This window comes from Cnephaeus nilssonii (genome assembly GCF_951640355.1).
Source record: "Cnephaeus nilssonii genome assembly, chromosome: X".
NCBI classification, from domain to species: Eukaryota; Metazoa; Chordata; class Mammalia; order Chiroptera; family Vespertilionidae; genus Cnephaeus; species Cnephaeus nilssonii.
In genome coordinates, this window is record NC_137071.1 from 37,949,740 (window position 1) to 38,093,918 (window position 144,179).

At 40.3% G+C, this 144,179-nt stretch overlaps 1 pseudogene across 1 annotated transcript; it reads right to left on the reverse strand.

The window, feature by feature from the left end:
• Positions 1 to 113,409: 113,409 nt before the first annotated feature.
• On the reverse strand, positions 113,410 to 115,420 carry LOC307096205 (ectonucleoside triphosphate diphosphohydrolase 4-like; annotated as a pseudogene). Its single transcript has one exon. The product of its transcript is annotated as an ectonucleoside triphosphate diphosphohydrolase 4-like (transcript).
• Between the last annotated feature and the right edge of the window lie 28,759 nt (positions 115,421 to 144,179).

Sequence of the window (144,179 nt, forward strand, 5' to 3'; positions counted from 1 at the left end):
TATAAAAATGCCATAGATTTCTTAGCATTTATTTTGTATCCTGATACTCTGCCGAATTTATTTATTAAGTCTAATAATTTTTGATGGGTTCTTTAGGGTTTTCTATGTACAGTATCATGTCATCTGCAAATAAGAACAGTTTTACTTCTTCTTTTCCAATTTGGATGCCTTTCATTTCTTCTTCTTGTCTGATTGCAATGGCTAGTATTTCCAACACTATGTTCAACAGGAGTGGTGAGAGTGGGCATCCCTGTCTTGTTCCTGTTCTTAGGGGAAATGGTTTTAATTTTTGCCCATTTAGTATGATGTTGGCTGTGGGTTTGTCATATATGGCTTTTATTATGTTGAGGTATGATCCTTCTATTCCCATCTTGCTGATAGTTTTTATGAAGAAATGGTGTTGGATTTTGTCAAATGCTTTTTCTGCATTAATTGATACGACTATATGGTTTTTATCTCTCAATTTGTTTATGTGATGTATCACGTTTATTGATTTGCGAATATTGTACCATCCTTGCATCCCAGGGATAAATCCTACTTGGTCGTGGTGTATGATATTTCTGTTGTACTGCTGGATCTGATTTGCTAGAATTTTGTTGAGGATTTTGGCATCTATGCTCATGAGGGATATTGGCCTGTAATTCTCTTTCATTGTGTTATCTTTATCTGGTTTTGGTATTAGGGTGATGCTGGCTTCATGGAGCTTGGAAGTGTTCCTTCTTCTTGAATTTTCTGGGATAGTCTGAGGAGGATGGGTTTTAGCTCTTTCTTGAATGTTTGGTAAAACTCCCCTGTAAAGCCATCTGGCCCTGGGCTTTTGATGCTGGAAGCTTTTTGATGACTGCTTCAATTTCTTCCATAGTTATCAGGCTATTGAGATTTTTAGCCTCTTCCCGAGTAAGTTTTGGAAGGTTGTGTTTTTCTAGGAATGTGTCCATTTCCTCCAGGTCGTCTAGTTTGTTGGAATAGAGTTGTTCATAGTATTTTTTTGACAATCCTTTGTATTTCTGTGGGGTCTGTTGTTATTTCACCTCTTTGATTTCTGATTTTGTTTATTTGGGTCCTCTCTCTTTGCTTCTTGGTGAGCCTGGCTAGAGGTTTTTAAATCATGTTTATCCTTTCAAAGAACCAGCTCTTGGTTTTGTTGATCTTGTGTATTGTATTTTTGGTCTCTATGTCATTCATTTCTGCTCTGATATTTATTATTTCCTTTCTTCTGCTCACTGTGGGCTTTTCTTGTTGCTCCCTTTCTAATTCTTTGAGTTGTTGAGTTAGATCATCTATTCCCATTTTTTCTTGTTTTTTGAGGTAGGCCTGTAGAGCTATACACTTACCTCTCAGGACTGCTTTCATTGTGTCCCATAGGATTTGCAATGTTGTGTTTCTATTGTCATTAGTCTCCAGGATGTTTTTAATTTCTTCTTTGATCTCACTGATAACTCAATCATTGTTTAGTAGCATGCTATTCATTTTCCAAGGTTTGAATTTTTTGGAATGTTTTTATTGTAATTTATTTCTAATATTATGCCATTGTGGTCTGAGAAAATGCTTGATATGATTTAAATCTTTTTGAATTTGGGGAGAATTTGCTTGTTACCCAATATGTGGTCTATTTTTGAGAATGTCCCATGTGCACTTGAGAAGAACGTATATTCCATGGCTTTGGGGTGAAATACTCTGAAGATGTCAATTAGGTCTATCTGATCTAGTGTGTCATTTAGAATTCCTGTTTCTTTGCTGATTTTTTGTCCAGAGGATTTATCCATTGATGTCAGTGGTGTATTGAAGTCCTCTACGATGATTGTATTGATGTCGATCTCTCCCTTTATATCTTTCAGGAGATTTTTTATGTATTTGGGTGCTCCTGAATTTGGTGAATATATGTTTACCAGGGTTATATCTTCTTGCTGAATTGCTCCCTTTAGTATTATGTAGTGGCCTTCCTTATCTCTTATTATGGCCTTAACTTTGAGGTCTATTTTATCTGATATAAGTATCGCAACCCCAGCTTTTTTCTCATTTCCATTTGCCTGAAAAAATGTTTTTTCATCCCTTCACTCTCAGTCTGTGTGAATCCTTTGCTCTAAGGTGGGTCTCTTGTAGACAGCAAATATATGGGTCATGTTTTCTTATCCATTCAGCTACTCTATGTCTTTTGATTGGTGCATTTAATCCATTTACGTTCAATGTTATTATTGATAAGTACCTGTTTGTTGTCATATTTTTCCTTAGTCTTTGTGTTTCTTCTTGCCGTCACTTTCTTCTTTTTACAGCAGTCCCTTTAGCATTTCTTGCATTGCTTGCTTGGTAGTGATGAACTCTCTTAGCCCTTTTTTGTCTGTGAAGCTCCTGATTCCACCTTCAATTTTGAATGCTACCCTTACTGGTATAATATTCTTGGATTCAGACCCTTGCTTTGCACCACTTTGTATATTTCATTCCTTTCCCTTCTGGCGTGTTTCTGTTGAGAAATCAGTTGATATTCTAATAGGAGATCCCTTGTAGGTAACTTTCTGTCTCTTTCTGGCAGCCTTTAAGATTCTTGTTTTGTTGTTGGTGTTCGTCAATTTAATTATGATGTGTGTTGGTGTCTGTCTTTTGGAATTCAACTTGTTTGGGACTCTGTGTACTTCTTGGACTTGGCTAGTTTTTTTCTTGCCGATATCAGGGAAGTTTTCTGTCATTATTTCTTCAAACAGGTTTTCTATTCCTTGCTTCTCTTCCTCTCTTTCTAGTATACCTATTAAGTGAATGTTATTTTGTTTTGTGTTGTCTCTAAGCTCCCTTAGGCTCTCCTCTTGCTTTTTAAGTCTTCTTTCCAGTTGCTGCTGTGTTTGTGTGTTTTTTTCTACCTTGTCTTCTACTTAGCTGATGCAGTCCTCAGCCTCTTCCAGTCTGCTTTTTAAGCCTTCCATTGTGTTTTTTATTGCAGTTATGTCATTCTTCAGCTCCTCTTGGTTTCTTTTTATGTTGGTGACATTCTCATTCAGCTCCTTATAGGTCTCATTGAGTTGTGTGCATTTGTCCTCCAGCCATTTAAACATCCTTATAACCATTACTCTGAATTCTGTCTCTGGTAAGCTGCTAGCCTCGGATTCATTTAACTCCCTTTCTGGAGATTCATCTTTCCCTTTCTTTTGGGGATTGCTTTTTTGTCTTCCCATGTTTTCCTGTAATGTTTTAATTGTAGATCCAATTGCTTTGCTGCCCAGGTTCTTTTGGGGATGGTGCCACTGGCGTAATCTCTCAGTTCTCCTGGGCTTGTTAATCTACTGTAGCTCCCTTATCAAGCTATTTGGGTTCTCTTGATGTAGGCCTGTGAGCTTGGGATAGCACAACTGCGGAGTCTAGAACTCAGCTATTGTGGAGGGGAGTGTCCCAATTTTTGTTGTCTTGCACCCTTAATTGTAGTCACGTGTGCCCAGCAGGGACTCGTAGCGTTCCCCAGGAACCATGTGTTGGGATGTTGAGGCTCAGGCGACCAGAAATTTCGGGGGGGGCGTGACTGAGGTGCCCAGAGATCTGCAGTCTTCGGGTGGGCAGACCCAGCTTTTGCTGTTGCACCTGTGGTGGGTAGGCGCTTACTCCCAGTGGCGGTTCACAGGAGCACCCTAGTTAGTTTGCCAGTGAGGCACACTGAAGGATTCTGAAGGGTCTTGGCAGAGTGGCTGCACAGTTGAGGTACCTGTGGGCCAGTATCTAGGCTAAGTAAATTTGAGACTTCTACTGCTGGAGGGGTGTGCGCCTCCTGCTTGTACAAGATCGCACCCAAGGAGAGCTCACGGTGTCTCCCACTAGAGTCCTGTGGTTAGTTAGGCTCAGTGTGTCCATCTGCTGGAACCTAGCACCTGCGATGGCTTATCCGCGGATGCGCGCTCTCAGGGCACAGAGCTCTGATGCACTCCGAGGGGTCCCAGCACCTCAGCTGAGCAGCTGGGCTAGCCTCCAGGAAAAGGGAATTCAGATTTTCCACTGTGGGGCCGCGCGCCACCTTCTGTACAGAATCACACCCTCAGGTGCTCTTGGCGTCTCCCACGTGCTGCCCAAGGAGAGGCACGCAACACCGGAGTGAAGTGTCCTAGCTTGTCTGTGGGGTTGGGATCAGGAGCGCAAACGCCCCAAGCGCAACTCCGGGGGTTTTGCTGTTGGGGAATGTGCGCCCTCTCTCTCAGCGTCTCCCGTGCGCTGCCCAAGGAGAGACAGGCAACCCTGAGTGAAGTGTCCTAGCTTATCTATGGGGGTGGAATTGTGAGCACAAATACCCCAAGTGCGACACCAGGGTTTTGCTGTTGGGGAACGTGCGCTCTCTCTCTCAATGTCTCCTGCTTGCTGCCCAAGGAGAGACAGGCAACACCTGGAGTGAAGTGTCCTAGCTTGTCTATGGGGTTGGGATTGTGAGTACGAATGCGCCCAAGCGCGACTCTGCAACTCCCGGGTTTTGCTGTTGGGGAGGGGGAGCTGCACTTACAGCTGCTGTTTCTCTTTGGATGTGGAGGTCTGTGGGTCTGCAGCTGGGGTAGCAGGATATTGGCTGCGATCTGTGATGGGTCATGGGGCAGTTCCAAGGCCTGACTTGTTGGTGGTGTTGATGGGTTTCTAAAAAAGGCCATTCAAGATGGCGTGGGCTCCGTGCTGGAATTCTGCCATTCAGGGAGTGCCCACAGCCGTGGTAGTCTCTCCTTGTCAAGGAGAAGTTGTCTGCCAGTCCCTGCTGTTCCTGCGAGATTTAACTTTCTCTCACTCACTCAGGCACACCCCACACACAGCTACACACTCTCCTTTCATACCCTCACTCACTTCCTCTCTCTCCACTCCATCCTGCCAGCCGCCATCTTTTTTCTATAGCCCAGGAGTTTTTTTATGTATTTGGTGCTCCTGTATTGGGTGCGTATATGTTTACCAGGGTTATTTCCTCTTGTTGGATTGCTCCCTTTAGTATTATGAAGTGTCCTTCCTTATCTCTTGTTATGTCTTTCACTTTGAGATCTAATTTGTCAGATATAAGTATTGCTACCCCAGCTTTTTTTTCATTTCCATTCGCCTGGAAAACCTTTTTCCATTCCTTCATGCACAGTCTGTGTGCGTCTTTTTTTCTGAGGTGGGTTTCTTGTACACCGCATAAATATGGGTCATGTTTTCTTATCTAATCCGTTACCCTATGTCTTTTGATTGGGACATTTAATCCATTTACATTTAAAGTTATTATTGATAGGTACTTATTTGTCGCCATTTTTATTCTTTACCCCCGTGTTCCTTATTCGCTTCCTATTTCTTTTTTTTGCAGCAGACCCTTTAGCATTTCTTGCATTGCTGGTTTGGTGGTAACAAATTCCCTTAGTCCTTTTTTGTCTGTGAATCTCCTGATTTCACCTTCAATTTTGATTGATAGCCTTGCTTGGTACAGTATTCTTGGATTCGGACCCTTCCTTTGCATGACTTTGTATATTTCATTCCATTCCCTTCTGGCCTGATGAGTTTCTGTTTAGAAATCAGTTGCTAGTCTGATGGGGGTTCCTTTGTAGGTAACTTTCTGTCTCTCTCTGGCCACTTTTAAGATTCTTACTTTGTCATTGGTGTTTGCCAATCTATCTAATAATAGAGTAATATGCAAATCATCACTCTGCTATACTCACAAGCCACGCCCACCAGCCACGCCCCAGCCACGCCCACCATTTAATCTGAGTGAGTATGCAATTAAACTCAAAACATGGCGGCAGCCCCGCCCCCCAGCCTCTCCAGGTCTCTGGGAGTTGGAGAAGTCAGGCGCCAGCGCCTGAGGCTGGCTGCAGCCACAGAGACCAAGAAGCCGCCTGCCCCATGATCCCAGGCTGCAGCCAGCCTCAGAAGCCTCAGGTCCGCCTGCCCCACGTCCTGGGGAGACGGAGAAACCGGGCCCCAGCACCTGAGGCTGGCTGCAGCCACAGAGACCAAGAAGCTGCCTGCCCCGTGATCTCAGGCCTCAGCCAGCTGGAGAAGCGGTTCACCCCATGTCCTGGGGGAGACAGGAAACCAGGTGCCAGTGCCTGAGCCTGGCTGCAGCCCGGGAGATGAAGAAGCCGCCTGCCCTGTGATCCCAGGCTGCAGCCAGCAGCAGAAACCTCAGGTCCGCCTGCCCCACCTCCTGGGGGAGACTGAGAAACCCGGCCTCAGCGCCTGAGGCTGGCTGCGACCTGGGAGATGAAGAAGCCGCCTGCCCCGTGATCCCAAGCCGCAGCCAGCTGGAGAAGCCGCCCTCCCCACATCCTGGAGGAGACAAGAAACCGGGTGCCAGTACCTGAGGGTGGATGCGATCTGGGAGATGAAGAAGCCACTTGTCCTATGATCCCAGGGTACAGCCAGCTGGAGAAGCTGCCCACCCCATGTCCACCCGCCCCACATCCTGGGAGAGATGGAGAAACCGGGCACCAGTACCTGAGGCTGGCTGCAGCCCGGGAGACGGAGAAGCCGCCCACCCTGCGGTCCTGGGCACCAGCACCTGTGGCTGGCTGCAGCCCGGGAGATGGAGAAGCCGCCCACCCTGCGGACCTGGGCGCCAATAACTGTGGCTGGCTGTGGCCTGGGAGACAGAGAAGCCGCTCACCCTGTGGTCCAGGTGCCAGCATCTGCAGCTGGCTACAGCATGGTAGATGGAGAATCTGCCCACCCTGCAGTCCCGGGCACCAGCACCTGTGGCTGGCTGTGGCCTGGGAGACAAAGAAGCCACCCACCCTGCAGTCCTGGGCGCCAGAACTTGCAGCTGCAGCACAGGCGAAGCCCCCTGTCCACCATCCCCTAAGGCTGCAGCCAGCCTGGGCACCTATGGCTGACCAGAGGGAGGGAAGCCCGGATCCTGGGTGCCTGTGGTCAGCTGGAGGAGGGAATCCTGGGTACCAGGTGTGGGCCGAGGCAGAGGTAGTTAGGGGCAATCAAGCCAGCAGGGGAGCAGTTAGGGACAATTAGGCTGGTAGGCAGAAGCAGTTAGGGGCAATCAGGCAGGCAGGTGAGCGGTTAGGAGCCAGCAGTTCTGAATTGTGAGAGGGATGTCCAACTGCTGGTTATCCCATGAGGGGTCCCAGATTGGAGAGGGTGCAGGCCAGGCTGAGGGACACACTCCCCGCTGCCCCCCCCCCCCGTGCACGAATTTCGTGCACCGGGCCTCTAGTTTAATTATAATGTGCCTTGGTGTCGGTCTTTTGGGGTTCATTTTGCTTGGGACTCTGTGGTCTTCTTGGATTTTTGTGGGTTTTTTTCTTCCCTATATCAGTGAAATTTCCTTTCATTATTTCTTTAAACAGGTTTTCTATTCCTTGCTCAGTTTCCTCTCCTTCTGGAACACCTATTATGTGTAGGTTTTTTTTGTTTCATGTTGTCCCAAAGTTCCCTTAGCCTCTCCTCCTGCTTTTTAATTTTTTTTTCCTAGAAGCTGCTCTACTTGGGTATTTTTTCCTATCTTGTCTTCTAGCTCACTGATGTGGTCCTCTGCTTCTTCTAGTCTACTCTTGATGCTTTCTATTGAGTTCGTTACAGCAGCAATGTCATTTTTCATTTCTTCTTTTTTCTTCTTCATTTCCTCTTGGTTCTTACTCATATTGTCGAATTTGTCTTCCATTCTTTTCAGCCACCTTATGACCATTTCTCTGAATTCTTTCTCTGACAGGTTGCTTGTTTCCATTTCATTTACTTCCTTTTCTGGTGATGCCTGCTTTTCTTTCATATGCAGGCTGTTTCTTTGTCTCCCCTTTGTCTCTCTTTTCTCCAGATGTCTGGTTATGTAGTTCTCTCCTTTCTGTGGTGGAGTGTAGAGCTCCTCTGAATCTGCGAGTTTAAACCAATTGGGGACCGATGTTCTATGGTTCGCAGCTGTTCAGTGGTTGCTGCAGTTGTAGATTTTCAAGCTTCCTATAACATCCACTTTCCCCTTCAAATTGTCATGGTCTCTGCATCTGAGCCCATAGCTCTGGGAGGGACCCAGCAGCAGTGGGGGCTGCCCAGTCAGGGGAACCCCATCCAACAGTCCCCCACCTTCTCCTGGAGTAAAGCTGTCCCTTAACTTGCCAGCAAGCACTCCCTGTGCGACCCTCAGATGTTCTTTCTTTCTGCTCCGGGACAAGGCTCGGGACACGTCTGTTTATTCCACCGCCATTTTTCTTCTCCCTCAGGGAACTTTTCTATCATTATTTCTTCAAATAGGTTTTCTAGTCTTTGCTACTATCTTGTCCTTCTTGCATCCCTATTATACATATTTTACTTCGTTTCATGCTGTCCCAAAGCTCTATTTGGCTCTCCTCCTGCTTTCTAATGTTTTTCTCCAATTGTTTTTCAGATTGGGTGTGTTTTTTTCCACCCTGTCTTCTAACTCCTAATTTGCTCCTCCACATTTTCTAGTCTTCTGTTGAAACCATCCATTGTGTTTTTTACTGTAGCTATATCATTCTTCATTTTGACTTGATTCTTACATAAGTTGTTGATTTTCTAATCCAGCCAGTTTAGGAACTCTATGACCCTTACTCTGAATTTTTTTCTGACATATTTCATCCCTCCATTTCATTTTGTTCTTTATCTGTTGATTCCTCCTTTCTTTCATTTGGGGATTGTTTCTTTCCCCATGTTTGCTCTCCTATAAGGTCCAGGCTCTGAGTCTCATGGCACCTGTGGCTGAAGCAGAGGGCTTCATGGGAGGGTCACACACCCCAAGTGTCACTGGAGTTGCCAGGTGCCGGGACGTGCAGGGCCCATGGCTGAAGCAGTGGATCGGCAGGAGGTTGAGTAACTTTTTAATTTAATTTATTGAATGTATTGGGGTGACTTTGGTTCATGACATTATATAGGTTTCAGGTGTACAATTCTATAATACAACATCTGTATATTGTATGTATTGTATGTCACCACACAAAATCAATTCTCCTCTCTCACTATTTATCCTCCTTTTACCCTCTTCTACCTGCCCCACCTCTTTCTTTCCTTTTAGTAATCACCATACTGTTGTCTGTGTCTATGAATTTTTTGTTTTGTTTTGTTTTCTGCTTAATCTCTTGATTAATCTCTTTCTCTTAACTCTCCCTCTACTCCTAAGCTGTCAATGAATTCTGGTGTTTTTATCTCCAGAACCTATCCCAGATCCAACCACATGTCTCCTCTCCACTGATCCAATTAGTCTGAGATGTAATATATCTCACATAAATTACTATAATGGCCTTATCACTGAGTTCACACTTAGTTATACATGTTGTCCACACTAAAACTAGAAGGGTCATGCTTAAAAACTTGCATCAGATTATGTCATGCTCTTACTTAAAACCCTCTAGTGTTTTCCTATCTCATTAAGAATTTATCTAAACTCCTTTTTGTGGCTTACAAATTCACATGTGGTCTAGCCCCTGTCCCTTCTTTGACTTCATGTTATACTCACTTCCCACACACTTAATTACATACCATCCCCAATGCCCTGCCTTCTGTCCTTCAAACATGCAAGACTAGGGCCTTCACATTTGCTGTTTTCACTAGCTGGTATATCTTTTTTCTACTCTGTGCTACTGTATTTTCTCATCCTTTAGGTCTTGTTTGAAATGGTAACTCTTCGTAGACGTCCACCATCATTACTCTATTAATAGTGTTTCCTTTGCCCAGTCACTCTGTATCATATCTCCGTATTTTGCTTTTCTATGGTTCTCATCACCATCTAAAATTATTTCTTAGGATATTGGCTCTCACCACCAGGATGTTAGCCCCATGACTGCTAGGATTTAGTTCTCTTATTCACCACTATACCTCCAGCAGCCAGAACAGCATATAACACATAATGCTGTAAACACTTCTTGAAAGAATGAATATCCCTCCCTTCGGTCACAAGTGAGGAGACTGAGGCCTGAAGAGTGAAGGATATGTGTCCAAGTGAGTGGTAGAGGTGAGACTACAAAGCATGCTCTCTGACTCTCAGAAAAGTCATTCATGACAGTCAAGTGCTAGCACTCAAGCCTGAGACAAGCATGGAGGTTTCAACTGGACCAAGCAAGGACCCCTCTATACCTGATCATCTTGACACTCTCACAGACTTTTTCTCATTTAATGTCCAGAGATGAAAAGCAAAAGAAGATGAAGTAAAATCTTGTGTGTGCCAGTGATGGACTTTGATCACTCTTTTTTTTTGTCGTTGTTATATATTTTATTGATTTTTCACAGAGAGGAAGGGAGAGGGATAGAGAGCTAGAAACATCGATGAGAGAGAGACATCGACCAGCTGCCTCCTGCACACCCCCCACCGGGGGATGTGCCCGCAACCAATGTACATGCCCTTGACCAGAATCGAACCCGGGACCTTCCAGTCCGCAGACCGACGCTCTGTGTTTCATATACTAATATGCAAAATTGAACTAGTATGTCATTCTGTCCCCATCATAGCCTAGTTTTAATGATTAAATGGGATAATACCAAGTATACATAGAACAGCACAATTCCTGGCATAAAGTAATCTCTCAATAAATGCTTATTATAATTAATATTATTATATTATCCATTCATTCTCTTGCTTATAACTTGTCCTGAGCCCCAAGTGCCCCAAACTAGATATAAAATAAGTCAGTTAGAGAAAAACAAATACCATATGATCTTACTTACATATGGAATCTAATTAACAAAATAAATTGATAAACAAAATAGAAATAGAGGCATAGGGAAGGGTTGCAGAAATGGATGAAAGAAGGTGAAGAGATGAAGCAAAAACACATATATATGTAACACAAAGACAGACAACAGAGTAGTGGTAACCAGAGGCAAAGGGGTTGGGGGCAGGTGAAGGTGGGAAAATGGGGCGAAATGGGGATGGAAAGACTTTGCTTGGGGTGATGGGCACACAATGTAGTGTGCAGATGAAATTTTACTGAGTTGTACACTCCACTTTGGGGAGTATATCTTAAGAATCTTGAAACACCAATCAGAAAGAATATATACAGCCTTATGTTCATAGCAGTGCTATTTACAATAGCTAAGATCAGGAAACAGCCAATCAGTAGATGAGTGGATAAAAAAAGGGGGGGTACATTTACACAATGGAATACTATGCAGCTCTAAAAACAGGATCTCGGGAATCCAAGATGGTGGCTGACAGGACAGCAGTGAGGGAGAGATGTGAGTGAGTGAGGGAGTGAAAGGGGAGTGCATGGACATGTGGGGCATGTATGTGTGTGTGAGAGAGTGAGGGACAGTTATATTACATAGGATATTTGGGGTCTGGCAGATCAGGCTCCCCTAGCCGGGTGGCCTCTGCTACCACTGCAATCTCTTCTGGGGCAGCCAGCTCTGCTGCAGAGGCCATGCCATCTTGAAGGGAGAGCTGCTGTGACTGGGAGCCCAGCCTCACCTCCACCTGGGGAGCCCTCAGACACCACCCAGGACACTACAGCCACACTGGCCAGGGACCTGATGCCTTGGCTGTGAACCCACGAACACTGAGACTACAGCCTCCCTGGCCCCGGGCTCCTATAAAAAGTTTTTCCTGGGGAGACAGAATGATGGCTGAATAGACAGATGTGTCCTGCATGATCTCATGAAGCAGATAGAAGAAACAACTAAATTGAATAAAATCCACCCAGAATTGGTGAATTAAACACAGCTGGTGAGAGAATCCATGGCCAGAAAGGACAGAGGATGCCTGGAGAATGGTAGGGTCAGGGATCTGGGCTGGAGAGAGAATTGTGCAACCACCGGGACTAGAGGGTCAGAAGGAAAACTGAGCTGCACCAAGTCCGCATCCCTTGGGGACATGCGTAACCCTTGACTGTGGAAGGAGGTCCACAGGGCTGCTGGCAGCAGGGGACTCTAGATCTAAGTCCACAGCTGTGGGAGGCTGCGCCCAGAAAGGCAGCCTGAAGTTTTACACTGGCCCCACAGTGCCAGGGGGAGAGAAACAAGCAGCAGCATGGTTGCTCTGTCTTTATATTTTCCTTGCTTTTACTCGCTAAACCCAGTACATAGGATCTTTCCATTACAAACACTCACCGAGGCTGCAGTGCAGGTAGAGGTGGTTTGGTGGAGGCTCGGGAGCAAAGCATGGAGAGGCAATGACCAGGAATCCAGCTCTGGGACAGCCCGGTTCCTCCAACCCTAAACAGCCATTTTTCTCCAAGAGATAGCCCCTCCTAGCAGCCCCAGAAACTAATACAGCAACACCGCAACCTAGATCTCATGTGAGAAATAGATGCTTGTGTGAATATGACTGAAAGCAGGCAAACAAACAAAGTGGGCAGATTGGTCCCACCTGCCTGAAACCAAGACTGTGGAGACAGACACAGAGGAGTGGTAGATCACTGGGACCTTCAACATGGTGCTGACTACCTAACAGGATACTGAGAAGTGCCAGACAGAACAGTAGAGAGGGGTTTATTCCAGCCCCAATGGGACATTAAAACTCAGCTGAAGCAAAGAACACTTCACTACTTCACTTTTTTATTTTTTATCTTTTAATTAAGAAAGGGAAAGAAAAATTGTTTTTATTTTATTTTATTTATTATTTTTTAACCTTTTATTTTTTTGGATTAGTGTTCTACATTCTATTTTATTTTTTATCATTATTTTACTCTATCTCATTGTTTCCTTTTTGCCAACATTTTCTTCCTCACTTCTCCATTTTTCATTTTCTTTCTCTTCTCCTGTTCCTGTTTTAGTTTTTCTCTCTCCTTTCTTTTTACTCCTTGTTAAAAATTGATCTTTTTTATCCGCTTTATTGATGCATTACTATTATAGTAGTCTCTGTTGACTTACTCATATATCTAATTTCCTCTCCCCTGCTCCAAGCCCATGCACCTGTCTCATTCTTTGCTAGCCAATTTTTAATGTTCTGTTTTTCCTCTCCTCGCTTGCTCTCTTCTTCTCCTACTTGCTTAATTAGTTTCACTAACTAAACTCAAGCCTATTTGCTCTCTACTCTATTCTCCTTTGACAAAAATAGATGAATAGATAGATAGGTAGATAAAAGAAAGGGAAATTTTTCTTATTGACTATTTGTTTTTTACTTTTCTTCTTATCCACTCATTCTCTTTCTACCTCCTCTATACTCAAGAAAGGCCATTCCCCCATTTATTCAATTCCTTTACATTACTTTCTGGAAATAAGCTCTACCTCTTCAGATTCAGTCCCCCCCCCTTTTTTTCTGGGTGTTCGTTATTTGCATTTTTTTGGTTTATTGGTTTGTTTTGTGTAGTTTTCTCCCCATATACATATATTTTCCCCCTTATTTTTCTTCTTTTTCTTTTCTCTCTTATCTTTTTTCTTTTCTCAATATCATTGTTTTGCTCTTTCCTCTCCCCTAATTCTCTTTTCTCTGGTGGTCACCATTATTGGGGTATTGGTGCTGTGAATACATTCCTGTTTAGTTACCTCTGTGTTGTGTCTTGTCAAGTTGTATTTTGTGCCTTTCAGTCAATGTGGTAGAAAGTGAATCACCAGAGATCATGAGAGGAGGAAAAATGGGGAGACAAAAAAAAAACACAAAACAACAACAGACCCCACACAAAAGAAAAGGAGGAATCACCAGAAAATGAAGTAAATGAAATGGAGGCAAAAAGTTTTTCAGAGAAAGAATTCAGAACAATGTTCATAAGGATGCTGAAAAGTATGGAAGACAAATTCAACATGTGTAAGAATCAAGAGGAAATGAAGAAGAACCAGGAGGAAATGAAGAATGACATAGTTGCAATAAACAGCACAGTAGAAAGCATCAACATTAGACTAGATTAGAAGAAGCTGAGGATCACATCATCCAGCTACAAGACAAGGTAGGAAAAAACACCCAAGCAGAAGAAAAACTGGAAAAAAAAAAACTTAAAAAACAGGAGATCCCAAGGGAGCTTTTGGACACATGAAACAAAACAATAGCCAAATAATAGGGGTGCCATAAGGAGGGGAAACTGAACAAGGATTAGAAAACCTCTTTTAAGAAATAATGACAGAAAACTTCCCTGATATTGGGAAGAAAAAACTTCACAAGTTCAAGAAGTACATAAAGTCCAAAACAAGATGAACCCAAAAAGACCTACATTGAGACACATCATAATTAAATTGGCAAACACCAATGACAAAGTAAGAATCTTAAAGGATGCCAGAGAGAGAGAGGTAACCTTCTCTCTCTCTCTCTCTGGCATCCTTTAAGATTCTTACTTTGTCATTGGTGTTTGGGATCTCCCATTAGACTATCAAGTGATTACTCTACAGAAACACATCAGGCCAGAAGGGAATGGAATGAAATATACAAAGTGATGCAAAGCAAGAGACTGAATCCAAGAATATTATAACCAGCAAGACTATCATTCAAAATTGAATGGGGAAATCAGGAGCTTCACAGAAAAAAAAGGCTAAGGGAGTTTATTACCATCAAGCCATGATTGCAAGAAATGCTAAAGGGACTGTTGTAAAAAGAAGAACTAGGAAGGGAAGAAGGAACACAGGCATAAAGAATAAAAATGGTGACAAACAAGTACCTAAGAATAATAACCTTAAATGTAAATGGATTAAATGCTCTAATCAAAAGCTATAGGGTAGCTGAATGGATTAGAAAACATGATTGATATATCTGCTGTCTACAATAGATCCATCTTAGAACACAGGATTCACACAGTGAAAGTGAAGGGATGGAAAAAAATTTTTCAGGCGAATAGTAATGAAAAAAAAAAGCTGGGGTAGCAATATTTATATCTAACAAACTAGACTTCAAACTTAAGGCAATAGCAAAAGATAAGGAGGGCCACTTCATAATACTAAAGGGAGCAATTCAACAAGAGGATATAACTCTGGTAAACATATATGCACCCAATACAGGAACAGCCAAATAAATTTTAAAAAAAAACCTTCTGGAAGATATAAAGAGAGATATAGACAGCAATACAGTCATAGTAGGGGACTTTAATTCCCCATTGACACCACTAGATAAATCCTCTAAACAAACAATCAGAAACAGCAAGACTAAATGACTCAATAGATCAGATGGAATTAACTTACACCTTCAGAACACTTCACCCAAAAGCTACAGAATACACATTCTACTCAAGAGCACATGGGACATTTTCAAAGATAGTCCACATATTTAGACACAGACAAAGTTTCTTCAAATTCAAGAAGATAGAAATCATATCAAACATCTTCTCAGATCAAAATGGCATAAAATTAGAAATCAACTACAATGAGAACAATGGAAAAAAACCAAACACCTGGAGGCTAAATAGCATGCTATTAAACAATAATTGGTTTACCAATGAAATAAAAAAAGAAATAAAAAGCATCCTGGTAACAAATGACAATGAAAACACAACAATCCAAAAATCTATGGGACACAGTGAAATCAGTCCAGAGAGAGGAAAGTTCTAACTCTACAGGCCTACCTCAAAAAACAAGAAACAATGATAATAAACTATCTAACCCTACAACTTAAAGAATCAGAAAGAGAGCAACAATAAAAGCCAAGTGTAAGCAGAAGGAAGGAAATAATAAAGATCAGAGCAGAAATAAATGACATAGAGACCAAAAAAAAAAAATACAAAAGATCAATAAAACCAAGATCTAGTTCTTTGAAAAGATAAACAAGATTGATGAACCTCTAGCCATGCTCACCAAGAAACAAAGAGAGAGCACCCAAATAAATGAAATCAGACATAAAAGAGATGAAGTAACAGCAGACCCCACAGAAATACAAAGGATTGTAAAAAAAAAAATCCATGAAAAACTCTACTCCAACAAACTAGATGAAATGGACATATTCTTAGAAAAATACAAGTTTCCAAACTTAATCAGGAAGAATAAACTAAAAAACCTTAATGGGCCGAAAACTACCAACGAAATTGAAGCAGTAATCAAAAATCTTCCAGCAAACAAAATCCTGGGGCCAGACGGCTTCAAAGGAGAGTTTAACCAAATATTCAAAGAAGAACTAAAACCTATCCTCCTCAGACTATTTCAAAAAAGTTGAAGAGGAAGGAACACTTCCATGCTAATTCTATGAAGCCAACATTACCCTAATACCAAAACAAGATAAAGGCAACACAAAGTAAGAGAATTACAGGCTAATATCCCTCATGAACATAGGTGCCAAAATCCTCAACAAAATTCTAGCAAATCGGATCCAGCATTACATCAGAAAGATCATACACCATGACCAAGTAGGATTTATCCCCAGAATGCAAGGATGGTACAATGCAAAACAATAAATGTGGTATATCACATAAACAAATTGAAAGATACAAATCACATAGTCATATCAATTGATGCAGAAAAAGGATTTGACAAAATCCAATGCCCTTTCTTGATAAAAACCCTCAGCAATTTGGGAATAGAGAGATCACAACTCAACATAATAAAAGCCTTATATGACAAACCTACAGCCAACAACATACTCAATGGGCAAAATATAAACCATTTCCCCTAAGAACAGGAACAAGATAGGGATGCTCACTTTCACCATTCCTGTTTGACATAGTACTGGAAGAGCTAGCCATAACGGTCTGACAAGAAGAAGAAATAAAAGATATCCAAATTGGAAAAGAAAAGGTAAAACTGTCATTATTATCAGATTATATGACATTGTACATAGAAAACCCTAAAGACTCCATAAAAAACTGCTAGACTTAATAAATGAATTTGGCAATGTAGCAGGATACAAAATTAACATTAAGAAATTTATGACATTTCTATACACGAATTGTGAATGTACATAGAGATGTGTTTGTTTTTAAATCCCATTTCCATTGAAACAAAAAAAATTTGACATACCTAGGAATACACTTAACTAAGGAGGTAAAAGACCTGTACTCAGAAAAATACCAGACAGTGAGAAAAGAGATAGAGGAAGACATAAACAGATGGAAGAACATAACGTGTTCATGGATTGGTAGAATCAACATCATTAAAAAGTCCATTCTACCCAAAGCAATCTATAGATTCAATGCACTCCCCATTAAAATATCAACAGAATATTTGAAAGACCTAGAATGAACTCTCTAAAAATTCATCTGGAATAAAAAAAAGATCCAAATAGCTGCAGCAATTCTCAGAAAGAAGAACAAAATAGGAGGGATCTCAATACCAGATATCAAGCTGTATTACAAAGCCACTATTCTCAAAACTGCCTTGTACTGGCACAAGAACAGACATATAGATCAATGGAATAGAATAGAGAACCCAGAAATTGACCCAACCACTATGCTCAATTAATATTTGACCAAGGGGGCAAGAGCATACAATGGAGTCAAGACACTCTCTTCAATAAATGGTGTTGGGAAAATTGGACATATATATGCAAAAAATATGAAACTAGACCACCAACTTACACCATACACAAAAATAAACTCAAAATGGATAAAATACTTAAATATAAGATGGGGAACCATAAAATACTAGAGGAATCCACAGATAGCAAAATTTCAGACATATGCCAAAGCAATATCTTCACCGATACAGGTTCTAGGGCAATGGAAACTAAGGAGAAAATAAACAAATGGGACTACATCAAAATAAAAAGCTTCTGTACAGCAAAAGAAATCATCACCAAAACAAAAAGAAAGCCCACTTTATGGGAGAACATATTTGCAAATGTTATCTCCTATAAGGGTTTAATCTCCAACATTTACAGGGAACTCATACAACTTAACAAAAGGGAGATGAACAACCCAATCAAAAATGGGCAATGGACCTAAATAGATACTTATCGAAGGAAGTCATAAGGAAGGCCAAGAGACATATGAAAACATGCTCAAAGTCACTAATCATCAAAAGGACAGTGTGGTACCATCTCACACCTGTCAGAATGGCTATCATCATTAAATTAGCTAACGACAAGTGCTGGCAAGGATGTGGAGAAAAAGGAACCCTCGTGCACTGCTTGTGGGAATGTAGACTGGTGCAGCCACTGTGGAGAACAGTATGGAGTTTCCTCAAAAACCTAACAATGGAACTCCCATTTGACCCAGTGTTTCCACTACTAGGAATATATCCCAAGAAACTAGAAACACCAATCAGAAAGGATATATGCACCCCTATGTTCATAGCAGCACAATTTAAAATAGCTAAAATGTGGAAACATCCTAAGTGCCCATCAGCAGATGAGTGGATTAAAAGGCTGTGGTACATCTACACAATGGAATACTATGCGACTGATAAAAAGAAAGAACTCCTACCATTTGCAACAGCGTGGATGGTCCTGGAAAGCATTATGCTAAGCAAAATAAGCCAGTTGGAGAAAGATAAATATCACATGATTTCACTCATTTGTGGAATATAATGAGTAACATAAACTGATGAACAAAAATAGATCCAGAGACTAAGAAACACTGAATAGACATTATAACCTTAGAGACAAGGCATGGGAGAAAGTGGGGTAAGAGATCAACCAATGAACTTGTATGAATGCATATTAGCATAACCAATGGACATGGACACTGTGGCGGTAGGGGCTTGTCCTGGTGGGAGGGAGTTTCGGGGGGGTTCAATTGGGGAAAAAGGAGACATATGTAATACTTTAGACAATAAATAAAGGATCTCCTATCCTTTGAGACAGCATGGAGGAACCTAGTGACTATTATGCTAAGTGAAATAAGCAAATTAGAGAAAGACAAATATCCCATGATCCACTTATAAGTGGAACCTAAAGATCAAAAAATACTGATGAACAAAATAGGTCCAGAGTAATGGATGCATGAAACAGAATAACAGATCTCCATAGGGGTAAGGGAGGGGGAGAGGACAGAAAGAGATTAACCAAAGAACATATATGAATATATGCATAAACCATGGACACAGACAATAGCATAGTGAAGGCTTGGGGTGGGGCAGAGGTTGGTGGAAGGGGGCAAAAAGGAAGAAAATGGGAGATATCTGTAATTCTGTCAACAATAAAATAAAATTTTTTAAAAAAACCTGTATGATTTTGTTAAGCAGTGTCACCCCAATAATCTCAATTAAAAAATAAAATATCTCTTGAAATTAAAAACAATCCTCATCCAAGGATCTTTGTAATTTGGCGTTTTTCTACTTCTGCAGCCACATCTTTTTTCAGTCTCTTGATCATAGTTTCATCAGATATTCTAACTACTCTGCATAACTCTAGTCTTCAAACACCTGTGTACTTTCTTACCTACAGGACTTGGTTCATACTGTGTTTCCACCAATACACTCCCTATTGCCCGAATCTCTACTTTTTGTCCTATCAAATACTACTCATCTTTTAGGATTTCTCATAAATGACCCTCCTATGAGAAGCATCTTACCACAGGGAATTTCAGGATTAATCTTTATTTTTATGGGATGGCAGAGCACTTTGCTCCCCTTTTGTTGAACAACTCATCACAGTGTTTTATTATTTTACTGTTGAAATATAAGCTGAGTTTATGAAGTGTAGGGATTATGCCATCTATATTCCTGAAGCACAAAGTTTGCCACAGCAGATGCTTAAAAACCATCTATTTTTTAATGACTAGAATTAGACCCTGTCTCTTGTCCCCAAAATTAACATGTTGAAATATAATCTCCAATGTGATGGTATTTAGAGGTGTGGCCTTTGGGAGGTGACTAGGCGTTGAGACCCCAGAGAGGCCCCTTAGCCCTCCTGCCATGTGAGAATATAGAGAGAAGATGATAATATATGAACCAAGAAGTGGGCTTTCACTGAACACCAAATCTGCTGGCATCTTGATGTTGAGCTTTCAAGTTCCAGGACTGTGAGAAATAAATGTGTATTATTGATAGGCCACAAAGTCTATGGTATTCTGCTATAGCAGCCTAAACAGTCCACATTCAATAAACCCAGCTCCCAGAAGTCCTCCAGCCTGAGACAAAGACTGGGATTGAAGGATTGCCATCTTTAGACCTTGAAGTCTGGTTAAGCTATTACTTGGGGCACTACTTAGGTATTGTCCTCTTATGGGTTTTATGCCACCCTGGAGAGTAAAGAAAGTAAAATTGTGGCTCAGGTAAGTATATAGGAAATGGCCCCTAGGGGAAGTTGTCATATGATCTTCAAAGATTTCTAGTTATACCAAAAGCTATCATCTTCCTTATGGGATTAAGGGCAAATGCCAGAACACCAACATATCCGTTCCCCTCTTTCCCTGCCCTTGTGTTCCCAAACCTCCATAATTCTAATCCCTAGCTCCTTTGGTTTTAATGGAAGATCAGTTATAGTAATAGATGAAAAGAACTACTTCATGTCCCACAATCTCCTTTTCTCCAAGTCCTTTGTGGTTTAATCCTAAGGGCAGAAAAGAAAGTTAACTGCTCTGTTGTTCTGGTGTAAGGCCCTGAGGAAGACCAAAGCATAGGAGAGAGAGAGAGAGAGAGAGAGAGAGAGAGAGAGAGGAGAGAGAGAACAAAGTAGATGAAGAATGGAGGCAGAGCCTCTTCCTGGACCTTTTCTTTCTGGGTCTTCAATATAATTATTATGCTAGGATTATTGGATTATTCCATTCACAAATTATATCCTCTTTTTTTTAAGTAGGAAAAGAATTTTTTTCTTTATTGATTAAGGTATTACACATGTATCTTTGTCCCCCCATTGCCCCCCACCCCCCTTACTCATGCCCTCACCCCCCTGGTGTTTGTGTCCATTGGTTAGGCTTATATGCATGCATACAAGTCCTTTGGTTGATCTCTCCCCCTTACCCCCATCCTCTCCTACCTTCCCTCTGAGGTTTGATGAGTTATATCCTCTTGATTGTTAACTTCTCTATGCCTTCGTTTTTATATCTGTAAACGGTGATGATAATAATACTTACCTCATAAATAGAATCTTTACTACTAATTCTTCTAATTAAGGATTCAATGAATGGATATACATATGCTTAAAGAATCTGTAACAATGTATAGCACATAGTAAATGCTCAAATCATGTTGTTTATTTTTGTTGTTGCTGTTATCTTTCTCAGTGACTTACCTCTCCTAGGGAATCCAAAGCATGATCTCTAAGACACCATCCAGCCCCATCCCATCAGGTTTCAGATGGGGAAATTGAGGCCCAGAGAGTAGAAAGGATGCAACTAAACTCAGCCTACCACTACTATGGTTCTCCCACAGAAACCCCAGTCATTTGTTCATTTGCAGACATAGAAGGAAATGACGGTCTTCATGTTCTCTCACCCAGAGGGCTCATCATTCTAGATCTGATATTGTTATGTGAAAAGATGACTTAGCCCCTTGCTGAAAAATTGGCAGGCCTCAGTTAACAAAGGGATGAACAAAAAGAGTAGCAAGGAGTGCCATGAATTCATCACAGTGGAGATGGGGATGCTTATGAGGGAGATTGAACTTTAGGACCTAAAGCAGAGAAGAAGTCAAGAATTTTGCCAGGTGTGGGTAAAGGAGATGTGGAGGATGGAGGGTCTGGGTACTCAGGTCTGTTGGACACTGGGTATAAAGAACCTTCAAGGTATCTCAGAGTATACCAAAATGAAAAGCCTGCTGAGAGGCTCAGGGAGTACCCCTGGGTTTTAGTCTCCACCACAGGATGTAAGTTCGCCTTCCTGACAAGGCTAGGAAAACATTGCCTGGCAGGGCTCTGACTCACTTCCCCCCAACAACAATGTGTCTCCACAGAATCCCAGACGGTACTTTACTCCCTCCATAACCCCATATCCTCCCAGGAACTCCAACAGAAAGGAGTGGGAAAAACTGGAAATAATTCAGTCTTCTACTGACTTTGATTCACTGCTCTTTTCCAGACTGCCCAACCCACTCCTGTATACAGAGACTGGATCCTACACACTTAAAGGCTTTCCCCTTACTCTTAGAAAGCAGCCTGACACATCCACCTGAGAGCAAAAGCTGTTTATCCTCCCATGAGGAGGTTCACTCTGAATAAGGGATCTTGAGTGACTTAAAAATTCCTTAGATTTCTGGCAACTTCATATGTAGGTAAGAGAGATGTACTGTAACAAATTTATGCGTGACCTTTGGTGCCAGACACCTATGAATATGATTCCTGTAACAATTTTTCTCGCTGTTCTGATCATGGGTGAATTAATTAAGCCTTCTGTCCCTCATTTATAAAATGTGAGCAGTACTACCTAGTTCATTGTGATTAAGTGAGATACTATGGAGAAAGCCCTTAACACAGTGTCAGGCAAATGTTGGGTGATTAAATGAGAAATTGTGTAAAGATGCAGTTAGGAACAAAGACTACCTGGATTAGAATCCTGGCTCTGTCAATCACTAGCTTTATGCCCTTGAGAAGCAAGTGCTTATTTTCCCACAAAATTATTTCACCATTATATGCTTCAGTTTCTTACTATATAAAATGGAATTGATAAAAATAGAAATACCTCAATCCTCAACAAAATTGTAGCATACCAGATCCAGTATTACATTAGAAAGATCACACACCATGAACAAGTGGGGTTTATTCCAGGGATGCAAGGCTGGTACAATATCAGCAAATCAATAAACATGATACATCACATAAACAAATTGAGACACAAAAATCACATAATCATATCAATTGATGAAGAAAAGGCACTTGACAAAGTCCAACACCCTTTTCTGATAAAAATGCTAAGCAAGGTGGGAACAGACTTATACGACAAACCTACAGACAACATCATACTCAATGGGAAAAAACTAAACCACTCCTGTTCAACATAGTACTGGAAGTACTAGCCATTGTGATCAGATAAGAAGAAGAAATAAAAGGCATACAAATTGGAAAAGAAGAAGTAAAACTGTCCTTATTTGCAGATGACATCATACTGTACACAGAAAACCCTAAGGACTCCATCAAAAATTATTAGACTTAATAAATGAATTTGGCAATGTAGCAGGATACAAAATTAATGCCAAGAAATCTATAGCATTTCTATATAACAATAGTGAACTTACAGAAAGACAGACTAAAAAATCCCATTTACCATCACACCAAAAAAATTAAGAAACCTAGGAATAAACTTAACTAAGGAGGTAAAAGGCCTGTACTAGGAAAACTACAGGACACTGAAAAAAGAGATAGAGGAAGACATTAACAGATGGTAGAATATACCCTGTTCATTGATTATTAGAATCAACATCATTAAAATGTCCATACTACCCAAAGGAATCTATAGATTCAATGCACTCCCCTCTAAAATACAAATGGCATATTTCACAGACCTATAACGAACGCTCCAAAAATTCATCTGGAATAAAAAACGACCCCGAATAGCTGCAGCAATCCTGAGAAAAAAGAACAAAATAGGAGGGATTTCAATACCAGATTTCAAGCTGTATTACAAAGCCACTGTTCTCAAAACTGCCTGGTACTGGCACAAGAACAGACATATAGATCAATGGAATAGAATAGAGAACCCAGAAATTGACCCAAACCACTATGCTCAATTAACATTTGACAAAGGAGGCAAGAACATACAATGGAGTCAAGACAGTCTCTTCAATAAATGGTGTTCAGAAAATTAGACAGATACATGCAAAAACAATAAAACTAGACCACCAACTTACACCATACTCAAAAATAAACTCAAAATGGATAAAGGACTTAAATGTAAGATAGGAAACCATAAAAATCTTAGAAGAATCCACAGGCAGCAACATCTCAAACATATGCTGAAGTAATTTCTTCACCAAAACAGCTCCTAGAGCAATGGAAACTAAAGAGAAAATAAACAAATGGGACTACATCAAAATAAAAAGATTTTGCACAGCAAAAGAAACCATCAACAAAACAACATAAAAGCCCACTGCATGGGAGAACATATTTGCCAATGTTATCACCGATAAGGTTTAATCTCCAACATTTACAGGGAACACATACAACTTAACAAAAGAAAGTTAAACAACCCAATCAAAAAAATGGCAATGGACCTAAATAGATACTTTTTGAAAGAGGACATAAGGAAGGCCAAGAGACATATGAAAACATGCTCAAAGTCACTAATCATCTGAGAAATGCAAATCAAAACGACAATGAGGTACCATCTCACACCTGTCAGAATGGCTATCATCAACAAATCAACAAATGACAAGTGCTGGCTTGTATATGGAGAAAAAGGAAACCTAGTGCACTGCTGGTGGGAATGCAGACTCGTGCAGCCACTGTGGAGAACAGTATGGAGTTTCCTCAAAAAACTAAAAATGGAACCCCCATTGAGCCAGTAATGCCACTTCTAGGAATATATCCCAAGCAACTAGAAACACCAATCAGAAAGGATATATGCACCCCTATGTTTGTAGCAGTACAATTTACCATAGTTAAGATTTAGAAACAGCCTCAGTGCCCATCAGCAGATGAGTGGATTAAAAAACTGTGGTACATCTACACAATGGAATACTACGCTGCTCTAAAAAGGAAGGAATTCCTACCATTTGCAACAGCATGGATGGAGCTGGAGAGCATTATGCTAAGCAAGATAAACCAGTCAGAGAAAGGTAAATATCACATGATCTCACTCATTTATGGAATATAATGAACAACATAAACTGATGAACAAAAACAGATCCAGAGACAGAGAAGCATCGATCAGATGCTCAAACCTCAGAGGGAAGGTAGGGGAGGGTGGGGGTAAGGGGAAGAGATCAACCATAGGACTTGTATGCATGCATATAAGCATAACCAATGGACACAAACACCAGGGGATGAGGGCATGAGTGAGAGGGGGGCAATGGGGGGGATAAGGACACATATATAATACCTTCATCAATAAAAAATATAGAAATACCTCACAAGGCTTTTCTCAGGTTTAAATGAATTAGTCTTTGTAACATGTTTAGAAAAATTTCTGAAATGTTGTTAACTATTATTAAATATTAGCTGCTATTATTATTATCATTATCATCATTACTGTTGTTACTTTTATTTTCTTCCCCAAATTGGGCAGAACTGCAGGAAGTCAGAAGCAAATTCTAGCCTCTACCTACTCAAAATGTGATCCATGGCCCAGCAGATGGGCATTACTTAGGAGCTTGGTAGAAATGCAGCATCTCAGGCCTCTCCAAGGACCTGTTGAAACCAAAATTTTATTTTAACAAGATTCTCCAATTCTAGCCAGTTTGGCTCTGTGGATAGAACATCAGCCTGTGGACTGAAGAGTCCCAGGTTTGATTCTGGTCAAGGGCACATGCCTGATTTGCAGGCTCAATCTCCAGTAGGGGACATGCAGGAGGCAGCCAATCAATGATTCTCTCTCATCATTGATGTTTATCTCTCTCCCTATCCTTTCCTTTCTGAAATTAATAAATATATACTAAAAATAAAAGATTTCTCCAGGGATTCTTTCACAAATAATAGTTTGAGAAGCATTGGACCCTGCATAAGAGATTTTACTTGGGGAAAGATGAGCAATGGGAAGTTTAGGAGACAAGAAAAAGGGTAGGTCTGGGTAGTCTGAGGTAAGAACAGTAGAGGGGGAGAATGGGATATGGTACACCTAGGCTGTCAGAGCAAGGTCTTTGATAGAATGAGGCAAGCAAATATGAGTAATATTTGGCCTTAATATCTCAATGGTGTCCCAATGGAAATTTGAAAAAGGCACATTCTTTGGAAGTAAGCAATTTTGCAAGTGCAAGACTTGGTAAGTGAAGCTCAGGATTTATTTCAGCATCTTCATTTAAAAAAAAATAATTTTAAATTGAATTTTTAGAGAAAGAGGAAGGAGAGAGATAGAAACATCAATGAAGAGGAACATCATTGATTGGCTGCCTCCTGCACGCCCCCTTCTTGGGATCGAGCCCCACAACACGGGCATGTGCCCTGACTGGATATCGAACCATGACCTTCTGGTTCATAGGTAGATGCTCAACCACTGAGCCACACCAGCCGGGCTTCAGCACCTTCTTTTCTCTTTGGCCAAGAGCCAAAGTTCAGTGTTCAACTTACACAACTATGCATTATCACTCTGGATCAAAGAGCAGATGGGCAGATACCAGGAAGACACAACTATATGTATGAACCCAAAAAGGTATGTGTGGTAGCCAGCATCCAAGGCCCCCAATAATTCCTACCACCTGGTATTTATACCCTTCTGTATCCCCTATTTAACAGAATATTGTGGAAAGTGTGACTTCTGAGGCTCATAAAACACATGGCAGTTTCCACCATAACTATTTCTTGGATCACTTCCTCTATGAAAATCCAGGTGTCATGCCATGAGGACACTAAAGTAACACAATAGAAAGATCTGCAGGATGAAAATCTGACATTAATTTGCAACTAATATTAATTTGGAAGAATCATTTTGGAATCAGATTCTCCAGCTCCAGTCAAGATTCAGATGACTGCAACCCTGGATAACATCTTGACTTCAGCCTTCTGACAGACCCCAAAACAGAATTATCCAGTTATGTATGTCACTCCTAAATTCCTGACCCACAGAAATTATGTGAGGTAATAAATGTTTATATCATTTTTGACATATTCTAGATGAGGACTGTATATCCATATATTCTGCCTTTCTTTTCTCTCTCTCTCTCTCTCTCTCTCTCTCTCTCTCTCTCTCTCTCACACACACACACACACACCACATCTTGCATTTAATCCCTCAAGTCATCACATGAGATGTTGATTCTCTGAATAGGTATAAGGTCTTCATCTGTCTAAGTGGTTATCTTCCTTTGTTATCAAAATTTATACCTTGGCCTAGAAAGAAATGGCAGACCCAGAGATAAAAGCAAAATTCTGGGGGTATGTACCATAAGCTCCTATCTGATGTATACACATCAAAGATTTCTATTCTCTAAGAGTAAAACTGGAAAATTCACAAATACATGGAAATTGAACATCTCCTGAACAACCAATGGATCAATATAAAAATTAAAGAGGAAGTAAAAAAGTATCTTCAGTTGAACTAAAATGGAAACACAACATACTAGAACTTATGGGATGCAGCAAAAGCAGTGCTAAGAGTAAAAATAATAATAAATTCCTGCAATAAGAAGCAAGAAAGATCCCAAATAACTTAACTGTATACCTTAAGAAACTAGAAGAAGAACAAAATGAGGCTAAAGATAACATAGAAATAATGTAAAGATTACAGCAGAAATAAATAAAATAGAAAATAGGAAAACAATAGAAAAGATTAATGTAACTAAGAGTTGGCTTTTTGAAAAAATAACCAAAACTGGTGAACATTTAGGTACACGTACCAAGGAAAAAAGAAAGAGAAACCCAAATAAACAAAATTATAAATGAAAAGGAGATATTACAACTGATACCAGAGTAATACAATGAACCATAAGAAGCTTCTATGAACAATGGTACACCAACAAACTGGAAAACCTAGGGGGTGGGGGAATGGGAAAAAATCCTAGAAATATAGAAACTACCAAGCCTGAATCAGGAAGACATAGAAAGTTTAAATAGACTAATTACTAGTGAAGATACTGAAGGAGTAATAAAAAAAAATCCCAATAAAGAAAAACCCAGGATCAAATGAATTCACTATTGAATTTTACCAGATATTTAAAGAAGAATTAATGCTAATCCTTTTCAAACTCTTTCAAAAAATAGAATAGGAGTGAATAGTCCCAAACTAATTTTACAAGCCCAGCATCACCCTGATACAAAAACTAGACAAGCCCATTACTAGTAAAGAAAACTGTAGGCCAATATCCCTGATGAGTATAGATGCAAATATTATCAATAAAACATTAGTAAAATAGATTCAACACCCCATTAATAGGATCATGCACCATGATTAAGTGGGATTTATAACTAGAATGTGAGAATGATTCAACATAGACAAATCAATCAATGCAATATATCATACTAATGGAAGAAAATAAAAAAAATCATATGATCATTTCAATACATTCAGATAAAGTATTTGGCAAAATTCAATATACATTGATGGTAAATTAAAAACAAAACTCTTAACAAATTGCATATAGAAGAAACATACCTCAACATAACAAAGTCCATATTTTAAAAGCTCACATTTATTATCATATTCAAGGTTAAAAACATTTCCCTTAAGATCAGAAACTAGACAAGGGTGCCCATTCTCACTACTACTATTCAACATAATACTGAAATTTCTTGTCAAAACAATCAGGCAAGTAAAAGAATAAAATACATTAAACTTGAAAATAAAAAAGTAAAATTGTCTTTATTTGCAGACGACATAATGTTATATATACAATTGCATCAAAAACAACAAAATACTTAGGACTAAATTTAACGAAGGAGGTGAAAGATCTCTACTCTGAAAACTATGACATTGATGAAAGAAATAGAAGACATCCTATATAATAAAGAGGCAGTATGCAAATTGACCATCACTCCAACACACAAGATGGTCACCCCCATGTGGTCAAAGATGGCCACCCCCATGTGGACACAAGATGGCCACCACAAGATGGCCGGCAGGGGAGGGCAGTTGTGGGTGACCAGGCCTGCAGGGGAGGGCAGTTGAGGGGGGACCAGGCCTGCAGGGGAGGGCAGTTGGGGGCAACCAGGCCTGCAGGGGAGGGCAGTTAGGGGAGACCAGGCTGGCAAAGGAGGGCAGTTAGGGGTGACTGAGTCAGCAGGGGAGGGCAGTTGGGGGAGACCAGGCCTGCAGGGAAGGACAGTTAGGGTAATTGGGCCGAGAGGGAGCAGTTAGGCATCGATCAGGCTGACAGGGGAGTGGTTAGGGGGTGATCAGGCTGGCAGGCAGAAGCAGTTAGGGGCAATCAGGCAGGTAGGAAAGTAGGCAGGTGAGTGGTTGGGAGCCAGCAGTCCTGGATTGTGAGAGGGATGTCTCTCAAGGGGTCCCAGATTCGAGAGGGTACAGGCTGGGCTGAGGGACGAATTTTGTGCACTGAGCCTCTAGTAAATAAATAAAAAGGTATCCCTGTTCATGGATTGAAATAACTAATATTGTTGAAATGTCCATAGTACCAAAGGCCACTTATAGATTTAATTCAATTTCTATCAAGATTCTAATGGCACCTTTTACAAAAGTAGAAAAACAATCTTAAAATTTGTGTGGAACTGAAAAATTGTGACCACAATTCTGAGAAAGAATAACAAAGTTGGAGGCAATACAATTCCTGATTTCAAGCTATACTACAAAGCTATTATAATCAAAACAGTATGGTATTGGCATAAAACAGACAAATAGGTCAATATAATAAAATTGAGAGCACAGAAATAAACACAAGCATATATGATCAACCAATACTTGACAAGGGAGTCAAAGAATGGTAAATTAAAAAAATTTCAATGGAGTAAAGACAGCCTCTTCAATAAATGTTTTTTGGGGAAAATGAATATCCACACGTAAAAGAATAAAACTTGATGCCTGTTTTACACCACTCACAAAAATTAACTAAAAATGAATTAAAAAGTTAAATATAAGACATGAAATCATAAAAGTTCTATAAGAAAACATAAAAGAAAATGTTCCTTGACATCTAGGCAATAATTTTTTGGATATGACATCTAAAAAACAAGCTATGAAATAAAAAATAAATAAGTGGAACTACATCAAACTAAAAATCTTCATAGCAAAAACAAAAACAATCAACAAAGTAAAAAATATACCCTACAGAATGTGGAAATATTTGCAAATCATACATCTGACCATGGCTTAATATCCAAAATATATATATAGAATTCATATAACTTAATACTGAAATAAACTCCAAATAATCTAACTAAAAATGAAAAAAATACCTGAATATATATTTCTCCAAAGAAGATATATAAAAGGACAATGGGTGCATGAAAGGTGCTCAAGATGATCACCATTCATTAGGGAAATACAAATCAAAATCACAAAGAGATATCATCTTGCATCTGTTAGAATAGCCATCATCAAAAAGACGAGACAACTGGAGATGGAGAAAATGGTGGCAGAATAGAGACATGTTTTGAGCCTGGTCCCAGAACAGAAAGAAAGAACAGCTGAGGTTCAAAGGGAGAGTGTTTGTTAGCAAGCTAAGGGACAGCTAAACTCCAGGAGAAGGTGGGGGAGTGCTAGGCAGGGTTCCCCTGACCGTGCAGCATCCACAGCGGCTGGGTCCCCTCCCAGAGCTGCGGGCTTAGAGGGGAAACCTCACCATCTTGCAAGGAAAAGAGGATTTTATTGAAAGCCTGACTTTCGAAGAGTATATTAATGGGGAAGGACCAAGATGGCGGCATAGGGCGGACGCCTGATTGTTGCCTACCACAACAATTTTGAAACTACAACTGGAAAACAGAGCATACACCATCCAGGACCACTGGAGGGCTGGCTGAGTGGATGCTCTACAACTAGAATAAAAGAGAGGGGGATGCGGGATGATGCTGATGCCAGTGAGCCAAAGATCGTACTTTAAGAACTATGGCTCTGGCGACACAATGGCGGCTTGGAATGTGCTCGGCGCGGTTCCCCCGGTGGTCTCCAGCTGAGGGGACTGCTCCACTCGCTGACGAGCACGGACAGACAAGCCCCTGGGGGACATAGGGTGGGAGACTCCGCGCTTGCTGACCTCCGAGTCCTTCGAGAATCTCTGTGCCCCGGAAGCGGCCATGTGTGCACACCCGGCGACTGGCCGCCACTGCAGACCCGAGCGCCATTCCAGCGACTTTGGACCAGTGCTCCACCATGCTCCAGGCTCACTGGAGCCTCGCTGAGCCTGCCGCCTGGTGAGTTCCGCGGCAGCCGCCCCAGAGCTTTGAGAGAATGGCCGAAGGAATTGCAGAGAGGGAATTGACCGACAGGAATTGGGATCAAGAAGACGAAACCCTGCTGGGTCCCAGGTCCAGGTGAGGCCGCGCCCCTGGGTCCAGGAGAGGCCACGCGCCCCTGGGTCCGGGTGAGGCCGCGTGCCCCTGCATCCAGGTGAGGCTGGGTCCTGGGCCTGAGTGAGGCCGCACACCTCTGGGACCGGGTGAGGCCACGTGCCCCTGGGTCGGGGTGAGGCTGGATCCCAGGTCAGGGTGAGGCCACGCACCCCGGGGTCTGGGTGATGCTGTGTCACAGGTCCTGGTGAGGACGCGCGCCCCTGAGTCCAGGTGAGGCCGCGCCCCTGGGTCCAGGTGAGACCAAACCAGAGGGAGTCACACCTGCATTACCACCATTTGTCCACCATCCACAACTGAAAAGTCAGTGCTGACATGTACACATAAGGAACTGGTGGACATTGAAATTGGGTCTCAAAAGAACTGTTGGTCAGAAAGAAACTCACTACAGACTGATTCATTTGCCTGTCACCATAAACATTATTGCTCGTCTCACATTCGGTTCTTATAAGTATATTTCTAGTAACACATGATCTCACTCATCTAGGGGAAATGATGAACAACATAGACAAGAACAGACCCAGAAACAAGGAGGCATCAATCGGACTGTCGGGCCTCAGAGGGAGGGTCGGGGAGGGTGGGGGTAGGGGGGAGAGATCAACCAAAGGAATGTGTGCATGCATACGAGCCTAACCAATGGTTAAGAACAACAGGGAGGTGGGGGCATCCATGGGGAGGGGTGTGGGATGGGAATGGGGGGATGAGGACAAATATGTGACACCTTAATCAATAAAGAAATTTAAAAAAAAAAGTATATTAATAAATAATTAAAACTATATACAAATATTGAGCCCAAATGTTTGAATACAAACCAAGATAAAGGTCCAATGAACAGGTTTTGGGTTAAATACCTAGGGCAACATTCAGTCAATAAAACATTTCGTGGTTATGAAAAATGATTTAGGATAGTTAATGTGGTGCCTCAATGCTGGTGTTAATGAATAAAGGAATGTTACAAAAGAAAAGAAAAAAAAAAAGAAGAAAGCCTGACTTTCCACAACAACAACAAACACTGAACAGCTGTGAGCACCAGAACACCGGCCCCCAATCGACGCAGACATGCGGATTCAAAGGAACTCTTCACTGCACCAAGGAAAGGTCAGATTTCGCCTGGGATAAGGTGAGGTTTCTTGTCCCGGCGGCGGGAGAGGGAAACCTGTGAGAGGCGGGAACTGGAGGACCGGGGAAGTCTGTGCCTAGAAAAATTGTGGCTGTTGGGGCTGCTGTGATCCGTGAATGTGGAAAGAGGTCCTCTGAGCTGCTAACAGAAGGGATCTCTAAAAAGCAACGCATTTTGATATGACGAGGAGGGTCAGACTAAGAACTTCAAAGGCGTGCAGGCTGCTTAGTCTTGCACGCAGATCCACCGTCTGCACACTTGGGCTTTTTCCAATTCTGATTACTAAGCCCAATACATAGGAAAACCCAGTTGTGGAATACCCTGAGAGACTACAGGGGGAAGTTGTTTTTCCGGAACCTGGGGAGCAGAGCTTGGAGTGACCATTGGAGAGGCAGCTCTGAGGCGCACACCTCCATAAACCGGTAGTGAGTGCCATAGGGGAAAAAAAAGCTAGAGTGGCCCAGAAGTCAATCCAGAAACACTGCCACCCAGGGCCTGAAACACAAATTGTCTCTGGTATAATTAAAAATAAATATGAGAAATTAAGACACCGCTGGCTTAAAAATCAGGATTGGCTTACAACACTGAGGAGCAGTGGAATGCAGGGAACTGCAATACTGCCCGGACAGGGAAACAGGCATACCAAACAGAACAATAGAGGAAGTAAATGACCAACACTACTGCACATTTTATTCTTATTATTTTTTGTTTTGATTTTTTAAATATTTTTATTTTAATGTTTTATTTTTTATTTTCATTTTTTGCATCTTTTACTTAAGAAACTAATTTTTTTTCTTTTTCCTCACTCGATTTTCACCTTTTTAATTATTACATTTTTATTTTCAATCAGGATTATTATTACTATTATTTTACCTTTTTTAAGTGTCATTTGATTTTCTCTTTCTTTTATTTTGGGATTAGTGTCCTACATTCTATTTGCATCTTTCCTTTAGCATCCTTTTACCCTATCTCAACTCTAACTATATGCCATCAATCTCTTCATAATCTTTCCCCTTTTGGTCTCCTGTTAATCTTAACCCTTTCTGGTTTTAGATTTTCCCTACGATTTCGGTTTACCCTCTGCTAAAATTACACCCTACTTATATATCTAATTTCCAACCCCCTGCTCCAAGTCCTTACACACCTCTCTCTACGCTATCTTAACTAAAAAAAAAAAAAACAATAAAAATTGTTTTTCTCTCTGACCTTTTGTTGTTGTTTGCTTGACTGTTGATTAGATTGAATTTTTATGTTTTTTTGTGAGATTGTTTTGCTTATTCTTTTTTGTTTATTTGTTTGGTTCTTTGTTTGCTTTGTTTTTTACTTCTATTTTCCCTTGCCTAACTTGATATTAGTTGGTGTTGCAGTTTGTATTAATCTCCAGGTTCCTGTTGCTGGCATTTGCTGGGATTAGTGTTTGTTCTATTGGAGTTTACTCCCCATATATATACTTTGTTCCCTTTTTCTCTCTCAGTATCATTTTTGTCTCTCTTACTTTTTTTTCTCTTTTCCCAAGTTCATTTTCACACTCCTTTTTTTGTTCTTTCTTTTTCCTCTTCCTCTTCCTCTTTTATCCCCTAATTTGTCTTTCTCTGGTGGTCACCTTTACTGGAGGTTATTAATATCGTGAATACAATTCTGTTCCGTGCCTTGTGTGTTGTACCTGGTTGTGTTGTATTTTGTGCCTTTAAATCAACGCAGGAGAGAGAGAACTACATAACCAGACATCCAGAGAAGAGAGACCATGGGGAGACAAAGAAACAGCCCCCATAGGAAAGAAAAGCAGGCATCACCAGAAGAGAAAGGGAACGAATTAGAGGCAAGCAACCTATCACAGAAATAATTCAGAGAAATGGTCATAAGGTGGCTGAAAAGAATTGAGGACAAATTCGACAATATGAGTAAGAAGCAAGAGGAAATGAAGAAGAAAAAAGAAGAAATGAAAAATGACATTGCTGCTGTAAAGAACTCAATAGAAAGCATTAAGAGTAGACTAGAAGAAGCAGGGGACCGCAAAAGTGAGCTAGAAGACAAGATGGGAAAAAATACTCAAGTAGAGCAGCTTCTAGAAAAAATAAAATAGAAAGCAGGAGGAGAGCCTAAGGGAACTTTGGGACAACACAAAACAAAACAACATCCGAATAATAGGGGTTCCAGACGGAAAGGAAACTGAGCAAGGAATAGAAAACCTGTTTGAAGAAATAATGACAGAAAACTTCCCTGATATAGGGAAGAAAAAACCCACACAAATCCAAGAAGCTCACAGATTCCCAAGCAAAATGAACCCCAAAAGACCGACACCAAGGCACATTATAATTAAATTGGCAAACACCAATGACAAAGTAAAGAATCTTAAAAGTGGCCAGAGAGAGAAAGAAAATAAAATACAAAGGAACCCCCATCAGACTAGCAACTGATTTCTCAACAGAAACTCATCATGCCAGAAGGGAATGGAATGAAATATACAAAGTCTTGCAAAGGAAGGGTCTGAATCCAAGAATACTGTACCTAGCAAGGCTATCAATCAAAATTGAAGTTGAAATCAGGAGATTCAGAGACAAAAAAGGACTAAGGGGATTTATCACCACCAAACCAGCAATGCAAGACATGCTAAAGGGTCTGCTGTAAAAAAAAAAGAAGAAAGAAAAAAGAAATAGGAATCAAAGAAGGAACACAGGGGTATAGAATAAAAATGGTGACAAATAAGTGCCTATCAATAATAACTTTAAATGTAAATGGATTGAATGCCCCAATCAAAAGACACAGCGTAACAGATTGGATAAGAAAACAAAACCCATATATCTGCTGTCTACAGGAAACCCACCTCAGAAAAAAAGACCCATACAGACTGAGAGTGAGGGGATGGAAAAAGTTTTTCCAGGCAAATGGAAATGAAAAAAAAGCTGGGGTAGCAATATTTATATCTGACAAATTAGATCTCAAAGTGAAGGATATAACAAGAGATAACGAAGGCCACTTCATAATACTAAAGGGAGCAATCCAACAAGAAGAAATAACTCTGGTAAACATATACGCACCCAATACAGGAGCACCCAAATACATAAAAAAACTCTGGGAAGATAATAAAGGAGAGATGGACAGTAAAACAATCATAGTAGTAGACTTTAATACCCCACTATCACCATTGGACAAATCCTCTAAACAAAAAAATCAGCAAAGAAACATCAATCCTAAATGTCTCACTAGACCAGATGGAATAAATCGACATCTTCAGAACATTTCACCCCAAAGCCACAGAATATACATTCTTCTCAAGTGCACATGGGTCATTTTCAAAGATAGACCATATGTTAGGATATAGGCAAAGTCTCTCCAAATTCAAGGAGATAGAAATCATATCAAGCATCTTCTCAGATCACAGTGGCATAAAACTGGAAATCAACTACAATAAAAACAATCCAAAAAAATTAAATACATGGAGACTAAACAGCATGCTATTAAACAATGACTGGGTTACCAGAGAGATCAAGGAAGAAATAAAAAACATCACGGCAACAAATTACAATGCAAGCACAACAATCCAAAATCTATGGGACACAGCAAAAGCAGTCCTGAGAGGGAAGTTCATAGCTCTGCAAGCCTACTGCAAAAAACAAGAAACACTGGTAATAAATTACTTAACCCTACAACTCAAAGAGTTAGAGAGAGAGAGCAACAAGAAAAGCCCAGTGTAAGCAGAAGGAAGGAAATAATAAAGATCAGAGCAGAGATAAACGACATAGAGACCAAAGAAATAATACAAAAGATAAACAAAACCAAGAGCTGGTTTTTTGAAAGGATAAACATGATTGATGAACCTTCAGCCAGACTCACCAATAAGCAAAGAGAGAAGACCCAAATAAACAAAATCAGAAATGAAAGAGGTGAAATAAAAACAGACCCCACTGAAATACAAAGGATTTTTACAAAATACTACGCACAACACTATTCCAACAAACTAGACAACCTGGAGGAAATGGACATATTCCTAGAAAAATATAACCTTCCAATACTCAATCAGGAAGAATCTAAACAGCTCAACAGGCCAGTAACTTGGAAGAAATGGAAGCAGTCATAAAAAGCTTCCAGCAAACAAAAGCCTGGGGCCAGATGACTTCAGAGGGGAGTTTTACCAAACATTCAAGGAAGAACTAAAACCTATCATCCTCAGACTATTCCAAAAAAATTGAAGAGGAAGGAACACTTCCAAGCTAATTCTATGAAGCCAGCATCACCCTAATACCAAAACCAGATAAAGACAACACAATGAAAGAGAATTACAGGCCAATATCCCTCGTGAACATAGATGTCAAAATCCTCAACAAAATTATAATAAATTGGCTCCAGCAGTATATCAGAAAGATCATACACCATGACCAAGTAGTATTTATCCCAGGAATGCAAGGATGGTACAATATCCGCAAATCAATAAACATGATACATCACATAAACAAACTGAGAGATAAAAATCACATAGTCATATCAATTGATGCAGAAAAAGCATTTGACAAAATCCCACACCCTTTCTTGATAAAAACTCTCAACATGGTGGGAATAGAATGATCATACCTCAACATAATAAAAGCTATATATGATAAACCCACAGCAAACTTCATACTCAATGGGCAAAAACTAAAACCATTTCCCATAAGGACAGGAACCAGACAGGGATACCCACTCTCACCACTCCTGTTTGACATAGTACTGGAAGTATTAGCTATTGCAATTAGGCAAGAAGAAGAAATAAGAGGCATCCAAATTGGAAAAGAAGAAGTAAAGCTGTCCTTATTTGCTGATGACATGATATTGTACATAAAAAACCCGAAAGACTATATCAAAAAACTAATAGACTTAATAAATGAATTCGGCAGTGTAGCAGGATACAAAATTAACACCAAGAAATCTATGGCTTTTCTATACACCAATAGTGAACTTACAGAAAGAGAAACTAAAAAGGCAATCCCATTTACCATCACACCAAAAAAATTAAGATACCTAGGAATAAACTTAACTAAGGAGGTAAAAGACCTATACGCGGAAAACTACAGGACACTGAAAAAAGAGATAGAGAAATACATATACAGATTGAAGAACACACCATGTTCATGGATTGGTAGAATCAACATCATTAAAATGTCCATACTACCCAAAGCAATCTACAGATTCAATGCACTCCCCATTAAAATACCAATGGCATATTTCACAGACCTAGAAAGAACTCTCCAAAAATTCATCTGGAATAAAAAAAGATTCCGAATAGCCACAGCAATCCTGAGAAAGAAGAATAAAGTAGGAGGGATCTCAATACCAGACTTCAAGCTGTATTACAAAGCCACTGTTCTCAAAACAGCATGGTACTGGCACAAGAACAGACATATAGATCAATGAAACAGAATAGAGAATCCAGATATTGACCCAAACCACTATGCTCAATTAATATTTGACAAAGGAGGCATGAACATACAATGGAGTCAAGACAGTCTCTTCAATAAATGGTGTTGGGAATATCGGACAGATACATGCAAAACAATGAAACCAGATAACCAACTTACACCATACACAAAAATAAACTCAAAATGGATATAGGACTTAAACATAAGACGGGAAACCATAAAATACTAGAGGAATCCACAGGCAAGAAAATCTCAGACATATGCCAAAAGAACTTCATTGACCCTGCCCCTAGGGCAATGGAAGCTAAAGAGAAAATGAACAAATGGGACTACATCAAAATAAAAAGCTTTTTTACAGTAAAATAAACCATCAACAAAACAACAAGAAAGCCCACTCTATGGGAAAACATATTTCCAAATGTTATCACTGATAACGTTTTAATCTCCAACTTCTACAGGCAAGTTATGCAACTTAATAAAAGGAAGATAAATGATCCAATAAAAAAATGGGCAACAGACCTAAATAGATACTTTTCAAAAGAAGACAGAAGGAAGGCCAAGAGACACATGGAAACATGCTCAAAGTCTCTAATTATCCGAGAGATGCAAATCAAAACGACAATGCGGTACCATCTCACACCTGTCAGATGGCTATCATCAACAAATCAACAAACGACAAGTGTTGGCGAGGATGCGGAGAAAAAGAAACCCTCGTGCACTGCTGGTGGGAATGCAGACTAGTGCAGCCACTGTGGAGAACAGTATTGAGTTTCACCAAAAAACTGAAAATAGTACTGGAAGTATTAGAAAAATATAACCTTCCAAAATACTATGAACAACTCTATTCCAACAAACTAGACAACCTGGAGGAAATGGACATATTCCTAGAAAATATAACCTTCCAAAACTCAGTAATCCCACTAATCCCACTCCTGGGAAATCCCATTTGTCCCAGTAATCCCACTCCTGGGAATATATCCGAAGAAACTAGAAACACCAATCAGAAAGGATATATGCACCCCTTTGTTCATAGCAGCACAATTTACAATAGGTAAGATTTGGAAACAGCCTAGGTGCCCGTCAGCAGATGACTGGATCAAAAAACTGTGGTACATCTACACAATGGAATACTATGCTGCCATAAAAAAGAAGGAATTCTCATCATTTGCAGCAACCTGGATGGAATTGGAGAACATTATGCTAAGTGAAATAATCCAGTCAATGAAAGAAAAATACCACATGATCTCACTCATTTATGGATAATAAACATTATAAAGTGATTAACAAAATGATAGATACAGAGACAGTAAAGCATCAAACAGACTGTCACATTATAGGGGGAAGTTTAGGGAGAGGTGGGGGACATAAGAGATCAACCGAAGACTTGTATGCATGCATATAAGCATAACCAATGGACGCAAAACTCTGTGAGGTGAGGGCATGTATGGGAGTGGGGTGGGGGGCACAATGGTAAGATATGTATACATATAATACCTTAATAAAATAAAAAAAGACGAGACAACTAATGCTGGTAAAGATGTAAAGAACAGGGAACACTTTTACACTTTTGTTGCAATTATCATATATGCTGGTGTAGCTAGTATGGAAAATAGCATGGAGGGTGCCCCAAAATTAAAAATAGAACTATCATGTCATCCAGAAATCCCACTTCTGAAATACACTAACTCAAAAAGATATCTGCAACCCCCATGTTTATAATAGCATTATTTATAATAGCCAAGATGTGGAAACAATCTAAGTGTTCATCAAATGAATGAGTGGATGAAGAATTTGTGGGTAGCCCTAGTCGGTTTGGCTCTGTGGATAACTGTTGGCCTGTAGACTGATGGGTCCAGGTTTGATTCCAGTCAAGGACACATGCCTGGGTTGTGGAGTGTGCAGGAAGGTAGCTGATCAATGATTCTTTCTTTTCCTCTCCCTTCCTCTGAAATCAATAAAAATGTATTTTTAAAAAGAAATTTCATATATATATATATATATATATATATATATATATATATATATATATATATATATACTAGAAGCCCGGTGCACGAAATTCGTGCACAGCGGGGGGTTGTCCCTCAGCCCAGCCTGTACCCTCTCCAATCTGGGACTCCTGGAGGGATGTCCGTCTGCCTGTTTAGGCCCGATCTTGGTGGGATCGGGCCTCAACGGGCAGTCGGACATCCCTCTCACAATCCAGGACTGCTGGCTCCCAACTGCTTGCCTGCCTGCCTTCCTGATTGCCCCTAACCGCTTCTGCCTGCCAGCCTGATCACCCCCTAACCACTCCGCTGCCAACCTGGTTGATGCTTAACTGCTCCCCTGCCAGCCTGTTTGCCCCCAACTTCCCTCCTCTGCTGGCCTGGTCACCCCTAACTGCCCTCTCCTGCAGGGCTGATCACCTCCAACTGCCCTCCCTTGCAAGCCTGGTCCCTCTCAACTGCCCTCCCTTGCAGGCCTGGTCCCTCACAACTGCCCTCCCTTGCAGGTCGGGTGCCTCCCAACTACCCTCTCCTGCTGGCCATCTTGTGGTGGCCATCTTGTGTCCACATGGGGGCAGGATCTTTGACCACATGGGGGCAGCTATATTGTGTGTTGCAGTGATGATCAATCTGTATATTACTCTTTTATTAGATAGGATAGAGGCCTGGTGCACGGGTGGGGGCCAGCTGGTTTGCCCTGAAGGGTGTCACAGATAAGGGTGGGGGTCCCCTTAGGGTGTGGGGTAGCCTGAGCGAGGGGCCTGTGGTGGTTTTCAGGCCGGCCACGCCCCCTGGCAACCCAAGGGGAGGCCCAGGTATTTGGAATTTATTTTCCTTCTACAATTGAAACTTTGTAGCCTGGGGCGGCAGCCATTTCTGTGGCAGTTAATTCACCTTTTACAATTGAAACTTTGTAGCCTTAAGCGAGTGAGCCCGGCCAGGGTGTGCGGAAAGCTTGATTCCCCTGTTGCCGCCGGCAACCCTGGCCTGCTCTCTCAAGCTCCATTCTGCTGCCATTTGTTTGAATTTGTTTATCTTCTATAATTGAAACTTTGTAGCTTGAGTGGAGGCTTAGGCCTGCAACGCTATGGAAAGCTTGGCTTGCTCTGTTACCTGGGAAACCTTGCTCTCTGTGGCTGTAGCCATCTTGGATTGGGGTTAATTTGCATACTCACCCTGATTGGCTGGTGGGCGTGGCTTGGCTGTTGGGTGTGGCTTATGTATCGGAGTGATGGTTAATTTGCATATTACCATTTTATTAGAGAGGATATATACTAGCGGCCTGGTGCACGAAATTTGTGCATGGGGGTGTGTGTCTCTCAGCTCAGCTTGCACTCTCTCCAGGATCGGGCCTAAACGGGCAGTCAGACATCTCTCTCACAATCTAGGACTGCTGTCTCCCAACTGTTCGCCTGCCTTCCTGATTGCCCCTAACCGCTTCTGCCTGCCAGCCTGATCATCCCCTAACCTCTCCCCTGCCAGGCTGATTGATGCCTAACTGCTCCCCTGCCAGCCTGATTGCCCCTAACTGCCCTCTCCTGCAGGCCTGTTCCCTCCCAACTGCCCTTCCCTGCAGGCCTGGTCACCCCCAACTTCCCTCCTCTGTGGGCCTGGTCCCTCCCAACTGCCCTCCCCTGCTGGCCATCTTGTGGCAGCCATCTTGTGTCCAAATGGGGGCAGCCATCTTTGACCATATGGGGCAGCCATCTTGTGTGTTGGGGTGACGGTCAATTTGCATATTACTCTTTTATTAGATAGGATAGAGGCCTGGTGCATGGGTGGGGGCCAGCTGGTTTGCCCTGAAGGGTGTCTCTTATCAGGGTGGCAGTTCCCTTGGGGCGTGCGGCGTCCTGGGCGTGGGGCCTGTGGTGGTTTGCAGGCATACCACGCCCCTCAGTGACCCAAGCGGAGGCCCTGGTATCTGGGATTTATTTATCTTCTATAATTGAAAATTTGTAGCCTTGAGCAGAGGCTAGGGCAGGCCAGGGCAGTTGGAAACCTTGGCTTCCTCCATCGCCAGGGAAACCCAAGCCTCCTGCTCTCTCTAGCTCTGTGGCTGCTACCATTTTTGTTGGGGTTTATTTATCTTCTATAATTGAAACACTGTAGCCTTGAGTGGAGGCCAATGCAGGCCAGGAAGCTTGGCTTCCTTCATTGCCAGGGCAACCCAAGCCTCCTGCTCTCTCCATGGCTGCAGCCATCTTGGTTGGGTTAATTTGCATACTCGCTCCTGATTGGCTGGTGGCCGTGGCTTGTGGATGTAGTGGAGGTATTGTCAATTTGCATATTACTCTTTTATTAGATAGGATATATAATGAAACATTCAACCATAAAACTGACAAAAATCTTGCCATTTGAGACATAAATGGACCTTGAGAGCATTTTGAAATAAGTCAGACATAGAAATTGAAATGCCATATGATCTCACTTATCTGTGGCATATGAAAACAAACAAATGAAAAACAATCTCATAGAAAAAGTGATCAGATTGTTGGTTAACAGAGGCAATAAGTAAGGGGAGGGAAAATAGGAGAAAGGTAGTCAAAAGCTACAAACTTCAAGCTAAGAGATAACTAATTGCTAGGAATATAATGTGCAGCATGATGACTATGATTACCGCTGCTGTATGACATATATAAAAATTGTTAATAGAGTAAATTCTAAGAGTCCTCTTTACATTTTTGGATCTGTATGAGATTATGGATGCTAACCAAACAAATTATTTTACAATATATATGACAAATCATTATGCTGTACACCTTTAACTTATACAGTGGTGTATGTCAATTATATATCAATGAAACTAGAAAAAAAGATTTATACATGTGGGGCAAAAGTAGGTTTACAATAGTTTGTATGGAAAAAAATACAATAATCCTACCTAATAAAAGAGAAACATGCAAATTGACCATACCTTCGCTATGCCCACAGCCAATCAGAGCGAACAAGATGACAGTTAATTTGCATCTGTGGGTCCTGAGCAGCCTGGGTCCCGGAAACATCCTCCGGACCCAGGCCTGTCCTAGCCTGTAGGCCTGCGCTTAGGTCCTGAGCGGTAGGGGTCCCAGAATGCCCCCTGGCCACAAGAAGCCTGTGGGTGCAGGCCCCAAGTCGCCTGGCAGGCAGGAACATCCCTGCATGGCTATAGTGACGCAGGGATGTTCCCGCCCTGCCCCCAGTGGCTTACAAAGGCTCGTGCACGAAGCGGCGGTTTGAGGCCACACCCCCAGCCAGGCGCCCACGACCGGGGGCTGGCTGCTGGCCTCTAGGGTGTGCCGAGACCCTGGCGGCCACCCCTGTTTGCTGCCCAGGGTCCCTGCATGCCCCGAGCCTGGGTCCCATGGTGGGGCTGGCTGCTGGCCTCCCCCAGCGGCTCGGAAAGGCTCACGCACGATGCAGCGGTTTGGGGCCCCACCCCCAGCCAGGCGCCCAGGACCAGGGGCTGGCTGCTGGCCTCTGGGGTGTGCCAAGACCCTGGCGGCCACCACTGCATGCTGCCCAGGGCCCCTGCATGCCCCCAGCCTCGGGCCCATGGTGGGGCTGGCTTCTGGCCTCGGGGCGTTTGGAGACGGGGATGTTCCCGCCCCACCCCAGAGGCTTTCCAAGCTCCAGCACCAAGTGGCAGTTCGTTTCCATGCCCCCAGCCCAGCGCCCTCCACAGGGGGAGGGCTACTGGCCTCTGGGGTGTGCAAAGACCCTGGCAGCCACCACACCTCTAGCCCAGTGGTCACAACCCAGGGGCTGTATGAGCTGCAGAGGATACACCTTTTTTAAAAATATATTTTATTGATTTTTTTTACAGAGAAGAGGAGAGAGGGATAGACAGTCGGAAATATCAATGAGAGAGAAACATCGATTAGCTGCCTCCTGCACACTCCCCACTGGAGATGTGCCTCCAACCAAGGTACATGCCCTTAACAGGAATCAAACCTGGGACCCTTCATTCTGCAGGCCCACAGTCTATCCACTGAGCCAAACCAGTTTGAGAGTAAATACCTTTTCTGACAACTCATTGGCTAAGCTCCCTGTAGGCTGCCACTTGCACTGTTCTTGGTAATTTGTGTTTTTTTTTTAAATAAATCTTTATTGTTCAGATTATTACAATTGTTTCTCCTTTTTTCCCCCATATCTCCCCATCACCCGGTTCCCTCCCCCCCATTGTCCTTATCCATAGGTGTATGATTTTTGTCCAGTCTCTTCCCATAACACAGACACCCCTTTCCCCCTGGGAATTATCAATCCACTCCCATTCTATGCCTCTGATTCTATTATGTTCACCAGTTTATTCTGTTCCTTAGATTTTGAATTCACTTGATTTTTAGAATCACTTGTTGATAGATATGTATTTGTTGTTCATAATTTTTATCTTTACTTTTTTCTTCTTTTTCCTCTTTTTAAAGAATACCTTTCAGCATTTCATATAATACTGGTTTGGTGGTGATGAACTCCTTTAGCTTTTTCTTATCTGTGAAGCTCTTTATCTGCCCTTCAATTCTGAATGATAACTTTGCTGGGTAGAGTAGTCTTGGTTGTAGGTTATTGCTATTCATCACTTTGAATATTTCTTGCCATTCCCGTCTGGCCTGCATAGTTTCTGTTGAGAAATCAGCTGACAGTCTTATGGGTGCTCCCTTGTAGGTAACTAACTGTTTTTCTCTTGCTGCTTGTAAGATTCTCTCTTTGTCTTTTGCCCTTGGCATTTTAATTATGATGTGTCTTGGTGTGGTCCTCTTTGGATTCCTCTTGCCTGGGGTTCTGTGTGCTTCCTGAACCTGCAAGTCCATTTCTTTCACCAGGTGGGGGAAGTTTTCTGTCATTATTTCTTCAAATAAGTTTTCAGTATCTTGCTCTCTCTCTTCTGGCACCCCAAAAATTCGGATATTGGTACGCTTAAAGCCATCCCGGAGGCTCCTTATGCTATCCTCACACTTTTGGATTCTTCTTTCTTTCCGCCTCTCTGGTTGGGTATTTTTTTCTTCCTCGTATTCCAGATCTTTGTTTTGACTCTTCAGGTGCGGTGGTCTACTCTGTATATTCTTTATTTCAGACAGTGTATGCATAATTTCTGACTGGTCCTTTTCCATTTTTTTGGTATTCTCATTTAGGTCCTTGAAGGTCTCTTCAAGTTTATCAGCGGTTTTTAGAAGATTCTTGAGTAACCTTATAAATATGGTTCTGAACACTGTGTCGTCCATTAGTTGGCTTTCATCTATCTCTCCTACTTGTGACATACTTCGATGTCTCCACATTTTGCTGCCTCCCTGTGTTGATGGAGTGGCTTTGTGTGGTCGGTGACCTATAGGGGCCAGTAGCTCAGCTTCCCCAATCACCCTAGGTGGTCGCCCTTTGTGGGCTGAGTGGAAAGTCTTGGTGTAGTTAAAAGCCCTGATTGCTGTTGGTACACTGGGAGGAATTGACCTCCGGTCCAATTGGTTGTGAGGGCCTGCTGTGTCTATAACAGAATTGCAGTGCTGGAGACACAGTAGGGCTTTGGTGCTCACATTCAAGTCTGCCTCTTGAATGTGTCCCTTATGAGAGTGGTTGAAATCTGGTGTCGTCCACACCGACAGAAAAGTCACTCTCACTCTCCAACCGATGGCCGAGAGTCCCGTAGGCGTCTGGGTCCCCCGCGTGTCCCCAGAAACTGGAGTTCAGAGTGTTTGGGATTGTTGGTATCACTGGCGGGAATTGATCTCCAAGCCAGTTGGCTGTGAGGATCAGCACTGTCTCCGCTGGGAGAGCTTCTGTGATCAGCTTGGATGGGGCAGAGTCTCAGGGTGGCGCAGACAAGCTTTGGTTTCCCGTCTGCTCCGCCCTAAGAGGGGCGGGTTCTCCGTGCCTGAATTAATAGCTGCGGGCCTCTGAGAGAAGGCAGCTTTCGAGCCTCTCCCGCTGCCTAACAGACCAGTTTCTCCCCAGCTGGGGCTGGGTTTCAGGGCAGACCGGAGGTTTTGTTTTATTCCCGAAAGAGAAATCCAGTCACTGGGAGGGCTGTGCTCAGCTCGGATGGGGCAGAGTCTCAGAATGGCGCAGACAAACTTGGTTTCCGTCCGCGCCACCCTAAGAGGGTCGGTTTCTCTGTGCCCTAATGGCTGTGCGCCTCTGAGAGAAGGCAGCTTTCGAGCCTCATCCACTGCCAAACAGCCCAGTTTCTCCCTGACCGCAGCTGGATTTCAGTGCAGACCGGAGGTTCTGTTTTTCTCCCAAACGAGAAAGCTAGCCACGCAGCGTCTGCTGCCCTCCCTCTCCGCGTGCTGTGACCGAGCCTGCCGCGTACTCAGCCGCCCACCCTTTCCGCGCTCACGGATCTCCGCACCTCCACATCTCCTGAGGCTCAGCGTCCCCCTCTCCTCTCCTCTCCAGTTGCAGGTTTTCCACTCTGCCAGCTTTCCGGTGGTTCTGGACGGTGTGCGCTCTGTTTTCCAGTTGCTGTTTCAAAATTGTTGTGGTAGGCAACAGTTAGGTGTTTACCCTATGCCGCCATCTTGGTTCTTCTGTTCTTGGTAATTTGGATTATAAGAATCCAGGAAGGTGATCTAGGGTTTTTCCACCACACTCCTGGAGGAAAAAATGAAAGTCCCTTGAGGGGTCCCAGATTGGAGAGACTGCAGGCTGGGCTGAGGGACAACACCCTCTCCGCCCCCCCCCCCCATGCACGAATTTCGTGCACTGGGCCTCTAGTGAATACATAATAATACAAGAATAAATTTTGTGTTTTATGTACTCACAATTGCAAATCTACTTTTGCCCAACCTTGTATTTTCTTATTGAAACTCTTAGGAGTAGAAAAGAAAAAAAGAGTACATGAGTAAAAAGTAGAGAGAAATACATAAACAGATATAGATATTATAAAGAGAAAGAGAAGTCTCTTTCATCAAGAACCACCCTAGAATTCCAACATGGCATCCAGAAGAACCGGCGTGAGGGTGAGAGTGTGAGTAAGTGACTCAGAGAGTGCGTGTGCAGACTGTGTAGGTGTGTGAGTATGTGTGAGGGTCAGTCCCATCGTGTGGGGATCTCAATGGACACTCAAGGTCTGCTACCTGGGGAAGATGCAGCTTCTGGGCTAAGGAAGCCCATCTGCTGGACTACTAAGGGCTTCAACCTCTCGGGCCTCAATCAGAGTGCCCAGGGCCAGGAAGGGATAGTGACTCACATTGGCCTGCACCAGAGAATCTCCTGGGAGGCCAGGAGAGACATACCAAGGTACCAGATTCAACAACATCAGAGAAAAATCCAATGAGCTTCACAAATAGCTGACCCAAAGGTTTTTGTGTGCTAGTGGTTTTGCTTTTAGTGTGTGTGAGTATGTTTTGTTTCTTTTTGTTTTGTGTTGTTTTTTTCTTTCCTTCTCTTTTTTTCTTGCATATCTCTAATTTCTATCCGTTGATTCTAATCTGTTTTGTATCTTTTTATTGTTATTAATTTTTCTTATTCTGTTTTATTTTCTCCTTTTTCTGTTTTCTTTTCCTTTGATATCTTAATATATCCGTTGCTATGTTTTAAAATTGTTATTATTATTTCATTTATTTTCTGTTTCCTTTCCTTTTTCATGCTTAGACTAGTTCTTTTAGCTTCCTTCTTGCTTCCATATTGCTCTTATTCTTTCTTCCTTTTTCTTTATATCCCCTCTAAGTGTTTGGGATAGTGTCTTTAAGTATAACAGTATAAAAAAGAAGAAAAAAGCCATGAGCAAAAACCAGACAAAAATGAAGAATAACATATCTGACATAAAAATCACACTGGAATGAATTAAATCTAAATTTGATGAAGCAGAGGATCAAATCAGTAATTTAGAAAACAAGATATAAATAAATACCCAATTACAGCAGCAAATAGAAAAAATAATTTTTTAAAAAACAGGAGTATAGCATAAAGGAGCTCTGGGACAACATGAAACATAACAACATCAACATATCATAAGAATACCAGAAGGAGAAGAATGTGATCAAGGAACAGAGAACATGTTTGAAGAAATAATGGCAGAAAACTTCCCCAACCTGGTGAAGAAAAAAGTCACACAGGATCAGGAGGCACAAAGAATCCCAATCAAAATGAATCCAAAGAGATCCACACCTAAACACAGCACGATTAAAATGGCAAACATTAAAGACAAAGAAAGAATCTCAAAGGCACCAAGAGAGAAACAGAAAATTACCTATAAGGTGCTGGAGGCTAATTCCAGCAGGACATAACAAAATGCAAGAATTTCATCAGAAGGCTGATGAAATTTGGGGCTTCAGCAGGGCTGAAGATCTGTATGTTATTGTCTGCTGCCAGACAGCTGAGGGCAGGACCCACAACCTGATAATACTTTACTGTTTACCAAACCTTACCTTTGATATGTGTATCTGCTTTGCAAAAGGGCAAAATGTGTGAATGAAAAGCCCTGGGTCCGGAGATTTAGAGAGCTTAGTCACTAGAGCTAAGCCTCCCTTGGCTCCCCCAAAATGCCTTCCAAATTTATATTTCATGTCTAGTCTCTTTATTCAATTTATGCGCAGCCCTTCTCCAGATTCCTGAACCCTTGCAGTTGTGGAAAGACCCCAGCAATAAGGGAGTTCCCACTAAATTGTCAGCAAACTTCTCCATAGAAATACCTCAGGCCAGAAGGGAGTGGCATGAAGAATTCAAGGTAATGAAAAACAAGGGCCTGAACACAGGATTATTATATCTAACAAGGCTATCATTTAAAATTGATGTTGATCACTAGTCTGTTTGGCTCAGTGGATAGAGTGTTGGCCTGTGGACTGAAGGGTCCCAGGTTCAATTCTGATCAAGGATACCTGGGTTGCAGGCTCCTCTCAGCCCAGGCCCTGGTCAGGGCTCATGCAGGAGGCAACTAGGAGATGTGTTTCTCCCACATCTGTATTTCTCTATGTCTTTCCCTCTCTCTTCCACTCTCTCTAAAAATCAATGGAAAAAAATATCCTCTAGTGAGGATTAAAAAAATAAATAAATTTGACAGTGAAATAAAAAGTTTTCCAGACAAAAAAGGCTAAAGAGTACATTACCACAAAACCAGCATTGCAAGAAATGTTAATGGGACTGCCATAAGAAGAAGAATAAAAGGAGCGAGAGAGAGAGGATCATAGGCATAAAGAAAATAAAAAATGGCAATAAATAAGTACCTATCAATGATAACCTTAAAAGTAAATAGATTAAATGCCCTAATCAAAAGACATAGGGTGAATTAATGGATAAGGAAACATGACCTGTATATATGCTATCTACAAGAGACCCAACTCAGAACAAAAGATACACACAGATTGAAATTGAAGGGATGGAAAAAAGTATTCCATGCAAATGGAAATAAAAAAAGCTGGGATATCAATCCTTATTTTGTCAGAAGTGTATATGACAAAATACACTTCCAAACAAAGGCCATAACAAGAAACAAAGGCCATAACAAGAGACAAAGGCCACTACATAATACTAAAGGGATCAGTACAACAAGAAAATATAACCTTTATAAACATATATGTACCCAATATAGGAGCACCCAAATATATACAAAATTATTGATGGACTTTAAGCTAGAGATGGCCAGCAATACATGATATAATAGGGTACCCTAAGATCCCACTGTAATCACTGGATAGATTTCCAGACAAAAAAATTAACAAAGAAACAGAGGCCTTAAATGATACACTAGTCAGATGGATCTAACTGATATTTACATAACATTTCACACCACAGCAATAGAATATATATTCTTCCAAAGTGCACATGGAACATTCTCAAAGATAGACCACATGTTAGGACACACAAAACAGCCTATACATATTCAGTAAGATTGATATCATACTAAGCATCTTCTTCAATCACAATGGCATTAAATTAGAAATCAACTATAATTAAAAAATGCAAAAGCACTCAAATGCATGGAAGCTAAATAGCATTTTGTTAAACAATGAGTGGGTTACCAATGAGATCAAGCAAAAAATTAAAAAGTTCCTGGAAACAAATAGAAATGAACATGCACCATGCAAAACCTATGGGACATAGTGAAAACAGACCCGAGAGAGAAGTTCAAAACACTACAGGCATACCCCAAGAAACAAGAAAAAGCACTAATAAACTATCTATCTTTGCAACTAAAATAATTAGAAAGCAAACAGCAAGAAAAGTGCAAAGGAAGTAGAAGGAAGGAAATAATAAAAATCAGAGTGGAAATAAAAAACAGAGAGACTAAAAAAAAGTACAAAAGATCAATGAATCCAAGAGCAGGTTCTTTGAAAAGATAAACAAGTTTGATGAACCCTTAGATAGACACATCAAGAAACAAAGAGAGAGGACCTAAAGACATAATATCAGAAATCAAAGAGGCGATATAAGAATGGACACCAGGAGAAAAAAAAGATGGCGACCGGCAGGAAGGTAGGGAGAGAGAGAGTGTGAGTGAGGAACCCATAGAGGAGAGTGTAGATGTGTGTGGTGTGTGTGTGTGTATGAGATAGGGTCAGTTAGATTCTGCAGGTCCTCCAAGGGGCTCCCGAACAGGGCAGCCCTAGACGGCGGAGCCCCGCGCACAAAGCGGACACTTCTCGGCGGCTGGTGCGGACGCAGAGACCACGCCATCTTGAGAAACAGAGCTGCCTGAGACTCGGATCCTGGCTTCTGACACAAACCAGGACCCTGCAGCCACCGGGGACAGAGAACTGCTATCACAGCTTCAGACAAACAAACAACAAGAATCCAGACTTCCCGGCAGATTTCCGTGAGTCAAAGAGCCTATCCCCCTCCTCGCAGGCGCGAGCGGATAGCGCCATAGTAACTGATAGACGTGCCCCTCCCCCAAGCTGCTGAGCGCCAACAGGCGCGCGTGGAAAGCGCCATAGTAACTGATAGACGCGCCCTTCGCCCAAGCTGCTCACAGGCGCGCGCAGAAAGCGCCATAGTAACTGATAGACCCGCCCCTGGCCCAAGCTGCAGAGCTTTGCGCAGGGACGCGCTCCCTCTTAGGGAACTTGGCGCGCCCTCGCGCACGGGACAGAAGCAGCTCCCCGTCGGGGAAATCTGTCAGTGCGCACAGAGGGCTCCCCTTCGGGGAATTTGGGGGAATTTGGCTCGCGGGTCACAGCTCCCCCTTCGGAGATTCTTAAGAGCATGCACAGAGGGGCTTCCCTTTGGGGAATTTGGCGCGCAGGACGGACTCCGCCCCCCTTCTGGGACTTTGGGAGAGTGCACTGAGCCGGCTCACCTTCAGGTTTTTAAGAATGTGCGCTCTAGCCGGTTTGGCTCAGTAGAGAGAGCACACACAGGACGCAGCTCCACTTCAGGGAATTTGGCATGCCGGACACAGCTGCCGGGGATCCCTGACTCACAGCGCATTCACACTAAGAGCCAGCAAACCCAATTGTTGGTGCGTGCACACACAGGGACCCTGATTCTCAACGAGAAACAGCACAAGGCAACAGAGACTTTGACACTCGAGTCTTGGTGCAGACACAGGGAAACTCTGACTCCTGGCACATGCTAAGGATCTCATTCTCGGCACATACCAACAGTGTGGTGCAGACAGGGCCCCTGATTCTAAATGTGCACACGAGACCACACAGAACACTGGGGACACTGATCCTGGGCAAGTCTGGTTCCCACCAACCAAAGACAGCCACACGTCCTAGTGTCAGAGCACTTCAGTGAAACTAGGGTGGAGCGAAGTCCCCACAGTACACGGCCCAGGTCCACGTAAACAGAAGCTTGAGCTTTCTGGTAATAGCCAGAATGGGGAAACGAAATAACTCACAGAGGAAAGAAAATGTGGAGTCGCCAAGAAAGGAAATTAGTGAAAATGAAGCTTGCAACATGACCGAAAAGGAGTTCAGAGTAATGGTCATGGAATTTATACATCGGATGGATGAGAAAATCAACAACTTATGCAAGAATCAGGAAGAAATGAAAAGTGATATAGCTACAATCAAAAACACCATGGAAAGTTTCAACAGTAGACTACAAGAAGCAGAGGACCGAATTAGTGAGTTAGAAGATCAGGTACAGAAACAAGCTCAAGCTGAACAGCAATTGGAGAAAAAAATTAAAAAGCAGGAGGAAAGCCTAAGGGAGCTTCGGGACAACATGAAACGAAGTAACATGCGTATAATAGGGCTGCCAGAAGGACAAGAAGAGCAGCAAGGATTAGAAAATCTATTTGAAGAAATAATGACAGAAAACTTCCCGGATATGGGAAAGATAAAAGTTACGCAAGTAAAGAGAGTCCCAAGCAGGATCAACCCCAAAAGACCCACACCAAGACATGTCATAATTTCAATGGCAAATATAAATGATAAAGAGAGAATCCTAAAGGCGGCAAGAGAGAGACAGAGAGTTACCTACAAAGGAACACCCATCAGATTGTCAAATGATTACTCATCAGAAACACAACAAGCTAGAAGTGAATGGAAGGAGGTATACAAAGTGTTGCAAAGCAAAGGACTGAATCCAAGAATACTATATCCAGCAAGACTATCAATCAAAATTGAAGGGGAAATCAGGAGCTTTGCAGACAAAAAAAGCCTCAGGGAGTTTATCACCACCAAACCAGCAATGCAAGAATTGCTAAAGGGAATACTGTAAAAAGAAGAAATAAACAGGTAAGAAGGAATACAGACACAAAAATAGATATGACTGCAAACAAATACCTTTCAGTAATAACTTTAAATGTAAACGGACTAAATGCTCCAATCAAAAGACATCGAGTAGCTGAATGGATAAAAAAACACGACCCATATATATGCTGTCTACAAGAGACCCACCTCAGAACAAGAGACTCACACAGATTGAAAGTGAAGGGATGGAAAAATATCTTTCAGGCAAATGGAAATGAAAAAAAAGCTGGGGTAGCAATACTTATATCTGACAAAATAGACCTCAAAGTAAATGCCATAACAAGAGATAAGGAAGGCCACTTCATAATACTAAAGGGAGAAATCCAACAAGAAGAAATAATTCTGGTAAACATATACGCTCCCAATATAGGAGCACCCAAATACATAAAAAAAACTCCTGGAGGATATCAAGGGAGAGATTAATAGCAACACAATCATAGTAGGAGACTTTAATACCCCACTATCACCACTGGACAAATCCTCTAAACAAAAAATCAGCAAAGAAACAGCAATCCTAAATGACTCACTAGACCAGATGGAATTAATTGACATCTTCAGAACATTTCACCCCAAAGCCACAGAATATACATTCTTCTCAAGTGCACATGGGTCATTTTCAAAGATAGACCATATGCTGGGTCACAGGCAAAGTCTCTTCAAATTCAAGAAGATAGAAATTATATCAAGCATCTTCTCAGATCACAGTGGCATAAAACTGGAAATCAACTACAATAAATACAATCCAAAGAAATCAAACACATGGAGACTAAACAGCATGCTATTAAACAAGGACTGGGTCACCAGAGAGATCAAGGAAGAAATAAAAAACATCATGGCAACAAATGACAATGAAAACACAACAATCCAAAATCTATGGGACACAGCGAAAGCAGTCTTGAGAGGGAAGTTCATAGCTCTACAGGCCTATTGCAAAAAACAAGAAACAATGGTAATAAATTACTTAACCCTACAACTCAAAGAGCTAGAAAAAGAGCAGCAAGAAAAGCCCAGCGTAACCAGAAGGAAGGAAATAACAAAGATCAGAGCGGAGATAAATGACATAGAGACCAAAGAAACAATACATAAGATCAACAAAACCAAGAGCTGGTTCTTTGAAAGGATAAACAAAATTGATGGACCTCTAGCCAGGCTCACCAAGAAGCAAAGAGAGAGGACCCAAATAAACAAAATCAGAAATGAAAGAGGTGAAATAACAACAGACCCCTCGGAGATACAAAGGATTGTTACAAAATACTACGAACAACTCTATTCCAACAAACTGGACAATCTGGAGGAAATGGACATATTCCTAGAAAAATATAACCTTCCAAAAATCAATCAAGATGAATCTAAACAGCTCAATAGGCCAATAACTATGGACGAAATTGAAGCAGTAATCAAAAAGCTTCCGGCAAACAAAAGCCCGGGGCCTGATGGCTTCACAGGAGAGTTTTACCAAACATTCAAGGAAGAACTAAAACCTATCCTCCTCAGACTATTCCAAAAAATTCAAGTGGAAGGAACACTTCCAAGCTCCTTCTATGAAGCCAGCATCACCCTAATACCAAAACCAGATAAAGACAACACAATGAAAGAGAATTACAGACCAATATAACTCATGAACATAGATGCCAAAATTCTCAACAAAATTCTAGCAAATCGGCTCCAGCAGTACATCAGAAAGATCATACACCATGACCAAGTAGGATTTATCCCAGGAATGCAAGGATGGTACAATATCCGCAAATCAATAAACGTGATACATCACATAAACAAATTGAAAGATAAAAATCACATAGTCATATCAATTGATGCAGAAAAAGCATTTGACAAAATCCAACACCCTTTCTTGATAAAAACTCTCAACAAGGTGGGAATAGATGGCTCATACCTCAACATAATAAAAGCTATATATGATAAACCCACAGCAAACATCATACTCAATGGACAAAAACTAAAAACATTTCCCCTAAGAACAGGAACAAGACAGGGATGCCCACTCTCACCACTCCTGTTTGACATAGTACTGGAAGTATTAGCCATTGCAATTAGACAAGAAGAAGAAATAAAAGGCATCCAAATTGGAAAAGAACAAGTAAAGCTGTCTTTATTTGCAGACGACATGATATTGTACATAAAAAATCCGAAAGACTCCGTCAAAAAACTAATAGACTTAATAAATGAATTCGGCAATGTAGCAGGATACAAAATTAACGCCAAGAAATCTATGGCCTTTCTATACACCAATAGTGAACTTACAGACAGAGAGACTAAAAAGGCAATCCCATTTACCATCGCACCAAAAAAATTAAGATACCTAGGAATAAACTTAACTAAGGAGGTAAAAGACCTATACACGGAAAACTACAGGACACTGAAAAAAGAGATAGAGGAAGACGTAAACGGATGGAAGAACATACCATGTTCATGGATTGGTAGAATCAACATCATTAAAATGTCCATACTACCCAAAGCAATCTATAGATTCAATGCACTCCCCATTAAAATACCAACGGCATATTTCACAGACCTTGAAAGAACTCTCCAAAAATTCATCTGGAATAAAAAAAGACCCCGAATAGCCACAGCAATCCTGAGAAAGAAGAATAAAGTAGGAGGGATCTCAATACCAGATTTCAAGCTGTACTACAAAGCCACTGTTCTCAAAACAGCCTGGTACTGGTACAAGAACAGACATATAGATCAATGGAACAGAATAGAGAATCCAGATATTGACCCAAACCACTATGCTCAATTAATATTTGACAAAGGAGGCATGAACATACAATGGAATAAAGACAGTCTCTTCAATAAATGGTGTTGGGAAAATTGGACAGATACATGCAAAAAAATGAAGCTTGAACACCAACTTACGCCATACACAAAAATAAACTCAAAATGGATACAGGACTTAAACATAAGACGGGAAACCATAAAAATACTAGAGCAATCCACAGGCAGCAAAATGTCAGACATATGCCAAAAGAAATTCTTCACTGACACTGCCCCTAGGGCAATGGAAGCTAAAGAGAAAATTAACAAATGGGACTACATCAAAATAAAAAGCTTTTTCACAGCAAAAGAAACCATCAACAAAACAACAAGAAGGCCCACTGCATGGGAGAACATATTTGCAAATGGCATCATTGATAAAGGTTTAATCTCCAACATCTACAGGCAGCTTATACAACTTAATAAAAGGAAGATAAATGATCCAATAAAAAAATGGGCAACACACCTAAATAGAATCTTTTCAAAAGAAGACAGAAGGAAGGCCAAGAGACACATGAAAACATGCTCAACATCACTAATTATCCGAGAGATGCAAATCAAAACAACAATGCGGTACCATCTCACACCTGTCAGAATGGCTATCATCAACAAATCAACAAACGACAAGTGTTGGCGAGGATGCGGAGAAAAAGGAACCCTCGTGCACTGCTGGTGGGATTGCAGACTGGTGCAGCCACTGTGGAGAACAGTATGGAGTTTCCTCAAAAAACTGAAAATGGAACTCCCATTTGACCCAGTAATCCCACTCCTGGGAATATATCCGAAGAAACTAGAAACACCAATTAGAAAGGATATATGCACCCCTATGTTCATAGCAGCGCAATTCACCATAGCTAAGATTTGGAAACAGCCTAGGTGCCCGTCAGCAGATGACTGGATCAGAAAACTGTGGTACATCTACACAATGGAGTACTATGCTGCCATAAAAAAGAAGGAATTCTCATCATTTGCAGCAACCTGGGAGGAACTGGAGAACATTATGTTAAGTGAAATAAGTCAGTCAATGAAAGAAAAATACCACATGATCTCACTCATTTATGGATAATAAAGAACATTATAATCTTGAACAAAAAGATAGATACAGAGACAGTAAAGCATCAAACAGACTGTCAAATTACAAGGGGAAGGTTAGGGAGAGGAGGGGGAGATAAGAGATCAATCAAAGGACTTGTATGCATGCATATAAGCATAACCAATGGATGCAAAACTCTGGGGGGTGGGTGCATATATGGGAGGGGGTGTGTGGGGAGGGCAATGGTAAGATATGTACACATATAATACCTTAATAATAAAAAAAAAAAGAATGGACACCATAGAAATACAAAAAATTGTAAGCAAATACTATGAACAATTATATGCCAACAAACTGGACCACCAGGACAAAATGACATATTCCTAGAAAAATACAATTTACCAAAACTCAATCAGGAAGAATCAGAAAACCTGAAAAGGCCAATAACAACTAATGAAATTGAAGTAGTGTTTTAAAAACTCCCAGCAAACAAAAGCCCTCGTATAGATGGCTTCACAGGGGAGTTTTACCAAACATTCAAAGAAGCACAAACTCCTATCCTCCTCAAACTATTCCAAAAAAAATTCAAGAGGAAAAAATAATTACAAGATCTTTTTATGAAGCAATCATTATCCCAATTTCAAAACCAAATAAAGAAAGAAAATTACAGGCCAATATCCATGATGAACACAGATACTAAAATGCTCAACAAAATAATAGCAAATAGGATCCAGCAATAGATTAAAAAGATCATAAACCATGATCAAGTGGGATTTATTCCAGAGATGCAAGGCAAGTTACAATATTTGCAAATCAATAAATGTGATACATCACATAAACACAATGAAAGATAAAATCACACAAACATATCAACAGATGCTTGAAAACTATTTGACAAAATCCAGCACCCTTATTCATTCATTTATTTATTTATTTATTTATTTATTTATTTATTTATTTATTTTAAATGTCTTTATTGATTACGGGGTTACATATGTGTCCTTTTTCCCCCTTACCCCCCTACCCCACTCATGCCCTCACCAACCTGTTTTCTGTGTCCATTGGTTAGGCTTATATGCATCCATACAAGTCCTTTGGTTTATCTCTCTGCCTTACCCGCAACCTCCCCTACCTTCGCTCTGAGGTTTAATGGTCTGATAGATGTTTCTCTGTCTCTGGATCTATTTTTGTTCATCAGTTTATGTTGTTCATTATATTCCATAAATGAGTGAGATCATGTAATCTTTATCTTTCTCTGCCTGGCTTATTTCACTTAGCATAATGCTCTCCAGTTCCATCCATGCTGTTCCAAATGGTAAGAATTCCTTTTTTACCGCAGTGTAGTATTCCATTGTGTAGATGTACGACAGCTTTTTAATCCACTCATCGGCTAATGGGCACTTAGGCTGTTTCCAAATCTTAGCTATTGTAAACTGTGCTGCTATGAACATAGGGGTGCATATATCCTTTCTAATTGGTGTTTCTAGTTGCTTGGGATATTTTCCTAGAAGTGGGATCAATGGGTCAAATGGGAGTTCCATTCTTAGTTTTTTGAGGAAACTCCATACTGTTCTCCATAGTGGCTACACGAGTACACTTTCCTATCAACAGTGCACAAGGGTTCCTTTTTCTCCGCGTCCTCGCCAGCACTTGTCCTTTGTTGATTTGGTGATGATAGCCATTCTGACAGGTGCGAGATGGTACCTTATTCTCATTTTGATTTGCATCTCTCAGATGATTAGTGACTTTGAGCATGTTTTCATATGTCTCTTGGCTTTCCTTCTGTCTTCTTTTGAAAAGTATCTATTTAGGTCCGTTGCCCATTTTTTTATTGGGTTGTTTATCTTCCTTTTGTTAAGTTGTATGAGTTCCTGTAAATGTTGGACATTAAGCCCTTATCGGTGATAACATTGGCAAATATGTTCTCCCATGCAGTGGGCTTCCGTGTTGTTTTGTTGATGGTTTCTTTTGCTGTGAAAAGGCTTTTTATTTTGATGTAGTCCCATTTGTTTATTTTCTCTTTAGTTTCCATTGCCCTAGGAGCAATATCAGTGAAGAAATTGCTTCAGCATATGTCTGAGATTTTGCTGCCTATGGATTCCTCTAGTATTTTTATGGTTTCCCGTGTTATGTTTAAGTCCTTTAAACATTTTTAGTTTATTTTTGTGTATGGTGAAGTTGGTGGTCTAGTTTCATTTTTTTTTGCATGTATATGTCGAATTTTCCCAATACCACTTATTGGAGATACTGTCTTTACTCCATTGTATGTTCATGCCTCCTTTGTCAAATATTAATTGAGCATATTGGCTTGAGTCAATTTCTGGGTTCTCTATTCTATTCCATTGATCTATATGTCTGTTCTTGTGCCAGTACCAGGCTGTTTTGAGAACAGTGGCTTTGGAATACAGCTTGATATCTGGTATTAAGATCCCACCTACTTTGTTCTTCTTTTTCAGGATTGCTGCATCTATTTGTGGTCTTTTTTTTTATTCCTGATGAATTTTTGGAGGTCTGCGAAATATGCCGTTGGCATTGTAATGGAGAGTGCAATGAATCTATAGATTCCTTTGGGTAGTATGGATATTTTAATGATGTTGATTCTACCAATGCATCAACATAGTATGTTCTTCCATCTGTTTATGTCTTCCACTATCTCTTTTTATAATGTCCTGTAGTTTTCTGAGTAGAGGTTTTTAACCTCCTTAGTTAAGTTTATTCCTAGGTATCTTGATTTTTTTTGGTGCAATGGTAAATGGGATTGCCTTTTTAGTCTCTCTTTCTGTAAGTTCATTATAGGTGTATAGAAAGGCCATAGATTTCTTGGCATTAATTTTCTATCCTGATACATTGCCGAATTCATTTATTAAGTCTAATAATTTTTTGATGCAGTCTTTAGGCTTTCCTATGTACAGTATCATGTCATCTGTGAATAAGGACAGTTTTATTCTTTTTTTTTCAATTTGGTTGCCTTTTTTTCTTCTTCTTTTCTGATAGCAATGGTTAGTACTTCCAGTACTATGTCACACAGGAGTGGTGAGAGTGGGCATCCCTGAATTGTTCCTGTTCTTAGGGGAAATGATTTTAGTTTTTGACCATGAGTATGATGTTGGCTGTGGGTTTTTCATATATGGCTTTTAAAATGTTGAGGTATGATCCTTCTATTCCCACGTTGCTGAGAGATTTTATCAAGAAAGGGTGTTGGATTTTGTGAAATGCTTTTTATGCATCAATTGATATGACTATGTGATTTTTATCTCTCAATTTGTTTATGTATCACCTTTATTGATTTGCGGATATTGTACCATCCTTGCATTCCTGGGATAAATCCTACTTGGTCATGGTGTATGATCTTTCTGATGTACTGCTGGAGCCGATTTGCTAGAATTTTGTTGAGGATTTTGGCATCTATGTTCATGAGGGATATTGGCCTGTAATTCTCTTTCATTGTGTTGTCTTTATCTGGTTTTGGTATTAGGGTGATGCTGACTTCATAGAAAGAGTTTGGAAGTGTTCCTTCCACTTGAATTTTTTGGAATAGTCTTAAGAGTATAGGTTTTAGTTCTTCCTTAAATGTTTGGTAAAAGTCCACTGTGAAGCCGTCTGGCCCTGGGCTTTTGTTTGCTGGAAGCTTTTTGATGACTGCTTCAATTTCTTCCATAGTTATTGGCCTATTGAGATTTTTAGATTCTTCTTGATTAAGTTTTGCAACGTTTTACTTTTCTAGGAATATGTCCATTTCTTCCAGGTTGCCTAGTTTGTTAGAATAGAGTTGTTCATAATATTTTTTAACAATCCTTTGTATTTCTGTGGGCCCTGTTGTTATTTCTTCTCTTTCATTTCTGATTTTGTTTATTCAGGTACTCTCTTTGCTTTTTGGTGAGCCTGGCTAGATGTTCATCAATCTTGTTTACCCTTTCAAAGAACCAGCTCTTGGTTCATTGATCTTTTTTATTTATTATTTATTTTTTATATTTTGGTCTCTAAGTCATTTATTTCCGCTCTGATCTTTATTATCTCCTTCCTTCTACTCACTCTGGGATTTTCTTGTTGCTCTCTTTCTAATTCTTTGAGTTGTACAGTTAGATGACTTATTACCATTTATTCTTGTTTTTTGAGGTAGGCCTGTAGCGCTATAAACTTCTCTCTCAGAACTGCTTTCATTGTGTCCCATAGATTTTGGATTGTTGTGTTTTATTGTCATTATTTTCCAGGTTGTTTTTAATTTCTTCTTTGATGTTTTTGGTAACACAATCACTGTTTAATAGCATGCTATTCAGCTTCCAAGTATTTGAATTTTGGGGGCTGTTTTTACTGTAGTTTATTTCTAATATTATGCCATTGTGGTCGGAGAAAATGCTTGATATGATTTCAATCTTCTTGAATTTGGGGAGACTTTGCTTGTGACCCAATTTGTGGTCTATTTTTGAAAATGTCCCATGTGCACTTGAGAAGAAAGTATATTCCATGGCTTTAGAGTGAAATGTTCTGAAGATGTCAATTAAGTCCATCTGATCTAGTGAGTCATTTAGGATTGCTGTTTCTTTGCTGATATTTTTGTCTAGATGATTTATCCATTGATATCAGTGGAGTATTAAATCCCCTACTATGATTGTATTGTTGTTGATCTCTCCCTTGATATCTTCCAGGAGGGTTTTTTATGTATTTGGGTGCTCCTGCATTGGGTGCATATATGTTTATCAGGGTTATATCCTCTTGTTGTATCAATCCCTGTAGTATTATGAAATGGCCTTCTGTATCTCTTGTTATGGCCTTCACTTTGAGGTCTATTTTGTCAGATATAAGTATTGCTACCCCAGCTCTTTTTTCATTTCCATTTGCCTTAAAGATATTTTTATCCCTTCACTTTTAGTCTGTGTGAGTCCCTTGTTCTGAGGTGGGCCTCTTGTAGACAACAGATATATGGGCCATGTTTTTTTATCCATTCACTCACTCGATGTCTTTTGATTGGAGCATTTAGTCTGTTTACTTTTAAAGTTATTATTGAAAGGTAATTGTTTGTAGCCATTTTTATTTTTTGTGCCTGTGTTCTTTCTTGCCTTTTTATTTCTTCTTTTTACACCAGTCCCTTTAGCATTTCTTGCATTGCTGGCTTGGTAGTGATAAATTCCCTTAGCCTTTTTTTTTGTCAGTGAAGCTCCCCATTTCCCCTTCAATTTTGAATGATAGCCTTGATGGATAGAGTATTCTTGGATTCAGTCCCTTGCTTTGCAGCACTTTGTTAATTTTCTTCCATTGTTTTCTAACCTGATGTGTTACTGTTGAGAAATCATTTGATAATCTAATGGCCACTACCTTTTATGTAACTTTCCGTCTCTCTCTTGCAGCCTTTCATTTTCTCTCTTTGTCCTGAACATTTGCCATCTTAATTATGATGTGTCTTGGTGTGGGTGTTTTCGGTTTCATCTTGTTTAAGACTCTCTGTGCTTGTGTGACTTTTTTCTTCCCCACATCAGGGAGGCTTTCCGACATTATTTCTTCAAATAGGTTTTCTAACCCCTGTTCCTCTTCCTGTTGTTCTGGCACACCTGTTATTTGTATGTTGCTTCCTTTCATGTTGTCCCATAGCTCCCTTAGGATCTCTTCCTGTCTTCTAATTTTTTTCTCCAATTGCAGTTCAGTTTTGGTGTGTTTTGCTTCCCTGTCTTCTAATTCACTAATTCGGTCCTCTGCTTCTCCTAGTCTACTGTTGAACCTTTCCACGGTGTTTTGTATTGCAGCTATATCACTCTTCATTTCTTCTTGATTCTTACATACATTGTTGATTTTTTCCTCCATCCAGTTTATGAAGTGTATCACCCTTATACTGAATTCTTTTTCTGACATATTGCTTGCCTCTGTTTTGCTTAGCTGCTTTTCTGATGATTCCTCCTTTTGTTTCCTTTGGGGATGTCTTTGTCTACCTATTTTTGGTCTCACCAATTGATCTAGATGTAGAGTCATGCAGAGGCTGCTCCTTGGTTGGCAGTGGCTCCTCGGGCTGTGGTTGCTCCTCAGGCAGTCGCTGAAGTGGCTTCTCCTCAGTTAGCAGCTTCTCCTCTGGTGGGTGCTGTTCGCAGCAGTGATGTCTCCTCTGGCTGGTGGGGGAGGCTGCTCGCACAGCTTATGTTCCTTGGATGGGGGTGGGTTGCTCACATGGCTGCTGCTCCTTGGACAGGGGTGGACTGCTCACGTAGCTGCTGCTCCACGGATCAGGGCTGGCTGCACACTGATGCTATTCCTCAGATGGGGCAGGCTGCTCATAAGGCTGCCACTTCTTGGACAGGGGCAGGTTGCTTGCCGGGCTGGTGCTCCTTCTATGGGTGCAGGCTCCTCACGCTGCTGCTGCTCCTTGGACAGAGAATGGGCTGCTTGCTTGGCTGTTGCTGCTCAGCTGGGAGTGAGCTGCACATGCAGCTGTTGCTCCTCAAACAGGGGCGGGCCACTCACGCAGCTGCTGCTCGTCAGACTGGTGCAAGCTGTGTGTGGCTGCTGCTTCTCGGACCAGTGTGGGCTGCGCAGGGCTGCTGCTCCTTTGACTTAGGCGGTCTGCTCATGTGGCTGCTGCTCCTCGGTCTGGGGCAGGTTCCTTGGCTGGCTGCTGCTCCTTGAATGGGGGCGGGCTGCTTGCTACACTGCTGTTCCTCATATGGGGGCGGGCTGCTCACACAGTTGCTGCTCCTCGGATGGGGGCAGGCTGCGTGCAGCTGCTGCTTCTTGGATAGAGGCAGGCTGCTCTTGCAGCTGCTGCTCAAATCATTGCAGCTCCTCAGACGGGAGAGTGGGGCACTTATACAGCTGCTGCTCCTTGCTCGGAGGCCAGCCACATGAGGCTGCTGCTCTTAGGCCTGGGGTGGGCTGATCACGGGGTTGCTGCTCCTTGGAGAGGAGGGCGCTGCTCACATGTCTGCTGCTCGCATGGTTGCAGTGCCCTGGGCTAAAGCGTTGGGCCGGTCAGAGGGGAGCTTGCTTCAGAACTCACAGGAGCCTGCGCCTAGGGTGGCTGGATACTCGTTGACCATGGGACCACAGCCAAGGTAGCAGGACCCTGGCAGGGGTGGCTGTAGAGTCCAAGGTGTTCTCTGAGGGCACCCTGGGTGAAGGTGAGGCTGGGCTCCCAGTTACAGCAGCTCTCCCCTTCCAAAAGCCTAGGCCTCTGAGGACAAGCTGGCCTCCCGGTACTTTTTGCAATTGTAGCAGAGGTTGCCTAGTTAATCGAGCCTGGTTAGCCTGCCCCATAAGGTCCTGTGGGATCTAACTGTGCCTTACTCACATACACACACACACACACACACACACACACACATATCCCACATGACCATGCACTCCTCTTTGTTCCCTTCCTCACTCACCCTCTCTCCCTCACTGCCACCTTCTTCTTGCCTCTGTAGTTGTGTCTGGGGTGTTATTGACCCATTTGTGGATGGAGTTTTCTCTCCATGTGTCTGGATAATGTAGCTCATTCTCTAGCTCCTGGACAGACAGGATAAAATTCATCTTGACAAGACACAACACAAAGGGAACAAAGCACGAAAATACTCATGACACCAATGACCCCACTATAAGTAACCATCTGAGAAAACAGAATTAGGGGAGAGAAAAGAGAGCACAAATGATATCAAAGAGAGATAAAAAGATAAGAGAGAAAAGAAAAAGGAAGAAAAAGGAGAATATATATATATATATATATATATATATATATATATATATATGGAAGACAGCACAGAACCAATAGATAACCCCCCAAAAAATACAAACACCAAACACTCAGCAAAGAGTGTGCGGGCAGAATCTGTAGAGGTGGAGATTATATACAGCAAATAAGGTTAAGAATTGAATGAATATGGGGAGGTCCTCATTTCAGTTTAGAGGAAGTAGAAAAGGGATGTGTGGAGAAGAAGAAATAGAATCAGAAGAAAATAATAATAATAATAATAATAATAATAATAATAAATTTACAAAAAATTTAATTTCAAAAATGGTATAAAAATAAAATAAAATAGAGTGATGGAAAAATAATGAGAAAAGAAATAGAAAATAAAGCAACAAATAAAAACAGGGAAACAAAGAAAGGAGAAGAAAAAAAGAGATATAATAATAACAATAACAAAAAAATAAAAATGAAAAAGTGAAGTGTCATTCCTTTGGCTGGCTTAAGATCCCAGTCTTCTGTACTGTCTTTAGGCCAGTCCCTTTGGACTCTCAGGGATTATTTGGATTTTTTTCCCTCAAATCCTTTGTACTATTCAGGGTGGGATCTGGGTGTGGCTGTATTGTTTGCCTGGAAACTGGAGGGAGGGGCTATCTCTTCAGGACAAAATGGCTGCCCAGGTCCTGGGCTCAGGTATGACTCAGCGCCAGACTTGCCACTACCTCTCCTGGATCCCCCACTCTCCCCAGACTCCAAGGGTCCGCAACTTCTCCCTCACCCCAGCCACGGGTAAGTGTCCGTATCTGAAAGGTCCTATGAACTAGGCTCAGTGGAGAAAGGCTCAGGCCACAGAGAGGGGAGAGAGTGGTCTCTGCACATTCCTGTCCTGCTGGTGCTGCACGGTCTGGCCAGCCCTTCAGGCTGCACCCTCTGGGTTCAGCCCTTTGTGATTATGGACCCAGTTCTAGAATCCCTTGCGGTCCAGCAGTCCTGTGGCCCTTCTTTCCACAGTAAGACACTGTGCCTGTCCCCAGGGACGTGGCTTGGTGCTGTGCGGGTTCCCTCTGACTCTCCGGGCTCAGGGTTCTGGCAGACTCACATGCCCAGCTCCTTGATTTTACCCTTTTCCAGGGATCCTATGCCCTTCCTGGCTGCAAACTGTCTCACCCTCCGAGTCTCCTTTGCCAATTCGGGTTGGATGTTACTCATCTCAGCTGTTCTTTCTATCTGCTCCAGGACAAGGCTTGGGACACATCTGTCTATTCTGCTGCCATTTTGTCTCTCCCAGCACCCTCTTTCAATTAAAAATTCTCAGCAAAGTGGAAATAGAAGGATCATACTTTAACAAAATAAAGGCAGATATGATGAATCTACAGCCAATATCATGCCCAATAAGCAAAAACTAAAAGTGTTTCCCTTAAAACAGGAAGAAGATAAGGATGTCCGCTTCTATCGCTCTTATTCAACATAGTACTGGAAGTGCTATTCTAAGTGGTCAGATAAGGAGAAGAGATAAACGGCATCCAAATTGAAAAGGGGGAAGTAAAATGATCATTATTCAGAGATCACATGATATTATACATAGAAAACACTAAAGCCTCCTCCAGGAATCTGCTAGACTTAATAAATGAATTCTACATAGTAGGAGGATATAAAGTCAACATCGAAAAATTGATGGCATTTTTATGCACCAATAGTGCACTCTCAGAAAAAGAAACTTAAAGAACAATCCAATTTAACATTGCAACAAAAGAATAAGATACCTTGGAATAAACTTAACCAATGAAGTAAAGGACCTGAAACAGAAACCTATAGGACATTGAAAAAAGAAATATAGAAAGATACAAGCAATAGAAAGTATATACTGTGTTCATGGATTGGAAGAATTAACAGCATTAAAATGTCCATACTACTCAAAGCAATCTATAGATTCAACACAATCCCTATTAAAATACCAATAGCATACCTCACAGAAATAGAACAAATACTCAAAAAAATTATATGGAACCAAAAAAGACCCTGGATAGCTGCAGCAATCTTGAGAAAGAAGAACAAAGTTGGAGGGATGACAATACCATATGCTAAGTTATACTACAAAGCCACTGTAATCAAAACAGCCTAATACTGGAACAAGAACAGGGATATAGATCAATGGAACAAAACAGAGGCACCAGAAATCGTCCCACACCATTATGGTCAATTAATATTTAACCAACTAGAGGCCTGGTGCACGAAATTCGTGCATGGGGGTGTGTGCCTCAGCCCAGCCTGCACCCTCTCCAATCTGGGACCCCACGAGGGATGTCTGACTTGTGGTAGGATTGGGCCTAAATGGGCAGTCGGACATCCCTCTCACAATCCAGGACTGCTGGCTCCCAACTGCTTGTCTGCCTGCTTTCCTGATTGCCCCTAACTGCTTCTGCCTGCCAGCCTTATCACCCCCTAACCACTCTCTTGCCAGCCTGATTGATGCCTAACTGATCCCCTGCCAGCCTGATTGCCCCTAACTTCCCTCCCCTGAAGGCCTGGTCACCCCTAACTGCCCTCCCCTGCAGCCTGTTCCCCCCACAACTGCCCTTCCTTGCAGGCCTGGTCGCCCCCAACTTCCCTCCTCTGCCAGCCTGGTAACCCCTAAATGCCCTCCCCTGCAGGCTTTGATTGCCCCCAACTGCCATCCCTTGCAGGCCTGGTCCCTCCCAACTGCCCTCCCCTGCTGGCCATCTTGTGGCAGCCATCTTGTGTCCACATTGGGGCAGCCATCTTTGACCACATGAGGGCAGCCATCTGGTGTGTTGGAGTGATGGTCAATTTGTATATTACTCTTTTATTTGATAGGATGAGGCAAGAACATACAATGGAGTAAAGACAGTCCCTTAAACAAATGGTATTGGAAAAACTGGACAGACACATGCAAAAAGATTAAAGCAGCCAAGCCTGCATTGGCTCAGTGGTTGAGCATCGACCTGTGAACCAGGAGGCCATGGTCCCATTCCTAGTCAGGGCACACACATGGCTTGCATGCTCAATCCCCAGTATGGGGTATGCAGGAGGCAGCCGATCAATGATTCTCTCTTATCATTGATGTTTCTATCTCTCTCTGTCTCTCCCTTCCTCTCCAAAATCAATAAAAATATATTTAAAAGAATAAATTAATTTTAAATTTTTAATTTAAATTTAAACTTTTATTTATTATTAACATTTTATTATTCAATTACAGTTTACATTCAAAATTGTTTTGTATTACTTTCAGTGTATATTGGTTAAACAATCATATACTTTACATTGTTTCCCCTTATATTTACAGTACCCACCTGGCACCATACCAGTTATTACAAAATTATTTGACTGTATTTATTTCCTTTTTTTATTGTCTAAAGTTTTACATATGTCTCCTTTTTCCCCAATTGACCCCCCACCCGCCCTTCCCACCCTGGGCAAGCCCCCACCACCCCAGTGTCTGTGTCCATTGGTTATGCTAATATGCATGCATGCAAGTACATTGGTTGCTCTCTAACCCCCCCCCCCCAATACCATTTGTCACTGGATCTATACTTGTTCATCAAATTATGTTGATCATTATATCCCACATATGAGTGAGATCATGTGACATTTTTCTTTCTCTGACAGGCTTATTTCGCTTAGCATAATAATCTCCAGTTCCATCCATGCTGCTGCAAATGGTAAAAGTTCCTTCTTTTTTATAGTAGCATAGTATTCCATTGTGTAGATGTACCACTCATACGCTGATGGGCATTTAGGCTGTTTACAAATCTTAGCTAGTGTAAATTGTGATGCTATGAACACAGGGGTGCATATATCCTTTCTGATTGGTATTTCTGGTTTCTTGGTATATAGTCTTAGAAGTGGAATTGCTGGGTCAAATTGGAGCTCCATTTTTAAATTTTGAAGAAACGCCATACTGTCTTCTACAGTAGCTGCATCAGTCTGCATTCCCACCAACAGTGCACTAGGTTTCCTTTTTCTCCACATCCTCACCAGCACTTGTGATTTGTTGATGATAGCCATTCTGACAGGTGTGAGATGGTATCTCATTGTTGTTTTGATTTGCATCTCTCAGAAGATTAGTGACTTTGAGCATGTTTTCATATATCTCTCTGGGCCTTCTGTATGTCCTCTTTAGAAAAGTGTCTATTTAGATCCTTTGCCCATTTTTTGATTGGAACTTTTATTTTCATTTTGTTAAGTTGTATGAGTTCTCTGTTCATTTTGGAGATTAAACCCTTATCAGAAATATCATTGGCAAATATGTTCTCCCATGCAGTGGGCTTCCTTGTTGTTTTGTTGATGGTTTCTTTTGCTGTGCAGAAGCTTTTTATTTTGATGTAGTCCCATTTGTTTATTTTCTCCTTAGTCTCCATTTCCCTAGGAGCTGTGTCTGTAAAGATATTGTTATGACATATGTCTTCTATTTTGCTGCCTATGGAGTATTGTAGAAATTTTTATGGTTTACCATCTTACATTCAAGTCCTTTAGCCATTTGGAGTTTGTTTTTGTGTGTGGTGTAAGTTGGTGATCTAGTTTAATTTTTTTGCATGTATCTGTCCAAATTTCCCAGCACCATTTTTTAAGGAGACTGCCATGACTCCATTGTATGTTCTTGCCTCCTTTGTCAATATTAATTGAGCATAATGGCTTCGGTTGATTTCTGAGTTCTCTGTTCTGTTCCATTGGTCTATATGTATGTTCTTCTGCCAGTACCAGGCAGTTTTTAGAACCGTGGCTTGGTAATATAGCTTGATACCTGGTAATGTGATCCCTCCAACTTTGTTATTCTTTCTTAGGGTTGCTGTGGCTATTCAACATCTTTTCTTTATTCCAGATAAATTTTTGGAGAGTTTCTTCTAGATCTTTGAAATATGCATTGGTATTTTAATGAGGATTGCATTGAATCTGTAAATTGCTTTGGGTAGTATGGACATTTTAATGATGTTGAGTGTACCATCCATGAACATGGTATGTTCTTCCATTTGTTTATATCTTCCTCTATCTCCTTTTTTCAATGTCCTGTAGTTTTCCAAGTACAGGTCTTTTACGCCCTTAGTTAAGTTTATTCCTAGGCGTCTTAATTTTTTTTGTGTGCAATGGTAAATGGTTTTTTTTCATTTCTTTTTCTGTTAGTTCATTATCTAATTAATAAGAAAGAGAAATATGTATATCTTAACCTAGATTACACAGCGAATGAAGGGCAAAGCCAGAATGCAAATTCAGGTCAGCCTGACAACCACAACACTGGACAGCTTTATAAAAAACTGTTGCTATATTAATAGGTAAAGAATAGCACCTTACTATTTTAACTGTTCTGAGGTTTTTTTTATATTTCCAAAGTCAAAATATTTTGTGATTTATCTTTTCAAATCCTTTGCAAATTTCTCTACTGGAATGTTTATTATTTTCCCTATAATTTGTACTTACTCTTTAAATAACAACCTTCCTTATTCTGAAAACAATACCACTATTTATGTAACCAAAGAATGCAAGATCCTTTCTGCTAGTGACATCAAATTGATGGCTTAAACTAAGGTAAGAAACAGTGAAAATTTCTAAGTCCCTTTCCCAAATGTCTCTGAAAAGTCACATGTTTCCCATACCATACTTGAATTTCCAGCCCTAAATGTAAACTATGAAGAAAAGATACCTCGTGGTTGACCCTGACAAGCAAGAAAATATCAATTCCTCACCATTACCATAATACCAGAGGCCCAAACCGCCTGCCCCTGATGGTCAGTGCACATCACAGCAACTGGTCAAATAGTCTAATGGACACTTGGACATTTAGCATATTAGCCTTTTATTATCATATTAACTAGAGGCCTGGTGCATGGATCCATGCACCAGTGGGGTCCCTCGGCCTGGCCTGTGGGGATCGGGCTGAAACTGGCAGTCCAACATTGCCTGAGGGGTCCTGGATTGTGAGAGGGTGCAGGCCAGGCCGAGGGACCACACTGGTGCATGCATCCATGCAATGGGCCTCTAATGGATGTATAAAAATGCCATAGATTTCTAGGTGTTAATTTTGTATCCTGCTACATTGCCAAATTCATTTATTAGGTCTTCTAGGATTTTGATGGAGTCTTTGGGTTTTTTTTGTATGTATAATATCATGTCTTCTGTGAATAAGGACAGTTTTACTTCTTCTTTTCCAATTTGGATGCCTTTTATTTCATCTTGTCTGATTGTCATGGCAAGCACTTCCAGTACTATGTCGAACAGGAGTGGTGAAAGTGGGCATCCCTGTCTTGTTCCTGTTCTTAGGGAAAATGAGTTTAGTTTTTGCCCATTGAGTATGATGTTGGCTGTAGGTTTGTCATGTAAGGCTTTTATTATGTTGAAGTATGATCCCTCTATTCCCACTTTGCTGGGAGTTTTTATCAAGAAAGGGTGTTGGATTTTGTCAAATGCTTTTTCTGTATTGATTGATATGATTATGTGATTTTTGTCTCTCAGTTTCTTTATGTGATGTATCACATTTATTAACTTGTGGATATTGTACCATCCTTGAATCCCCGGAATACATCCCACTTGGTCATGGTGTATGTTTTTTCTAATGTAATGCTGAATCTGATTTGCTAGAATTTTGTTCAGGATGTTAGCATCTATGTTCATCAAGGATATTGGCCTGTAGTTCTCTTTTGTCTCTGTGTGTGTGTGTGTGTTGTCTTTATCTGGTTTTGGAATTAGGGTAATGCTGGCTTCCTAGAAAGAGCTTGGAAGTGTGCATTCCTCTTGAATATTTTGGAATAGTCTGAGGAGGATAGGTTTTACTTCTTCTTTGAATGCTTGGTAGAACTCCCCTGTAAAGCCCTCCAGACCAGGGCTTCTGTTTGCTGGAAGATTTTTTTTATCACTGCTTCAATTTCTTTGGTAGTTATGGGGCTATTCAGGTTTTTTTATTCTTCTTGATTGAGTTTTGGGAGCTTGTATTTTTCTAAGAATATGTCCATTTCATATAGGCTGTCCATTCTGTTGTAATAGAGTTTCTCATAGATTTTTTTCATAATCATTTTTATTTCTGTGCAATCGGTTGTTACTTCACATCTTTCCTTTTTTTTCTTTTTTAAAAAAATCTTTATTGTTCAGATTATTACAGATGTTCCTCTCTTTTCCCCCCATAGCTCCACTGCTTCCGGTTACCACCCCACCCCAGGCCTTTCACCTCACCCCCCTCCGCACTGACCTCATCCATAGGTGTAAGCTCTTTGTCCAAACTCTTCCCTCATCCCCCACAACCCCTACCCCCCGAGAATTGTCAGTCTGCTCCTTTTCCATGCCCCTGATTCTATTACATTCACCAGTCTGTTCTGATCATCAGGTTTTTTATTCATTTAATTTTTAAGTTCCCTTGTTGATGGATATGTATTTGTTGTCACTTTGTTGTTCATAATTTTTTATCTTTACCTTTTTCTTCTTGCTCTTCTTAGAGAATACCCTTCAGCATTTCATATAATACTGGTTTGGTGGTGATGAACTCCTTTAGCTTTTTATTATCTGTGAAGTTCTTTATCTGACCTTCAATTCTAAATGATAGCTTTGATAAGAGTGGAGATAAACGGTATAGAGACAAACAAACAATACAAAAGATGAAGAAAACCAAGAGCTGGTTCTTCGAAAGGATAAACAAGACTGATGAACCTCTAGCCAGGCTCACAAAGAAGCAAAGAGAGAGGATCCAAATAAACAAAATAAAAAATGAAAGAGGTGAAGTAACAACCAATCCCACAGAAATACAAACTATTATGAAAAAATACTATGAACAACTCTATTCCAACAAAATGGACAACCTAGATGAAATGCACATATTCTTAGAAAAATACAAACTCCCTAAACTCAACCAAGAAGAATAAAAAAACCTGAATAGACTGATAACTACCAAAGAAATTAAAATAGCAATAAAAAAAACTTCCAGCAAACAATAGCCATGGTTCGGATGGCTTTACAGGGGAGTACTACCAAGCATTCAAAGAAGAATTAAAACCTATCCTCCTCAGACTATTCTCAAAAATTCAAGATGAAGGCAAACTTTCAAGCTCTTTCTATAAAACCAGCATCACCATAATCCCCAAAGTATAAAGACACCACACAAAAAGAGAACTATAGCCAATATCCTTGATGAACACAGATGCTAAAAACCTCAAAAAAAATTCTAGCAAATAAGATTCAGCAATATATTAGAAAGATCATACACCATGACCAAGTGGGATTTATTCCAAGGATGCAAAGATGGTACAATATCAGCAAATCAATAAATGTGATATATCACATAAACAAACTGAGAGACAAAAATCACATAATCATATCAATTGAAGCAGAAAAAGCATTTGCCAAAATCCAACACCCTTTCTCGATAAAAACTCTCAGCAAAATGGGAAGAGAGGGATCATACCTCAACATAATAAAAGCCCTATATGACAAACTACAGCCAACATCATACTGAAAGGGCAAAAAACTCAACTCATTTCCCCTAAGAACAGGAACAAGACAAGGGCGCCCACTTTCACCACTCCTGTTCGACATAGTACTAGAAGTACTACCCACAGTTATCAGACAAGAAGAAGAAATAAAAGGCATCCAAATTGAAAAAAAGAAGTAATACTATCCTTATTCGCAGATGACATGATACTATACATAGAAATCCCCAAAGATTCCATCAAACAACTACTAGATCTAATAAATGAATTTGTCAATGTAGTAGGATACAAAATTAACACCCAGAAATCTGTGGCCTTTTTATACACCAATAATGAACTCACAGAAAGAGAAATGAAAAAAAAATCTCATTTACCATAGCACCAAAAAAATTAAGATACCTACAAATAAACTTAACTAAGGATGTAAAAGACCTGTACTCAGAAAACTATAGGACATTGAAATAAGAGCTAGAGGAAAACATAAACAAATGGAAGAACATACCATGTTCATGGATTGGTAGAATCAACGTCATTAAAATGTCCATATTACCTAAAGCAATCTATAGATTCAATGTGGTACCTATTAAAATACCAATGGCATATTTCAAAGATCTAGAACAAACTCTACAAAAATTCATCTGGAATAAAAAAAGACTCCGAATAGCCATAGCTATCCTGAGAAAGAAGAACAAAGTTGGAGGGCTCACAATACCAGACATCAAGCTATATTACCAAGCCACGGTTCTCAATACTGCCTGGTACTGGCAGAAGAACAAACATATAGACCAATGGAACATATTAGAGAACCCAGAAATTGACCCAAGCCATTAAACTCAATTAATATTTGACAAAGGAGGCAAGAGCATACAATGGAGTTAAAACAGTCTCATTAATAAATGGTTCTTGGAAATTTGGTGAGATACATGCAAAAAATGAAGCAAGATCACCAACTTACACTATACACAAAAAACAAACTCATAATGGCTAAATGTCTTGAATGTAAGACAGGAAACCATAAAAATTCTACAAGACTCCATAGGCAGCAAAATAGAAGACATATGTCATAGCAATATCTTTACAGGCTCCTAGGGCAATGGAGACTAGGGAGAAAATAAACAAATTGGACTACATCAAAATAAAAAGCTTCTGCACAGCAAAAGAAACCATCAACAAAAAACAAGAAAGCCCTCTGCATGGGAGAACATATTTGCCAATGTTATCTCCGATAAGGGTTTAATCTCCAACATTTATAGGGAACTCATACAACTTAACAAAAGGAAGATAAAGGATCCAATCAAAAATGGGCAAAAAATCTAAATTGATACTTTTCAAAAGAAGACATTTAGAAAGCCAAGAGACAGATGAAAACATACTCAAAGTCATTAATCATCCGAGAGATGCAAATCAAAACAACAATGAGGTACCACCTCACACTTGTCAGATTGGCTATCATCAACAAATCAACAAATGACAAGTGCTGGCAATAATGTGGAGAAAAAGGAACCCTCTTTTCACTGTTGGTGGGAATGCCGACTGGTGCAGCCATTGTGGAAAACAGTATGGTGTTTCCTCAAAAATTTAAAAATGGAACTGCCATTTGACCCAGTAATACCACTTCTAACAATATATCCTAAGAAAACAGAAACATCAATCAGAAAGAATATATGCACCCCTATGTTCATAGCAGCACAATTTACAATAGCTAAGATTTGGAAACTGTTTAAATGCCCATCAGCAGATGAGTGGATTAGAAAACTATGGTACACCTAGAAAACAATGGTACATCTAAAAAACAATGGTACATCTAGAAAACAATGGAATACTACGCTGCTATAACAAAGAAGGAATTCTTACCATTTACAGCAGCATGGATGGAACTGGAGAGCATTATGCTAAGTGAAATAAGCCTGGCAGTGAAAGAAAAATATCACATGAGCTCACTCATTTATGGATAATAAAGAACATTATAACCTGATGAACAAAAATGTAGATTCAGAGAAGCATCCAACAGACTGTCAATTTACACCAGGAAGGCTAGGGTGGGGTAAGTGATCAACCAAAGGACTTGTATGCATGCATATAAGCATAACCAATGGACACAAGACACTGGGGGGGGGGGGAGTGAGGGCATGTGCCAGGGGATAGGAAAGGCCAGGGGGAAGGAACGGTGGGGAAAAGGAGACATATGTACTACTATTTGTAATACTTTAAACAATAAAAAATAAAATAAAATAAAAATCACCAATTGAAAAATGGCAGAAAGAAAGGAAGGAAGAAAGAAAGAAAGAAAGAAAGAAAGAAAGAAAGAAAGAAAGAAAGAAAGAAAGAAAGAAAGAAAGAAAGAAAGAAAGAAAGAAAGAAAGAAAGGAAGGAAGGAAGGAAGGAAGAACGAAAGAAAGAAAGAAAGAAAGAAAGAAAGAAAGAAAGAAAGAAAGAAAGAAAGAAAGAAAGAAAGAAAGAAACAATTTTCCCCAAAACTCAATCAGGAAGTGTAAAAAAAACCTGAATCGGCTAGGAAATTGAAGCACTAATAAAAAAAAAACTTCCAGCAAACAAAAGCCCTGGTCCAGACGGCTTCCCAGGGGAGTTTTACAAAATATTCAAAGAAGAACTAAAACCTATCCTCCTCAGAATATTCCAAAAAATTCAAAAGGATGACACATTTCCAAGCTCTTTCTATGAAGCTAGCATTACTCTAATCCAAAAAACAGATAAAGACACTACAAAGAAAGAGAATTAGAGGCCAATATCCCTGATGAACATAGATGCCAATATCCTCAACAAAATTATAGTAAATCAGATCCATCAATACATTAGAAAGATCATACACCATGACCAAGTGGGATTTATTCAGGGGATGCAAGGATGTTACAATATCCGCAAGTCAATAAACGTTATACATCACATAAACAACACGAGACACAAAAATCACATAATCATATAAATAAATGCATTTGACAAAATCCAACACACTTTCTTGATAAAAACTCTCAGCAAAGTGGGAATAGAAGGTTCATACCTCAACATAATAAAAGCCTTATATGACAAACCTACAGCCAACCTCATACCCATTTGGCAAACTCTAAAACCATTTTCCTAGGAACAGGAACAAAATAAGGACTCCCACTTTCACCAGTCTTGTTCAACATAGTACTGGAAGTGTTAGCCATAACAGTCAGACAAGAAGAGGAAATAAAAGGAATTCAAATTGGAAAAGAAGTAAAACTGTCATTCGCAGAGACAGGATATTTTACATTGAAAACCCTAAAGACTCCATAAAAAAACTACAAGACTTAATAAATGAATTGGGCAATGTAGCAGGATACAAAATTAACACCCAGAAATCTATGGCTGTTTTATACACCAACTAGAGGCCCCGGTGCATGAAATTTGTGCACAGGGGTGGGGGGTGTCTCTCAGCCTGGCCTGTACCCTTGCCAATCTGGGACCCCTTGGGGGATGTCTCACTGCCAGGTTAGGCCCGATCTCACAGTCGGACATCCCTCTCGCAATCAGGGACCACTGCCTTCTAACCACTCGCCTGCCTGCCTGCCTGGTTACCCCTAACCGCCTCTGCTTGCTGGCTTGATCGCCCCCTAACTGCTCCCCTGCTGGTCTGATTGCCCCCTAACTGTTCTCCTGCCAGCCTGATCGCCCCCTAACTGCTTCCCTGCTGTCCTGATAGCCTGCTAACTGTTCCCCTGTCAGCCTGATAGCTTCCTAACTGCTCCCCTGCTGGCCTCATCACCCCCTAACTGCTTGCCTGCTGTCCTGATCATCCCTAATTGCTCCACTGCCTGCCTGATTGCCCCTAACTGCCTCTGCCTCCTCCTCCACCACTGCGGCTTTGTCAGGAAGGAGGTCCGGAATGACGTCCAGAAGGTATTTCAGTCTAATTATCATATTATGTTTTTATTAGTATATATAATGAATTCACAGAAAGAGAAACTAAGAAAACAATGTCATTTACCATTGCAACAACAACAACAAAAAACAACCAAAAACACTAAGATACTTAGAAATAAACATAACTAAGGAGGTAAAAGACCTGTAATCAGAAAACTACAGGACATGGGAAAAAGATATAGAGGAAATAAACACAAACAAATGGAAGAATATACCATGTTCATGGATTGGTAGAATAAATATCATTAAAATGTCCATATTCCGAGAAAGGAAGATGGTTGCCGACGGGAAGGCAGACTACAAGATAGTGTGTAAGTGACAAAAAAAAAGGGAGAGTGTGTGGTCACACGGGGAGTGTTTGTTGGTGAGTTGAAGGACAGCTATACTCCAGGAGACTGTGGGGTACTGCTGGATGGGGATCCCCTGATGGGGCAGCCCCCAATGCTGCTGGGTTCCCTCTTGGAGCGACCAGGTCAGACATGGAGACTAGAGACCACACCATCTTGAAGGGGAAAGGGAATGTTGTCGGGAACCTGAAAAGCCCGGGGAATCTACAACTACGGCAACCACTGTAAAGCTGCGAACCTGAGAACACTGGTCCCCAACTGGTGCAAACACGTGGATTCAGAGGATCTCTACACTCTACCACTGAAAGGTCAGATTTCTCCTGGGATAAGGTGAGGTCTCTGGTCCCAGCAGGAGAGAGAAACACGCTGACTGCGGGAGCTGGAGGACCGGGGGTGGTCTGTGCCTAGAAAATCCATGGCTGTTGGGGCTGGCGTGATCCATGAATGTGGAAGGGGGTCCTCAGAGCTGCTAACAGAAATGAACTCTAAAAAGCAACCCATTTTGATCTGACACAAAAGGACAGCCTGAAAATTTTAAAAGTGTGCCGGCTGCTTAGACCCAAGGGGAAAAAAGACTGCACAGACCTGCGCGCAGCCTCAGAGTTCACACACTTACGCTGGCTCTTTTTGTTTTTCTGTGTGTTTTTTTTCCTATTTAAATCCTTGCTTCTGGTTACTAAGCCCAATACATAGGATCACCCAATTGGGGACACCCTAAGAGACTGCAGGGGAAAGTTGTTTTTCTGGAACCCAGGGATCAGAGCAGGAAATAACCATCAGAGAACCAGCTCTGGGGCAACCCACTCCCACAAACTGGTATTGAGTGCGTGCCACAGGGGAAGCAGGATCTAAGCACTGGCTAGAGTGGACCTATAGGCCCGGAGGTCAATCCAGAAACACTGCCACCCAGGGGTTGAATCACAAATTGACTCTTGTGTAAACACAAATAAAGGAATACAAGAAATTAAGACACACTGGCTGCTTAGAAAATCAGGACTGGATTACAACACTGAGGAGCAATGGAACTCAGGGAACTTCAATACTGTCCTGACTAGGAAACAGGCGTTCCAAACAGAACAGTAGAGGAAGTGAATGACCTTCACTCTGCACATTTTTATTTTTATTTTTTTCATCTTTTTCTTAAGAAACTAATTTTTTTCTTTTTTCCTCACTTGCTTTTACCATTTAATTATTATATAGTTTTTTCAATCAGTATTATTACTACTACTATTTTACCTTTTTTTTAAAAAAAGTGTTATTTTATTTTTTCTTTATTTTACTTTGGGATTAGTGTTCTACATTCTATTTTCATCTTTCCTTTACCATCATTTTACTCTATCTCAACTTTACTTTATGCCATCACTCTCTTCATAACTTTTCCCCTTTTGTTTACCTGTTTCTCTTACCCTTTTCCTGCTTTAGATTTTCCTATTCCTTCTTTTTACCCCTGTTAAAATTTCACCCTACTTATATATCTAATTTCCAATCCCCTTTTCGAAGTCCATACACACCTCTCTCTTCTCTTTCTTCAATATCCAAAAAAATATTTTTCTCTCTGTCCTTTTGTTGTTGTTTGCTTGATTGTTGATTATATCAATTTTTTCTGCTTTTTTGTGAGATTGTTTTGCTTATTCTTTTTTGTTTGTTTGTTTTGTTTTTGTTTGTTTTTGCTTCTGTTTTCCCTAGCCTTGCTTGATATTAGTTGTTGTTTGTAGTTTGTATTAATCTCCAGGCACTTGTTGCTGTCATTTGTTGGGATTAGTGGCTGTTCTATTGGAGTTTTCTCCCCATATTTATAGTTTGTTCCCCTCTTCTCTCTCATTCTCTTTCTTTTCTCTCTTACTTTTTTTCCTTTTCTCAATTTCATTTTTGCACTCCTTTTTTTCTCTCTTCTTCTTTCTCTCCTATCCTCTAATTTGACTTTCTCTGGTGGTCACCTTTATTTGGGGTTATTAATATTGTTAATACATTTCGGTTCAGTGCTTTGTGCATTGTACCTGGTTGTGTTGTATTTTGTGCCTTTAAATCAACGCAGGAGAGAGAGAACTACATAACCAGACACCCGGAGAAGAGAGACCATGGGGAGACAAAGAAACAGCACGCGTATGAAAGAAAAGCGGCCTCACCAGAAAATGAAGTAAACGAAATGGAGGCAAGCAACTTGTCAGAGAAAGAATTCAGAGAAATGGTCATAAGGTGGCTGAAAAGAATGGAAGAGAAATTCAACAATATGTATAAGAAACAAGAGGAAATGAAGAAGAACTAAGAAAAAATGAAAAATGACATTGATGCTGTAAAGAACTCAATAGAAAGCATCAAGAGTAGACTAGAAGAAGCAGAGGACCACAACAATGAGCTAGATGACAAGGTAGGAAAAAATACCCAAGTAGAGCAGCTTCTTGAAAAAAAATTTAAAAAGCAGGAGGAGTGCCAATGGGAAATTTGGGACAACACGAAATAAAACAACATCCACATAATAGGGGTTCCAGAAGGAGAGGAAACTGAGCAAGGAATAGAAAAGCTGTTTGAAGAAATAATGACAGAAAACTTCCATGATATAGGGAATAAAAAACCCACACAAATCCCAGAAGCTCACAGAGTCACAAGCAAAATGATCCCCAAAAGACTGACGCCAAGGCACATTATAATTAAATTGACAAACACAAACAGCAAAGTAAGAATCTTAAAAGCGGCCAGAGAGAGACAGAAAGTTACCTACAAAAGAACCCCCATCAGACTAGCGATTGATTTCTCAACAGAAACTCATCAGGCCAGAAGGGAATGGAATGAAATATACAAAGTCATACAAAGGAAGGGTCTGAATCCAAGAATACTGTACCCAGCAAGGCTATCAATCAAAATTGAAGGTGAAATCAGGAGCTTCACAGACAAAAAAACACTAAGGGAACCTATTACCACAGAACCAGCAATGTAAGAAATGCTAAAGGGTCAGCTGTAAAAAAAAAAAAGAAATATAAAATGAAGAAGGAACATAGGGGTAAAGAATAAAAATGGTGACAAATAAGTACCTATCAATAATAATTTTAAATGTTAATTGATTAAATGCCCCAATCAAAAGACATAGGGTAATGGATTGGATAAGAAAACATGACCCATATTTATACGGTGCACAAGAAACCCACCTCAGAAAAAAAGACACACACAGAATGAAGGTGAAGGAATGAAAAAAGGTTTTTAAGGCGAGTGGAAATGAAAAAAAAGCTGGGGTAGCAATACTTATATCTGACAAATTAGATCTCAAAGTGAAGGACATAAGAAGAGATAACGAAGGCCACTTCATAATACTAAAGGGAGCAATTCAACAAGAAGAAATAACTCTGGTAAACATATACGCACCCAATACAGGAGCAACCAAATACATAAAAAAAACTCTGAGAAGATAACAAAAGAGAGTTTGACATTAAAACAATCATAGTAGGAGACTTTAATACCCCACTATCACCATTGGAAAAACCTGTAAACAAAAAATCAGCAAAGAAACATGAATCCTAAATGACTCACTAGACCAGATGGAATTAATTGACATTTTCAGAACATTTCACCCCAAAGCCACAGAATATACATTCTTCTCAAGTGCACATGGGTCATTTTCAAAGATAGACCATATGTTGGGTCATAGGCAAAGTCTCTTTAAATTCAAGAAGATAGAAATTATATCAAGCATCTTCTCAGGTCACAGTGATATAAAACTGGAAATCAACTACAATAAAAATAATCCAAAAAAATCAAATACATGGAGACTAAACAGCATGCTATTAAACAATGACTGGGTAACCAGAGAGATCAAGGAAGAAATAAAAAACATCATGGCAACAAACAACAATGAAAATGCAACAATCCAAAATCTATGGGACACAGCAAAAGCAGTCTTGAGAAGGAAGTTCATAGCTCTACAAGCCTACTGCAAAAAAACAAGAAAAAATGGAAATAAATTACCTAACCCTACAACTCAAAGAGTTAGAAATATAGCAACAGGAAAAGCACAGTGTAGCAGAAGGAAGGAAATAATAAAGATCAGAGCAAAGATAAACGACATTGAGACCAAAAAAACAATACAAAAGTTCAACAAAACCAAGACCTGGTTCTTTGAAAGGATAAACAAGATTGATGAACCTCTAGCCAGGCTCACCAAGAAGCAAAGAGAGATGACTCAAAAAACAAAATCAGAAATGAAAGAGGAGAAATAACAACAGACCCCACTGAAATACAAAGAATTGTTAAAGAGTACTATGAACAACTCTATTCCAACAAAGTGGACAACCTGGAGGAAATGGACATATTCCTAGAAAGATATAACCTTCCAAAATTCAATCAAAAAAAATCTAAGCATCTCATTTGGCCAATAACTATGAAAGAAATTGAAGCATTCATCAAAAAGCTTCCAGCAAACAAAAGCCTGGGGCCAGACGGCTTCACGGGGGAGTTTTCCCAAACATTTAAGGAAGAAATAAAACCTATCCTCCTCAGACTATCCCAAAAAATTTAAGAGTAAGGAACAGTTACAAGCTCCTTCTATCAAGCCAGCATCACCCTAATGCCAAAACTAGATAAAGACAACACAATGAAAGAGAATTACAGGCCTATATCCCTAATGAACATAGATGCCAAAATCCTCAACAAAATTCTAGCAAATCAGATCCAGAAGTATGTCAGAAAGAGCATACACCTTGACCAAGTAGGATTTATCCCAGGAATGCAAGGATGGTACAATATCCACAAATTAATAAACATGATACGTGACATAAACAAATTGAGAGATAAAAATCACATAGTCATATCAATTGATGCAGAAAAAGCATTTGACACAATCCAACACCCTTTATTGGTAAAAACTCTCATCAAGGTGGGAATAGAAGGATCATACCTCAACATAATAAAAGCCAAATAGGAAAAAACCCCAGCTAACATCATACTCAATGGGCAAAAACTAAAACCATTTCCCCTAAGAACAGGAACAAGACAGGGATGCCCACTCTCACCACTCCTGTTCGACATAGTACTGGAAGTATTAGTCATTGCAATTAGACGAGAAGAAGAAATAAAGGCATCCAAATTAGAAAAGTAGAAGTAAAGCTGTCCTTATTTGCAGATGACATGATATTGTACATAAAAAAACCCGAAAGACTCCATCAAAAAACTAATAGACTTAATAAATGAATCAGCAATGTAGCAGGATACAAAATTAACGCCAAGAAATCTATGGCATTTCTACACACCAATAGTGAACTTACAGAAAGAGAGACTAAAAAAGAAATCCCATTTACCATCGCACCAAAAAAATTAAGATACCTAGGAATGAACTTAACTAAGGAGGTAAAAGACCTATATGCCAAAAACTACCGGACACTGAAGAAAGAGATAGAGGAAGACATATACAGATGGAAGAACATACAATGTTCATGGATTGGTAGAATCAACATTATTAAAATGTCCATACTAACCAAAGCAATCTACATAGTCAATGCACTCCCCATTAAAATACCAACGGCATTTTTCACAGACCTAGAAAGAACTCTCCAAAAATTCATCTGGAATAAAAACAGATCCCGAATAGCTGCAGCAATCCTGAGATAGAAAAACAAAGTAGGTGGAATTTCAATACCAGATATCAAGCTGTTATACAAATCCTCTGCTCTCAAAACAGCCTGGTGCTGGCACAAGAACAGACATATAAACCAATGGAATAGAATAGAGAATCCAGATATCGACCCAAAACACTATGCTCAATTAATATGTGACAAAGGAGGCATGAACATACAATGGAGTCAAGACAGTCTCTTCAATAAATGGTGTTGGGAAAATTGGACAGATACATGCAAAAAAATGAAACTAGACCACCAACTTACACCATACACAAAAATAAACTCAAAATGGATAAAGGACTTAAACATAAGACGGGAAACCATAAAAATACTAGAGGAATTCACAGGCAGAGAATTCTCAGACATATCCCGAAGCAATTTCTTCACCGATACTGCTCCTAGGGCAATGGAAACTAAAGAGAAAATAAACAAATGGGACTACATCAAAATAAAAAGCTTTTGTACAACAAAAGAAACCATCAACAAAAGAACAAGAAAGCCCACTGTATGGGAGAACATATTTGCAAATATTATAACTGATAAAGGTTTAATCTCCAACATCTACAGGGAACTTATACAACTTAATAAAAGGAAGTTAAATGATCCAATAAAAAATGGGCAACGGACCTAAAAAGATACTTTTCGAAAGAAGACAGAAGGAAGGCCAAGAGACATATGAAAACATGCTTAAAGTTACTAATTATCTGAGAGATGCAAATCAAAACGACAATGCGGTACCATCTGACACCTGTCAGAATGGCAATCATCAACAAATCAAGAAACGACAAGTGCTGGTGAGGATGTGGAGAAAAAGGAACTCTCGTGCACTGCTGGTGGGAATGCAGACTGGTGCAGCCACTGTGGAGAACACTATGGAGTTTCCTCAGAAAACTAAAAATGGAACTCCCATTTGACCCAGTGATCCCACTTCTAGGAATATATCCCAAGAAACTAGAAACACCAATCAGAAAGGATATATGCACCCCTATGTTCATAGCAGCACAATTCACCATAGCTAAGATTTGGAAACAGCCCAAATGCCCATCAGCAGATGAGTGGATTAGAAAACTATGGTACGTCTACACAATGAAATACTATACTGAATTCTTACCATTTGCAGCAGCATAGATGGAACTGGAGAGCATTATGTTAAATGAAATAAGCCAGACAATAAAAGAAAAATACCACATGACCTCACTCATTTATGGAAAATAAATAACATTATAACCTGATAAACAAAAAGATAGATACAGAGGCAGTAAATCACCGAACAGACTGTCAAATTACAGTGGGAAAGCAGGGGATTGTTTGAGGTGGGGAAAGAGATCAACCAAAGGACTTGTATGCATGCATATAAGCACAACAAATGGACACAAGGCACTGGGGGGGGGGTGGGCTGAGGGTATGCGAAAGGGGGTAGTGGAGGCTGGGGAAGGTCAATGGGGAAAAACATATAAAATAAAATAAAATGTCCTTACCCCCCAAAAAAAATAATCTATAGATTCAATGAAATCCGCATTAAAATACCAACAGTATATTTCACAGACCTAGAACAAACACTCCAAAATTTCACATGGAATAAATAAAGATCTCCAATAGCCACAGCAATCCTGAGAAAGAAGAACAAAGTTGGAGGGATCACAATACCATATATAAAGCTAAATTACAAAGCCACTGTTCTTCTATGTTCTGCCATGAACTTCCCTCTTAGGACTGCTTTCACTATGTTCCATAGATTTTGGATTGTTGTGTGTTCATTTTCATTTGATTCCAGGATTCCTTTTATTTCTTTTTTCATCTCTTTGGTAACCCAATCATTGTTTGATAGCATGCTATTTAGCCTCCAATTGTTTGATTCTTATTCATTGCTTTTATTGTAGTTTTTTTCTAATTTTATGCCATTGTGATCTGAGATGATGCTTGATATGATTTCCATCTTCTCAAATTTGAAGAGACTTTGCCTGTGTCCTAATATGTGGTCTATATTTGAAAAAGTCCTGTGTGCACTTGAGAAGAATGTATATTCTGTAGTTTTGAGGTGAAATGTTCTGAAGATGTCAGTTAGTTTCCTTTGACCTAGTGCATCATTTAGGATCACTGTTTCTTTGCTTATTTTTTGTTTGGAGCATTTATCTAGTGGTGTCAATGGAGTGTTAAAGGCCTGTACTTGGAAAACTATGATTGTATTGCTGTCATTCTCTCCCTTAATATCTTCCAGAATTTTTTAAATGTATTTGGGTGCTCCTGTATTGTGTGTATATATGATTACTAAAGTTATATCCTCTTGTTGAATTGCTCCCTTTAGGATTATGAAGTTTCCCTCCTTATCTCTTGTTATGGTCTTCACTTTGAGGTCCATTTTGTCAGATATAAGTATTGCTACCCCAGCATTTTTCTCACTTCAATTTGCCTGAATAATTCTTTTCTATCCCTTCACTATCAGTCTGTGTGAGTCCTTTGTTTTGAGACAGGTCTCTTGTAGACAGCAGATATATGGGTCATAATTCTTATTCTAATTATTATATTTCTAAGTATGCTATTTCCATCAACTAATTAATAACCATCTAATTGCCATCCAAAAATGACTAATTCATATGACATAAAGACAAATTATAACTATTCATAATCAAAAAGGCCAAATTTTAGCCTTTATGTTAAAATCACTAATCCTATTTTATTGGTTCAACAAATCTTCTGGGCTTAATGTCACATTTATTTACTCCTGCTACACAACTACCAATAAATCTTGCAATGGCTATCCTATATAATAAAAGCCTAATATGCTAATTGTCCCCTCGACCAGGAGTTTGACTGGGGGAAGCCAGGGAAAGGAAGACCCTGGCCAGCGGCTGGCAGCCACTAGGGACCCTACCTGTGCACAAATTTTGTGCACTGGGCCTCTATTCCTTTATAAGTAGAAACAGTAATCCTTAGATTCCAACATAAAACTAAAACATCTCTTGCACATTTCTAACCACAAGGCACTCCAGTACCTCTTATCCCATTGTTAGTAATTACTGAAAAAATTAATCTGTTTATTAAACCAATAGCACTAGCCATACAACTAATAGCCAATATTACTGCTGGACACTTACTTATTCACCTAATTGATGGAGCGACCCTTGCATTAATAAGCATTAGCATAACTACAGCTCTTATTACATTTATTATTCTCATTTTATTGACTACTCTGGAATTTGCTGTAGATCTAATTCAGGCTTATGTATCCACTCTCCTAGTTAGTCTCTACCTACATGATGATGCCTAATGACTCACCAAACCCATGAATACCATATAGTTAACCCAAGCCCTTGACCACTTATGGAGCCTTGTCAGCACTTCTAATAACATCAGGTCTTGTTTTATGATTCCATTTTAATTCCTCACTATTCCTCTCCCTAGGCTTAATCACCAACATACTGACCATATATCAATGGCAATGAGACATTATCTGAGTACCTTCCAGGGTCACCATATACCAGAAGTATTTTTCTTTTCTGTGTGTTTTTTTTAAGCCTTTTATCACTCGAGTCTAGTTCCTACCCCAGAATTTGGAGGATATTGACCCCCGACAGGTATTAATTCTTTAAATCCCTTAGAAGTTCCACTTCTAAATATATCTGCATTACTAGTTTCTGGGCCTATCATAGTGTAATAGAAGGCAACCACAAATATATACTCCAACCTTTACTTACCATAATCTGTTTAGGCTTATACTTTACTAGTACATTACTCCAAGCCTCAGAATACTATGAAATCTCATTCACAATCTCAGATGATGTATACAGGTCAACATATTTTATAGCCACAGGCTTTCATGGATTAAACATAATCATCAGCTCTACTTTCCTTATCATATGTTTCTTATGCCAACTAAAATTTCACATTACATCTAATCACAACTTTGTATATATAGTCTGATTATTCCTTTTTTATTATTCTTGTATGTCTCCATCTATTGATGAGGATCCTGTTCTTCTAATATTATCTAGCACCATTGACTTCCAATCAATTAGCTTCTGCAAAATAAAATAAAAATAATAATTAATCTAGCACTCACATTACTTATTAATACCTTACTGGCACCACTACTTGTAATAATTGCATTTTTATTTCCTCAAACAAATGTATATATAGAAAAATAAAGTCCTAATGAGTGTGGGTTTGATCCAATTGGGTCAGCATGTCTACCTTTCTCAATACAATTCTTCCTAGTAGTATCACATTTTTATTATTTGACCTAGAAATTGTTCTCCTCATACCTGTACAGTGAGCCTCTCAAATTAATAGTTTAAAAGTTATACTTACCATATTCCTAATTCTAATTTCATTACTAGCTATTAGTTTGGCTTATGAGTAATCTCAAAAGGGACTAGAGTGATCTGAATACGTATAAAATTGAATATGATTCAGCCATAAAAAGGGAAGAAATCTTGACATTTGTGACAACATGGATGGACCTTGGAGGCATTATGCTAAGTGAAATAAGTCAGAGAAAGACAAAAAACCATATGATTTCACTTATATGTAAACAAATTTTCAGTTATAAATAAATAAGTCTTGGGGTTATAATGTACGGTATGGTTAATAATACTGTATTGCATATTTGAAAGTTGCTAATAAAATAGAACTTAAATGTTCTCACCACAAGAAAAAGTGTAACTGTGTGGTAATGGATGTTAACTAGACTTACTGTGGTGATCATTTTGCAATACATACAAATATTATCTCATTATGTTGTATACCTGAAAATAACAATGTCAATTATATCTCAATAAAAAGAGAATGATTTGATGAACTTAGTGATAATCAGATGTGGGATGGAAAATAGGAGAAAAAACAAAGAGACAAAAGATGAGTTTGGGCTCATGAGTCAGACTGCCTCTGTCTCATTTTGAGTCTGCTACTTATAACTATGGAAACATGGTTAAGTTACTTAACCTCTTGGTGCCTCAGGGGTTGACAACAGAAACTACCTCCAAAGGATTGCTATGAGAATTAAATTAAGATGCTATAATAGAGAACAGTGCCCAGCACACATGGAGCGTTCATAGATGTGAGCTATTATTTCTAGTTTTACTGATAAAAAGTATTGTTCCTTTTTTCTGTCTTGCTCACTTTGCCCACTTCTTAGATAATTGGCTAAGCACAGTTGTCTATGTAAAGCCCACCTGCCTAGAATTGCTAGGGCCTGATTCAGTACCTATGTCAGGGCCTATCTGTAAAATAGAAACACATTAGGTGATATGCAAAGTCCTGTAAAGCTCCATATTTATATTCTTCTGAGGTTCTACACCTGCTACTTTGAGGCTGCAGGAGAGATTAGTAAAAATACCCAGGAAAAGCCATGCCAGCATGGAAAAACTATCATCTATAATAATAAAAGCATAATATGCTAATTAGACCCGACATACTTCTGGACGAAGCCTGGGCTGCAGCTGCGGGATGGAGACAGTGCTGCGGCTGTGAGGGAGGGATCCAGGCAGCCGCCGCAGCTGTGAAGGCCTACTTTTACATGAATTTCATGCATCGGGCCTCTAGTTTCCTATAAAGCCATAATCTGGCTGGGGCTGCATTGGCGAAATATCATCTCTAGAGGGCACCCAAAATACATAAAGTACACCATTAAAGGTTCTCAGAAAGAATTTGTGAGAGTAAGAATAAACGGAGGGGGCAGTTATTAAAGAAAAGGTCTAATTGGGGACTCCCATCATACAATTGGCATGGGGAGAGTCCTCATTTATCAGCCTGTATTTCACAGATATTTATGATTATACTCCCAATGTAGAAATGAGTTGGTACTGAGGTTCTGACATCACATTTCCCCATAGCTTCCCTGCTGTGTCATAGTGTCATGTGGTAGGATTTCTGGGACTCTGGAATGGGTGATCTGGGCGGGGAGGAGTACAGACACAAGTGTTCACTTCTTAATGAGATTTGGATGTGAGGGTGGGAAGGGGAATATGAATAGCCTATGAGGGTTCAGTTATTGAAAAGATCACTAGCTCCTGGACTGTGCTACATGGTAATGGTACCCTCTGGAAGGAGAACTGAGCTAACAAAGTAAAAATGAGGTCATGTCACAAAGAGGTCTTAAGCATCAGTCAGTGACATGCACATTGAGAGTTTACAAGAGTCTGGTTTCTTTGTAGAAGGCCCCAGCTTCCTTTCTCACTCCAAAACACAGCAGGCCCCTTTCTGGCTACAGACACCTGTGGCATTCAAATTAGCCAATCCTATATAATAAAAGGGCTCTTCTCAAGTTCTCTTCCTTCCTTTGCATTCCTCAAATGGCTCTCAGGAAAAGCTCAGCTAACAGTCTTGAGCATTCTAGAAGGGGTTTAACACCAGCAAAAAATCACTAAGACTCTCTCCTTTTCCCAGGGAAATAGGCCCAGAGAGATAACAATATTTTCTTGAGATTTATGCACAGCTGGAATCCGGTCTGAGAAAAAAATAAAACAAAAAAGGATACCAGGCCTGGAGAGGAATGTTAAGGAGACAGCTCCTTTACCTGTGTCTTTTATAGCTTTTATTTGTTGGGGGAAAGAAGATACTGGGGGTAGACACATGCCAGCCAATGTATGGGGCTGAGAACATAATTAAATCTAGTGGTGTTATGCTTTTATATTTTACCGAAATTAGAAAGAGGCAGAAGGTTTTTATTATTAACTAGAATTAACGAATTTGTGCACTGGGCCTCTAGTTAATGATAAAAGCCTTCTGCCTCTTTCTAATTTCGGTAAAATATAAAAGCATAGCACCACTAGATTTAATTATGTTCTCAGCCCCATACATTGGCTGGCATGTGTCTACCCCCAGTATCTTCTTTCCCCCAACAAATAAAAGCTATAAAAGACACAGGTAAAGGAGCTGTCTCCTTAACATTCCTCTCCAGGCCTGGTATCCTGTTTTGTTTTATTTTTTTCTCAGACCGGATTCCAGCTGTGCATAAATCTCAAGAAAATATTGTTATCTCTCTGGGCCTATTTCCCTGGGAAAAGGAGAGAGTCTTAGTGATTTTTTTGCTGGTGTTAAACCCCTTCTAGAATGCTTAAGACTGTTAGCTGAGCTTTTCCTGAGAGCCATTTGAGGAATGCAAAGGAAGGAAGAGAACTTGAGAAGAACCTAAAAGCTTTTAAATAATAAATAACAGAGGGACTCAGCATTCTGGGAGTAATGTTTACTTCCTACAGTCTTTTACTGCCTAGAGGCAATGATTAGAGATGTCCCATGTCAGGAAAGAAAGACCTCTATCCAGGTTTATCCCCCCCCAAAACTGTCCCTGGTTCTGACTACAACCCTCCCCAAGCACAGTATTCCACCAGGCTACAATATTTTGGGTCCTACTATAAGAATGTAGGGTTGTTGTTTTTTTGCAAGGTGACTTGTGGGCCTGGACATCAGACAACTCTCGGTTAGAATCTAAGCTCATCCACTTCTGCTGGGTAACCCCAAGTAACTTACCTAACTACTCTAAGCCCCACTTTCCTCATCTGTAAACTAAAAATAATACTCTGATTCTTCAAGAAGATAACCAATAATGTACTCAATTAGAGTGTTCAGTTTACATGTGTACTAAAAAAAGTGAAGGTTTCTTTCCTCAGGAGTTCCTACTCACATAATGGCTCCTAGGAAACATTCTGTAATCTTTCTGGGCCAAAATTTCTACATCTGCAGAATTGGGGTGGGATGTGATAGAGTCGGGCCTTCAGAGGATATGTGGACCTAAGTGGGATGAGGTCATGCATTACCAAAGACATTTATTATATCTCAAAAGCAAATGTAGGAAAAACCTGTAGTTAGAGAAACCAAATACCTAATGATTTTACCAGCTAGTTTAGAGGCCAATATGAATTTCATCCCAGTCAGCTCCTGAGTTTGGTTTGTTCCGTAAAGTTAGCTTTAGAAAAGCAGTAGATACCTGGATCCAGGCCTAGGTCCTAAGAGGGAGAGGAAATACACTATTCACTCTGAGTGACTTAACTACTAGAAACCTAAATCACAGTCTGTGCACACTGGAAGGAAGGCTTTGCTACTTGCTACACCTGCCAAGGTAGAAGGGGGTTTCAGGGCTAGCACTGAGCTCAGGACCACTTGAGAGTTTGTACCCAGTGCCACAGGAATAAATAAGTAAGGAAGGGGGCAAACACAAAGTCTCTCTGATGGAGTCCAAACTGACCACTGTGGCCTCATTTTGACCCTCCCTGAGCTCACATGCATACTCACTCATGCTGTGTAACCAGGAGCATGGAACCAGGATGAAATAAGGCAAGGATTTTTCTACCCACGAGAGATTTTCTGATGGCACCTTGATGGAGACAATGGGATAGGGGTATCAGAGATTTTCATACTGAAAATTCTTTGACTCCACTTATCTAAAATCACCACGTCTTGTTCAGCCGAGGCTGCCTCCTCCAATGGTCAGGGCTATGGCCACCTGAAGGGCAGTTTCCCCTTGCTGGGATCAGAGAGCAAGGGAGATTGGGGAAAACATCCACTGTTCAACTGCCTGAAAAAATTAAAGTGTTGTATAAATGTCAGGAACAGCAATTTTTACTGTACTGAATGATCCTGCTTGCTGGACATAAGGTCACTCCTGAATTTAATTCTGTTCCAAATCAAATAGTGCACTAGTTAACTTTGGTTGTTTTTTCCATCTGACTTTAAGAAGGTCTTTGGAGAAAACACGGCTTTCTCCGAGTTACCTGGAAGTAATTTTTTAACAGGAAATATCAGGATTATGTCACTGAAACAGCCCTAAGAAATCCTTTAGACACATCCCCATGTTATGGATAGAGAAACTGAGGCATGGAAAGGGAACACATGAGGTTAGAAAATAAATCAAGATGAAGGCCAGTGAGTGACTGAGATCTAGGTCAAGAAAAGGCTTCTTTTCAAAAAATTTTGACTATTCCCAGATCTAGTAACTTCCCCAAGGATCTGAAAAGACAAATCCTCACTCATTTATGCCACTGAGGCAATTCAGAAATAAATCTTCCAGCCTCAGGGTAAACACCGTAGCCTGATACAAGAGGCCCTCAGTTAGAGGCAGATGGTGGAGAGAGAAGCATTAAAGCAATGATAACAATAATTCAAACTGTAACAGGTAATACTGATTCAGTACCTCAAGTCTTTACTCTGTACTAAATGCCCAACACACTATCTCTCATTTTATCTTCACATTCACCCTGCAGGGTAGGTTGAGATATTACCATTTTATAGATGAGGGAACTGAGATTTAAAATGGTTAAGTAGCCCAGCCAGTGTGGCTCAGTGGTTGAGCGTCGACCTATGAATCAAATCACGATTTGATACCCAGTCAGGACACATGCCTAGGTTGTGGGCTCGATCCCCAATGTGGGGCATGCAGGAGGCAGCTGATCAATGATTCTCTCTCATCATTGATGTTTCTATCTCTCTCCCTCTCCTTTCCTCTCTGAAATCAATAAAAATATATTTAAAATGGTTGAGTAATTTGTCTAAGGGCATATAGCTAAGGAGTGGGTGGATGTGCTGTCTTTATAACCCAAATTTGGCTGAAACAAAGGTCTGGGAGCTTAATTATTACAGCCTCTTACACAGAAACTCAAGATTCAAATGTGACCTCCATTTGAAAGCGACCTGATCCTTCCAAAGAGAACCTCTTTCTCCCTCTACTGAATTTCCATGTCACGTCTTCCTGTCTGGCATTCTCATTATTTGTGCTTATGTCTTATTTCCTTCATAGGTTGTGAGCTTCTTCTTTTTTATTTTTTTAATTTCTTTATTGATTAAGGTATTACATATGTGTCCTCATCCCCCCATCCCGCCCACTCATGCCCTCACCCCCCTGTTGTCTGTGTCCATTGATTAGGCTTATATGCATGCATACAAGTCCTTTGGTTGATCTCTCCCCCTTAACCCCACCCTCAGCTACCTTCCCTCTGAGGTTTGATGGTCTGATCTATGCTTCTCTGTCTCTGGATCTGTTTTTGTTCATCAGTTTATGTTGTTCATTATATTCCACAAATGAGTGAGATCATGTGATATTTATCTTTCTCTGACTAGCTTATGTCACTTAGCATAATGATCTCCAGTTCCATCCATGCTGTTACAAATGGTAAAAATTCCTGCCTTTTTACTGCAGTGTAGTATTCCATTGTGTAGATGTACCACAGCTTTTTAATCTACTCATCTGCTGTTGGGCACTTAGGCTGTTTCCAAATCTTAGCTATGGTAAATTGTGCTGCTATGAACATAGGGGTGAATATGTCCTTTCTGGTTTCTAGTTTCTTGAGATATATTCTAGTTTTGTGAGATATATGGTGTTTCTAGTTTCTTGAGATATATTCCTAGAAGTGGGATCACTGGGTCAAATAGGAGTTCCACTTTTAGTTTTTTGAGGAAACTCCATACTGTTCTCCAGAGTGGCTGCACCAGTCTGCATTCCCACCAGCGGTACATGAGGGTTCCTTTTTCTCCGCATCCTCGTTTGCACTTGTCATTTGTTGATTTATTGATGATAACCATTCTGACAGGTGTGAGATGATACCTCATTGTCGTTTTGATTTGCATTTCTCAGATGATTAGTGACTTTGAGCATGTTTTCATATGTCTCTTGGCCTTCCTTATGTCCTTTTTTGAAAAGTATCTATTTAGGTCTGTTGCCCATTTTTTTATTGGGTTGTTTAACATTCTTTTGTTAAGTTGTATGCATTCCCTGTAAATGTTGGAGATTAAACCCTTATCGGTGATAACATTGGCAAGTATATTCTCCCAAATTGAGGGATTTATTGTTGTTTTGTTGATGGTTTCTTTTGCTGTACAGAAGCCTTCTATTTTGATGTAGTCCCATTTGTTTATATTCTCTTAGTTTCCATTGCCCTAGGAATTGTATCGGTGAAGATATTGCTTCGGCATATGACTGAATTTTGCTGCCATAGTTATGTAATATTTTTATGGTTTCCCACCTTATTTTTAAGTCCTTTATCCATTTTGAGTTTGTTTTTGTGTATGGTGTAAGTTGGTGGTCTAGTTTCATTTTTGTTGCATGTATCTGTCCAATTTTCCCAACACCCTTTATTGAAGAGACTGTTTTCAGTCCATTGTATGTTCTTGACTCCTTTGTCAAATATTAATTGAGCATAGTGGTTTGGGTCTATTTCCAGGTTCTCTATTCTGTTCCATTCGTCTATACGTCTGTTCTTGTGCCAGTACCAGGCAGTTTTGAGAACCGTGGCTTTGTAATACTGCTTGATATCTGGTATTGTGATCCCTCCAACCATGGTCTTCTTTTTCAGGATTGCTGCAGCTATTCGGGGTCTTTTTTTATTCCAGATGAATTTTTGGAAAGTTCGTTCTAGGTCTGCAAAATATGCCGTTGGTATTTTAATGGGAAGTGCAATGAATCTATCGATTTCTTTGGATAGTTTGGACATTTTAATGGTGTTGATTCTACCAATCCATGCACATGGTATGTTCTTCCATCTGTTTATGTCTTCCTCTCTTTTATCAATGTCCTGTAGTTTTCTGAGTACAGGCCTTTTACCCCTTCAGTTAATTTTATTCCTAGGTATCTTATATTTTTTGGTGCAATGGTAAATGGGATTTTTTTTCTTTAATCTCTCTTTCTGTAAGTTCGCTATTGGTGTATAAAAATGCCATATGTTTCTTGGCGTTAATTTTGTATCATGCTACATTGCTGAATTCATTTCTTAAGTCTAATAATTTTTATGGAGTCTTTAGCATTTTCGATGTACAGTATCATGTCATCTGTGAATAATGAGTTTTACATCTTCTTTTCCAATTTGGACACCTTTTATTCCTTCTATTTTCGAAATGCAATGGCTAGCACTTCCAGTACTATATTGAACAGAAGTGGTGAAATTGGGCATCCCTGTCTCATTCCTGTTCTTAGGTGAAATGGTTTTAGTTTTTGCCCATTGAGTATGATGCTGGCTGTAGGTTTGTCATATAAGGCTTTTATTATGTTGAGGTATGATCCTTGTATTCCAATTTTGCTGAGGGTTTTTATCAAGAAAGGGTGTTGGATTGTGTCAAATGCTTTTTCTGCACCAATTGATGTGACTATGTGATTTTTATCTCTCAATTTGTTTTTGTGATGTATCATGTTTATTGATTTGTGGATATTGTACCATCCTTGCATACCCGGGATAAATCCTATTTGGTCATGGTGTACAACCTTTCTGATGTAATGCTGGACCCGATTTGCTAAAATTTGGTTGAGGATTTTGGCATCAACGTTCACTAGGGATATTGGCCTGTAATTCTCTTTCATTGTGTTGTCTTTATCTGATTTTGGTTTTAGGGTAATGCTGGCTTCGTACAATGAGCTTGGAAATGTTCCTTCCTCTTGAATTTATTTGGAATAGTCTGAGGAGGATACGTTTTAGTCCTTTTTTGAATGTTTGGTAAAACTCCCCTGTGAAGCCATCTGGCACTGGGCTTTTGTTTGCTGGAAGCTTTTTGATGACTGCTTCAATTTCCTCCATAGTTATTGGCCTATTGAGATTTTTAGATTCTTCCTGATTGAGTTTTGGAAGGTTGTATTTTTCTATGAATGTGTCCATTTCCTCTAAGTTGTCTAGTTTTTTTGAAATAGAGTTGTTCATAGTATTTTTTAACAATCCTTTGTATTTCTGTTGGGTCTGTTGTTATTTCACTCTTTCATTTCTGATTTTGTTTATTTGGTCCTCTCTCTTTGCTTCCTGGTGAGCCTGACTAGAGGTTCATGAATCTTGTTTATCCTTTCAGAGAACCAGCTCTTTGTTTTATTGATCTTTTGTATTGATTTTTGGTCTCTATGTCATTTATTTCTCCTCTGAACTTTATTATCTCCTACATTCTGCTCACTTCGGGCTTATCTTGTTGCTCTTGTTCTAATTCTTTAAGTTGTAGCATTAGATGATTTATTACCATTTTTTTCTTGTATTTTTGAGGTAGGCCTGTAATGCTATGAACTTCCCTCTCAGGAGTGCTTTCACTGTGTCCCATAGATTTTGGATTGTTGTGTTTTCATTATCATTCATTTCCAGGATATTTTTAATTTCTTCTTTGATCTCATTGGTAACCCAATCATTGTTTAATAGCATGCTATTCAACTTCCACATGTTTGAGATTTGTTATTGTTTTCATTATAGTTTATTTCTAATATTATGCCATTGTGGTCTGATAAGATGCTTTATATGATTTCAATCTTCTTGAATTTGTAGAGACTTTGCCTGTGACCCAATATGTGGTCTATATTTGAAAATGTCCCATGTGCACTGGAGAAGAATATATATTCCATAGCATTGGGGTGAAATGTTCTGAAGATGTCAATTAAGTCCATCTGACCTAGTGAGTCATTTAGGAATGCTGTTTCTTTGCTGATTTTTTTCTAGAGGATTTATCCAGTGATGTTAGTGTGGTATTAAATTCCCCTACTATGATTGTATTGTTGTTGATCTCTCCCTTGATATCTTCCAGAAGTTTTTATATGTATTTCAAGGCTCCTTTATTGGGTGCATATATGTTTTCCAGTGTTATATCCTCTTGTTGGATCACTCCCTTTAGTATTATGAAGTGGCCTTCCTTATCTCTTGTTATGGCCTTCACTTTGAGGTCAATTTTGTCAGATATAAGTATTGCTACCCCAGCTTTTTTTTTTTCATTTCCATTTGTCTGAAAGATATTTTTACATCCCTTCACTTTCAGTCTTTTTTGTCCCTTGTTCTTGGGTGGGTCTCTTGTAGACAGCATATATATGGGTCATGTGTTTTGTTTTGTTTTGTTTTGTTGTTATTTGTTTGTTTTGTGTGTTTTTTTATCCATTCAGCCACTCGATGTCTTTTGATTGGAGCATTTAGTCCATTTATGTTTAATGTTATTATTGATAGGTACTTGTTTGCAGCCATTTTTATTTTTTGTACCTGCATTCCTTCTTCGCTTTTTATTTCTTCTTTTTACACCAGTCCCTTTTGCAGTTCTTGCATTGCTGGCTTGGTAGTGATAAACTGCCTTAGCCTTTTCTTGTCTGTGAAGCTCCTTATTTCCACTTCAGTTTTGAATGATAGCCTTTCTGGATAGAGTATTCTTGGATTCATTCCCTTGCTTTGCAGCACTTTTAAATTTCCTTCCATTCCTTTCTGGCTTGATGTGTTTTTGTTGAGAAATTATTTGATAATCTAATGAGAGATCCCTTGTATGAAATTTTCTGTCTCTCTCTTGCAGCCTTTATGTTTCTCTCTTTGTTTCTAACATTTCCCATCATAATTATGACATGTCTTGGTGTGGGTCTTTTTGGGTTCATCTTGTTTGGGACTCTCTGTGCTTGTGTGACGTTTTTCTTCCCCACATCAGGGATGTTTTCTGACATTATTTCTTCAAATAAGTTTTGTAAATCTTGTTTTCTTCCTGTCATTCTGGCACCCCTATTATTTGTATGTAGCTTCATTTCATGTTTTTCCAAAGCTCCCTTATGCTCTCCTTCTGTCCTTTAATTTTTTTCTCCAATTGCAGTTCAGTTTGGGTGTGTTTTGCTTCCCCGTCTTCTAATTCACTATTTCAGTCCTCCACTTCTCCTAGTTTACTCTTGAAATTTGTATTGTAGCTATATCACACTTTATTTCTTCTTGATTCTTACATAAATATTTTATATTTTTATCCATCTGGTTTATGAACTGTATGACCCTTATTCTGAATTATTTTTCTGACATATTGCATGCTTCCGTTTTATTTAGCTGCTTTTCTTGAGATTCCTCCTTTTCTTTCCTTTGGGGGTTTCTTTGTCTCCCCATTTTTGCTCTCACCAAAGGATCTAGGTGTTGAGTCATGCAGGGATTGCTCATCTGGTGGCAGCAGCTCCTCAGGTGGCAGCTGCACCTAAGGCGGTCGTGGCAGCAGCTGCTCCTCATTTGGCAGCAGTTCCTCTGGTGGGCGCTGCTTGCAGCAATGATGGCTCCTCTGGCTGGCGGGGGCAGGCTGCTGGCACAGCTGCTGCTCCTTGAATGGGGCAGGCTGCTCAAGAGGCTGCTGCTCCTTGGTCGGGGGCAGGCTGCATTCGGCTGCTGCAGCTGTGAGATTCTTGAGAATATTGGATGAGTCTGTGCATCTGTGTGTGTGTGTGTGTGTGTGTGTGTGTGTGTGTGTCATGCACACATGATCAACATCTAGCCCAGTGCCCAGCACATAGAAAGGATTTGTTTGTGATAAATGTCTGTTGACTTACCAATTGACTCAAGAATGTTGCTAAAGATACTCAGATTTGCAGAGCAGCTGTAAGAAAATGACAAGTGAGGATCATATTCCTCTCTTTCTACAAGTTTGGAGTACAAACAGCATCTTTAGGGTCTACCTGAAGGCAGATCCCTAACATCAGACTTTTAGATTCCACCTCCCTCCTCTATAACCATGGAAATTCTATCCTATTCTTACCTTTTTTCTAGAAAAAATGAGAGCTTCAGAGATTAGCTGTATGGCTGACAAAAGTAGAAGCGCTGGCCTAATACTAAACAAGAGCTTTTGAGTCACCAAAACCTTCCAAGTCTCAAAGGTAGGTGCTGGTGACAGATTAAATGCCCCCTTTGTCATGTTAGAGAAATCACTGTGAGTAAGAACTGAAAATTTCCATAGAGAAATGAGAATTATATAGACAGGGAAATGAAGACCTAGAGAGGGGAAAGGATTGCTGCAGTGTCACATGGTCTTTATTTTATTTTTTAAATTAAATCTTTACTGTTGAAAGTATAACATATGTACCCTTTTCCCCCATTGACCCCTTCTAAGCCTGCCCCTGCACCCCCCAACCCAAGCCTTCACCACCCTATTGTCTGTGTCCATGAGTTATGCATATAATTTATTTGATTGATTTCTTCCCACACACACCCACTTTCCCTCTGATATTTGACAGTCTGTTCCATGCTTCTATGTCTCTGGATGTATTTTGTTCAACAGTGTTTTTTTTTCATTAGATTTCACATATGTAATACTTGTCTTTCTCTGACTGGCTTATCTTAACTAACATAATACTCTCCAGGTCCCTCCATGCTGTCTCCAAGGAAAAGATATCCTTCTTTTTCACTGTTGCATAGTATTCCATGGTGTAAATGTACCACAGTTTTCTTATCCACTCATCTACTGATGGGCACTTGGGTGTTTCCAGATCTTAGCTATTGTAAATTGTGCTTCTATGAACATAGGAGTGCATACATTCTTTCTGATTGTTTTTCAGGTCTCTTAAGATATATTGCTAGAAATGGGATCACTGGGTCAAATGGCAGTTTCAAAAATTTAATAATTTCATATTAAATTTTTTGAGGAAACTCCATACTGTTTTCCATAATGATTGCACAAGTCTTCTTTCCCACCAGCAGTGTACTAGGGTACCCTTTTGTCCACATCCTCACCAACAATTGTCATTTGTTGATTTGTTGGTGGTGGTCATTCTCAGGTATGGGGTGATACCTCATTGTTGTTTTAATATGCATCTCTCTAATGAAGTGTGACTGAGTATTTTTTCATATGTCTCTTGGCCATCTGTATGTTCTCTTTGGAGAGTATCTATTTAGGACCCTTGCCTATATTTTAATTGGATTGTTTGCCTTCCTTTTGTTAAGATGTATGAGTTCCTTATATATTTTGGATATTAACCCTTTATCAGATGTATCATTATCAAATATACTAGAATCCCAGTGCATGGATTTGTGCGCCAGTAGGTTCCTTCAGGCTGGCCTTCAGACATCCCCTGAGGGGTCCTGGATTGCCAGAGGGTGCTCGTCAGGCTGAGGGACCCCACCGGCACACAATCAGGGCCGGGGAGGGACCACGGGAGGGACCATGGGAGGGCTCCAGGGCGTGTCCAGCCTGTCTCAGCCAGTCCCAATTGGGGCCGATAGGAGCCGTCTCACCCAGTCCCGATCAGGGCCTATTGGGACCGACCAGCCAGGGAGGGACCGCGAGCGGTTGTACAGCCAGGGAGGAACTGCGGGAGGGCTCCAGGCATGTCCGGCCCCTCTCACTCAGTCCCAATCAGCCAGACCCCAGCAGCAAGCGAACCTACCAGTAGGAGCATCTTCTCCTTGGTGGTCAGTGTGTGACATAGCAACTGGTCGAATGGTCGAATGAACAGTCAGACACTTAGTATATTATGTTTTTATTATATAGGATTCTCTCACACAGTGGGCTCACTTTTCATTTTGTTGATGGTTTCTTTTGCTGTGCAGAAGCTTTTTATTTTGATGTAGTCTCATTTGTTTTTCTCCTTAGTTTCCTTTACCCTAGGACATGCATCTGTAAACATATTACTATGAGAGATGTCTGAGATATTGCTGCCTATGTTTTTTTTCTAGGATTTTTATAATTTCACAACTTACATGTAAGTTTTTTATCCATTGTGAGTTTATTCTTTTTTTATTGTCTAAAGTTTGACATATGTCTCCTTTTCCCCCGATTGATCCCTCAGCCATTCCCACCCAGGGCAAGCCTCCACACCCCCCCCCCGCAGTGTCTGTGTCCATTGGTTATGCTAATATGCATGCATACAAGTCCTGTGGTTGCTCTCTAACGGCTGCACCTCCCCTGCCATTTGTCTCTGGATATATTTTTGTTCATCAGTTTCTGTTGATCATTATATCCCACATATGAGTGAGATCATGTGATATTTATCTTTCTCTGACTGGCTTATTTCACTTAGCATAATGCTCTCCAGTTCCATCCATGCTGTTCCAAATGGTAAAAGTTCCTTCTTTTGTATAGAGGCATAGTAGTTCATTGTGTAGATGTACCAGAGCTTTTTAATCTACTCATCTGCTGATGGGCACTTAGGTTGTTTCCAAATCTTAGCTATTGTAAATTGTGCTGCTATGAACATAGGGGTGCATGTATCCTTTCTGATTGGTGTTTCTGGTTTCATGGGATATAGTCCTAGAAGTGGGATTACTGGATCAAATGGAAGTTCCATTTTTTAACATTTTGAGGAAACTCCATACTATCTTCCCCAGTGGCCGCAACAGTTTGCATTCCCACCAGCAGTGAACAAGGGTTCCTTTTCTCCACATCCTCTCTAGCACTTAACATTTGTTGATTTGTTGATGATAGCCAATCTGACAGGTGTGAGATGATACCTCAGTGTTGTTTTGATTTGCATCTCTCGAATGATTAGTGACTTTGAGCATGTTTTCATATGTTTCTTGGTCTTCCTTATGTCTTCTTTGGAAAAGTATCTATTTAGGTCTATTGCCCATTTTTAATTGGGTTGTTTATCTTCCTTCTGTTAACTTGTATGAGTTCCCTGTAAATGATGGGGATTAAACCCTTATAGGAGATAACATTGGCAATTGTTTTCTCCCATGCAGCCAGGTCTCTTGTTGTTTTGTTGATGGTTTCTTTTGCTGTGTAGAAGCTTTTTATTTTGATGTAGTCCCATTTGTTTGTTTTCTCCTTAGTTTTCATTAGCTTAGGAGCTGTGTTGGTAAAGATATTGCTAGGACATATGTCTTATATTTTGCTGCCTATGGAGTCTTCTAAGATTTTTATGGTTTCCCAACTTACATTTAAGTCCTTTAGCTATTTTGAGTTTGTTTTTGTGTATGGTGTAAGTTGGTGATCTAGTTTCATTTTTTGCATGTATCTAACCAAATTTCCCAGCACCATTTATTGAAGAGACTGTTTTTACTCCATTGTATGCTCTTGTCTCCTTTGTCATATATTAATTGAGCATAATGGCTTGGGTCTATTTCTGGGTTCTCTGTTCTGTTCCATTGGTCTATAAGTCTGTTCTTGTGCCAGTACCAGAGAGTTTTGAGAACCATGGCTTTGTAATATAGCTTGATATCTGGTATTGTGATCCCTCCAACTTTGGTCTTCTTTCTCAGGATTGCTGTGACTATTCAGGTTCTATTTTTATTCTAGATTAATTTTTGGCAAGTTTGTTCTAGATCTTTGAAATATGCCATTGGTATTTTAATGGGGATTGCATTGAATCTGTAGATTGCTTTGGGTAATATGGATAGTTTAATGATGTTGATTCTACCAATCCATGAACATGGTATGTTCTTCCATTTGTTTATGTCTTTCTATATCTCTTTTTTCAATGTCCTGTAGTTTTCCAAGTACAGGTCTTTTATGTCCTTAGTTAAGTTTATTCTTAAAGTATCTTATTTTCTCGGTGCAATGGTAAATGGAATTGTTTTTTGCGTTACTCTTTCTGAGGTTCATTATTGGTATATAAAAAGGCCATAGATTTCTGGGCATTAATTTTGTATCCTGCTACATTGCTGAATTCATTTATTAGGTCTAGTAGTTTTTTAATGGATTCTTTGGGGTTTTCTATGTACAGTATCATGTCATCTGTGACTAAAGATAGTTTTACATCTTCTTTTTCAATTTGAATGCGTTTTATTTATTCTTCTTGTCTGAAATCTATAGCTAGCATTTCCTGTACTATATTGAACAAGAGTGGTGAAAGTGGGCAACCCTGTATTGTTCCCGTCCTTAGGGGAAATTAGTTTAGTTTTTCCATGGAGTGTGATGTTGGTTGTAGGTTTGTCACATAAGGCTTTTATTATATTCAGATATGAAACCTCTATTCTCACTTTGCTGAGAGGTTTTATCAAGAAAGTGTGTGTTGATTTTGTCAAATGCCTTTTCTGCATCAATTAATATTATTATGTGATTTTTGTGTCTCAATTTGTTTATGTGATGTATTACATTTATTGATTTGTGGATATTATACCATCTTTGAATCCCCGTAATAAATTCCATTTGGTCATGGTGTATGATCTTTCTAATGTAATGCTGGATCCAATTTGCTAGACATTTCTTGAGGACTTTAGCTTCTATGTTTATCAAGGATATTGGTCTGCAGTTCTCTTTTTTGTGGTTTATCTGGTTTTTGAATTAGAGTAATGCTGGCTTCATAGACAGAGCTTGGAAGTATGCCTTCATTTTGAATTTTTTGGTATAATCGGAGGAGGATAGGTTTTAGTTCTTCTTTTAATGCTTGGTAGAAATTTCCTGTAAAGCCATTCGGACCAGGACTTTTGTTTGTAGGAAGATTTTTGATCAGTGCTTCAATTTCTTCTGTAGTTATTGGCCTATTCAGGTGTTTTTTTCCTTCCAGATTGAATTTTGGGAGCTTGTAGTTTTCTAAGAATATGTCCATTTCGTCTAGATTATCCATTTTGTTGTAATATAGTTGTTCATAGTATTTTTTCACAATCCTTTGTATTTGTGTGGGATCAGTGGTTACTTCACCTCTTTCATTTCTGATTTTCTTTATTTGGGTCCTCTCTCTTTGCTTTTTGGTGAGCCTGGCTAGAGGTTCATCAATCTTGTTTATCCTTTCATAGAACCAGCTCTTGGTTTTGTTTATCTTTTGCATTGCTTTTTGGTCTCTATGTCGTTTATTTCTGCTCTAATCTTTATTATTTCTTTCCTTCTGCTTATGCTGGGCTTTTCTAATTGCTCTCTTTTTAATTTTTTAACTTGTAGGGTTAGATAATTTATTACCATTTTTTCTCTTTTTTTGAGGTAGGCGGTAGAGCTATAAACTTCTCTCTCAAGACTGTTTTCACAGTGTCACATAGATTTTGGATTGTGGTGTTTTCATTGTCGTTTGTGGCCAGGATGCTTTTAGTTTCTTCTTTGATCTCTTTGGTAACCCGATCATTATTTAATAGCAAGCTATTTAGTCTCCAGGTGTTTGGTTTTTTCATTGTTTTTATTGTAGTTGATTTCCAGTTTTATGCCATTGTTATCTGAGAAAATACTTGATATGATTTATATCTTCTTGTATTGGAAGAGACTTTGCCTGTGCCCCAATGTGTGGTGTATCTTTGAAAATGACCCACGTACACTTGAGAAGAAAGTATATTCTGTGGCTTTGGGGTGAAATGCTCTGAAGATGTCAATTAATTCCATCAGATCTAGTGAGTCATTTAGGATTGATGTTTCTTTGATGATTGTTTTCTTTAGAGGATTTATCCAGTGGTGTTAGTGGGGTATTGAAGTCCCCTACTATGACTGTATTGCTATCAGTCTCTCCCTTGGTATCTTCCATAAGCTTTTTAAAAATGTATTTGGGTGGTCCTGTATTGGGTGCATATATGTTTACCAGAGTTATATCTTCTTGTTGAATTTCTCCCATTAGCATTATGACATGGCCTTCCTTATCTCTTGTTATGGCCTTCACTTTGAGGTCTAATTTGTCAGATATAAGTATTGCTATTCCATAAGTATTGCTATCCCAGCTTTTCTTTTTTTCATTTCCATTTGCCTGAAAAACCTTTCTCCATCCCTTCATTATCAGTATTTGTGAGTCCTTTGTTCTGAGGTGGGTCTCCTGTAGACAGAAGATATATGGGTCATGTTTTCTTATCAATTCTGCTACCCTTTATCTTTTGATTGGGGCATTTAATCCATTGACATGTAAAGTTATTATTGATAGGTACTTGTTTGTTGCCATTTTTATTATTTATGCCTGTGTTCATTCTTCCCTTCCTATTTCTTCTTTTTATAGAAGAACCTTTAGTATTTCTTGCATTGCTTGTTTGGTGGTAATAAACTCCCTTAGTCCTTTTTTTCTGTGAAGATCCTTATTTCACCTTCAATTTTTATTGATAGCCTTGCTGGGTATAGTATTCTTGATTCAGACCCTTACTTTGCATGACTTTGTATACTTCATACTATTGCCTTCTGGCCAGATGTGTTTCTGTTGAGAAATCAGTTGCTAGTCCACTGGGAGATCCCTTGTAGGTAAATTTCTGGCAGCCTTTAAGATTCTTACTTTGTCATTGATGTTTGTCAATGTAATTATAATGTGTCTTGATGTTGGTCTTTTGGGGTTCATCTTGTTTGGGACTCTGTGAGCTTGATTTTATTCTTGTGTATGGTGTACGTTCATGGTCTACTTTCAATTTTTTTGCATGTTTCTGTCCAATTTTCCCAACACCATTTGACTAAGATACTGTCTTAACTCTATTGTATGTTCTTGCATCATATCTCAAATATTAATTGAAAGTAATGGCTTGGGTCAATTTCTGGGGTCTCTGTTCTGTTCCATTGTTCTATATGCCTGTTCTTATGCCAGTACCAGGCTGTTTTGGATTTGTGTGAGTTTTTTCTTCCCTATATCAGGGAAGTTTTCTGTCATTATTTCATCAAACAGGTTTTCTATTCCTTGATCGGTTTCCTCTCCTTCTGGCACACCTATTATGCAGATGTTGTTTCGTTTTGTGTTGTTCCCAATTTCCCTTAGGCTTTCCTCCTGCTTTTTAATTTTTTTTAAAATCCTCTTATTGAAAAGCATTTTCTGCTTGGATATTTTTTCCTACCTTGTATTCTAGCTCACTGATGTGGTCCTCTGCTTCTTCTAACCTACTGTTAATGCTTTCTATTGAGTTCTTTATAGCAGTGATGTCATTTTTCATTTCTTCTTGGTTCTTCTTCATTTCCTCTTGGTTCTTACACATATTGTTGAATTTGTTTTCCATTCTTTTCATCCACCTTATGACCATTTCTCTGAATTCTTTTTCTGACAGGTTGCTAGCCTCCATTTCGTTTACTACCTTTTCTGGTGATGCCTGCTTTATGGTCATATGTGGGCTGTTTCTTTGTCTCCCCATGATCTCTCTTCTCCTGGTGTTTGGTTATGTAGTTCTCTCTCTCCTGCGTTGATTTAAGGGCACAAAATACAACACATCCAAGCACAATTCACACAGCACTGAACACAAACGTATTCACTGTACTAATAACCCCCTAATAAAGGTGACCACCAGAGAAAAGAGAATTAGAGGATAAGAAAGAAAGAAGAAGAGAAAGTAGAAAGAAAAGGAGTGCAAAAATGAAATTGGGAAAAGGAAAAAAAAGAAAGAGAATAAAAAAGAAGAGGGAAAAAAAACTATTTATATGGGGAGAAAATTCCAATAGAACAGCCACTAATCCCAACAAATGCCAGCAACAAATACCTAGAAATGAATGCAAACTACAAACAACAACTAATATCAGCTGAGGCGAAGGAAAACAGAAGCAAAAAACAAAACAAAACAAAAACAAAAACAAAACGCAAAACAATCTCACAAACAAGCATTAAAAAACCAATATAATCAGAAAGAATCCAAGATGGCAGCATAGGTAAACACCGAAACTGCTGCCTTGCACAACAATTTCAAAACTACAACTAAAAGACAAAATGGACATCATCCAGAACCACAGGAAAGCTGGCTGAGTGGAAATTCTACAACTAGAAGGAAAGAGGAAAGCACACAGAGAATCAGAGGAGCAGCAAAGGACTGAGGTACGGAGACACGCGTGCAGAGAGGAAGGGCGGATGAGTGCCTGGCTGGCGTTCTCTGGTGGGAGAGGGAAGGAAGCCCCCAACTGCACTGAACCCCAGTTATGACTGCACTGAACCCCAGTTCCAGGCAAAACCCAGTGGACTCAGGCTTATACAGGGGGAGTCTGGACTGTCAGGTAGAGAGAAAGGCACACGGAGACTCGAAGTCTCGGGGAAGCCGCGAAGGGCAGGGGTCTGGAGGCACACGTGTGTGAGTGCACGCAGAGAAGACTGACTGCTGAGGTTGCCGCTAGCTCTCACTAGTGGAAGGGAGTTGGAAGCTCCTGACTGCACTGAACCCCAGTTCTGACTGCACTGAACACCAGTTCCGGGCAAACCTGGGGGAATCTGGACTGTCTGGCAGAATCTCAGGGGAGCCGCGGAAGGCAGAGGTCTGGAGGCGCGTGCACAAGGGTAGGGCTGACGGGAAGCCAAGACTATCTGCTCAGCCCTGAGACTCCGCCCCATCCAAGTTGAGCACAGAGGCTTTTGCAATTTTGCAAGTCTCGTCCTATAAGGCTGTCTCCAGCACAGGTCTCCCGGCGTAGACACAGCTGATACACATAGCCAATTGGCCTGGAGGTCAATTCCTCCCAGTGATACCAATAACAATCAAGACTTAACTACAACAAGGCTGTACACACACACCACTAAGGGGTGCACCAAGAGTGTCCACCTCAGGTGACTGAGGAGGCTGACCCACTGGGCCATATAGGAAACCTAGTACACAAAGCTACCCTACCAACTCAGGGAAGCAGCAAAAATGTGGAGACAAAAGTAACAGATCACAAACAAGAGAAATGGAGGAAAAGAAACGACTGGATATAGAATTCAAAACCACGGTTATAAGGTGTTTCAAGAATTTCCTAGAAAAGGCTGATGAATTTAGCCAGACCCTTGAGAATATGAAAAAGGACCAATTAGAAATTAAACATACACTGACTGAAATAAAAAATATTATACAGAGACAACAGTAGACTAGAGGAACGCAAGAATCAAACCAAAGATTTGAAATTCAAAGAAGCAAAAAAACACTTAACCGGAAAAGAAAAAAGAAAAAAAGAATCCAAAAAGTTGAAGATAGTGTAAGAAGCCTCTGGGACAACTTCAAGCGTTCCAACATCAGAATTATGGGGGTGCCAGAAGAAGAGAGAGAGCAAGATATTGAAAACCTATTTGAAGAAATAATGACTGAAAACTTCCCCCACCTGGTGAAAGAAATAGACTTACAAGTCCAGGAAGCACAGAGAACCCCAAACAAAAGGAATCCAAAGAGGACCACACCAAGACACATCATAATTAAAATGCCAAGAGCAAAAGACAAAGAGAGAATATTAAAAGCAGCAAGAGAAAAACAGTTAATTACCTACAAGGGAACACCCATACGATTGTCAGCTGATTTCTCAATAAAAACTATGCAGGCAAGATGGGAGTGGCAAGAAATATTCAAGGTGATGAATAGCAAGAACTTACAACCAAGATTACTCTACCCAGCAAAGTTATCATTCAGAATGGAAGGTCAGATAAAGAGCTTCAGAGATAAGAAAAAGATAAAGGAGTACATCACCACTAAACTAGTATTATATGAAATGCTGAAAGGTATTCTTTAAGAAGAGGAGGAGAAGAAAAAAGTAAAGATAAAAATTATGAACAACAAATACATATCTATCAACAAGTGAACCCCAAAATCAAGTGAATTAAAAATCTGAGGAACAGAATAAACTGGTGAATATAATAGAATTAGGGGCATAGAAAGGGAGTGAACTGATAATTCTCAGGGGGAAAGGGGTATGGGGGATGCAGGAAGAGACTGGACAAAAATTGTACACCTATGGATGAGGACAGTGTGGGGGAGGTAAGGGCAGAGGGTGGGGTGGGAACCGGGTGGAGGGGAGCTATGGGGGGAAAAAGGAGAAACTATTGTAATAATCTGAAAAATAAAGATTTATTAAATTAAAAAAAACACACAATATAATCAACCATCAAGCAAACAACAACAAAAGGACAGAGAGTAAAAAATTTGGATAGTGAAGAAAGAGAAGAGAGAGGTGTGTATGGACTTAGAGCAGGGGATTAGAAATTAGATATATAAGTAGGCTGACATTTTAACAGGGGGTAAAAAGAAGGAATGGGGAAAATCTAAAGCAGGAATAGGATAAGAGAAACAGGACAACAAAAGGGGAAAAGTGAGGAAGAGAGCGTTGGCATAAAGGTAAAGTTGAGATAGAGTAAAATGGTGCTAAAGGAAAGATGAAAATAGAATGTAGAACACTAATCCCAAAATAAAATAAAGGGAAAATAAAATGACACTTTTTAAAAAAAAGGTAAAATAGTAGTAGTAATAATACTGATTAAAAATAAAAGTGTAATAATTAAAAAGGTAAAATCAAATGAGGAAAAAAAGAAAAAAATTAGTTTCTTAAATAAAAGATGAAAAAATAAATAAAAATGTGCAATAGTGAAGGTCATTCACTTCCTCTACTGTTCTGTTTGGCACGCCTGTTTCCTAGTCAGGACAGTATTAAAGTTCCCTATGTTCCACTGCTCCTCAGTGTTGTAGGCCACAGTCCTGATTTTCAAGCTGGCCGTACTTCTGTTTCTTACTCCTTTATTTGTATTTACACAAGAGTCAATTTGTGATTCAATCCCCAGTTGGCAGGGTTTCTGAATTGACCTCCGGGTCTATAGGTCCTCTCTAGCTTGTGGTTAGATTTTGTTTTCCCTGTGGTACTTAACACCGGTTTGCAGGAATGGGCTGCTCCAGAGCTGGATCTGATCATTATTCCCCACTCTGATCCCCAGGTTCCACAAAAACAACTTTCCCCTGAAATCTTAGAGTGTACCCAATTGGGGTATCCTATGTATTGGACTTAGTAATCAAAAGCAAGGATTTAAGGAGGGAAAAAAAAAGAAAAAAAAAAAAGAGCCAGAGTAAGTGTGCGAACTCCAGCGCTGCATGCAAGTCTGTGCAGTCTTTTTCCCCCCTGGCTCTAAGCTGCCTGCCCACTGTTAAAATTTTTAGGCTGCCCTTTTGTGTCCAGTTCAGCTATGGGTTGCATTTTAGAGTTCCCTTCTGTTAGCAGCCCTGCGGATCCCCTTGCACATTCGTGGATCACGCTATCCCCAAGGGCCATGGATTTTTTTGGGCACAGACTTCCCTGGATCCTCTAGCTCCATTGTGCGCGTTTCTCTCTCCCATGTGGATCACAGACCTCACCTTTTTCTAGGCGAAATCTGACCTTTCCATGAGAGGGTGCAGAGCTCCTCTGAATCTGCGTGTTCACGCTGCTTGGGGACCGGTGTTCCCGGCTTTGCAGCTGTTCGCTCGGTGTTGTTGTTGTAGATTCCCAGGATTTTCAGGCTTCTGACAACATCCACTTTCCCTTTCAAGATGGCACCGTCTCCGAGTCAGAGCTGGTTGCTCCAGGAGGAATCCCAGCAGCAGTGGAGGCTGCCAGTTCAGGGGAACCCTGTCCTGCTATCTCCCACAGTCCTCTGGAGTATAGCTGTCCTTCAACTCACAAACAAACACTCCCTGTGCGACTACACACCCTTCCTTCGTTCTCTCACTCACGCACTATCTTGCAGTCTGCCTTCCCGTCGGCAGCCATCTTCCATCCAGGCTGTTTTGATTATAGTGAATTTGTACTATAACTTGATAATTGGTATAGTTATCCCTTCAACTTTGTTCTTCTTAAGATTTCTGCAGCTATTTGGGGTCTTTTTGGGTTCCATATAAAGTTTTTGGAGTATTTATTCCAGATGTATGAAATATGTTGCTGGTATTTTAATAGAGATTCCATTGACTCTGTAGATTGCTTTGGCTAGCATGGACATTTTAATGATGTTGAGTCTACCAATCCATGAACACCGTATATTCTTTTACTTGTTTATATCTTCTTCTGTCTCTTTTTTCAACATCCTGTAGTTTTCTGAGTACAAGTCTTTTACCTCCTTGATTAAGTTCATTCCTAAGTATCTTAATTTTTTGTTGCAATGATAACTGGGATTGTTCATTTAGTTTTTCTTTTTGAGAATTCATTATTGTTGCATAAAAATGTCATCAATTTCTGGGTGTTAATTTTGTATCCTGCTACATTGCTGAATTCCTTTATTAAATACTAGAGGCCCAGCACACTAAATCATTTGGGTAGGGTCCCTAAGGCCTAGCCTTCTGCGATCAGGGCCATCTTCGGCCCGTTCACCAGTCCCCAGGCTGAACACCGCCTCTGCTGCAAGGCTGTCAGGCCATTGGTATCACCAGCTCATCCCCAGCTGCTTGGGGGCTCAGGCTTGTGGGAAAGCAGGTGCTGGCAACTTCATCTCCATGCGCGTACACCAGGCCGACCCCTGATGAAATGTGCTACCTGCTCGGGGCCGCTTACGCGGGTGCCGCTGCCACCGCCAATGCCACTGCCACTGCTGCTGGGGCTTGATGCACTGATGAAAGCTGCAGGGCATGCCCACAACCACCTGCCCTGGTGTGAACAGCCCTGAGCGGGGGCAGCACGTTCCATCAGCGGCTGGTCTTGCACACATGCATGGAGATGAAGTTGTTGGCACCTGCTTTCCCACAGGCCTGAGCCCCCGAGCAGCTGGGGATCAGCTGGTGATCCCAACGGCCTAACAGCCAGCCCAGTCCTCCAGCCACCCACCCCAATTTCCCCATTCACCATCGCTGATCCATCAGAGCCTGCGGGCCAGGGACAGGGACCAAGAGGTCAGCCATTCAGCCTGCTCGCCAGTCCCCAGTCCCACCCCACCCTTCCCTACTCGCGGGCCTGGGGAGAGGGAATGAGAGGTGCTCAATGCACCTCATGGTGACCGGTCATTTGGTCATCATGGTCGTCACGGACACTGACTATATATATATATATATATATATGGTAGTTTTTTGGTGGAGACTTTAGCTGTCAAGCTCTCTGTTCAGGGAGCTCTCTGGGGCAGGGAGCATGGGCACTGAGCTGTGCCAAGTCTAAGGCTGTCTGGGCCTTGGAACGCTAATTTGGGAATTGCTTTCGGTGAGTGAGGTGGCTCCTTACAGAGGGATCCTGAGGCCGGGTACAGAGCAGGGCTCCAGGGTTTGTCCCTGCACTGCTCCCTGAACAGTAGAGCAGGACCAGTGAGCCTCCTTTACTAAAACAGTAGCTATTTATTGAAGGAAGTTGTAATTCAGGCCTATTAAGCCTGTGCCTTGCTTGTAAAGACAAAATCACATATGCTAGGCATTTAAAATTCTTTATTCTGCAGTTCTGGGCCTTACTATTCCAAATGGTTGGTGGAGAAAAGCTCCAGTGTAAACTTACTTCTTCTTCACCACTAATGCCACTCCCAGTCTAAGAGCAAACCCAACTAAGAAATCGAGGAGACATAGGCCAGCTCATTCTACAAGGTTTACCAGGGACCAAGGATTCAGTATCTGGAGACTAGCATTTCTAAGCTGGCTCCTTCTGCAGGAAAATTATCTCCATCCTTTCTGAAATAAGATCCTCTCCACATTAGCTGCTGTAACACCACATAGCTCTTCCCACCTTCTGAATATCTGAGAAGCAAATACAGTGGACCTTCAGTTCTTGAACTTAATTCATTCCGTAAGGCTGTTCAAGAAGCGATTTGTTTGAAAACCAAATCATTTTTTCTCAGTAGAAATAATGTAAATGGAATTAATCTGTTCCAGACCCCCTAATGATTCAATTTAAAAAACCCTTCTTATATACAGTATATGCCTAATGTAGTTTAATGTATTAATAAACACCTTTTTTAATTTGTCGAACTACCCCCTCTTAGCCATAAAGGAATCACTTTCAGCACTCGTCCAGGGTGTCTTTCAGGTTAGCATGCAGCATCTTTGCTTGTTCATACATCACTGCCTCCCAAATGCTGTCACTGGCTAACTGCTTTCCTTTTATCCAAATCAAGGACAGCTATTCTACCTCTTTAATCATCTGTGATCATTGTTTCTTTCACGCCCTTAGCAACAATAGCACTCTTGATGGCCTCTTTATGTTTTAAAATTGTGCTAATCATTGATTTTGCTAGCAACAAAAGCATTCTCTCCTTTGTTGCCTGAGATACGCTTTTTGTCACACTGAGGTATCAGCATGAAAGGGTTGTCAGGTGGAAGTTTGGTTCAACAACAGAGACATTCTGTGAACAACCTGATCGACAACCAAATTATTGAAGATGGAAGATGTTCAAGAAACGATGTTTGACTGTATTCTACCAATACTTTTTTCCTTGTTAGGACATTCATTTTGAGGAACATAATAAGAGAATCTGCATTTCTTTCACAAATTTTAATCTTTTAAAATGATCAATATACAGTATGCCATGATTTTAAGTAATTAATAAACAAGATAAAAATCCCACTCAGAATCTCAATTCCTTCTCTAATCAGTGATTATTTTTTTAAAGCAGCTGATAGTTCTCAAAACATACATCTGGCACCAACTACACAGATTTACAGTAACTCTTCTGGGGTTAAACAGCAGGTGTGCATGCACACACACACACACACACACACACACACACACACAAACTTCAACTAAAAAATCTAAGCATTCCCAATGGTTCCAAACTCAACGAATAGGTAAAAAAACAAAAAACAACTGATCTCACATATGCCAATTCAGTTGTTTTTTTTTAGATTTCTATTTAAAGTATCAGACTTGTTTTTTTCAAAATGTGGATTTATAGTGGCATTGCCAATGCAGCCTTAACCCCAACAGTAATAAAGAAAATTTATTAAGCTAAGTATGGGGTCTTCAGAATAAAACTGCAGAGACAATGTTTAATTAAGGGGGGAAATACCAACTTAAGTTGGAAGAAATGTGAGCACAATTAAACAAGCAAAGATGCACTATTAAGAAATGGTGGCGTGCCCAGTTGGTGTGGCTCAGTGGTTGAATGCCGACCGATGAACCAGGAGGTCATAGTTCGATTCCAGGTGAGGGCACATGCCCAGGTTGCAGGCAAGACCCTCAGTAGAAAAAGTGTAGGAGGCAGCCAATCAATGATTCTCTCTCATCATTGATGTTTCTATCTCTCTCTCCCTCTCCCTTCCTCTCTGAAGTCAATTAAAAAAAAAAAAAAAATATATATATATATATATATATATATATATATATATACACACACATACACTGAGTGGCCAGATTACCATGATCTCTGAACGCATAATAATCTGGCCACTCAGTGCACATCCTATATAATAAAAGGCTAATATGCAAATTGTCCCCTCGACCAGGAGATCTACCAGCAGGCAGGCCGGCCAACCGCCCATGTCCCCTCCTCCTCCTGGCCAGGCTGGCCGGACCCCACCCATGCATGAATTCATGCACCGGGCCTCTAATAAATGTGTATAATATATATATATATATATATATATATATATACACACACACACACTGAGTGGCCAGATTACCATGTGTTCAGAGATCATAATAATCTGGCCACTCAGTGTACATAAACATATATATACATATATTTATATATACATATATATAAACATATATATACATATATTTATATATACATATATATAAACATATATATACATATATTTATATATACATATATATAAACATATATATACATATATTTATATATACATATATATATAAAATACTGGTGTTCCTGTCAGTTGGCACCAGCTCAAGTTCTAGTAACATCAAAACCAGTGAAACTACAAATTTTCCAACTCTTTCAAAGCCCTGGTATTCTAAGGCCACTGGAAAATGGGATAAAGAAAATAATTACCTATGGTCAGGAAATGATAATAGTAATGGGGATTTTTCTAAATAAAATAAAATGAAACAGTAAATTTTGGAGTGTTTCTAAAAGAGCACAGTATTCCTCATTCTCTTTCCTTAGCATTTTGTGTGTGTGTGTGTGCGCACGCGCGTGAGCACACACACACACACACACACACACAATATTCTTAGTAATTATTTCATATTTTTCAGGTCTCTTCACTATCAATTTTAAAAATAGTTACCTCCTGGTAACTAGTTTTCTCCATTTTGGATATTGTATTTCTCTATTTTAGGTTTTGATTTTTTGAACCTGCAAAGAAAACATAGTGACAGACCTAAACAATAAATAAAAACTAAACATCATCCTCTTTAGGTTAAAGCTTTCAAGATAGAGGGAAAAGCATTTTAATTTCATTCAGTAGGTTTTAGGTTCTGTAAAAGTCTCACTCTTCAGTCCCATCTTCACCATAGAAAACACCTTTGCCATTTCCCTTCACTATCAAAGTGCATCTGTTTAAAATTAAACATACCTTAAAGAAAAACCAAAAATCTCCATAATTTTTGGCAGACGTCCTATATGAAGTGATTTTCCCTTTTCCCTACTCCTCAATTTAAAGCTGTGTACAAAACAGGGCCAAATGCAATCTTCCAGGACAGCAGTTTACACATAACAGATTTTGTTTTTGTTTCAAGGACCAAAAAGGGAAGGGAAAAATAAAACAAAGATAAAGAGAAGAAACCCTGAGGCAAAAATGGCTTTTCCTTTAGAAGGTCTTCCTGAGCACTCTAAATCCTCTTCCTGTTCACAAGTTTCCCGCAATCTTCTGGGCCAGAAGGCCCTCCTCCAGCCAGAGGGTGGCGGCTGCTTCACTGCGCAGCATCCTCCTGTGAATGCGCAGCAGGTAGAGGGGGATGGAGAACAGGTAGTGGTTGTAGAGAAAGGAGAAGCCCTGCCAGTGAGCATGAGAGGCCCGGAAGGCCTCCTGCTGGATATCTCTTAAGGGTAAAAAGCGGGTCCTGTAGAGGATTGCTCCAAGGGTCCACTGCACCTCCTTGTCATAAACCTGCAAGGCTGTCTTTAGGGTTTTATAGTTGACAGGAAAGGAGAAGCCCCTGTGAAACACCTCGAACATCCAGGCAGACTTGAAGCACTGATACTTTAGCCTGTGGAGGTCAGCGTGAGAGGCATACATAGTCCTCGATCAAAGCGCTCTCGTAAGATAGACCACTTTGTTGCACAATAATCCTTTGCAGCTTTAGTAAACGCAACCGCATTGTAGTCTCCTCCCATTCGTAACACATCTTCAGTGCAATAGTAGAATTCAGAAAAGCCATAGAACTCGCTGTTCTGGAAATGGATGGGGGGCTGGTAGACACCATTGAGGGAAGTCTATGTCTCGTTTGTTTTGTTCATGAAAGGCTGAAGAGTCTCTCGGCACAGGTCAAAGTCTCCCGTTCCTCGCAGGTACATGGTCTGCCCATTTTGCTGGATTTCATTTTTAATGTCTAGGGGTAAGCAGGGATCTAGGTATGGAGTGTCAGGAGCTAGACCAGTCTGCTTCTCCAGGAGCCTGTTCTTTTGAAAAGTGTTGGCAACTATCTTGTCTTCATATCTCTGTCGAGCAGCATTGCCACCAAACCCAAGAAATGTGGCCACATAGACTCGGTACACATGCTCAGTCTGGTGAACATCACATCCAAGGTTAAATTCAGCCAGCAAGTTCTTAGCTACTTCTTCCTGCTGTGAGGAGGCAAAGCTTAGAGTTTTGGGGACTTCAAATGTTATCTGAGTTGACAAGCCTCCCATGTCGAGAATACCGGCAGTTCTTTTCCGGAGAATGGCTTCACTGCTCTCATTTCCAGGAATGTTAACCTCCACAACTGCTTCATCATATTCTTCAATGTGCTCAAATCGTCCGAGGACAAAATTAATGCCGATCCAAGCATACACACCTTCCTGTTTCCCTGAAATTACTACTGCATGAGAGTCAGAAAACAGAAAGTCAAAATGCACGGGGATATCAGTCAGAAGGTCTTCCAGGATGGCTTTCTGCTGGCTTTCAGGAAGGACCCTCATTCCAGCTGTGCAAAGAATGTAGAAAGGGGTTTCTTTGTGTTTTGCCCGTGGCACATGCTCTGCAGCGAAGTTCAGGAGCGGAGAAATGTAATCACTGACTTTCTCTGGAGAGGTAGCAAATTCTGAAATGCCTGGTTTTATTTTCATAACCACTGGCTTTCGATTTTTATCCCTCATTTGTCTGATATCCAGCAGGTCATGAGGATTGCCATTATGCCTGGGCCAGCAATAGACAAATATTCAAGACCCACTGCTACCACAGTCCACCACGATACCATAGTTCACATTGGGATTATTGGTGTCTGTAGCTTCAATGTCAGTGAATCGTGCCAAGTACCTTTGAAACTTTTTGTCTCTGGATAGTCGCCCATATTTATTTCGGATTATGACAACAGAAAAAGTATAAAAGTGAAACAGCAGCAGCCAGAATACTAATAACAACAATTTGGCATAAATTGGTATTCAAAATTTGAGGACATTCCACTGGAGAGATGGTAAAATGCCAGGAAGCAGGAAAAAGACAGGAGATGCCAAGTCTCCCCATGCTGACAGGTCAGAGGTCAGGCAATGCTCTGGGAGTCAGTCTTCAACCACTATTACAGCAACAACGTGTCCTCCCAGAATCAGAACCCTCCTTTGACTGATATCTTCCGTTTCCAGCATCAAATCCTCTTCTGGGTATATCAAGAAAGCCTAGCTTAAAAATTCTTCATGACACAGGAATTCTGATCTAAACATTTTTTTTGTGATAGTTGATCCGTTCTGCAGCGCCTGACTCCACGGCCGGGAGTCCCAGGGGCGGGGAGCCTTGAGCTGAGCACATCACGGCCACCAACCGAGAGGCGGCAGCAGACCCAGGCAACCGGCTTCCCGAAGGCTCTGCTCCTTCCCGGGAGCCACACGGCCGGCCGGCCTCGCCCACGTTGCGTCACCAGTTTTTGCCTATTTTGTATGACGTACACTGTAGGTTTGTCATATATGGAATTTATTATGTTAAGATATGATCCCTCTATTATAACTTTGCTGAGATTTTTTTACCAAAAATGAGTGTTGTATTTTGTCAAATGCTTTTTCTGCATCTATTGATATGATCATGTGATTTTTCTCTTTCAGTTTGTTTATGTGATGTATCAAATTTATTGATTTGCGAATACTGTACCATCCTTGCATCCCTGGAATAAATCCAACTTGGTCATGGTATATGATCTTTTCAATATGTCTCTAGACCCAGTTTGCTAATATTTTGCTGAGGATTTTAGCATCTATGTTCATCAGGAATATTGGCCCATAGTTCTCTTCCTTTGTAGTATCTTCATCTGGTTTTGGAATTAGGAGAATACTGACCTCATAAAAAGAGGTTGGAAATGTTCCTGTCTCTTGGATTTTTTTGGAATAGTTTGAGGAAGATAAGTCTTAATTGTTTTTTAAAGGTTTGGTGAAAATCCACTGTGAAACCATCCAGACCAGAGCTTCTGTTTGCTGAGGTTTTAAATTACTGCTTCTAGTCCATCAGTTGTTATTGGCCTATTCAGGTTTTCTAAATCTTCCTGATTCCATTTTGGAAGATTGTATTATTTTTAGGAATTTGTCCATTTTGTCCAGGTTGTCCAGTTTTTTTGGCATATAGTTGTTCATATTTTTTTTTTACAATCCTTTGTATTTCTGTGCTGTTAGTTGTTACTTCTCCGCTTTTGTTTCTAATTTTATTTATTTGGGACCTCTCTCTTTGCTTCTTGATGAGTTTCGTTAACAGTTCATCAGTCTTTCTTATCCATTCAAAGGACCAGCTGTTGGTTGTATTGATTTTTTTGTATTGTTTTTTTGGCCTCCATGTCATTTATTTGTGCTCTTATCTTTATTATTTTCTTCCTTCTACTTACTCTGGGCTTTTCTTGCTGTTTTCTTTATAATTATTTAAGTTGCAGAGTTAAATAATTTATCTTTTCCTTGCTTTTTGAGGTAGGCCTGTAATGCTATAAACTTCTCTCTCAGGATTGTTTTTGCTGTGTCCCATAGATTTTGGGTAGTTCTGTGTTTATTTTCATTTGTTTCCAGGAATTTTTTTTTTTTTATCAAACTCATTGGTAACCCATTCATTTGTTAATAACATGCCATTTAGCCTTCATGTGTTTAAATTTTTTGAGTATTTTTACTGTACTGAACTTGTGTGATTTTTCTCACACCTGTCAGAATGGCCATTATCAACAAGTCAAGAAATGACAAGTGCTGGCGAGGATGTGGAGAAAAAGGAACCCTCATGCACTGCTGGTGGGTGCAGACTGGTGCAGCCACTGTGGAGAACAGTATGGAGTTTCCTTAAAAAACTAAAAATAGAACTCCCATTTGATCCAGTGATTCCACTTCTAGGAATATATCCCAAGAAACTGGAAACATCAATCAGAAAGGATATATGCACCCCTATGTTCATAGCAGCACAATTCACCATAGCTAAGATTTGGAAACAGCCTAAGTGCCCATCAGCAGATGAGTGGATTAAAAAACTGTGGTACATCTACACAAAGGAATACTACGCTGCGGTAAAAAAGGAGCTCTTACCATTTGAAACAATATGGATGGAGATGGAGAACATTATGCTTAGTGAAATAAGCCAGGCAGAGAAAGATAAATATCACATGATCTCACTCATTTGTGGAATATAATGAACAACATAAACTGATGGGGAAAAAATAGATCCAGAAACAGAGAAACATCAATCAGAACATCAAACCCCAGGGAAGAAATTGTGAGGTAACCAGAAACCCAAGAATGCCTGAGAATGCCTTTCTAGCCATGCTAGCAATCATCAGATGTACGGTAATTTTACCTGGGACAAGAGGGTAGGTATTTTGGTCTTATGATCCTGACCCTTCATGAGTAAGATCCCTTACATGGGCTGATCCCCTGACTAATGTAGTTACCAATAATACCAAACACCTTGGTCATCCAGGAAGTCCATGGGTGGGGAAAGAAAGTATAAATACACAGGGGTCTCCACCCAGCTTCCCTTTTGTATGACACAAAATCAAAACAATGCTCCTTTGTGTGTACAATTAAAGAGAGGTTTCTGGCATGTGTGGACAGCAAAGAAAGGGTGTCACAACTATCACTACGTGCCCCCGGTATAGGTACAGAAAATGTAACTAAGACCTTGTCTATATAAAAAGAAATGAACAGCCAGTTTGAAAGGGAATTGCCATGGACTAGAACAAATAATATCCTTATATGATATTATTCTACACTGTCATTAAAATTTTTCCCAGATTTGGATCACCACCAGTACTTATAATAGTTCCTCGCACCCTTGGGGATAAAAAAAAAATCATCGGTTTGGTGCTTGGAGACAAACTTAACACATCTCTTGATACTTTAGAATTACAACAGCATAATATACAATTATCCCAAGCAAACTTACAAACTAATTCTTTGAATGTCTGGCAGCAATTTAAAAAGGACATGTCATGAAAAACACACAAGGTATCAAAACAAGCCAGAGGAAAATCATTTGGGCAAAAAATGAAATAGGATCCCAAGTCAAATTTATAGAAAATATTCCTTTATTAACTTTTGGTCGAGAATATGTTTGTATATTTTCAGAAAACAACTCCGAGACCATGTGGATTCCAGCAACAGAGAGGAATCCACAGGACTACTCCAGCCATGAAGACAGAAGAGAAGCAGTCTAGAGATGGAAGACGCTGATGTGGCCTTCCCATACTAGCAGTTAGCAGCTGTGCATCACTGCAGGTTGCCCAGGACCAAACCACAGAGAGACGGACCTGCATTACCACCATTTGTCCACCATCCAGAACTGTAATGTCAGTGCTGACATGTGCACATAAGGAACTATTTGACATTGAAATTGGGTCTCAAAAGAACTGTTGGCACAGAAAGGAACTCACTACAGACTGATTCATTTGCCTGTCACCATAACCATTATTGCTTGTCTCATTTTCGGTTCTTATAAGTGTATTTCTAATAGCACATGATCTCACTCATCTAGGGGAAATAATGAACAACATAGACGGATGAACAAGAACAAACCCAGAAACAAGGAGGCATGGATCAGACTGTCGGGCCTCAAAGGGAGGGGAGGAGAGGATGGGGATAAAAGGGAGAGATCAACCAAAGGACTGTGTGCAAGCATATGAGCCTAACCAGCGGTTAAGGACAACAGGGGGGTGGGGGCATGTGTGGGGAGGGGTGTGGGATGGGAATGGGAGGATGAGGACAAATATGTGATACCTTAATCAATAAAGAAATTTAAAAAATTTAAAAAAAAAAATAAAAATAAAAGGAAATTTCAAAAATAAATAAATAAATAAATAAATAAATAGAAAGGACATGTAAGGATTTAATCCTTTTCATTGTGTAGAGGGCCTCCTGGGAAGGCACCTGAGAATTCTATATTGGTCCCTCTTACCCTATAGACCAAGAGAAACCCTCTTCTCACAACTCAATTGCTCACAGCTGTTGCATGAGCTCTCTGTTCATGTCGAGGTTGAAGTTTCGTGATGACTGGTGCCATGGATCTGTCTCTCACCCAGTGGGGCGAAGTGAGCCATCCCTGGAGAAGAAACCCAGGTTCCACAAGATATGTGATCAGTGTTGGAGCCCCGCCAGCAGGCGAGGGATCCCAAGGCAGGTGCTGGGCATGGAGGCCAGGGGGGCATAGGCTACCAAGGAGACAAAACTGAACCTCACGTCACCCTGCTTGGCCCCGGAGGATGGCTGGTTAGCCAGAGACGGGTAAGATTCCTCAAGGAAGGAACAACTTAAGACAGGCACAGTCGCAGAGGGGCCATCAGGAGAGAATTTGGGGATCAACAGAGGTGGGGCAAGGCCCTCAACCCCCGAACTTTGCAGGGGCCTGAACCCTAGCCCCTTCTGAGGGAGGTCTCGTGCCCCCATAGCTGCTTCGTGCTTCCCATGCCCAGCTCAGATCAGGACCCAGGTGACCAACAGAGACTTGGCCGACAGCAGCTGCCCTCTCACTCCAACAAGAATTGTTTGAGTTATCTTGTACCCATGGTGTGGGGAAGTGGGTTTACGATATCTACATCCAGCCTACCACCAGGAATGCTCAGGAACTACTCAAGAAGGCAAATAATCCTTTCCACTAATATTTACAGGGTAAAATAAGATTGTTGGTAGAGTAATAAATTTGACAGTAAAATAGTAGTCAAGTTTTCAGGCAAATTTAAATTGGCTAGTTGAAACAAGTGAATATTCTAGAAAAATTAATTGTACCGGACAAAAAGGTGCTCCTAAAGTGTTAACTAAAATTTTTATTGGTCGTTCATCTCATGATAAAATTGTGCACAATGTAATGAACCTAAAACAGTAATATTATAGTGCAAAAAATTAAAATATAAAAGCCATCAAGACTACATTATAAAATTTTCAAAAGCCTCCTAACATTTAAATCAAAAAAGGAGGGGATAGTAGAAGAATATCATGTAAGGAAAAATATCCTGTAAGTAAATTACATCTAGAAAATTAATACTTTAGAAAATTAATTGTAAGGCTAAAAGCAAGACACCCATGAAAAACACACAAGGTGACAAAACAAGCCAGAGGAAAATTATTTGGGCAAAAAATAAAATATTTTTTTTGTCAAATTTATAGAAAATATTCCTTTATTAACTTTTGGTCGAGAATATGTTTGTATATTTTCAGAAAACAACTCCGAGACCATGTGGATTCCAGCAACAGAGAGGAATCGACAGGACTACTACAGCCATGAAGACAGAAGAGAAGCAGTCTAGAGATGGAAGACGCTGATGTGGCCTTCCCATACTAGCAGTTAGCAGCTGTGCATCACTGCAGGTTGTCCAGGACCAAACCAGAGAGAGTCGGACCCGCATTACCACCATTTGTCCATCATCCAGAACTGCAATGTCAGTGCTGACATGTACACATAAGGAACTGTTGGACATTGAAGTTGGGTCTCAAAAGAACTGTTGGCCCAGAAAGGAACTCACTACAGACTGATTCATTTGCCTGTCACCATAACCATTATTGCTTGTCTCATTTTCGGTTCTTATATGTGTATTTCTAATAGCACATGATCTCACTCATCTAGGGGAAATAATGAACAACATAGACGGATGAACAAGAACAGACCCAGAAACAAGGAGGCATGGATCAGACTGTCGGGCCTCAAAGGGAGGGGAGGGGAGGGGAGGATGGGGATAAAAGGGAGAGATCAACCAAAGGATTTGTGTGCAAGCATATGAGCCTAACCAGCTGTTAAGGACAAAAGGGGGGTGGGGGCATGTGTGGGGAGGGGTGTGGGATGGGAATGGGGGGATGAGGACAAATATGTGATACCTTAATCAATAAAGAAATTAAAAAAAAGAAATGTAACACTGTGGTGTAGGATGTGAGAGTGAGGTGATTCTGGGGTGGTGGGGCAGGAAGCATGTGGGAACTCTCTGTGGACTCTGTACCCAGGTTTACTGTCAATCTCCAACTTCTGAAAAATAAAGTCTATTAAAAAAAATAAATAAATAAATAAATAAATAAATAAATAAACTGTGGTACATCTACACAATGGAATACTACGCCACTATAAAAAAGAAGAAACTTCTGCCATTTGCAACTGCATGGATGAAACTGGAGAACATTATGCTTAGCGAAATAAGCCAGTTGGAGAAAGGTAAATATCACATGATCTCACTCATATGTGGGATATAATAAGCAATATAAACTGTTGAATAAAAATGGATCCAGAGACAAGGTGGCACTGAGCAGACAATCCAACCTCGGGGAGAAGGCAGGTGAGTGGGGGTGGGGGGGACGGTTAGAAATCAACCAAAGTTCTTGTATGCCTGCATATTAGCATGACCAATTGACACATACACTGGGGCAGTGGGGGCTTGCCCTTGGGGGTAGGAGTGGTGGGGGTGTTAATTGAGGGGGAAAGGAGACATGTAATACTTTAAACAATAAAAAAATTACAAAAAGTCCTATTCTAGAAAAATTTAAAAAAGGAAAATTATAGAAATAGAGAACAGATTAGTGGTTGCTAGAAGTTAAGGGCTGAGAGGAGAGTGTATGTGGTTATAAGAGGGCAACATGAGGGATCCTTGTGGTGATGGGAATGTTCTGTACCTTGACTGTCAATGTACTGGCTGTGATATTATACTGCAAATTTTCAAGTTACTGCCATTGGAGAGACTGGGTAAAGGATATATAGCATCTCTCTGTATTATTTCTGGCAACAGCATGTAACTAAGTTATCTCAAGTAAAAAAAAATTAATAGGAAAAATAAACTGGGTCTGTTTTTCTTTTTAAATCAAGAATATTTCTTATATTGTGGAATATAATGAACAACATAAACTGATGGAAAAAAATAGATACAGAGAAAGAGAAGCATCAAACAGTCAAACCTCAGAGGGAAGGCAGGGGAGAAGGGGTTAGTAAGAGATCAACCAAAGGACTTGTATGCATGCATATAAGTATAACCAATAGACACAGACACTGGCGGGGGGTGGGGGTGAGGGCATGTGTTGGGGGGTGGGAGTGGCCAGGGAGAGGTCAATGGGGGGAAAAGGAGACATATGTAATATTTAAACAATAAAGTTTTTTTTAAAAAAAAAAAAAAAAGCATTCACAGTGTGTCCACAACCCATGCTGAGCACATGGGCCTTAACAGAGACATGATTAGAAAACTCCAGGAGAGCAAGAACTTCTGTTTCTGTAATGCCAAGAATATACTGGGTGCCCAACAAGTATTTTGAATGAATGAGCAAGATGCAAATGAATTTTTTAAATTGTGGTTTCTGCCCACAGAAAATTTACAGTTTAACTGAGCAAATATCACATGCAAAAATACTTAATATTTACCAGACAATTAACAAACTAACTGACAAATATCATCCAATTGATTCTAAGCAATTTTATAGCTATCTATTCTCATAGCAATCATGAGCCAGGGAGAAACAGGCATTTTTCTCTCCAGGACAAGGGTGGAGAATTGAAACCTAGAGACATGCAGCATCAGAAGGGATTTTAGAGTTATCTCATGCAACCTCTAAACCTGTCACCAACAATGTCCCTCCTTCACTTCACTATACAACTATTGACAGAACCTTTCATTCCACAATAAGGCTTTCAGAATTCCCTCCACAGCATCTCTGGCAAGTGATCATTCAGCCCCTTATGTGTACATACAGGGTTTTATTCACACTAGCCTGACTGCTGGTCCTTGTTAGATAGCTTGTCTTAGTAGACAAATTCTCATTCATGAGGTTTAAATTTTCCTATATATAACTTCCCCTGAGGTCTGCTCTCTGAAAATGAGACAAATGTGTCTTCTCCCTGTTCCACATGCCAACTTTTCATATCAGGGACATGTCCAAAGCTACCTTTAGTTTTCCCATTTCCACCACTTACTTTGTAAATTTAAGATAAAAGACATCATCCCATAGGAATCAGTGATGAGATTCACTCAATAAAATATTTCTTGAGCATTGGGTTAAACAGGGCTCTTCCCTCAAAGAGATGCCAATATAGTTAGAAAAAAAGAAATAAAATGGTTGCTGTAGTGTAGGTTGATTAATGCAATATCTGAGATGCAGTGCAGAATAAGGAGAGTTAGCTGACAGGGTATTCAAGGAATAATTCACAAAAGTGGCAGATGAGCTGGGCCTTAACAATTGAGAAGGTGTTCAATAGATAGATAATCTGAAAATCTTCAAGGAAGAGAGAACAATGTGTGATAGTTAAAATGAACATTGTTTTTCTTGGGATATAGAAATAAAGGTTGGTGTGGCTGAGAGTATGTGTATAGAGAGAAAGTGAAAATAAGATCAAAGAAGTAGAACTAGATGGGCCTTTCTTGGTCATGAAAAAGTGAGTAGGTTTTATCTGCTGTTCAAGGGACACTGTAAGTTATATACTATAGTTTAAAAGCAGCAAAACAAAAGTCAAAGTGTGTCATAGGTTAAATGAGAATGAATTTGGGTGGTAGCAGCAGCAGAGATTAAGATTTCAAACTACTAAAATTTGGTTGCAAATTCAGATGCCTGTTGGGGACAGGCAGATGGCATAAATAAGTGAAATGGGTCAGATGAAAGAAAACAGACTGATGGTGTACTGTGACAACAGAGATATAAGTTTTGTCAAAAGAGAGTAGCTAATACTAAGTTCTAGTCAATAAATGTCACATTGAAATGTGGGAAATCAGATTTTACATGAAATCTCTTAATAGAATTTGAAAACTAAACTAATAATTCTTGCGTAATGGTGGTGCCACTCAACTAGACATGAAGTAGGAGAAGAGGGGCTGGTCTAGCTGAAAGTGGTAATAATGCATTCTGTCTTAGACATGTTGAATTACAGGATCTGTAGGAAGCCATGTGGAGATGATGAGTAGTATTTCAGAAATGCCATGAGCCTGATGGAACTAGGAAAAGCAAGCTGAGGTTAGAGATTAGGAGACATGTTCCTGGACTCTCTATGGATCATAGAACCAAGGAATTTTTCTAGGTATATATGACTATGTTGAAGATGAGGGATTGAGCAAAGATGAAGAAAGGAAGGGAGGATGGGAAAAAATCTGATCAGCTAGCTGCATCAGATTATTTAGGAGACCTTTTAAAATACAGATATATAGCTCCACCACATACCTGTGCCTGAATGTCTCCTTTGATCATTCCCACTCCATGCCACGTTCTCACTTCATTACTTCAAGAAGAAGCAGTCCCTAAGTCTCACAAGAGTCTTAGAAACTACCTTGTCTAAACCCTTCCATAATTCAGATAGGGAAATTGAAGCCCCCCCCTTCAAGAAAAATAAAAGAAACTTTCAAAAGTTAGTAAATTACAAAGCTAGGACTACAGTCTATAATCTTATGAATTAGCCCTTTTTTCTGGTGTGTGTGTGTGTGTGTGTGTGTGTGTGTGTGTGTGTGTGTACGTGTGCGTGCACACTAGAGTGTGCATGCATGTGTGTGCACATGCATATGTGTGCATGTGTGGGAGAGAGAGAGAGAGAAAGAGATCTCATTTGCATTTCAGCAAAAGGCTAATCTGCTGTCCTTGGTGAGTGACATGCAGCAATTCCAGCATCCTTACTGATCCAAGGAATACTCATAAACATTGCATCTTGACTGATATATGGTACCTCAATATCACAAAGACAACAGGAACATGTGCATATAAAAAATACACTGAAGCAGATACATAGGCCATGTGATAAAAACAATACTAAAAAATACACAACCAAACACCAAAAAATGCAAAATAGGAAGCCCTGCATCACATTAAGAAACACTGGAAAATTCTTCCCATACCTCTCAGAGCAGTAGACTTTGCTGTCCAGCTGCTTGGCCACAAAAAAGGCTATCAGAAGCCTTTCTTCTCAGAATGGATGAAAATAATACAGTTATATTCTCTTTTTATAAATTTTTGTGAGTTTATTTGAGCCACACTGAAAATTGCTGGGAAGCAAAATCATAGGGGATTAACATAATGCTCCAGAGAGTGGCAATTTTGCAACTTATTTTATACATTACAATAAAAAAAGAGAGGTATGTGGGTTACATGAAATTCATTGATGATAGATTAGGGAGGTTGGAAAAACAAAGCAGCGGGGAGGGGAAACCTCTGAGATTGGATAAAAAGTAAAATGATCGACACATATTTATTTTACATAAGTGGGTATAGGATAGGTAACAGTTAACAATTAACATGATAACAATAGTGAGAGGATTTGTGGTCTCTTCCCTGGCACTAGTGCATCCTGTGGTGTCTGGAAAAAAGGGGAGTTACCCTGACATTCCAAAGTAATGTAATAGTAGATGCAAAAGACAGTAGACAGGCATAGTTAGGTAAAGACCGACCTTTGTCAGGGAAGATTCTAGCCTAGGACATAACTACCTGCCATAAACTGCTTTTAGTTAAAAAGTTTTAATTTCAGACCACCCTTTATGGTTACTTTAGGTCTCTGAGTTTTCAAGGCTGCCATGCAGACCTTACCTGAGCTTGTCAGGTTTAGTATGTGGCCCCTTTTTTGTCCACACATCCCCCTTTTGGTCATAAATCAATCCAAAGGATGCATTGATGACCAACCTTTTGGTTGGATAATGGAGTCCCACGGTGCTAGGAAAGCTCATTCCTAGGATGTCTCAGTGTCAGCATTTGTCTTGCTGAACAGGGTGAACCACTGGGGATGGGGCAAGACCATAACCTTAGATGGAATTCAAGGTCGAATTATTATTTTTCAAAATAAAATGCAGGTGAATGGGAGGCAGTCAGATCCTATAAGTCCTTGTTAAAAATATTCTGGATCATTTCTAATTTTTGAGGTACCATGATCCAAGTCTTTTTGCTGCTTGTCTTATAAATTGTTTATTCTGCATCTAGTATAACATTTACATACCAGGAACAAAAGCAACAGTATTAAATCAATCAACCAACACCAATTAGGAACAGAATATGTCTACTACTAGGCAAGGAAGGATTTGAGGGTAATAAGCATCTCAGCCAACTGAAAAACCCTTTACCTGTATTATCATAATTTTCATTAAATTAATTATATGCTTTCCTTTTTTATCCACTGTCATTTGTACCTTATGATATGTTTGGCCAGTTGAATTAACACTCTCTACTATTTCATCATCATAACTGATAATCAGAATATCATTGTCTAGTAGGTGGAAAAGATTAGCAGTCACCCAAGTTAAATTTGTCATATCTAATAAGGGACGGTGTCTGGGGAAACATATTGTTCCCACTAGGAAACTATAAGGAGGATAACAACATAAAAATAATTTTATGTACAACAATTAGGTGATATAATAACAAGGATTGAGCAGTAGTGAATTGTGAGCATACAGGCCTTGTTGACATCTTGGGATAGCATCTGCCTCCATGGTTGTCAGCTTCTCATCCTTGAAAAGTCTTTGATCTCCACTATAGATGAAACAGAGGCAGATGTCCATTTGCAGTTAGCACCTGATAAGGTGAGGTCCCTTTTAACACTGTTGGAGAGAGTCTTTAATTAATGTCTTTTCCAATGGACAAAAATCTCCTGGTTGTAAGTTGTGGTCTTTGAGGTCTTCGTCTCCTGGGAGTGCTGTGAAATGAATGTTACTAATTTATCAGTCCCTATAATCTTGTTAATAAGTCATTGATAATAATGCAGAATGTCTGGTTTTAGTTTTCCTTATATTTGGAAAATAAAAGGATTTTAAAATCTGCAATATTTTAAATAGAGTAATAAGAACAATAGATATCCTCAGTTCATTTGGCCCCATAACCATTTTTTATCCTGATTATTTGCCTGTATTTTCGTGAATTCAGTTTTTCCTTAGAGTTCCATAAATCTTTACCTAGTTCAAAGATATGACCTGCTTTGCGCTTGCCTGGCGACTGGTCGCCACTGCAGACCCAAGTGCCGCTGCAGCGACCTCGGACCAGCCCGCCACCACGCACCGGGGGCACCGGAGCTTCACCGAGCCCGCCACCCAGCGAGTTCCACGGCAGCCACCCCAGAGCTTTGAGAAAATGGCCGAAGGAATTGCTGAGAGGGAATTGACCGACAGGAATTGGGATCAAGAAGATGAAGCCCCGCTGGGTCCCTGCTCCGGGTGAGGCCGCACGCCCCTGGGTCCGGGCGAGGCTGGGACCCGGGTCAGAGTGAGGCTGAGTCCTGGGTCCGGGTTAGGCTGTGCCCCCCTGGGTCTGGGTGAGGCCGTGCCCCTGGGTCCAGGAGATGCTACACGCCCCTGGGTCCGGGTGAGGCTGGGACCCGGGCCCAGGTGAGGCCGCGCACCCCTGGGTCCGGGTGAGGCCGCGCGCCCGTGGGTCCGGGTGAGGCCATGTGCCCCTGGGTCCGGGTGAGGCTGGGTCCCGGGCCCGGGCGAGGCTGCGCGCACCTGGGTCCAGATGAGGCTGGATCCCAGGCCCGGGTGAGGCCACGCGCCCTTAGGTCCAGGTGAGACCACGCGCCCCTGGGTTCGGGTGAGGCTAGAGCCCGGGTCTGGGTGAGGCTGCACGCCCCTGCGTCTGGGTGAGGCTGGATCCGGGGTCCGTGTGAGGCCGGGTCCGTGTGAGGCCCCTGGGTCTGGGTGAGGTCACACGCCTCTGGGTCCAGGTGAGGCCACGCGCCCCGGGGCCCGGGTGTTGCTGGGTCCCAGGTCCGGGTGAGGTCACGCGCCCCTGAGTCCGGGTGAGGCCGTGCCCCTGGGTCCAGGCGAGACCAAACCAGAGGGAGTTGGACCTGCATTACCACCATTTGTTCACCATCCAGAACTGAAAAGTCAGTGTTGACATGTACACATAAGAAACTGGTGGACATTGAAATTGGGTCTCAAAAGAACTGTTGGTCCAGAAAGAAACTCACTACAGACTGATTCATTTGCCTGTCAGCATAACTATTATTGCTCGTCTCACATTCAGTTCTTATAAGTATATTTCTAGTAATACATGATCTCACTCATCTAGGGGAAATGATGAACAACATAGACTGATGAACAAGAACATACCCAGAAACAAGGAGGCATCGATCGGACTGTCGGGCCTCAGAGGGAGAGTCGGGGAGGGTGGGGGTAGGGGGGAGAGATCAACCAAAGGACTTGTGTTCATGCATACGAGCCTAACCAATGGTTAAGGACAACAGGGGGGTGGGGGCATGTGTGGGGAGGGGTGTGGGATGGGAATGGGGGGATGAGGACAAATATGTGACACCTTAATCAATAAAGAAATTAAAAAAAAAGATATGACCTGCATATAAGCCTGTAATTTAGAATAAGTCAGAGTCCTTTTCAGGGATTTTTCTAAAGATGTAACATATCTGCAAATGCATCAGAGTAAAACAATGACTGTCTACAAATGACAAAACCTCAAGGGCTGTGAATGAGCAGTGGAAACAAAGAAAGTCTTGGCTCCAATCTAAGGAATTAAGCAACAGGAGAGAGCAGGGCTGGATTTGTGGGTTTTTTCCCCCCTAAAAACTTAAAACTTTCACAAACATTTATAACCTTTATGACCTTTTACAAATCTTTGTATCATTTTCACAAACTTTCTTCCCCATTTAGAAATAACCATCATTAGAATAACTTAATATCAATCTTGTCCTACAAAAAAATGTGTCTATACTTTATGCCTTCTATTACCAAAACCATACAATTTCTTTCCAACTTAATTTGGACTTTTAACTCTTAGAAACCTCAATTTCCAATGATGAGCAAAAGCAAACAAACAACATTCCTTAGATTGATGTTTATTACACATTTTAAACACACTCTCACTTTCAAGAAATACATGTTCAACAAAGCACAAGGCTACATCAACAGCTCCAAATCCTCTTTACAGACTTTAGTCAATAAAAAGCCAAAAGCAGACAAACTTAAGACTTTGTTTAGCAATCAATGTTTCAGTATTACACATTATTTCAAAATATCTAGATATTCAATGACTTTAATTAAAATTCACTAATCTATACTAATAAATGCCTAGGTGGTCCTCACGCCCTCATGTGCGATATCATCACAAGATAGCCACCACAAGATGGTCACCACAAGATGGCCGCACACACAGCGGAGGTGGGGCCCAGCAGCCGCTCCACACGGTGAGGCCTGGGGGTCCCGCAGCTCCGTGAGGTGCAGAGGAGGCCAGTCCTGGCATGTCCACCGCCTCACGCAGAGGAGGTTGGTCCCGGCAGAGGAGGCAGGCCGTGGCAGGGGAGGGCAGTTAGGGGCAATGAGGCTGGCAGGGGAGCAGTTGGGCATCACTCAAGCTGGCAGGGGAGCAGTTATGGGGAGATCAGGCAGGAAGGTAGGAGATAGGTTAGAAGCCAGGGGTACCGGATTGTGAGAGGGATGTCTGACTGCCGGTTTAGGCCCGATCCCGCAGTATGGAATGGTAGTGAAAGAGATAGAAGATGAAGAAAGAAGGGAGGGGAAGAGCAAGTCTGGACAAGGAAGCTCAAAGAGCAAAAGATATAGTGAAAGAGATATAGAAGGGAGAAGAATGGGGTGTGGTATCTATTAGCTTCAGAATAGTTCAGACAGTCTCTAAAATTTGTTATTAATTTCTTTAAGAATTTATATGTCCCTCTCTTAGAAGCTTCTAATTTCCAAATCAAGATATGGTTCCCATTCATTCAGTTTAATTTTTGAGCTAGCATTATCTGAATTTTTTGCAAGCAAAAATTTAATTTAGGCACCCAAAGACAACTGCATTTTGGCCATTTAAAGTTTATATCATTTCTAGTTAAACCTTTCCATTCCTGTAAATCACTTGCAAGTAAAGGCTTTTTATTAGTATTAATGAGGGCTGGGGTCTGGGAGTTCCCAGCCTTGGAGGTACAACTTCCCATGTCAATTTTAGGTGTTTTGTTTTGTTTTTCCAATATATCTGCAGAGTGTGAGCAAACTTTTGAAGGTATTTGAAGGCAACCAATTGCTGTGTCTCCCTCACATCGATGTTTCTCTGTGTGTGTGTGTCTCTTTCTTTTTCCCCTCCCTCCCTCTCCACTCTAAAAATCAATGGAAAAAATATCCTGGTGTGAGAATAAAAAATAAAAACAAAAATATGAAAAAAAATTAAAAACCAGCCACCCATTTTTTCTGTCTCACTTTAGCCTGTGTTCTGTCAACCCTTAACCTTGAGAATTTAAAAATACAGCTCAAATAAAGTCTCTACCACACGCAAGGGAAGGTCCTGGACCCAAGAGATAACTCACCCAAGTTCACCCAATGGGCAGGGAGCTGGCAGGCTCAATGTTGGATCTTAGCACAGGTCTGGTGGTCCTGGGTAAGCTTTGGAATCTTCCCGCACTATGCAATAAATGTCAACATAGGAAAACATTCAAACCTATAGAGAATTTTTGTGAGTTTATTTGAGCCACACTGACAATTGCTGGAAAGCAAAATCTCAGGGGATTTAGAGAATGCTCCAGATAATGCCAGTTTTGCACCTTATTTTATACAGTACAATCAGAAGAGACATATGTAGATTACATGAATTTCATTGGTGCTAGATTAGGAAGCAGGGAGAAAGCAAAGCCAGAAAGGACGGAAAACCTCTGGGATTGGATAAAAAGTAAAAAGATAGCTATATTTATTTTACTTAGGTGGGTACAGGACAGTTTACAGTCAACAACTAACAGGATAACAATAACAATGAGAGGATTTATGGTCTCCACCCTGGTACACTGGTTGTGCTCTGTGGGATCTGGTAAAAGGGGAGTTACCCTGACATTTCAAAGTAATGTTATAGTAGATGCAAAGGACATAGTTAGGTAAAGATTGACCTTTGTCAAGAAAGATGTAGCCTAGGACATGACTACCCACCATAAACTGCTTTTAGATAAAAAGTTTTAATTTCAGACCACCTTTTGTCTGAGGTTTCAAGGCTGCCATGCAGGCCTTACCTGAGTTTGTCAGGTTTAGAATGTGGCCACTTTTCATCCACACCAATGAAACTTAAATTTTTGAAAGGAATAAAACCCCATACTATTTGTATTGTTTATGACTACATCCCAGCACAATTTTTTAATGGAAAGAGATTTCATGTCTTACATTCTTTTCAGAATCATGTACAAATGCAAACAAAGAAATTGGTATTCATTAAGCAGGTATTTATTGAACTCATAATTGTAAAGTGGTAGCTCCTTGGGAGCTTCAAAGACTTTAAGACAGCTGCCTGGTTCTGGGAGAAACTGAAAGTGGTAGGACAATGCAAAGAAAGTGGGACAATGTTAGAGATGGTTCTCTGGAAACCCAGAGGATGGAATCACTAACTCCAGCTGGTCAGGAAAGTCTAGGAAGACCTCATGGAGGAGGTGATGTTTGAATTAATGCTTAAGGGATGAATAGGAGTTCAGAGAAGAAAAGCAAAGGCTCCTTTCATTTTACAGTCTAATGGTGAAGTAGAGAAGATGTGATCATCCTTATTTGACAGATGATTTATTTGAGAAATCATTGTTAAAGTTCCACACTAGTCAGCAGGATCTGGTATTAGAATCCAGGGACTCCTGCTGAGACAAGCTAGTAAGGCCGGACAAGTCAATGCTGTTATTTTCAATTTCATCCATCCATCTTTTACCACCTAATTGGACATCAGGGATTTGGATCTGAAAATGCTGTCTCTTTTTAACTATAATAAAAATTTATTGATTAACAAGAGAAATTGTCCCCTGCCTCTTAAACCCAAATCACACACAGGTGACTGAAAGCCAGGGAGTGCAATGGGCAAAGAGTAAGCCACAGCTAGCAGCAGAAAAAGTTGCTGGTTTAAGCATCTCCACATAGTCTCCTGTACATAGAGAATGCTGCTGTCTTTGGGGAAAACAGACCCCAAAATTATTGACATACAGTGGAATTAGAGAAGTAAATACAGTTTCTGGGGAAGCACAAATGAGACACAGTGAAGCAGACTAAAAGAGGGTTAGGTAAGACATCCTAGAGGAAGTGTTGTCTCAGCCATGTGCTAAATGATGAAATTTAACCAGGTGCAGGGGAATAGATAGGCACTCCACATAGATGGAGTAAATTTTCTATTTGGTTCTTTTTTATATTATGAATTTTCCTACTGAAATTGCTTATGTTTCCACTGATTTTAAGAGTGTTTGCCCTTATTTCTTGCAGTGTGGTTGTAATTGTTGTTTCAAAGTTTTTGATAATTCCAGCATCTATATCATCTGAGTACTGGCATGTCTTGATATTCATTTTTTTATGAGTCATGAGGTTTACCTGGTTTCTTATTTCAGGTAATTGTGGATTATATGTGAACATTGTCAATATTATCTTTTTTTTACCTTTTTAAAATTTTCTTTATTGTTTCAAGTATTACATAAGTCTCCTTTTATTTCCAATTGACTTCTCCTCGGCCGCCCCCAGCCCCAGCACATGCCCTCACCCCCCTACTGTATGCTCATATGCATGCACACAAGTCCTTTGGTTGATCTCCTACCCCATCACCCCTGCCTTCCCTCATAGGTTGGACAGTCTGTGCAATGCTACTTTGACTTTGGTTCTATTTTTGTTCATCAGTTTCTTGTTCATTATATTACACAAATGAGTGAGATCATGTGATATATATATCTTTCTCTGACTGGATTATTTCGCTTAGCATAATGCTGTCCAGTTCTATCCATGCTATTTGAAATGGTAAGAATTCCTTCTTTTATAGAGCAGCTTAGTATTCCATTGTGTAGATGTACCAATGTTTTTAAATACATTCATCTGCTGATGGGCACTTAGGCTGTTTCCAAATCTTAGCTATGGTGAATTGTGCTGCTATGAACATAGAGGTGCATATATCCTTTCAGATTGGTATTTCTGTTTTCTTGGTATATATTTCTAGAAGTGGGATTACTGGGTCAAATGGAAGTTCCATTTTTTATTTTTTGAGAAAATGCCATATTGTTGTCCACAGTAGCTTCACCAGTCTGCATTCCCAACAGCAGTGCAAGAGGGTTCCTTTTCCTTCGAATCCTCGCCATCCCTTGTAGTTTGTTGACGTTGAGCATGTTTTCATATGTCTCTTGGCCTTCTGTATGTCCACTTTCGAAAAGTGTCAAAAGTGTCCTTTGCACATTTTGTATTGGATTGTTTATCTTCCTTTTGTTAAGTTGTATGAGTTGCCTATACATTATGGAGATTAAATGCTTATCAGAGATAACTTTGGTAAATATGTTCTCCCATGCAATGGGATTTCTTGTTGTTTACTTCATAGTTGCTTTTGCTGTACAGAAGCTGTTTGTTTTCATTTAGTCCCATTTGTTTATTTTCTTTTTTTTTTCTTTCCAATTTTTTTTTATTGAGGTATTATATGTGAACATATCTTACCATTGCCCCCCCAACCCCACTCCCATATATGCCCTCACCCCCCAGAGTTTTGCGTCCATTGGTTATGCTTATATGCATGCATACAAGTCCTTTGATTGATCTCTTATCTCCCCCATCTCTCCCTAACCTTCCCCCTGTAATTTGACAGTCTGTTTGAAGCTTTACTGTCTCTGTATCTATCTTTTTGTTCAATTTTATAATGTTCTTTATTATCCATAAATGAGTGAGATCATGTGGTATTTTTCTTTCATTGACTGACTTATTTCACTTAACATAATGTTCTCCAATTCCATCCAGGTTGCTGCAAATGATGAGAATTCCTTCTTTTTTATGGCAGCATAGTATTCCATTGTGTAGATGTACCACAGTTTTCTGATCCAGTCATGTGCTGACGGGCACCTAGGCTGTTTCCAAATCTTAGCTATGGTGAATTGTGCTGCTATGAACATAGGGGTGCATATATCCTTTCTGATTGGTGTTTCTAGTTTCTTCGGATATATTCCCAGGAGTGGGATTACTGGGTCAAATGGGAGTTCCATTTTCAGTTTTTTGAGGAAACTCCATACTGTTCTCCACAGTGGCTGCACCAATCTGCATTCCCACCAGCAGTGCACGAGGGTTCCTTTTTCTCCGCATCCTCGCCAACACGTGTCGTTTGTTGATTTGTTGATGATAGCCATTCTGACAGGTGTGAGATGGTACCGCATTGTTGTTTTGATTTGCATCTCTCCGATAATTAGTGACGTTGAGCATGTTTTCATCTGTCTCTTGGCCTTCCTTCTGTCTTCTTTTGAAAAGATTCTATTTAGGTCTGTTGCCCATTTTTTTATTGGATCATTTATCTTCCTTTTATTAAGTTGCATAAGCTGCCTGTAGATGTTGGAGATTAAACCTTTATCAGTGATGCCATTTGCAAATATGTTCTCCCATGTAGTGGGCCTTCTTGTTGTTTTGTTGATGGTTTCTTTTGCTGTGAAAAAGCTTTTTATTTTGATGTAGTCCCATTTGTTAATTTTCTCTTTAGCTTCCACTGCCCTAGGAGCAGTGTCAGTGAAGAATTTCTTTTGGCATATGTCTGAGATTTTGCTGCCTGTGGATTGCTCTAGTATTTTTATGGTTTCCCGTCTTATGTTTAAGTCCTGTATCCATTTTGAGTTTATTTTTGTGTATGGCGTAAGTTGGTGATCAAGCTTCATTTTTTTGCATGTATCTGTCCAATTTTCCCAACACCATTTATTGAAGAGACTGTCTTTATTCCATTGTATGTTCATGCCTCCTTTGTCAAATATTAATTGAGCATAGTGGTTTGGGTCAATATCTGGATTCTCCATTCTGTTCCATTGATCTATATGTCTGTTCTTGTGCCAGTACCAGACTGTTTTGAGAACAGTGGCTTTGTAATACAGCTTGAAATCTGGTATTGAGATCCCTCCTACTTTATTCTTCTTTCTCAGGATTGCTGTGGCTATTCGGGGTCTTTTTTTATTCCAGATGAATTTTTGGAGAGTTCTTTCAAGGTCTGTGAAATATGCCATTGGTATTTTAATGGGGAGTGCATTGAATCTATAGATTGCTTCGGGTAGTATGGACATTTTAATGATGTTGATTCTACCAATCCATGAACATGGTATGTTCTTCCATCTGTTTACGTCTTCCTCTATCTCTTTTTTCAGTGTCTTGTAGTTTTCCGTGTATAGGTCTTTTACCTCCTTAGTTAAGTTTATTCCTAGGTATCTTAATTTTTTTGGCGCGATGGTAAATGGGATGACCTTTTTAGTCTCTCTGTCTGTAAGTTCACTATTGGTGTATAGAAAGGCCATAGATTTCTTGGCGTTAATTTTGTATCCTGCTACATTGCCGAATTCCTTTATTAAGTCTATTAGTTTTTTGACGGAGTCTTTTGGATTTTTTATGTACAATATCATGTCGTCTGCAAATAAAGACAGCTTTACTTGTTCTTTTCCAATTTGGATGCCTTTTATTTCTTCTTCTTGTCTAATTGCAATGGCTAATACTTCCAGTACTATGTCAAACAGGAGTGGTGAGAGTGGGCATCCCTGTCTTGTTCCTGTTCTTAGGGGAAATGTTTTTAGTTTTTCTCCATTGAGTATGATGTTTGCTGTGGGTTTATCATATATAGCTTGTATTATGTTGAGGTATGAGCCTTTTATTCCCATCTTGTTGAGAGTTTTTATCAGGAAAGGGTGCTGGATTTTGTCAAATGCTTTTTCTGCATCAATTGATATGACTATGTGATTTTTATCTTTCAATTTGTTTATGTGATGTATCATGTTTATTGATTTGCGGATATTGTACCATCCTTGCATTCCTGGGATAAATCCTACTTGGTCATGGTGTATGATCTTTCTGATGTACTGCTGGAGCCGATTTGCTAGAATTTTGTTGAGGATTTTGGCATCTATGTTCATGAGGGATATTGGTCTGTAATTCTCTTTCATTGTGTTGTCTTTATCTGGTTTTGATATTAGGGTGATGCTGGCTTCATAGAAGGAGCTTGGAAGTGTTCCTTCCACTTGAATTTTTTGGAATAGTCTGAGGAGGATAGGTTTTAGTTCTTCCTTGAATGTTTGGTAAAACTCTCCTGTGTGTTTGCCGGAAGCTTTTTGATGACTGCTTCAATTTCGTCCATAGTTATTGGCCTATTGAGCTGTTTAGATTCTTCTTGATTGATTTTTGGAAGGTTATATTTTTCTAGGAATCTGTCCATTTCCTCCAGGTGGTCCAGTTTGTTGGAATAGAGTTGTTCGTAGTATTTTGTAACAATCCTTTGTATCTCAGCAGGGTCTGTTGTTATTTCACCTCTTTCATTTCTGATTTTGTTTATGTGGGTCCTCTCTCTTTGCTTCTTGGTGAGCCTGGCTAGAGGTCCATCAATCTTGTTTATCCTTTCAAAGAACCAGCTCTTGGTTTTGTTGATCTTATGTATTGTTTCTTTGGTCTCTATGTCATTCATCTCTGCTCTGATCTTTGTTATTTCCTTCCTTCTGGTTACACTGGGCTTTTCTTGCTGCGCTTTTTCTAGCTCTTTGAGTTGTAGGGTTAAGTAATTTATTACCATTGTTTCTTGTTTTTTGCAATAGGCTTGTAGAGCTATGAACTTCCCTCTCAAGACTGCTTTCGCTGTGTCCCATAGATTTTGGATTGTTGTGTTTTCATTGTCATTTGTTGCCATGATGTTTTTTATTTCTTCCTTGATCTCTCTGGTGACCCAGTCCTTGTTTAATAGCATGCTGTTTAGTCTCCATGTGTTTGATTTCTTTGGATTGTATTTATTGAAGTTGATTTCCAGTTTTATGCCATTGTGATCTGAGAAGATGCTTGATATAATTTCTATCTTCTTGAATTTGAAGAGACTTTGCCTGTGACCCAGCATATGGTCTATCTTTGAAAATGACCCATGTGCACTTGAGAAGAATGTATATTCTGTGGTTTTGGGGTGAAATGTTCTGAAGATGTCAATTAATTCCATCTGGTCTAGTGAGTCCTTTAAGATTGCTGTTTCTTTGCTGATTTTTTGTTTAGAGGATTTGTCCAGTGGTGATAGTGGGGTATTAAAGTCTCCTACTATGATTGTATTGCTATTAATCTCTCCCTTGATATCCTCCAGGAGTTTTTTTATGTATTTGGGTGCTCCTATATTGGGAGCGTATATGTTTACCAGAATTATTTCTTCTTGTTGGATTTCTCCCTTTAGTATTATGAAGTGGCCTTCCTTATCTCTTGTTATGGCATTTACTTTGAGGTCTATTTTGTCAGATATAAGTATTGCTACCCCTGCTTTTTTTTCATTTCCATTTGCCTGAAAGATATTTTTCCATCCCTTCCCTTTCAATCTGTGTGAGTCTCTTGTTCTGAGGTGGGTCTCTTGTAGATAGCATATACATGGGTCGTGTTTTTTTATCCATTCAGCTACTCGATGTCTTTTGATTGGAGCATTTAGTCCGTTTACATTTAAAGTTATTACTGAAAGGTATTTGTTTGTAGTCATATCTATTTTTGTGTCTGTATTCCTTCTTACCTGTTTATTTCTTCTTTTTACAGTATTCCCTTTAGCAATTCTTGCATTGCTGGTTTGGTGGTGATAAACTCCCTGAGGCTTTTTTTGTCTGCAAAGCTCCTGATTTCCCCTTCAATTTTGATTGATAGTCTTGCTGGATATAGTATTCTTGGATTCAGTCCTTTGCTTTGCAACACTTTGTATACCTCCTTCCATTCACTTCTAGCTTGTTGTGTTTCTGATGAGTAATCATTTGAAAATCTGATGGGTGTTCCTTTGTAGGTAACTCTCTGTCTCTCTCTTGCCGCCTTTAGGATTGTCTCTTTATCATTTATATTTGCCATTGAAATTATGACATGTCTTGGTGTGGGTCTTTTGGGGTTGATCCTGCTTGGGACTCTCTTTACTTGCGTAACTTTTATCTTTCCCATATCCGGGAAGTTTTCTGTCATTATTTCTTCAAATAGATTTTCTAATCCCTGCTGCTCTTCTTGTCCTTCTGGCAGCCCTATTATACGCATGTTATTTCGTTTCATGTTGTCCCGAAGCTCCCTTAGGCTTTCCTCCTGCTTTTTAATTTTTTTCTCCAATTGCTGTTCAGCTTGAGCTTGTTTCTGTACCTGATCTTCTAACTCACTAATTCGGTCCTCTGCTTCTTGTAGTCTACTGTTGAAACTTTCCATGGTGTTTTTGATTGTAGCTATATCACTTTTCATTTCTTCCTGATTCTTGCATAAGTTGTTGATTTTCTCATCCATCCGTTGTATAAATTCCACGACCATTACTCTGAACTCCTTTTTGGTCATGTTGCAAGCTTCAGTTTCACTAATTTCCTTTCTTGGCGACTCCACATTTTCTTTCCTCTGTGAGTTATTTCGTTTCCCCATTCTGGCTATTACCAGAAAGCTCAAGTTTCCGTTTGCGTGGACCTGGGCTGTGTGCTGTGGGGACTTCGTTCCACCCGAGTTTCACTGGAGTGCTCTGACACTAGGACGTGTGGCTGCCTTTGGTTGGTGGGAACCAGACTTGCCCAGGGTCAGTGTCCCCAGTGTTCCGTGTGGTCTCGTGTGCACACTTGGAATCAGGGGCCCTGTGTGCACCACACTGTTGGTATGCGCCGAAAATGAGATCCTTAGGATGTGCCAGGAGTCAGAGTTTCCCTGTGTCTGCACCAAGACTCGAGTGTCAAAGTCTCTGTTGCCTTGTGAGGTTTCTCGTTGAGAATCAGGGTCCCTGTGTGTGCATGCACCAACAATTGGGGTCGCTGGCTCTTAGTGTGAATGCGCTGTGAGTCAGGGATCCCAGGCAGCTGTGTCCGGCGTGCCAAATTCCCTGAAGTGGAGCTGCGTCCTGTGTGTGCTCTCTCTACTGAGCCAAACCGGCTAGAGCGCACATTCTTAAAATCCTGAAGGTGAGCTGACTCCGTGGTGCACTCTCCCAAAGTCCCTGAAGGGGGGCGGAGTCCGTCCTGCGCGCCAACTTCCCTGAAGGGAAGCCCTTCTGTGCACGCTCTAAGATTCCCAGAAGGGGGAGCTGTGACCCGCAAGCCAAATTCCCCGAAGGGGAGCCCTCTGTGCGCATTGACAGATTTCCCGACCGGGAGCTGCTTCTGTCCCGTGCTGCGCCAAATTCCCTAGTGGGGAGCGCGTCCCTGCGCAAAGCTCGGCAGCTTGGAGGAGGGGCGGGTCTATCAGTTACTATGGCGCTCTTGGCGCCCCTGTGAGAGCTCAGCAGCTTGGGGGAGGGGCGGGTCTATCAGTTACTATGGCGCTCGCGCGCCTGCTGGGAGTGAGGTAGACCCTTTGACTCACGGAATTCTGCTGAGAAGTCTGGATTCTTGTTTGTTGGTCTGAAGCTGTGATAGCAGTTCTCTGTGCCCAGTGGCTGCAGGGTCCTGGTTTGTGTCAGAAGCCAGGATCCGCGTCTCAGGCAGCTCTGTTTCCCAAGATGGCGTGGTCTCCGAGTCCGCACCAGCCGCTGAGAAGTGTGCGCGGGGCTGCGCCGTCTAGGACTGCCCAGTTAGGGAGCCCCTTGGAAGACGTGCAGAATCTAACTGACCCTAGCTCACACACACACACACACACCACACACGTCTACGCTCTCCTCTATGGGTTCCTCACTCGCACTCTCTCCCTACCTTCCTGCCAGTCGCCATCTTTTCAACATTGTCAATATTATGATATACTAGTAAAATTGTGTGGCTTGATTAGCTCATATGGAAAACACTGATTTTTTTTTAATTTTAGCAATCTATTATATTAGATTTATTAGGTTAAGGCCATACATTCTGATCTGCCTCTGTGGGCTGTGATTCTAATGTTTTCAAAATGTTTGCAGTGTTACTCAGATCAACAATAAAGGGTCAACTACAACAGGAGAATGCACACAGCTCTCATGGGCAGTGCACCTGCAGCACCCAGCTCAGGTGATAGCGGGGGCTGTGCCACTGGGCCACACAGAATACCTACAACTGAAACCAGGAGACATATCAGCTCTACCTAATACATAGAAACAAACGCAAGGTGGAAGCCAAAAGGAGGAGACAAAGAAGCATGCCCCAAATGAAAGAACAGAACAAAACTCTGAGGGTGGTAGGGGGGAACTAAACAAAATGGAGATAAGCAATCTGTCAGATACAAAGTTCAAAACACTGGTTTTAAGGATGTTCAATGAACTTATGGAAAGAATATATAAACTCATGAGAACTTCAACAAAGAGATAGAAAACAAAAATAGAGATAGAAAACATAAAGAAGAACCAGTCAGGAATGAAGAATACAATGACTGAAATGAAGGCTACATTGCATGGAATCAACAGCAGAGTGGGTGAAGCAGAGGATCAAATCAGCGATTTTTAAAGCTAGGGAAGCAGAAAACACCCAATCAGAACAGCATAAAGAAAAAAAAGTCCAAAAAAGTGGGGATAGTTTAAGGAGCCTCTCGGACAACTTCAAGCATACCAATCTTTGTATCATGAAGATGCTGGATGGAGAAGAGAGAGCGATCAAGGAATTGAAAACCTATTGGAAAAATAATGGCAGAAAACTTCCCTAACCTGGTGAAGGAAGTAGACATACATGTTTAGGAAGTATAGAGCATCCAGAAAAAGATGAACCTAAGGAGGCTCACATCAAGACACATCATTTTTAAATGACAAAGGTTAAAGACAAAGAGAGAATCTTAAAAGCAGAAAGAGAAGAGCAGTTGGTTGCCAACAAGGGAGCTCCCATAAGACTATCAGCTAATTTCTCAACAGAAATTTTACAGACCAGAAGACATTGGCATGAAATATTCAGTGATGAAAAGCAGGGACCTACAACCAAGCTTACTCAGCAAAGCTTTCAATTAGAATTGAATGACAGATAAAGAGCTTACCAAACAAGAAAAGGTTAAAGGAGTTCATTACCACCAAAGCAGTATTATAAGAAATGTTAAAGGAGATTCTTTAAGAAGAAGAAGAAAAAGTAATAAAATATGGATAATAAAATGGCAATAAATACATATCTATCAACAATTATTTTAAATGCAAATGGATTAAATGCTCTAGTCAAAAGATATAGGGTAACCAATGGATAAAAAAACAAGACCAATACATATGCTATCTTCAAGAAACTCACTTCTGATCAAAAGACACACACATATTGAAAGTAATACTACATGGTTGTAAAAAAAAAAAAAGAACTCTTACCACTTGCAACAGCATGGATGGACCTGGAGATGGACCTGGATGCTAAGTGAAATAAGCCAGTCAGAGAAATATAAGTATCACATGATCTCACTTATATGTGGAATCTAATGAACAAAATAAACTAATGAACAATATAGATCCAGAGACATAGAAGCATGAAACAGACTGATGAATTTCAGAGGGAAGGCAGGGATGAGTGGTTGGGTGGAGAGTGATTAATCAGAGAACGTATATGCATATATGCATAACCCATGGACACAAACAATAGGGTGGTGAATGCCTGGCAGGGACAGGTGCAGGGTGGGGGTGGTCAATGGGGGAAAAATCAAATGGGACATCTGTAATACTTTCAGTAACAAAGACAAAAATTTAAAAATAAACACAAAATAAAATTAAAAAAGAAAGTAACTGGATAAAAAAGACATTTCATGAAAATGGAAATTTTTGAAAAGTTGGAGTAGCAATAGTTATACTAGACACAATAGACTTTAAAACAAAGGCTATAGCAAGATACAAAGAAAGATCCAGAAATGGAATTTATCTTAAGAAACCCAACTAAATTGGAAGAATATATAGTCATATGTTAATTATAGCATTGTTTACAATAGCCAATATATAGAAGCAACCTAAGTGTTCATCAACAGATGGATGAGTAAAGAAGGTTTCAGGCATATATACAAGGGAACAGAGAATAAAATGGAATATGACTCAGCCATTGAAAAATAAATTCTTGCCATCTGTAACAACATGGATGGACCTAGAGGATATCATGCTGAGTGAAATAAGTCAGACAGGATCACAATTCCAGATATCAAGCTATATTACAAAGCCACTATTCCCCAAACTGCCTGGAACTGGCACAAGAACAGAAGACATATAGACCAATGGAAAAGAACAGAGAACCCAGAAATAGAACCAAGCCATTATGCTCAATTAATATTTAACAAAGGGGGCAAGAGCATACAATGGAGTCAAGACAGTCTCTTCAATAAATGGTGCTGGGACATTTGGTCAAATGCAAAAAAATGAAACTAGACCAACAACTTACACCATACACAAAAACAAACACAAAATGGCTAAAGGACTTAAATTTAAGATGGGAAAGCATAAAAATCCTACAAGACTCCATAGGCAGCAAAATATCAGACATATGTCGTAGCAATATATTTACCGATACAGCTCCTAGGACAATGGAAACTAAGGAGAAAATAAACAAATGAGACTACATCAAAATAAAAAGTTTCTGCACAGCAAAAGAAACCATCAACAAAACAAGAAAGCCCACTGCATGGGAGAATATATTTGCCAACGGTATCTCCGATAAGGGTTTAATCTCCAAAATTTACAGGGAACTCATACAACTTAATAAAAGGAAGATAAACAATCCAATAAAAAAAATGGGCAATGGACCTAAATAGATACTTTTCCAAAGAGGACAAAAGGAAGGCCAAGAGACATATTGAAACATACTCAAAGTCACTAATCATCTGAGAGATGCAAATCAAAATGACAATGAGGTAGCATCACACACCTGTCAGAATGGCTATCATCAACAAATCAACAAATAACAAGTGCTGGTGAGGATGTGGAGAAAAAGGAACCCTCATGCACTGCTGGTGGGAATGCAGACTGGTGCAGGCACTGTGAAAAACAGTATTAAATTTCCTCAAAAAGTTAAAAATGGAACTCCCATTTGACCCAGTAATACCACTGGTAGGACTACATCCCAAGAAACACCAATCAGAAAGGACATATGCACCCTTATCTTCATAGCAGCACAATTTTCAACAGCTAAGATTTTGAAACAGCCTAAGTCCCCATCAGCAGATGAGTGGATTAAAAAACTATGGTACATCTACACAATGGAATACTATGCTCCTATAAAAAGGAAGAAACCTTTACTATTTGCAAAGGCATGGATGGAACTGGAAAGCATTATGCTCAGAGAAATAAGCCAGTTGGAGAAAGATAAATATCACATGATCTCACTCATATGTGGAATATAATGATCAACATAAACTGATGCACAAAAATAGATCCAGAGACAAATGGCAGGAGACAGGGGGTTAGGGATCAACCAAAGGACTTGTATGCATGCATATTTGTATAACCAATGCACACAGACCCTGGGGTGGTGGGGGCTTACCCGTGGAGTTGGGAGTGGCCACGGGGGGTCAATTGGGGAAAAAGGAGACATATGTAATACTTTAAACAATAAAAAATTTCTTATGAATAAATAAATAAATCTGACAGGGAAGAACACATGCTATGTAATTTTACTTATATATGGAATCTAAAAAAAAAACAAAATATACATTCAAGCAGACCAGAAACAGACTCATAGTTACAGAACATATTTTGGCATTTGCCACATGGGAGCAAGTTTGAGGAACTAGCAGAAAAAAACTGAGGGATTAAGAAGCACAAATTGGTAGTTGCAGAATAGTCATGAAGTTGTAAACTATAGCATAGGAAATATAGTCAATAATATTGTAATAACTATGTATGGTGTCAGAGACTTATCAGTGTGATCACTTCATAAGTTATATAAATGGCTAATTACTCGTCTGTACACCTAAAACTAATATAATATAGCATGTCAACTATAATTGAAAAATTTTTAAATGCTAAAATATTAAAAATATATATTGGAGCATAGATAAATGAACAAAAGTTGGGTTTTCAAAAAAAATTAATGAAATTGACATACTTTTAGCTAGATGGACTAAGAACAAAGATAAGGCATAGTTACTATAATCAGAAATTAAAGTGGAGACATTCCTATCAATTCTAAATAAATACAAGGTATTATAGGAGTACTATGAGAACTTGTACACCAACAATATAGTTAACTTAGATGGAATAAACAGGTTCCAAGAAACACAAAATTACCAAGACTGAGTCATTAAAAACCCTAAGAAAATCTGAATGGAACCATTCTCTATTAAGGAGATTGAGTTAGTAATTTTTAAAAACCTCCTGACAAAC